Source organism: Panthera leo, chromosome E1, assembly GCF_018350215.1.
Source record: "Panthera leo isolate Ple1 chromosome E1, P.leo_Ple1_pat1.1, whole genome shotgun sequence".
Lineage (NCBI taxonomy): Eukaryota > Metazoa > Chordata > Mammalia > Carnivora > Felidae > Panthera > Panthera leo.
This window is the reverse complement of record NC_056692.1, coordinates 42,763,877-42,903,968: the sequence shown is the minus strand read 5'-3', so window position 1 is coordinate 42,903,968 and position 140,092 is coordinate 42,763,877. Positions and strand designations below refer to the sequence as shown.

Sequence of the window (140,092 nt, the reverse complement as noted above, 5' to 3'; positions counted from 1 at the left end):
ATGGGCCCGTTCTTTGGGGTGAGACTGATAAGCACAGAATATATAGTCCCAGGAGTACGAGCTTCAAGAGCAAAGCTAAAACAAAGAAAAGCAAAGCCAGGCAGATGGCTTACAAGGATTGGGATTCAGCCAAGCCTGAAGCTGGAATTTTTTCAGACGTGGGGACGAAATATTCCTTTTTTGAGATTGGTTCACTGTGGATAAGTCAAGCATCGACTTAAAGTAGCAGTTAACTTCGGGGACCAACAAAAGGAGAAAAGAAAAGCTCTCAGCCTTGGTAAACGTCCTTAGAATTTTGCAGTCAGAAAATCTAAAGGGTCACTGTTAATTTTGGTATACACACATCGACACATCGTTTCAGAGAATAACGTTTTGAATCTGAGTTACTTTCGGAGGTGAGACACAACCTTTTCTCTCTAGACGTCCAGCTGCTTGTAACCGAGAATCCCTGACGGATATACTCCCCTGTGTTGTGTTTTTCTGTAGCTAATGTCCTACTTGAGCCTACAGAATGGAAGCTCTTAGAAAGCAGGGACCACAACCTCTTGCCTTTGTGCTCCCCCACCACCACGCACACACAGGGCCAGCCTGTGTGTCTGGATCCGAGAACTGTGAACGCTCTCGCTGTCCTGGCCCAGGCAGGGGCCAGCCCAGGGTCCTGAGACTCTCACCTTCTCCCCAGGCCTGACCTGGCTATATATAGCCCTACCCTGGGCGTCCTGCTGGCCACACCCAGCCAGTGGCTCCAGAATCAGCAGAGGCCAGAAAGCTCTGATTTGCCCAGATTGCAAAAGCTCTGTGTCCACATGGATACATCTAAGACACAACGTGTGGCTCAGAGAGACTTCCAGGCACCCTGGCCAGCATCTGGACAGCAGCCAGTGGCATCGGGACCTCAGCTTCTGGAAGCCGTGTTGGGGGTGGAGACTGAGGGGCTGTGCCAAAAAACAAACGGCTTGGGAAACCAGCAACAGGGGGGTGCCTGATCTCGGGAGAAGGAGGCACCAGAACAAGAGGCCGGGCTCAGGGGGTCCCTACTGCGCAGGGGCTCAGGGAGACCTTCAGTATCCTCCCATCTGTTTCTGGCAACTTGGCTCGGGACAGTCGCCACAGTCCCATTCTTAGTCTGGGATTCTTGAAACAAAGTGTCCGAGGGACTCTATGTTGTCCATAGCCAACCGGGTGCAACAGGGATGCATTTGGTGTCCTGTTCTCATGTTATCAGTCAAGAGAGGCCCTAGTAAGCTGCAGTAACAAATCAGCCTCCAAATCTCAGGGCTGTAACACAACAGAGGTGTGGGTCTCATTCACACAAAGCTCCTGCAGGTTGGACAGCTCCCCAGGTCAGCTGTCCTCTGCACAGTAGCCGGCTGATCCAGACGGCTTCCTTCTGGTGGCTCCTCCCTTTCCAGCCATGGCCTCTGTAGTCACCACTAATGGGAAAGAGCAAACCGGAAGGTCGGGTACCAGCACTTAAATGCTTTGGTCCAGAAATGACCTGTGTCCCTTCCATTCACAGCCCACCGATCAGAGTTAGTCACTCGGCCCCAACCCGACTGCAAGGAAGGCTGGGAAGCGTGGAGAAGCACATGGCTATCCAGTGAGTGTCGAGTGCCTCTGTCGCACCGGGTGTCCCAGGGAATAGGGACACAGAGGCACAGAGGGATTAGCAGACTTTGAAGTTGGCTATCCCGGTTCGAACACAACCTCCTCCAATCATTGGCCATGTGACCTTGGGAATGTTCATTTCTCTGAGCCCTGCTTTTCTCATCTGCAAAACAGGGATAAAATGAAAGTCCCTACCTCATTAGGTGGTTGAGAAGATTAATCGGATAGTGCTCATAAAAAGTACTTAGCAATGCCTGACACATGGTAAGTGCTAACAAACACACACTATTTAATGAGTCTCACTTTGCTTAGGAAAAGTCGAAGAGGCCGAACCTATGATCGAAAAATCTAGCCGAGACAGCAAGAATGCAAGAGACACCAGGCCCACGGCTGGCCATGCCCTCTCAGCTGAGGCCAGAGAGCCCTGGTCTCCTTCCCTCCCCTCTAGAAGGGTCTGTAAGGACCCGCAGTGTGTGAGAATGCTGCCTGTCTCCCAAGGCACATGTATCCGACGCCTTGGTGTTAGTTGTGGGGAGAAAGCCTTGGTCCTCAGTTGAGAGAGTGCCAAACATTGTGAACAGATGGGAAAAGGGGGTTCTGCCCCCCAAACATTGCTCCTGCTCCTGTTTATGGCAAACAGGACACCCAGACAATGGAAGACCTCAGTGTGGGTATTAAGATCCCCGAAAAGCTTCTTGGAAGAGGCCAGATTTAAGCAAGTGTCTAGAAGGAGGGGGAACTGGGGAGGGAGCGGTGGCTGAGTGAGGTGGAAAGCAACTTCAGAGACAGAGGAAAACCAGGAGACGCCCAGGGTGGGGATGGGGTCTATCACCTCCAAACAGCCCTCTACAGTTTACAGGGCAAGCTCACAGGACTGGTTAAAATTCAGCAGGGCTCAGTGGCGGGGACGGCGAAATCCAAACCCTTCTTTCTAGTTAGTGTCACTTGTCGTTGGGAACCAGCTGCTGAACCAGGGGGCACATTTTCCAGGCTCCCTGGCATCTAACTGTGGCCCCCTGACAGGTCCTTGCCAATGGAACACGAGCAAAGGTAAAGCACGTCGCCTCTGTACCAAGGCCTTTGCCGAGAGGTTATGATTCCCACGGGGTTTCTTTCCCCTCCCACCGGATGGGCACGAGGATGATAGACCAATGGATGATAGATCCTCAAAATGCAAAAGGCCTGATCTCTAAATCACTGCATTGGACGGGAAAGCCGCCTGCAATCCAGGATCAGCTGCCGTGAACCGGTATGCGAGTGAGAAAGAAACACAATGCATCTGTGGGATTTATTGTTATAGCAACTAGCGTCGTCTTTTTTTTTTTTTAAGAACTTTTTTGAAGTTTGTTTATTTTGAGAGAGAGAGAGAAAGCATGCGTGGGGGGCAGGGCAGAGAGAGAGGGAGAGAGAGAATCCCAAGCAGGCTCCACACTGTCAGCACAGAGCCCGACTCGAGGCTCGAACTCACAAAACTGTGAGATCATGACCCGAGCTGAAGTCACAAGCTTAACCAAGTGAGCCACTCAGGTGCCTGTAGTTAGCATTGTCCTCAAGCATGGTAGGTAGGTACACCTTTCCTTGAAGGGGCGTGGGGGGCATCGTGGGGAGTACAGAGGGGTGACGGCCCCCCTTTGCGTGCCCACTGCCCCCCACATTCCTTCTGCCTAGCAACGGGGCAGCCCCTGTGCCTTCCCCCCTCCCTCCCCTCGCACACCCTTCCTGATGGAATATGGACAGAATCCAGGATGGGTGGAGTCTTGGTTTGTCCTTTCCTGCTTCTTGAGAATCTTTCCTTAGAGCATGATGTGGAGGTTTTGGCCCTTGCAAGAGGCGTGGGCAGTTGGTTCCCTGGGTGGGGTGATGTGAAGGAATGGGGCCAGGGAACCCCCGGGGGGGGTGACAGTAGGTGGGGGGCGAGCTGAAGGCCAGCCCAGGAGCGTGGCTGTGATCTTCTGAACCGAGTAATCCCAGGTGTTTCTGCCTCCCTCTCCTCCCTGCAGGCTGGGTAAGGACCAGAGGCCATGGTGGCTTCTCATCGAGAGGGCAGAATGTGCTACTGAGGCCGGCTTATCTGTCCACAGGGGACCGCGCTCCTCCCAGGCCAGGGTGATAGCCACCCCCCCACCCCTCTGCGGAGCTGGGTGGATAAGGCAGCTTAGCAGCTCCGAAGGTTGGGGAGGGAGGCACAGGAGCCCTTTCCTGAGGCCCCAGTTTTGGCACTGGCCTGCCCTTCCTCTCCTAGGAGGGCTGTTGAGGAAGGACTTCCCTTCTTAGGAACAGGACAGAGAAAGGAAGCCAGTCTTCCGCGCCGTTTTGTGTATCCGACCCACTCCCACACGCGCCTCGAGTTTCCCACCCTCTCAGATCCTCCGCAGTTGCCTGCAAACAAGTGACACCTCCCCCGGTCACTTCCCCACACCTAGGGCCTCCTGAAGGTCTGTCCCTCCCGTCGCTGTTCTGGCTTTCGGCTCTGTTGCCGACGCTAGAAAATGAAATTTGAAAAACTTTCCTTTACAACAGCATTAAACACACACACACACACACACGCACACACACGAAATACTTTGGAGTAAGTTCCACAAAAGATGCCTAAGGCCTGTGCGCTGAGGACTACAAAATATTGCTGAAAGAAATTCGAAATTCAAGAAGACCTAGAGAAATGGAGACATCCGTTCATGGTTCATGGATTGGCAAGGGCTCACTGTTGAGTATCAATATTGGGATGTCTGTTCTCTTCAAAATGATCTTTAGAGGCAACCCAATTTCAAGCACAATTCCAGCAGATTCTTTTGTAGAGGCTGACATGTTGACCCGAAAACTTTTTCAAAAATTTTTTAAATTTTTTAATTTTTTTTTTTTTTTTTGAAAGAGAGAGCACAAGCAGAGGAGGGACAGAGAGTCACAGAATCTGAAGCAGGCTCCAGACTCTGAGCTGTCAGCACAGAACCCAATGCGGGGCCTGAACCCATGAACTGTGAAATCATGACCTGAGCCAAAGTCAGGCACTCAACTGACTGAGCCACCCAGGTGCCCCAGACCTGAAATTTTTTATGGAAACGCAAAGGACCTGTAATATTCAAAGCTTCTTGAAAAATAACGAAATGAAAGAGTTTACCTTACCTGACTTCCTGATTTAGTATAAGACTAGAGAAACTGAGGCATTGCAGCACGATCACGGTGACAAACAAATAGATCCATGGAATAGAAGATAGAACCCGGAAACAGACCAACACTTAAACAGTCATTTGATTTTGTTATACAATCACCAAAGCATTTCAATGGAAAGGGGAAGGTTTTTCTTTTCTCTCTCTCTTTTTTTAAATTTTTTAATGTTTGTTCATTTTTTAGAGAGACAGAGTGTGAGTGGAAGAGGGGCAGAGAGAGGGGGAGACACAGAATCCGAGGCAGGGTCCAGGCTCTGAGCTGTCAGCACGGACCCCAACGCAGGGCTGGAACTCATGAACTGCAAGATTATGACCTGAGCTGAAGTCGGCCACTTAACCAACTGAGCCACCCGGGCGCCCCGAAAGTTTTTTCAACAAACGATGCTAGAACCGGCTATCCACATGGAAAAAAAAAAGAAACTTCAACTCCTCCTTCACACCATTCACAAAAACTGATTTTAAATGAATGATCGACCTCAATCAGAAGCAGCTGAAATCATAAAACTTCTAGAAGAAAATGTAGGAGAATATCTTTGAGACTTAGCGGTAGACAAAGGCATCTTAAAATGGAACACAGAAAACAACTATTTTTAAAAGATTGAGAAATTATACTTCATCAAAATAAAAAATACACCATTAAGAAAATGACAGCAAGCCTCAGACTGGAAGAAAATATTTGCAAAATATATCTGACAGAGGACATGTACACAGAATATATAAAGAACCCCTGCCACTCCCTGATAAAAAGATAGAGAACACAATTTTTAAAATAGACAAAAGATTTGAATAAAAACTTCACAAAGGGAACAAAGGGAAAATAATTAACTACCTACACATATATTCAGATGGCCAAGAAGCATAGGAAAAAATGCTTAACATCATTAGTCATTAGGAATATGCAGAATAAAACCACAACGGGACGCCGGCTATACACCTACCAGAATAGCTAAAATTAAAGACTGATAGCATCAAACGCTGGCAAGGATGTGGAACAATCAGAACTCTCGCACATCGCTAGAAGGAATATAAAATCGCATAACTTCAGCCCTGGGGATAAAAATCTGGTAGTTTCTTAAAACAAAACCTATCCCAGCAATTCTACGTCTAGGTATTCACTTTTAAGAGAAAGGAAAACATATGTCCACACACACACAAAATATGCCCACAAGAATGTTCAGAGCTGGTTTCTTCTTCTTCTTCTTTTTTTTTTTTAAACGTTTATTCATTATTGAGAGGCAGAGAAGGAGCATGAGCAGGGGAGGGGCAGAGAGAGGGGAAGACACAGAATCTGATGCAGGCTCCAGGCTCTGAGCTGTCCGCACAGAGCCCGACGCGGGGCTCGAACCCACGAACCGCGAGATCATGACCTGAGCTGAAGTTGGATGCTTAACCAACCGAGCCACCCAGGCGCCCCAGAGCTGCTTTATTCTTAATGGCTACAAACTAGAAACAAGTCTGATGGCTATAACAGAAGAATAAATAATTCTTCTGGTATAATCATATAATGGGATTTACTTAGCAATGAAAATAATTAACTACCTACACATATAGCACCGTGAACGATTCTCGCGTTGTGCTGAGAGACGGAAGCTAAACATACAAAAATACATATAATACAATTTGACTCATATGAAATCCTAGAATAGGTAAAGCTAATCTCTGGTGAAAATATTAGAATGATGGTTACCTGGGTAGGGGTAAGAAGAGACTAGGAGGAAACATGGGGAATTTTCTGGGATGATGATGATGTACTATATTTTGATAAGGGTTTGACTTCTATAAGTACAGGCATTTGTCAAAATTCACTCATACTTGCGATTCAGGTATAATTAAGATCTGTACAATTCTTGTATATAAATTTTACCTTAGGGGCCCCTGGGTGGCTCAGTCGGTTAAGCGTCCGACTTCAGCTCAGGTCATGGTTTCACGGTCTGTGAGTTCGAGCCCTGCGTCGGGCTCTGTGCTGACAGCTCAAAGCCTGGAACCTGCTTTGGATTCTGTGTCTCTGTCTCTCTCTCTTTCTGTGCCCCTCCCCTACTCTCTCTATCTCTCTCTCTGTCTCAAAAATAAATATACATAAAAAAATATTTTTAATAAATTTTATTTACCTAAAAAAGATAAACATATATTGAAGTCTACTTAATTGTATATATCCTGATTAAGTGTTTAGGGGTAAAATATACTGGTGTCTACAACTTTCTTTGAAATGATTCAAAACAATAAAAAGATGGAAAATTGGTGGATGAGTGGGTGGGTGGGTAGATGGATGGAGAGAGATGTATGGATACATGATTAAACCAATAGAGCAAAATGCTAACTGTAGAATCTAGTTGGCATATGAGTGCTCACATAAAATTCTTTCAAATTTTCTGTATGTTTGACATGTTTCTTAATAAAATGTTTTCTGAAGAAAGGCAAAACAAACAACTTGTTGATTGCTATAACTTCAGCACCTTGAACAGTGTCATAGTGTGCATTAGGTGCTCAATGAATGCTTGTAGGAAGGAAGGAAGGAAGGAAGGAAGGAAGGAAGGAAGGAAGGAAGAGAAGGAAGGAAGAGAAGGAAGGAAGGAAGGAAGGAAGAGGAAGGAAGGAAGGAAGGAAGGAAGGAAGGAAGGAAGGAAGAGGGAGTGAGGAAGGGAGGGAGAAAGGAAGAGGGAGGGAGGAAGGGAGGGAGAAAGAAGGCAAGGAGACAACTGCAATTAGAAAATAGAAGCAATCTGGGGTGCCTGGTGGCTTAGTCAGTTAAGCATCCGACTCTTGATTTTGGCTCAGGTCATGATCTCACGTTTTATGATATCAAGCCCCGCGTCGAGCTCTGTGCTGACAGTGGAGAACCTGCTTAGGATTCTCTCTCTCTCTGCCCCTCTCCCCCTTGCACGTGTTCTCTCTCTCTCTCTTTCTCTCTCTCTCTCAAAATAAACAAAAATAAACTTTAAAAAGAAATAGAAGCAATTCCTCAGGAGGACCCTCCCCTTCCCACCTCCCCACCTGTACCATGTTCTTTCTCCTTACCACAGTTGGAAGAGTGTCCCTGCTCCTCTCCAAGACCATTTGTCCCACATGAGGCAGATGCCATCTCCTCTCGCCTTCTCAAGAACTGGGCTCCCAAGAAGTTCTGGCACCGGCAATTCCTCCTCTGAATCATTTCTTTTTTTAAATTTTTTAAAAAATGTTTTTATTTATTTTTGAGACAGAGAGAGACAGAGCACGAGCAGGGGAGGGGCAGAGAGAGAGGGAGACAGAGAATCCCAAGCAGGCTCCAGGCTCTAAGCTGTCAGCACAGAGCCCGATGCGGGGCTCGAACTCACGGACTATGAGATCATGACCTGAGCTGAAGTCGGACACTTAACCGACTGAGCCACCCAGGCGCCCCCGAATCGGATCATTTCATTTGTCTCTACTATCTTCCATTTTTTCAATCTCCTCCTTGACCCCACATGCACGTCCAACTACTGGGCCATTTCTTTGTTCCAGTGGTTCTGCCGTTATGCTGTATTACATTTACTGATGTAACATATGTTAAACCATCGTCGCATGTCTAGGATAAATCCCACTTGATCATGATGTGTAATCCTTTGGATATGTTGCTGGGTTTAGTTTGCTAGTATTTTGTTGAGGATTTTTACACCTACAGTCATTATTTTTATTGGTCTCCAGTTTTCTCTGCTTGTACGGAATTTTGCTTGGTTTTGCTATCAGGGTAACGCTGGCCTCATAGAATGAATTGGGAAGTGTGTAGTTTCTTTCTGACTAGTCTTTTGCTCGAGCTTATCTCTGGATCTTTACAACACTCTGAGAAAAAACCAAGGCCGGGGAAGGTTTATCTGGGGTTCTCGGCCTAAGCATGCATCACAATTAGCTGGGAACTTGTTCAAAGCAGATTCCTGGGTCATGGCTCCAGAGATTCTGACTCAGAAAGTCTGCAGCAGGGCCGGGGATTCTCTATTTCCAACAAGCACCCCCAAGAGATTTTGGGACGAGTGCCCTCTCATTTCACTTTAAGGAACACTGACACAGCTGAGTAGCCCCAGGGGATGGGCTAGAAAAGTCATGTTTTTTCATACAGGAATCTCAGAGCCTTCTGGGTGTTCAACGTCTGAGGGGGAATCTAGAGCACGCGCTGTTTGCCAAACTTATTTGTCCACAAAAGCTTTTCGTTTCGGAGGAACACCGCATCGGATCGCTGTTCCTCAGAGCACTCTTTGGGAAACACTGCCCCCAGAATCGTTCAAATGTTTCTCTGAGCTCTCATGGGGGTTTGTGCTGAGCACTCTCCCCTCTGGCCTGCAGCTGGTCTGTCGGGGCCTCCATGAGGGTTAGATGAGTTGGGCATCTGCCTCAACAGCAATATCTCAGGAGGTACCAACAAACTCAGGAATCAAGATGTGTTATTATCTGGCAGCTAGGTCAACCAGCTAGCCCGTCAGGCAGCCAGTGGGATATGGGGTGGGAGGCAAGTAATAGCACAGCAGAGGTATAGTGACCACTGTGAGTGGGGCCAAGAGCCAGGGTCTGCCCAGGTGGGGTCCAGCCCTAGGGCAGCAGGATAGTCAAGCCAGACCTGTGGTCTGTCTCCCCCCTCCGTGGACTGTGAACCCCTCCAGAGTAGGGGCAGATCTTCCTCACCTCTGAATCCACAGTGCCTGGAACACAGAATTGTTCAACTCCTTCAAAGGAGAACACACGGATAATGCCAAGTTTACTTACCTCCCAGCCCCCACTTGCACGTCTAACCAGTATCAGGCACGAGGGGACTAAGCCAACACACATCTTGACATGATTGCGTGGATTTCACCTAGAAAGTTTCTCTAGGATCTGAGCAGTCTTCTGGCGATGCCTTGCTTTGGACGTGCTCCCAAAGCCGAATTGGGGGAAGGGAGCTGGGTGCCAGAGATTTTCTGGAAAAAGTCTGTCCTTTCCCGAATACCCTTCCTCTCCGTTTGCAACAGAGCTTGACCTCAAATGTGCAAGTGCTACTATTCAAAAAAAGTTGGGCTCGGGCCTGATGGGGCTGGCACTAGATGTTTGTGATTTGTGTAATCATCGCGGCCTGATGGGGCTCTGTAGCTGGGAGGCTCTGAGCTTGGAAAAAAAAAAAAAAAGTCTGAAAGCCAAAAGCAGTTGCCCGGGGACACTTCCCGGGCCCGCCCTTCAGGCTGGTTCCAGGACATTCCCCTACCTCAACCCTCCTCATTCCTGTGTCTAATTAGAAGGACTTTCTATGTCTCCTGTGTCTTCCTGAGAATTTCCATTTCTTTCTCCTAAGAACTATAAAATCTCGTCCATTCGTTGGCGACCACAGGAACAGGAACAGGATTCCATTAAAAAAAAAAATAGTGTAAAAAAGTTATTACAGGGGCGCCTGGGTGACTCAGTCGGTTAAGCCACCAAATTTGGCTCAGGTCATGATCTCGCCGTCTGTGAGTTTGAGCCCCGCGTCGGGCTCTGGGCTGACAGCTCGGAGCCTGGAGCCTGCTTCGGATGCTGTGTCTCCCTCCCCTCAGCTCCTCCCCTGCCCACACTCTGTCTCTCTCAAAAAAATAAATGAAGATTAAAAAACAATTTTTTTAAAAGTTATTACAATAGCTCCACATCGATCTGCTAAGAGAGGAAACATTTGCACTCTTAGGCAACATCCAACTGAAGATAAGCCTCCAGCTGATTATAGAAGATTTTCTTCTATGCGATAAAAACCTGATTCCCCCATGACCTCTGCTTGTCAACACCTCCCAAGCTACCTTAGAGTTGCTTCATAACCTCAAAATTACAGTGATGTCTTCTGGGAATTAGGCTTTATAATAACGCGATTGTGCTAAACAAATAAACTTCAGAAAGCAGGGCAAGCGAGGGGCCAGGGAATCTGCATGCAGGCTTCAGGATTGCGGGAAGGCTGGTTCTTAGGGACGGTGGAATTGGTCCTAGCTTTAGGATGTGGGCTCTCAAACAAATGTCATTTCACGGAGCGGGGAACTGAGATGTCAGGTGGGAGAGACAGCTGATTTGTCCATATTTACACAGTGGCAAAGCTTAGGACATAGGTCTCCAGACACCGGATCCTGTCTCCCTTTTCCTTCCCAATCCCAGGACCCAGCTCCTCTGCTCTCCTCCCCTCCCTGCCAGGAAGGCAGAGAAAAATCTGAGCCTGTGTAGGAAAGACATTCGGCCATTTCCTCTCCTCAATCAGTCATCTGCATTTTTTTTTATATGAAATTTATTGTCAGACTGGTTTCCATACAACGCCCGGTGCTCATCCCAACAGGTGCCTAGTCATCAGCATTTTGAAACCATTTATCTTTATTGTGCTGTGAAAGCCCCTGTGCCAGATGAATTTCAGGCCGGTGGGAAGGGAGCATCAGGAAGGCAGAGGACCCTAAAGTCATACCTGGGGCCAGGCCACAGTTCTCACCCTTGTCTACACAGTAGAATGACCTGGGGTCCTTTTAAAAGTCCTGAGGTCCAAAAATAAATAAATAAATAAATAAAAGTCCTGAGGTCCAGGCCACACCCCGGATCAATTACACTAGACTCTCCAAGACTGAATTCAGGCCTGGTGATTTTTTATTTTTATTTTTATTCCTATTAAACTCCCCTTTGAGTCTGACATACGGCCAAGTTTGGGAACCAAAGCGGTAAAACGATTGCAGATCAGATGATGCCAACGGAGGGGCAGAACAGCTGTGGTGCGATGATGGATGCCCACCCTCAATGGAGACAAGGCCGTGTGATCTGGTACAGGAGGTCCTGGGCCCTCACCTTCGCCCATCCCTGTCACCAGAGGGAATCGTCATCACAGCGGCCTGCGTTGGCCAAGGCGAGCTCTGCCCGGCCAGGCGTTCCACTGGGTGCTCTCTGTGCGTGGCCTCATTTCCCCCCGGCTGCCCAACAGGCCAGGTGCAATTCTTGTCTGCACTTTGAAGATGACAAAGCTGAGACTTGCTTAGATAGCACGGGAACGCGGGTCTGTGCGGCTCCTAAGCCTATCTTCCAGGAAGTATTTTTGAAGTCATTGTTGTATGGATTAATACTGTATGCTTAACTGTAACCATGGCTTTGACCGGTATCTCCTGGGTGCCTCTTGTGGGCTGGGGGTGGAGTGGGGAGTGAGGGTGAGGCCTGGCCTTCCGGGAGCTTACAACCCAGTGGGCCAGATGGACTCTATTCGAAGACTCTATTCTAACACTCGTGCATGGAAACGGGTCGTTTCCAGAGGCCGAGGCTGTGAAGGAGGCCAACAGGTGGCCCGAGTTGGGAGCAGGGGAGGGGCTGCTTTCACTGGGGGCCCAAGTGGCCGGAAGTGAGAAAGTGGGTCCTGAGAAAGATCCAGGCTGTTTCCAGCAGGCCAGGGGCAGGGGCCTCCCCCCTCTCATGGGAGAGCCAGAGAAGGTCCCTGAGGGTTTCAGGGCAGAACAGTGACAGGACCGGCTTTGGGTCATTAAGAGACAACCCCCCGGTCAGTGGACTCACTCTGGGTCTCAGCACCTACCAGCTGGATGACCTGTCCTCTCCCATCCCCCCCCCCCCACCCCGCAAAGGAGGGGTGAGAACAGCAGGATCTCAGGCCACCAGCCCACAGAGCCCATGGGTCACGGGCCGAGGAGCCCATTTGTTAGCCAGCCCCGGCTCCGATTCTCAGGAAATACCGAAATGCCGAGTGACCGGAGTGACCTAACTCAGCCAGAGAAGCTGGGAGGTTTTAATCAGAAACATCAGAGAAATGAAAACCTCACCCCAAACAATCTCTGCCAGCTGGAAATTCAGGCTCTCCTTCAAGGTCTTTAAAAATGAGTTCTCTGTACACAACACACTGGTCAGTTTTTGTACTTAACCAATATTCATGGCTGGGACTCCAGCCTGGGCCTAAGTCTTCTTTACTGAAATCAAACATGAATACCAGCTGATTATCACCATTCTTCTGTTGGTGGTGTTACGTATATTTAAAGATAGTTGGGGCGCCTGGGTGGCTCAGTCGGTTAAGCGTCCGACTTCAGCGCAGGTCATAGTCTCACGGTTCGTGAGTTCGAACCCTGCATCGGTCTCTGTGCTGACAGCTCACAGCCTGGAGCCTGCTTCGGATTCTGTCTCCCTCTCTCTGCCCCTCCCCTGCTCACGCTCTGTCTCTCTCTCTCTCTCTGCCTCTCAAAAACAAATAAGCATTAAAAAAATGTTAAAGACAGTAAATTGTTTTTCAACAAAAAGTTAAAAATTAAAGATGACCCTGAGCTCTTATATAAAATAGCAGGTGTTCCCTTAAGCCACATCTGTCCCGGGTTCTGCACCCAGTAGGTGCCTTATCTATATTGCCAGTAAGGAAAACAGCGGGGTTCCCTCAGGGCAGGCCCTGGGCCAGACACTTCTCACAAGATTATCTCATAAGAGCATCCAGAGGCAGATGCTCTCATTCTCCCATTCTACAGAAGAGGAAACTGAGGTTCTGTTTCCAGGCTGAGCCAAGCATTCCCATCTGATCTCTAATCCCTGTGCTTTGAGGCCATAGGGTGGGGCGGGGGGGGGGGGGGGGGGGGGGCAGGGGGGGGGGAGTGGGGAATTGGTTTCTCCGGGACAGGAAAGTGCTAGGAGTTTCCCCCACAGGGCTGACCTAACCATTAGGTACAGGGCCCATGATACTTTTAGGGGCCCAGGAAAATGTTTCCATTTTAATTTCTTTTAAAACCACAAGATAGGCGTGCCTGGGTGGCTCAGGCGGTTAAGCATCCGACTTCCGGTTTTGGCTCGGGTCACGATCTCACAGTTCGTGGGTTCGAACCCCATATCGGGCTCTGCACTGACAGCATGGAGCCTGCTTGGGATTCTCTCTCTTTCCTTCTCTCTCTGTTCCACTCCCATCTCTCTCAAAACTAAATACACATTTAAAAAAATAATAAAACCAAACCACAAGATAAAATGAATAATCATGAAAACATAACCATGAATCCAGCCTGAATTACATTCTCTACACTAATACAGCCGTATAATATACTTTTTAATACTTTTTATAGAAGAAGGGCCCCATGAAGGCAAAAGTCATATGTGACCCTGGTGCCCCATAATTCTGTCCCCACAGGACAGAGGAAGGCCGAGAGCTCCTTCTCCTGGCCCCCCACCTCTCCACGTCCTCTTGGCCCCTGGGTAGCTCAGCAAGGCCCAGCCTGAGCCCAGCCTAGGCCACCCTGGCTTGGCCTGCAGAGCCCCTACCCCACACCCTGTCCTGTGACCTGCCTCCCCCCCAGACTCCCCCACTGTCCTCGCAGCCCAGGGCTGAGGAAGGGCGTGTTCTGATTCCTGGCAGAGCCCAGCTTCCTGTTTTTCTCCAAGTGGACGAGGTCAGGCTGCTGCTGGACAGGGACACGGAGACTAGTTATGGGCCAACAGATCCCAACCGCACTGATAGATTCAGAGGCTGAGGGAGGCAGGGGACAGCAAGGCAGGTCACACTGGGCTCCCGGACGTCCTCCTCCTCTTCCCAGAGGGCCCCCCTCTTCCTGACACCCCTGCAGACCCCCAGAGACCTCCACAAGGCTTCCTTGTCCTTTCTGACCTCCCTGGCTTCAATGTGCTCATCTGTGAAGCAGAGGAAGGTTCTGCAGAGCCTGCCCACCCACTGAGAGGATCCGAGTCAGGCTGACATGGGAGCAGATGGAGCTTTGTCAACTGCAAAGACCTCATCAGCCATCAGCGAAGCAGGGCTAGTGAGGAGGGGCCGCAGTAACGGCATCCCTCCCTGCCCCGTGCGGGGGTCCGCCCCTAAGCAATTTCATCTTCGCCTTGACCCTGAGGATAGACCTGCGTTCCTATTTTGAGACTGAGGAAAGTGAAGCTAAATGCCTCGCCTCTGGTCCCGGGGGGAGGGAATGACCCATGGCAAGCTGTGCCCATACCACAGCCCCTCCGCGGCTGGCGTGGGCCGTGCCACCCCAGAGCCGGTGAATCCAGGTTCCCTCTGGCTGGTGGATTGCAGGGCCCTGACCAGGGTGAGGAGTTACTGGGTGGGGAAGACGAGAGGCTCTACTAGCCGGTGCCAGCAGACGCCAGACCCAGTCCCCGGGGGTTTATGTAAAGAGCCAGCCCCCAGCCTCCCGGCCTAACGTCCCTGCACCACCAACCGTTCAACACTATTCATTGCGCGCTGCCTACATGCCAAATGCATGCCTTCCTCAGGATGCCCTTTGGGGGCTTTTGCACCCTTCCCCACCCAGGGGTTGGAGCCACCTCTACCACCTCTGTCGTAGGCTTTGGGTGAGTTTCATAACCCGTCTTTGCCTCAGTCCCTTCCCCTGGAAAACAAGAATGGTAACAGTACCGACCTCGCAGGGTTGCTGTTCAAATTAAGACATTGTGGGGTTCCTGGGTGGCTTAGTCGGTTGAGCGTCCGACTTCAGCTCAGGTCACGATCTCACAGTCTGTGAGTTCGAGCCCCGCGTCGGGCTCTGTGCTGACAGCTCAGAGCCTGGAGCCTGCTTCGGATTCTGTGTCTCCCTCTCTCTCTGCCCCTCCTCTGCTCATGCTCTGTCTCTGTCTCAAAAATAAATAAAAACATTTAAAAAATTTTTTTAAAAAGACATTAATGTGTCAATTCATGTTAAATGTCATCATCAGCGTTCTCTCACACTTTTGTCTTTTCAACCCCTCTCGCCTCACTAGGTCTCACTTGTTTCATCCACTTGCCCTGCCCCCTGTCCTCTCTGGTTTACCCCTTTACTTCATCCCTTCCAGGTCCTTTCCCGACATCGAGAGAGACACAGGAGACAGAGGCCAGGAGTACACAAGGCCTTGGCCAACGTAGGGTCAATGTGGAGAACACAGCCACATGAGACAGCAGGGTTCCAAGCTGCCAAGGACCCTCTCTCCCGCTGAGCTCTCTTGGGTCCAAGAGGAAGGGTCCACGGGGTCCTTCATGAAGCTCATTCTCCGCCACCAGCTGAAGGTCCAAAATGCAGGACAAGAGGTAGCTGGGCCACGACGGAAGCTGGCTTTCCATCTGGGTGACTTTGAGCACGAACGAGAAATGGCAGAAGACACAGCCTGTCATCAAGGCAAAAGCAAGCCCAGGGTAGCCTGTCCATTTGCCGAAATACTTATGGGATGCAGAATAAAACAAGAGTTTGGGGCCTGATACATGGGTAGGAGCTCAAGAAATATTTGTGGAATGGATCAATGACTCCAAGTGGGAGTGGGGAACGGTGTGCTGGAGACAGGAGTCGAAGGGAAATGAGGCCCAGAAGGGGCACCAACAGCCACATGTACCGTGCTGAATACAGACCAAGATGGCAGCTGACGGGGAAATACCAATGGCTAACCCCAAAGGAGCACTTTGCGTGCGCCCCAATAGTTCTGTTATCATTACCACTGTTTTACAGGGAAAGAAACTGAAGCATAGAGAAACGGAGAAGCTGGCCTGAGGTTACGTAAACTCAGGCACTCTGGCCTCAGAGGCCATGATGCTAACCACCGTGTCTCCTGTCTCTCAATTTATTCAGAAAAGGGAATATCCTCAACGTTCAGGTCATACGCTGATTTTTTTCAGATCATATGTCATGTTTTGGGCTTCCCTCAGGTTTTTTAAGTTCACGTGCTCTGCCTGAGGCTCCTTCAGTGGTCTGATTTTTCTCTTCACGTTGTCACCCGTCCTTCAGCAACATCTCGTTGTCAGCCGTCTTGGTTCAAAATCAAAACCATGTCCGCAGCTAGGAGAGAGGTGGTGGTTCACACTAGGGCAGAGGTGGCGAAGGTGGAAAGGAACGGTCTGGGGCTCCGTTTGGAGGTAATGATGAGAGAACTTCCTGATAGTTTGGATGTGGGGGTGAGAGTAATAATTACCCTCACCTCACCGCAAATTAAATGATATGATGCACGTGCCGTGAGTGACGCAATGCATGTGAAATGATCTGATGCACGTAAGAGCCACCAGCTGTCCTCTAAAGCCGAGGAAACAGGCGAGGGAAAGGAGGAGAGCGAGCGATGAAGAGCTTGCAGACTGAACAAGCCCTGAGCTTAATGCCACCCTGCATTGACACAAGGTTCCAGCTGAAACCCCCGACAGGTGCTCCTGCTGTGGGCGCCTCGTTTCTGGCTATTGCCTAGGCATCGTTGTCATCCGTGCCTCCGTGGCAGACGCTGTGAGGCACCATCCAAATCCCCAGTTATTGGGAAAGCCGCCAGAAGATGCCTTCAGCTGTCAGCCCTCCTTGGGGTCAGCCTCACCCAAGGTCACACCTCCTTCCAGAGGCAGCCAGTATGACTGATCAACACGACGGTGCACAAGGCAGGCCACCCACCCCAACTGGAGCTGCTGCCGAAGGGCCATCCCAGCTCTGAGCGCCCTGTGGGGTTGGCTGAAGCCTTCACTGAGACTGTGTCACATCTCGATTTCTTCTCCCTCTGCCCAGTCTTGCTTCTATCCCTTCCCTTCCATAGGCATTGACCCCAAAGCACTTCTTTTTCTTTTATATAACAAATTTTTTAAGTTTTTTTTCTTTTTCTTTATTTATTTTGAGAGAAAGAGAGAGAGAGAGAGAGCACGTGCACGCGCAAGTGGGGGAAGGGGGAGAGAGAGGGAGGGAGAGAGAGAGAGAATCCCAAGCAGGCTCCATGCAACAGAGCCTGACGCAGGGCTTGAACCCACAAACTGTGAGATCACGATCTGAGCCGAAACCAAGAGTTGGAAGCTCAACCGACTGAGCCACCCAGGCATCCCGACCCCAAAAGCACTTCCAATAAACTTTCTGCACTCGAATCCCCATCTCAGAATCTGCCTCCCGAAGAGTTCAACCTGCAACAATCACTTTTACTCTCAACAGTGTTCCAGCCGGGATATTAAATTATACAGTCACTCCAGCTCTATGAGACCTACCAGGTCCCAGCGCTTGTCACAGCTCATTGTAATTACTTATGTAGTGACGCTGGGCAGGCTTCCAGAGGCAGGCAATGTGTGGAACTCATTCATTCCCAATCATGCAGCCCTGGGCTTGTCACAGCAGGTGCTCAGTAAATATTTGTTGGATGGACGAATGAACCACATTATCTGAGCATTTAGAGACCAAGGCAGGTAGTGGGGGCTTCGGGGAGGAAGCTTCTCTGAATCTCCGAAAGAAAAGTAGCGGCAGGACGGGCGTACCCCACCCCACCCCCATCCCAATCAACCGCCTTTGCTCTTAGCTCCTCCTCCCAATGACGTTCCACCCTGACTGTGGGTTTTCACGTTTGCGGCTTCATTCATTCATTAATTCATTCACTCCCTCCTTCATTCATTCGTGTGATACCTGCTGAGCCATCCCTACGTGTCTGGCTCAGTGCAGGATACTGGGGTCAGTACAACCCAGCCCTCTATCCTCTAGAAGCTCACAAGTGAGAGGGAGGAATAGATGTGTGAATGACGATTCTGATACAGAATGCAATCGTACGCCCAGGCTACCCTTGATTTTTATTTTAGCAAGATTTCACTTGCACCAATGTTGGGTGGAGGAAGGAAGTGAATCCTTGGGTTTGTCTGCAACCTCAGGGATAGCTCTGATTCCAATTATACCTTTTCCTAAGAAGCCACACCCATACCCGGCCCTCACTGCTCCTCCCACGCCCTCCTCCTCCCCCTCCGACTGAAATCCATCAGTCCTGCCGCCCAGGCCAGGCTCACAATGCCCTTCAAGATGACAAACGCCGACTCATAAAAATGGCCGTGGGGTCAGTTGTTCCTGCCTGGATAAGGGTTAGGGTTTGCTTTTTTAAAAAAATATCTTTATTTATTTTTGAGACAGAGCATGGGCAGGGGAGGGGCAGAGAGAGAGGGAGACAGAGAATCAGAATCCCAAGCAGGCTCCGGGTGGTCAGGGCTCGAACTCACCAGCCGTGAGATCATGAGCTGAGCTGAAGTCAGACGCTTAACCGACTGAGCCACCCAGGTGCCCCCACTTTCTGGAAGAAAGCAAGCCTTCTAGAGAGAACAGCCTGTTTGGTTGCCTGCTCCAGACCAGGCAGGCAGAGAGCTTGTCCTGGGTAGAAAGAGAACCCAGCCCATAGACTTGCCCGGGCCTCTTGCACCTTCATGGGTGAGATTCTCAGGAGACCCAGCTTGGCTCCCAGAGGAATCCTGGAGCCAGTCTGTGGAGCTGACAGTTCCCCGGGAGAGCTGTCAGGCCAAGCTACGTCCCCACCCATCCTCTTGCTTCCCATTCAAATCTGCTTTTAGTCAGAGGGGCCGGGGCTGCCTCGGGAAGCTCACACACAAAGCAGAATTCCAGGAACACCGGGCTAGGCAGACTCCTGGCTGTTCTCTCAGTTCCTTTTTACTTCTTAAAGGTCTCTGGTGCCAGAGCTCAGCCCCATGACCTTCCAGGCAGAATCCTGGTTGATTGTCTCTGCGCTGCCCGCCCCCTCCCCCACAATCGCACTTCTCCTCGGTGGCTTCTGAGAATCCTAGAAGGTCACTGCTGGAAAGGACCGTTATAGATATCGAAAGAGGAAGCTGATGGGCTCCAGCCCGGAGAGATGGCCTCCTGCACCTGCCAGGCTGCATTTCTTCAGGGTCCCCAGCCTCTGGAAATGCAGCCATGAATCAGGAGCCAGCGGTGTAGGGCGCTGGAACAAGAGAAGTTCACTCTTGCGTGCCTGACCCTTTCCAGAGGTGACGAAATAAAAAAGATTTAACTGTTCTAGGAAAGGGGGTTGTGTGTGCCTGTACAGATAACATACAAAACCCAGACTCTGAAGGGAAAAGGCAGAAAGCTCCCCATCCCACCCCCAGCAGCACGGGGGGCGGGGGGGGGGGGGAGGGGGGGTTGATGCTGAATTTTCTAGAAGGATGAAGACTCCTAAACTGAGTGTCAAGTGATGGGAAGATTGAGAAGTGACTCCAGGCAGAAGTGGGTGATCGGAACTGCTTTGGAGAATTCAGGAGGCGATTTTTCTTAGCCCGTGATCTGGCCTGTGATTATGAAGATGCCAGAAGCTTGGGTATATAAGTGCACTACAGCCCCCTTCCTTCCTTCCCTCTCTCCCTGGCGCCACAGAGCAGAACTCTGGGTACGATGGACTGTAGCCTGCCTTCGTGCAAAGTGTCTATGCACTTACTTATTCATTTCGTTCTTCAGCAAAGGTTTTCAAGCACCCGTTTCAAACCCCAAGGAGACAAGCTGGGCGTGGGGTCTGCCCTCATGGAGCATACAGTCCAATGGGGACAACTGAACCATGCCACAATCGGGGCACCCGGCTGGCCCGGTTGGAAGACCATGCGACTCTTGATCTCGGGGTTGTGAGTTCGAGCCCCACATTGGGTGTAGAGATTACTAGAAACAATAAATAAACTTCAAAAATAAATAAACACACAATCATCGTGTGGGATAAAGTGCTGTGTGGGCAGGAAAAAAGAATGCTGAGGAAGCACAGATGAGGGACCTGGGGGTACGACCTGAGAGTGAGAGAAGGTGAAGTCTAACCCAACGTCAGGGATGATGATGGGTTGTGGGTGTTAGACAATACCTCAGGCCCAGAGAGGCTCATTTTCCCAAAGATCACACCTCCAGTAAGTGACAATCACCAACACAATCCCATCCCTAGAAACTGACTTGTCTTGAATCCTGACTTTGCCGCTTTCTCACTCAGTGCCCTCCAGTCAGTTACTTTACTTCTCTGTGCCTCAGTTTCTCGATCTGTAAAATCAAGCTAATGAGAAACCTGCCTCATTGGGCTGCTTGGAAAAAAGAAACGCCTGAGGACATCAATTCTCAAAGTGTGGTCCAGGGACGCCTGGAAGGCCCCAGGACTCTTTCTGGGGGGTCCAACAGGCCAAAACTAGTTTCATAGCAATGGTGAGACTTATTTCCCTTTATGGCTCTGCAATGTTTCCCAGAGACCACACGATGTGTGACATCATAATGGATTAAATGCAGATGTATGGGGGCGCCTGGGTGGCGCAGTCGGTTAAGCGTCCGACTTCAGCCAGGTCACGATCTCGCGGTCCGTGAGTTCGAGCCCCGCGTCAGGCTCTGGGCTGATGGCTCGGAGCCTGGAGCCTGTTTCCGATTCTGTGTCTCCCTTTCTCTCTGCCCCTCCCCCATTCATGCTCTGTCTCTCTCTGTCCCAAAAATAAATAAAAAACATTGAAAAAAAAAAATTTAAATGCAGATGTATGAACTCAGCTATCTTTGATTAAACTAGACATTTTTAAAAATATTTTTTAGGGGAGCCTGGGTAGCTCAGTCGGTTGAGCATCCAACTTCAGCTCGGGTCATGATCTCACAGTCCATGAGTTTGAGCCCCGCGTTGGGCTCTGTGATGACAGCTTAGAGCCTGGAGCCCGCTTCAGATTCTGTGTTTCCCCCTTTCTCTGCCCCTCCCCTGCTCATGCTCTCTCTCTCTCTCTCTCTGTCTCAAAAATAAATTAAAAAATTTTTTAAAAATTAAAAAAATAAATAAAATGGTAAATATCATTTAAAAAATATTTTTTAAATGTCCATTCATTTATTTATTTAGAGAGGCAGAGAGAGAGGGAGAGAGAATCCCAAACAGTCTCTGTGCTGTCAGTACAGAGCCTGACATGGGGCTCGAACTCACAAACCATGAGATCATGACCTGAGCTGAAATCAAGAGTCACGCTTAACCGACTGAGCCATCCAGGCACCCCTGATTAAACTAGACCTTAAAGGGAATGGCAAAAATATAAAAAAGCAAGGCCACTGTTCTCAAAAAGGATTTTTTTATTTGGGGAAAATAACCGTTTTTGCACGAAGAATGTTATCTGTATTGACATGTAATGGGTTTGTTATTAGTATTTTTAACAAATGCATATTTTGAAATTTCCTCAGTTTTCACTTCGAACACCTTAAATATTGATAAATGTTCCAGCAGTGTGCCAAAGTCAGCTTGCTTGGCTTGAGAGAGCGCCTCTGCAAATGTTTTCCCATTTGACGTTCAGTGATGGTAGGCTGGGGTCTTGAAACTGGCCACAGCAGAAGTCTTTTCACCATGGGAATTGGCGAATGCGACAAATCAGGAGTTTTCCCCCTGTAGAAGCAAGCTGTTAAACATCACATCACCAGATATAATCCACAGAAACAAAAGCTCTTTGCGGAGGGGTGGGGGGGAGGGGTCCTAAAAAATTTTTAAGAGTGTGCCCAAAAGTTTGAGAACCACTGAGCTAGCACTTATAAAATGTGTGAATCAGGCGTGCTGAGTGGCTCAGTCAGTTAAGCATCTGACTTCGGCTCAGGTCATGATCTCATGGCTCATGAGTTCGAGCCCCACACCGGGCTCTGTGCTGACAGCTCAGAGCCTGGAGCCTGCTTCCGATTCTGTCTCCCTCTCTCTCTGCCCCTCCTCCACCCACGCTCTGTCTCTCTCCCAAAAATAAATAAACATGAAAAAAGAAATTTTTCTTAACCTGTAAATCAGTGCCTCCTACCTGGTACATCCTTAGTAAATAATTGTCAGCAGTCAGTCTCCCCCAGATTTCAAAGCTCAAGGATTTAACCATTAATAGATGACCTCACTTTTCGTTTCTCAGTTTCCAGGATCCTAGATGCCCCTTCATTGCCTACAGCTCTGCTTGGCCCCATCACCTCCCCCCCCCCCCACCGCCCCCACCTCACCTCTCCATTAGCTCTGGTCCCTCTTATCTCCCAGCACAGAGATTGTCTGCCACAGGGCCTCGAGGCATCTCCCATCCTCTGACCACAGCTGACAACCGCTGGCAGAAACTTACTACCACCTACTCGGCATAAAGGGCACATTTGTGAAATGCACTCTTGTTCACACCTGCAATCACCGAGCGAATTGTGTCTTGAGCTAACAAGCTTGTGGGTGGTTACAGACCCATCGGTGGTTGTGGAATTGTTCAGAAGCTTCTGGCTTTGAAATCTCCTCAAAGGCCTCCTTTGGGTTTGGTTGCTGTATCTTGGTATATTTTAAGAGAATTGTGGAGCAAGCCTCAACCAGATGATGAATATCGGACTAAGCGTAGTGCGTGAACACCCCGGCAGAGGCATCTCCAAATAGCTCCAGCGCCAGCAATGACAAAGAGGCCCCAGGCATCTGGGGAATTCGAATGAAAGAGATTTTCCGAGAGCTCGAAAATTGCTACCGGTTCATTACAGCACCACGCGTGTGTGTGCGTGCACATACACACCCTGTTACGACCAGACCAGAAACTCTGTGAAATCTAAGCAAATAATACATGATAAATAAATAAACTTGCCTAGGAAGAAACATGGAGGCAGGACCATTTCAACACCAAAGATGAGTAAGGATACAAAAATAAACATCAACAAACATTACATCTTTACAGCGTAAAGAGCCTCGTCTTGTCCCTTTGTTTCATTTACATCAGGGATTTCCTCACCTCCGTCATTTGAATATCACCTTCGTGGGATTTCTTCCCACCTCTGAATTCCACCCATGTTATTATTTACTTAACATTCTTCTCTAAACTGACTCATCTTTCTTTTTAAACTTAGATTATTTTGAAAGGAGCCTTCGTATTTTGACGATAGATGGAAAAATCAGTACCATTTGCTATGCAAAATAAATCCAATAAAAACCAAACATGATTGGGCCGCCTGGGTGGCTCGGTTGGTTAAGCGTCCGATTCTTGATTTCGGCTCAGGTCAAAATCTCGAAGTTCATGAGTTCAAGCCCCCACATGGGGCTCTGTGCTGCCAGCGTGAAGCCTGCTTGGGATTCTCTCTCTCCTCTCTCTCTCTGCTCCTCCCCTGCTGGCGTGTGCCCTCTCAAAACAAATAAATAAACATTAAAAAAAAAAACAAACCACAAAACATGGTTGTTAAACTCCAGCTAGGCTCTGTGGTCTGACAAAAACTCTGATCCTTAGACCAATACTCAGTCTTAAAAAGATCAGCAAGTGTTAGAAAAAGGTATTAAAGACACACTGGCACCAAAGTGAGACTTTCTTCTTGACTTAATTAGAAGGATTGGCAGAAAGTGGGACCCCTTCCTAGGGATTTAATCCTATGTCTATTCTCCACGACAGCATGGCAGCTCTATGATGCAAGGATCCAGGGTCTTTGCGTTCAGTGCTCTTTTCCTGGTGTGTAGAGCTGGCCGGGCGTATGCTATGTGGTCAATAAATGCTCATTTAATGCATGGATTAATTAACATGCAAAATGAAATAAGTACAAGGCAACAATTCTTGTAATAGGAAATGGTTGGAAATGGGTAAGTCCATCAATGGGGACCAAGTAAATTACATACCAGCCACACAATGGGATAGGATGCAGTCTTTACTACATGGAACTCACTGATATGTACAGTGAAATAAGCAAGGTACACACACAGCAGTCGTGTAGCGCATGCCTCCATTAATTTTTTTAAAATAAAGCTATATGACTGTGTGTGTTTGTAGATGCATGACACATGTCTGGAAAAATATACAAGAAACTGGTAAGAATGGTTGTTTCAAAAAAAGGAAAACTTCTGGCCGGAGATGGGTCCAGCATACTCTTGAAATTTGTACAGGGGCGCCTGGGTGGCTCAGTCGGTTGAGCATCCGACTTCAGCTCAGGTCATGATCGCATGGTTCGTGGGTTTGAGCCCCACGTCAGGCTCTGCGCTGACAGCTCAGAGCCTGGAGCCTGCTTCGGATTCTGTGTCTCCCTCCTTCTCTCTGCCCCTCCCCTGCTCGCGCTCTGTCTCTATCTCTCAAAAATAAATAAACATTAACCCAGTGCTTTAAAAAAATAATTTGTACCAAGTGCACACATCTCACATCGACTCTTCAAGGAATAGACAAATCAAAACAAGACTTGGGACGAGAACAGCTTTCTCAGCATGACATCAATGCTACTTAGGGCTCTGGCCCACCACACACAGTCTGGTGCACCACCGGGGGACCAAGTGCCCCCCTTTGGGAAGCCGTGGTTTATAGGAGAGCTCCGTGAGAACGGCACAGATTTGTGAAAGCACTCTCCTCTCTGCCATGTGCTCTAATCTCTGAATCTTAACGCCTGGGTTTTCCCTCTACCTCATCTGAGCATCTTTTATCTTAATTGAGTGAAACACATCTTGGTCCTGATTGGCCTATCAGCAGCAGAATCACATAGGCCTTCACTGAAATTTCTGGCATTCTCTCCAGCCCATTCAGTCACTTATCTCCTTCCATGGCTTTTGCCCAGGAGAGGTTCCCTTTCTCAGAAAGTAGGAGTGGCACTCGAACTGACCTGGGTCACAGACCCGCCTGTCTCTACTGTTTCCACATGTTACACAATCCCTCAGAAGCACAAGCTTATCACACAGAAAGGCTTTTGACAGAGTGGGATTTCATTCCCGGGCCATTTCTCCCTATCGAGAACTCTCAAGATGGATAAATTGTTACAAATCTCCACGAACAAGTCGGTATTGCGTGTAGCAGAAACTCAGCTGGAGTGACTTCACCATGTAGCAGGAGCTGGAGGACAGAGGTCCCTAGCGGGTGGGCAGTCCCTGGTTGTACCACGGTTCCAACGAGGCCATCAGGGACTTAGCCCATCTCACTTTCTCCTCTGCCGTCAGAGAGTGAGGTTCTCATTCTTAGGTTCCAACACCGGCTGCTACATCTCCCGGCAGTGGGTCCACATCCCAGACGGAAGAGGGTCATAAGGCAAAGGACAAAAGGCTTTTGGGCATGTGCCAGCTGGACTGGCCCTTTTTAGCAAATTTTCCCAGAAGCCCCATCCAGAGTTCTGCATGTACACCTCACCGGCCAGAACTGTGTCACATGGCCACCCGCAAGGGAGACTTTAAAACCGAGCAGGTCGCCACTACGAGCAAAATGAGAATTCCAATCTTAAGAAAGAATAGGCAGGATAACCCATGAGCAAAAGACATTATTTTAAACTATTATTATACTAGCTATTAAAGTATGGATAGCTTATCCACCCTTGTAGATACAGGGAAGGCAGAGAGGATGTATTTTATCCTTTCTGTTTTTTCCGCACTTTTAGCATGGAGTTGAAATTGATTGTGGGACACATTTTGGGGAACGGGGGTGGGGGTGGGGGAGTGAGGTTAGATACATAAAATGGAACCTGGGAAGCCACTAGAAACGGGCTCCTGAAGTGGTTGACAATAAGGAGCCACAGATCGAGGTTCTTGATCTGAGGAATGGTTTTGAGCCAATTCAGTTCAACACACATTTACTGAATACCAACTCACCAGTTGACATTATAGGCTGTCTTCAAGGCACTTACTGTCTGTTAAGGAGATGAGGCAGGCAATCACCTACGAAGTGTGATCTTAGAGAGGAAGCATTTCATCAGGGCCTTGGGGGATGGGTGTGATTTGGCAGGCGGAACCAGCGGGGTGCATTTCAGTCTGCAGGACCGCGCCCCCCCTCTACATGCACCACACACGGGGTGGGTTGGGCAATGGTTGGTAGTACAGAAGGGTGTCCGCAAGGAAGTTGTAAAAAGTAACAGCAAATACTAAGGTGGGGCTGGGCTGTGAGGACCTTGAGAGCCAGATAATAAGCTTGTACTTTATCAGTAGGCAATGGGGTGCCACTGAGAGTTTTGAGCAAGGCAGTGACAGGACAGAGTAGGAAGGATTGGAATGACGATGATAGGAAGCAAGAGGGGTGGTGAGACGTCACCAGGGCACTGGCAGAAAGGGGGGACAAAGGGAGGCCACAGACACAGTGGGCATTATGGAGACAGAGTCAACACGGCTTGGGGGGAGCTGGCAAGAGGAGGTGATGGAGGTTCCCGGGGCGGAAGGTGATGTCATTAACAGGGAGAGATGGGTGAGGAACAGGTTTGGGGCACTGTGTAGACAGAGCTGGAGATGCCAGGTGGCTAGAAGTGGAAATGTTTGACAGGCCCCTGGAAATTCCAGTTGGAAACTCAAGATCGAGGTCAGAGAGAAAGGTGTTAATTTGGAAAACAACAACCAAGAAGGACAACTGAGGGAGCCAGAAGCACCTCGGATACATTCTGTCCCAAGCTGACACACCTGTTCCTCCCAGAACCTCCCTCCTACCTACCTTTGCACGTTATTCCTTCGGCCAGAATGCTCTTCCCGCCTCATTCACCTGGCTTGCTGCTAGTGTACCTGGCAGCAATCTGTTCAAGCATCACCTCCTCCAGGAAGCCTTCTTTGATCTCTTCTATGTGTTCTTATCTTACCCAGGGCTTCCTTCTACCCTCCACACTGTATGGCATCCCTCACTTAGTAATAAGCATTTAAGTTTCCTGCATGTCTTCTCGTGGCTTGCTAGCTCATTTCTTTTTAGTGCTGAATAATATTTCATTGTCTGGATATATCACGATGTATTTATTTATTACTATGGAGACAGTACAAAGATCAGTGGTTGCCAGGGTTGAGACAGAAGAAAGGAATGAAGAGACAGAACTCAGTGGATTTTTAGGGCAGTGAAAATACTCTGTATGATGCCATCATGATAGATATTTGTCATTATACATTTTCCAAACCCATAGAATATACAGCCGCAAGAATGAACCCTAATATGAGCTATGGACTTTGGGTGATTAGGGGGTCAGTGTAGGTTCATTGGTTGGTTGGTTGTTAAATTATTTAAAAAACACCACTCTGCGGGGGTGGGTGCCTGGATGGCTCTGTCAGTTAAGTATCTAACTCTTGGTTTCGCCTCAGGTCATGATCGCACAGTTTCATGAGTTCAAACCCTACATCGGGCTCTGCACCGGCAGCATGGGGCCTACTTGGGATTCTCTCTCCCTCTCTCTCTGCCCCTCCCCTACTTGTACTGTCTCTGTCTCTCTCAAAATAAATAAGAAACTTAAAATAATTTTTTTTAATTAAAATAAAAAACACCACTCTGGTGGGGGGTGTTGAGACTGTGGGAGGCTGTGCATGGGTGGGAATGGGGATACATATGGGAAATCTGCACCTTCTGCTCAATCTTGCTATAAACCTAAAACAGCTCTTAAAAACCTTAAGTCTTTTGGGGTGCCTGGGTGGATCAGTCGGTTGAGTGTCCGACTCTTGATTTGGCTCAGGTCGTGATCCCAGGGTCATGAGATCAAGCCCCACAACAGACTCAGCACTGAGCACGGAGCCTGCTTGGGATTCTCTCTCTCTCTCTCTCTCTCTCTCTCTCTCTCTCCCTCTGCCCCTCTCCCCTGCTCATGCTCACTTGCTCTCTCTAAAAAAAAAAAAAAAAAAAGTTATGCCTTTTTTAAAAAAATGCCCGTGATGGCTGGTAATATTTTCCCTCTCTCTCCTCTTCACCTTTCAGGTCTCAGCTTAGTTTCAGGTCTCAGCTTAGCTCTGCACTGGTGAATGATCCCTGCAGTCTCCCAGGCTGATGAGAGGCTCTGGCAGAAGACCAGAGAGTGGAAGATAGAAGGAAAGGAGACTCTTCATCCCTCTTGGTCTGGAGTAATGTCTACAGAAGGAGTTGTGTCTCTTCTCTGGTTCCCACTTGTTCCAAGAGACCCTGGCCCCCAGCCCCTGATTGCACTGCTTCCCCCCTCAAGAACCTCCAGCCCAGGAGTAGCAGTGGATTCCTGAATATCTGGCCATCTCCTCCTGGGCTTCTCAGCAATTCCATCCTTTACGTAACCAATTCCTTGCATGTTTAAAAACTCAGAGTGAGTGCTGCCTGCCTACTTGGGCCCTGCCTGATACAATCTATTCTATGCTCCCTTTTGTTGCCTTCATCACCTGGAATGACTTAGTCACTTGGTCAAGGTCTGCCCACCCACTAGACTGGAAGCTCCTTAAGGGCAGGAAGAGGTCTAGAGGTTCTGCATTCCCTAGGACCTGGCCCGGCAGGTGCACGGAGCACCGCATTTGTGGTGGCTGTAGATGAGAGCTGAGATGAGGTCATCGGACAAGGGGGCAATTAGGGTATCCATGGAGAGAGGGGGTGGTGGGCAGAAACCAGACTACAGGGGAACCTACAAGTGGGAGATGAAACGGATATCCAGAGTACCAAGAAGTTTGGGAGTTGGGAGGGGAAAGAAGGTTTGGCCAACAGTGTAGGGGAAAGCCAGGATGGGAGAAGGGGTTTTTATTATTATTGGTCTGTTTTTAGGCTGGGGAGACTTGATCACGTTTGGAGAGAGGAAGAAGATAAAGGGGAGGAGTTCAAGGGCAGGAGAAGCTGGGACATGGAGTTGGAACACGTAACCACAATGGTCCCTTAGGAGGACTGAAGCCACCAGGAGGGTTGAGGCTGGTAAGGGAGGGGACTGGAGGCAGGGAGGTGAGTTAGGAGGGGATAACCAGTCAGGAAGGAAGAAGAATTTGAGTCAAGCCTTAACCCAGGGCTCCCTACGAGGGCTCCCAAGTTGGGAAGGGTATCAGAAAGGACGTCCAGGACCTGCTCTTGATAAGGTCATTTTTGCTCAGTGCCCCACAGAGACTCCCGGCCAGTCAGCTCCATCCTTTGCAGAGATGGGCACCTCTTCTCCTTACCCATGTCACCGTGCCTCCTCCTCTTCTCCAATAGGTCTATGGTTCGCCATGCCCCCGTCCATCTCCCCTGTGGTGGGAATTGGCGGAAGATGATCAGGGTCCAGGATCTGCATGCAATAGTGTACTGATAAGTGTTTAACGACCCGCTCGGGGGTAGGTAGCCCTGGCTTATCCCGTTTGCCAATTTCCACAGTGTAAACGCTCTCATCTTCTCCAATATTAAGCTACCAACATGAGGTCACTGAAGGAGGAGTAACAAACCACCGCCTGCCTCCATTCCCTCTCCTGCCTCCCCAGCCCCCCCACAAACCATCAGACTGGGTGGCAGCAATGACAGGTCCAAGCCAGGGAGGGCGGTGACAGCACCATGGCTGTGGCCCCCGTCAGGCTCCGATGGGGAAAGTTAAACTGCCTCTTCTCTGGGAACGTTCACCCCCAGCCCCTAGTCATCTCTGATCTCAGCCTCCCATCTGAGTTCTTCGCAAGTATAACTTCAGGATCTCACAGGAATTTGGGGCCTGAGATCCACAGACACTCAGATGATTCACTAGCCACTTTCTCACTAGACATGACTGGACACCGTGAACTGTGCTGACTAAGGAAATAGAAACCGGAACATAATTTCCTTCATTCCAAAGCAAACAGAAGAGGCAAAATGATCAAAGGAGCTTCGAGCAGTGTCTCACCGACGCACACGAGTCACTTACTCTTCTACAGAACTGATGGGCAAATCGCTCCTTGAAGCCCAAAGGCTTTTTGCAGAGTCCTGCATGCAGGAGGACAGGGGCCTTGGGGCCGCACCTGGTTTGAATCCCAGCTCTTCTGTTATAGCAAAGTGACCTTGGGCAAGTCACTTCTCTCTGAGCCTCAGTTTGCTCATCGGTAAAAGAGGGTTGATGATAATAGTACCTACTCTATGGGGTTAGACTGTAAGTGTCGTCAACTGCAGGGGGGCGGTGCAATTCTGCTTCCTTGGGGACACGTGGCAATGTCCGGAGACATTTTTTGTTGTCACAACTGGATGTAGGGGGGTGGTGAACAGAGGTGAACAGAGGTGCTCATTAACATCCTACGACGCGCATGAGAGCCCTCCACTACAAAAAAGTGATCCAACGCAACCCCAAACGTCAATAGCGCCAGGTTGAGAAAGCCCACGCGAGAGTGACTATTCAGGGAGGTCACCCCACGAGGCACTTAGAAGCGTCTGGTGCCGTTTTTGCAAGGTCTTAAAAAAACAGAAGTCGCTAGTCTTTTTGGAAGAGCACAGTTTACCCCTTTTCCAGACCCGAACCATTGGGGTAGGATGTGGAAATCCTTGAGTGCTGAGAACCTGGCTCCCTGCTCCAGGTGTGAGTCACCCTGTAAACGTCTATTTCTTTTACTGAAAGCAGAGCTGGGGCTGCCCAAGTGACTCAAGGCTAGAAGGCTTTCCAGGTTGTTGTGACTTAACTGGCTGGGCTGGGAGGAAATAATTTTACCCTGAAGCTCTCCTTCCAAGACATGTAGGCATCTCAAGACTCAGAGATTCCAAGGCGCTCACTTGGAGTGGGTATTGTGTTGTTCCTCACTTCACAGCCCCCCCGGACACAGCGGGGCTTGGAAAGGCCTGAGAAAGGTGGCCGAAACCACGAAGCCCTGCTTGTCCCAAATGCCCTCCTCACTGGTCTGTAGCAGTTTGTTCCTCACTGCAACCTGATGTGAATTTCCTTTATGGGAGTTGCAACTTGGGGTCAAGCCGTCACTGTCTCCCACTAACGCACACTAGGGTTAGTGGATAGATTCTAAGACAGATCATCTTGACGGGGTGGGTAGGTACATGCAGGGGACCCCAGACCAAAGAAGTGTCAAGGCGAGCTGGGCAAAGTATGTGGGCATTGGGTGTCTTATAGCAACGATGGCAAGCCAGGGAGCGTCTGCAGACTCTGGGCCCGTGCCCACGTCTTTCCTGAGAAGTGGTGTGCCCAGAGGCAAATAGGTGGTGGGAGAGGCAAGATACCAAGGTGTAAACCACCATCTGGCCAAGCTCTGCCTCTCCCAGAGTGACTGAAATGAAAAACCCTGGGGTTGGAAGGAATTTTAGGGGCCCCCAGCTTCTCTCTTGCCCGCCATCTCCCAAGCTGGCCAGTGGCAGAACCAATTATACAGCAGACGGCGTCCAGCTCCAAAGCATGGGCATTACTGAGGACCACAACTTCAAATGCTTCAGGGGAGACAAGGATGACTGACATAAGCTAAGTGGCTGGGTGTAAGACAACACAGGCAGAGGCTGTGAGGAACTGCTCTAAGGCATTTAAATTTAAAAAAACAAAACAAAACAAAGCATTCCGCCAGCCAAACAAAACATATCTGTGGCCTGAGTGAGTGGGTGAGGCCCTTAGGTTGCGAGTTTTTGACCCCTGGCCTCGGGTAACCCCCAACAACACGGACCTCCAAAAATAGGCTTTGAGCTACCACAGACCGCCTGAAAACGACAGCTCCTGGGGTCTTTGTTCTAACACTTTCAGAGATGGCATGATCCTTGCTTCCCAAGACATCTCAGATTGGGCCTTCCTAATCCCACCACTGGATCCAGTTACCAGACCTGCCTGCTGTGGACCACCGAAGGAGGTGGGGTGCCCGGATAGGGGTGTATCTTTTATTTTGCAAACTTTTTTTTTAAGTTTGTAATTTTTTATTACAAATAAAATACAAGCTCACGGTGGAAACACTGGAAAACACAGATAGGCAAAGGTTAGAAAAGAAAAAAATACCCCTACCTCCCTAACCACTCCCCACTCCCCATTCAGAAAGAAGCACTGTTGACACCTTGGAGCATGTTCAGATTCCAGGTCCTTTTCTTGCACAGGTAACGTTCCAGTCTTCTCTCTGGCTCTGTAACCTGTAAACCCAGCGAGGAGATGCCTCGCGCAGCGCTCTCACCACGCTGCTCCCTGGCCGTAGAAAGGGGTTGCACCACTCCATCAGCAAGCTCTCCTCAGGCCTGGATTTCAACACGTCCTGGATCCAGATCCAGGCCTGGATCTGACCCATGAAGGGCCTAGGCTCCCCAATCTTCTCAAGGTAAGGCATCAGAACCTGTCTTACTCGTCCTCAGGGAGTCTACAGCGCGGGGCACACAGTAAGTGCTCAATAAAAGTGTTTCTACTCCTCCCCGCTCCCCCCTCCCCCCCAACCACCACACCGAGGCTAATTGCAAAGAGGAAGCAGGACCAGATCCAGGAGCAAGAGCGCCTCGTCGTCTCCAAGGTAACCTTAGTCCGAGGCCTAAGGGGCCCACGCATGCGCACACTCGCCCTTCCTTCCCGTAATGTCCAGAAGCACGCAACCCATAAAAAGACTGCCAGAAGCCCAGCGCGCATGTGCGGTTGCACCAACACCCCGGCCGCCTCCGCCTTCTGTCAATCTGTCCGCCTGGCAATCTCTGCTCTATAAACACTGTCCGGAAATAGTGCCCATTTCTGGAAACAAGGCCTTGTTAGCCAATCGTTGCTAGGGGGCCGTATGACGGGGCGAGACGTCTCATTGGTTAGACTGGAGGAATGGGCGGGGCCAAAGGCGGAGGTGCGGCCAAAGCAAGGAGGCGCGAAGCAGGACAAATCTGCAGCCGCCGGGGGAGGCGTGGCCCCGGGGGCGGCCTGGAAGGCGGTGGAGGGGGGGAGGGGCCCGAGGCGGTGGCGGGGGGCGGGGCCCGAGGCCGGGGCGGGGCGACCGTGGTCCCGGAGCACAGCGGTCGGCGGCCGACGGCGGGAGACCGCGGGCGAGGGGAGCGCGACACTCGCTGGTTGGGGAGATCGGCGCTCAGCCGGTAAGTGACTGAACGGGATCCCGGGACTCCGAGCGGGGCGCCGAGGGAACGGCGGGGAAGAATCGCCCCACAGCCCGGGGTCGGGCCGCGACCTGGCCCGCCGCCCGGAATGGTGGGGGTCCGCGGCGCGGACGGTCGGATCCACTCGCGCGCGAGCCCCCGGCGGCCGGCCGCCGGCGCTCGCTTCGCACCACGCTGCCAGGGCCAAGGTCGCACGCTGCTCTCGTCTCGCACCCCCGCAGGCCGCACGCTCGCCGAGAGCGCGCATAGGGGCGCCCTGCTTCCCCTTCCCCAACGCAACGCCCCCATTGACCCCGCGCTCAGCCTCCCCTGCCGCCGAGCCCGCCCCTCCTACTCTTCTCCCTGGGTGCCCGCAGGGTGGGGGTTCGCCTCGGCTCGGGACGGAAGGTGGCGGATGCACAAGCGCCCCGGATCTGTGCGTCCTCTCACCTGCTGTGGCCGTGAAACCCTCGGCCTTCCCTTGGGAAGTTCTCGGGTCACATTCCGAAGCGGGGAGAAGGAGCGGAGCTTGCCCTTGGCACCCGGTGGGGCAATGCTGGCCACTCTCGGCATCCTTTCTCACCCTGACCCTTCTGTGATTCTTATGTCCGCTACGCTCAGGACTTTATCCGGGTCCGGTATAATGTTCCCATCTTGGAAGCCCACCAGGCACCAGGTAGAAAGAGGCCGCTTGTAGAGTGCAGTCTCACCTGCCCCAGAAGCCTCCTTGGTGCTGGGCAACTTCAGAAGTGCTTCCCTCCTAAATAGAGTTAAAACTGTTGCTTTCGGTCTTGAACGGTGTGCTGGGGAGGTAGTGTGGGGAGCAGAGGATAAGCAGAGAAAAGGTACAGAAATCAGTGGTAGAAGTGGCAGGATTATTTTTAACTGGAGGCGGTGAACACCAGTGGCTTGATTAAGGCGTCTAAGCCGATGAAGTTAAACGGTGAGAAATGGGGCCCGCTACAGAAGAGCAGTCTGAAGTTCATTCCAGGAAAAATGTTGAAAACCGCTTGACTAGAAACATAGTCTCTGAGAGATTAGAGGGAGATAGTATCTTAACATTAGTGATGTGTTTTTTACTTAGTGTCTTCATACCTGTAACCTCCATTTTCCTTCAGACATCTGCAGGAAGACATAGACGGTATTGTCCTGTTTCATAGGTGAGGCACCTGGGGCGGGTGGGGGTGGGTGGGTAGTATACATTTTGCCTAATGCGTTCTAGCCAGGACTCAGGGTGAGAGGCCTGGGCCACTGGAGTCTTACCAGGGTTCTTTCCCCTGGACCAGGACCACGTTATGGGACTTGGTTGCAGGAAGAAGGGAGAGGTCTGGCGTGGTATTTATGCTCTTGCCGTGAGAGGACAGGTGCTTGGCTTGCTTACGATGTATTCGGATTTACTGTTGGTGTTTTTTAAGTGATGTCAAAGTCAGTTCCTTGGGTGTGGTGATGCCAGACCTCTCTCTGACACCTTTAAGACATCCTCATTTATTTTGAAGGGTGTGCTGAACTTCTCAGAAGGTCTCAAAATAAAAGTAACTTTAGAAATACGTACCCAGGTGTATGTTCCAACACTGTTGTAAAATCAGACAGCAACAAGCTGCCAACCTTCAGATCATCTTCTGACTGTTTTCAGATTATAAGGAGCCGTTCTGAAGGGGGTTTTTTGCCCCTGGTATTGTCTGGTAGGGTTTGTGGGAGCGGCACCACAGACAGAGACCCTGCCAAATGAGCCTTCATCTATTAAACAAAAATGTCTGGTTGGCCGTTTCGCCTCAACAGATGGAGGTTTGGTTCCTCATTTTGGTTCTCCTGTTGAACACTGACTCCTTTGTGATCTGCTTGGAGTGTTTATATATCATTTAATGTTGAGAAGCAGGCTGGGCCCTGATTGGTTGTCCAACTCCGGGCAACTGTTGTGATCCTTTTGGTTCATGGTAACAGTTCATCCCGGCCAAGGTCTGGTGAGAGATCTGTAGAGATGGGAAAGACAAAGCTTCGTCCAGCATTGTTTTCTTCGTCGTTGGCACCCCCTTAAGAGGGCTCTATCACTTTGGCCCGTGAAGTCACTTTTCATTTCCTATTTTTTTTCCTGTCTCCGTGGACAGCACACGAGCTTTTCGAACAGGTCTGCCTGCCTTGATGAAGAGCTGACAGATTCATACCAGTTGGCTTGACAGATGTTCTTTCCGGGAGGATAGTTAAGAAATCGTGGAAGCAGAATCAGTCCTACGTGAAAAGTATAAGTCAGCTTGATACTCTCACAGGCAGCTTGTTTGTACCAAAGGCTTCCATCATCTCAAAGCTGTTTTTTTTTTTCCTGGCAAAAGGTTAAAATGCAACTAAAATTCTGCTTTCGTGATTAATAAGTCACTACCGCAGTTGTGTCTGATGCTTCCTGTTTGCCCCATTTTAGTATTTCAGTTAAACTGGAAACATCTGAGCACAACGGGCACTTTTGATGGCACCGGTGTGAAATTGGCGGGAAGGGAGACCCTTCCATGGCAGCGGATTTGGGGAACTCGAAGGATAGGCCGGGCCCTCTGGCCTGTGCACGGCACACCGCGACTCGACTCAGAGGGCAAGGAGTGGAGGCTGGGCCCTCTCAAGGGGGTGGAGCGAGCGTTAGCAGTGATGCACGTGTGAAGGCTTATGCATTTACTTGGTGGTGCTGACTGAAATGTTGAAAGCAGTAGATCAGAAATAGAAGGCTAAACATAGGGCAGCCTGGGTAGTAGAACATTGCAGTCGAGCGGAGTGAGACATCGACGTACGTCGGGCGGACGGTCGTTAGTTCGGGGCTTGTCTTCCACACCTGAGTGGCACTGCAGAGAAAAGCCATTTTCCCTTCGGTGGCCCGTGTGTCCTTCTTTGTGTTCTAGTTGAACGGAGCCTCCTCCCGGCTTGCTGTCTTAGGGCTTTTAATTGCTTGCTGTCTTAGGGCTTTTAAATCCCTTAAAATTATATGGCATGAAGAGTAATGGCACGTTGTAGCCATTTTTTTTGTACTTTTTTTTATACTTCTACTTTGTCAAGAAAGGCAGGGCCGAAGATCAGGAAAGGGAAGCCTCCTAAGGAGAAATAGGGCACACAAGATTCTTCAGGAGAGCACCGTCATGCCCAGAAGCTAAACACACGTTTCTTAACATCTGTTTCACTGCTTTTTCTACTAACTTACTCATGAAAGGATAAGTTTCATGAGTAACTTTTTTTCCCCCCCGAACATGCCAATTTTGAATGTGACTACACCGGGGTAGCTGCTGTGTTTCTCTGTTTATGCTAAAATAGTAATGAGTGTCGTTGACAGCGATCGAGTGGCATTGGTTGTTCACAATTGCTCGTTACTAAAAGGCTGACCGAGGACTAGCACGTTCTCTGGATGAGTCTACTTGTCTTAATTTTGCAGATGGCAGAAATTAGGGCCGAGTGGTCAGGTGATTTGGCCCGAGCAGTAGAGCAAGTCTGGTGGTGTCTCCGGGGTCAAATGTGGGGGTTGGGGCTGTCATGTCAGACAGACCTGGGTCAGGTCCAGCTCTGCCACAGTCTGCCCGTGTGACTCAGGCAAATCACTTCGCTTCTCCAAGCACTGGGTGCCTCATCTATACATGGGATCAGAAATACTTCACGGGGTTGTTTTGAGTAGAAAATGAGAGCACCTGTGCAAAGTGCTGAGCTCCGTGCCTGGCACATAATAAGCCGCAGGACACAGTGGCTTAGCAGTAGTGGTAGCTGCCTTTTCTTCTGGAAGATGCTGTCAAGAAGGGTCAGACTGCCTGACAGGGCAGAGTCATTTTCTCAGTAGGACCTCCGGGGGATGTTTCTTCTGGGCAGAGGTTTTAGCTGTCACGTTCTCCCCATCTTATACTAGATACTGTCCTCACCACCCTCCAAAGGAGCCTACAGAGGCCCAGGCTCTGCCCGATCAGAGTGGGGGATCCTAGACCTAGGCCAGCCTCGGCCCTCCCAGGACTCTGAGCCAGAAGCAGGGCTGGGCCTTTCTTTCCAGGCCTCCCTTGTGTCCCCCATGTGGTGTAGCGGGTCCCCGCCTTAACTCTGGAGATGAAAAGTAGGAAAATGCCGTATAGAACATAAGTCAACAAGGACTTGTTCTTTGTTTGAGGGACTCAAAGGGAAATTTTGGTTCTGAAGAAAGAGGGCGCCTGGGTTGGGTCAGTCGGTTAAGCGTCCAACTCTTGGTTTCGGCTCATGATCCCACGGTTGGTGAGATCGAGCCCCGTGTCCGGCTCTGCACTGACATCTCGGAGCCTGCTTGGGATCTCTCTCTCTCTCCCTCTCTGTCTCTGTCCCTCCCCGGTTCATGCTCTCTCTCCCTCTCGAAATAAATAAATATTTAAAGAATGAGAAGTCACCCAAGGGGGAAAAAAGTTTCACGTTACATTTTAAGTTCTTTTTTCCTCTTCTTGATACAAAACAAAAATATAGGCTCCCACCAGGCTGACGTTCCCTTTAAATAACATTTTGTTTTCTCTTGGGGAAGCTGCCTTCATGGCCAGAGTCATTTCTAAAGTGAACCTAGTTTTTAGAAAAAATAGATCACCGGATGTCAAGCCTCATGTGGAGCTCAGTTCAGATGAAAATGAAACCAGCAGGCCCGGAGTGGTAGCCCCACACTTGACTTCAGGCCGGAGGTGAGAGGCAGCATGTCTGGACCCGGCTCACTAACTGGTCGGCCCCACAGAGTGCATTTGATAGGTGCCTTAGTCATTTTCCAGGCAGCTTTGCTTAGGTGAGCAGAGCACTTTCTCCAGAAGGTGAGTCACCCGTGCAGGGGTGTAGGTGACAGGCGACTTATTCCCCGGCACAGTCGCAGAGGAAGTCTTGAGCAGACCTTGTCAGAGAAGCTCTCTGCCACGGGGCACCTGGCCGGCTCCGTCGGAAGAGCGTGCGACTCTCGATCTTGGGGTCATGAGTTCGAGCCCCTCGTTGGGTGTAGAGATTACTAAAAAAAATAGTATATATATGTATATGTATATGTGTATATATATATATATATATATATATATATATATACTTTATAAAAGAAGAAGAGACAGCTCTCTGTCAGAAATCACTTTCATTTCAGCAGAAGGGCTTTGGAGGCAGGGGTTGGAGCCAAGGCTTGCCAACCGACAGATAGATGGATCCCCTGGCTGGGGCGGGGGGGGGAAGGGTTGGGGGGGGGGTCATGTGAACAAGGCACAGAGCCCAGATCAGCAGTGTCACTGCACTCCTGAGTCCAGCCACCTTGAGGGTGGAAAATGGCCCACTTCCAGTGACAGTCAGCAAAGAAGCTGGAGGGGAGCTTTGGCTCCAGGGAGCTGGGAAACCCCTTGGCAAAGAGCAGAGAGATGCAAACCATACTTTGGTGTGAAAGACCTTTTGGGGAACCCTTTTCTACCTGCCTCTCTTTTTGCCACCTGAGTTGGAAGGCTCTAAAGAGCTGCGGTGATCAAGAAGGCTAGATTCAACCCTGGACTTCAGAACACTGTCATTCCAAGCCCACCGCCACCTCAGTTGTCGACACTTCCGGGACCAGCGTTTGGGCCCAGAAAGAAGGAGCAGAGGAAAGTCCTGAGACACCCCTGCCAGCCAGTGTCTGGTTCCTGTGGCTTCTGTTCACCCTCTCAGCACTAAGGCCACGACCAGGGGTCCATCAAGACAAGGTTTGTTCAGACTCTGTTCTAGACCAGTGTGGTTAGTGTTCAGCCTGACTGCTGATCAGGGACATCTGTAGGCAATGTCCACGGTTAGCCTCAAAGTGGCCTTGACTTTATTGAAGCCTTCGGGGGAAACGCTAGTATTACCTTGCAAGTGGTCGCAGACTCCACCTCAGCCCTATATGCACACCCCATCCATCCGAACTAGCCAGCCCTCACTTCAGGCAGGCATGGCTAAGTGACCTTTAGGCCTCAACCACTGTGTCAAGAAAGAGCTATTAGAATTACAGCCTAGAAATGATCGTTATCATTTACATTCTCCCCTATTTTTCTTTATTTAAAAAAAATGATTTTTATTTTTATTTATTCATTTGGAGAAAGAGAGCAAGCAACCGGGGGCGAGGGGGTGGGGCGCGCAGAGAGAGAACTCCAAGCAGGCTTCTCGCTGTCAGCACGGAGCCTGATGCGGGGCTCCAACCCGTGAACCGCGAGATCATGAGCTGAGCTGAAACCGAGAGTCAGATGCGTAACCGACAGAGCCATCCAGGCACCCCTCCCCTATTTTTCTTAAAGTTTATTTATTTATTTTTGACAGAGAGAAAGCACGCAAGCAGGGGAGGGGCGGAGAGAGAGAATCCCAAGCAGGCTCTGTACTGTCAGCTTAGAGCCCGATTCAAGGCTCCAGCTCACGAACTGGGAGATCATGACCTGATCCAAAACCAAGAGTCGGACACTTAACCGACTGAGCCACCCAGGCGCCCTACATTCTCCCCCGTTTTACAAAAGAGAAAACTGTGGCCCAAGGAAGCAGAGTTGCCTAAGGCCACGCGGCCAGTTAATGGCAGTATCTGAACTAAAGCCCAGGCTCTTTTCACTATGCGGTGCTGCGACCACAGAACAGAGGAACTGCTCCCGGGTAGGAATTGTACTTTTTCACTAGTTCCTCCTTTATTCCCCCACCTTGGCCCCATGCCTCTCAGCCTTTCTGCAAGCTCTGCCAGACCTGGGAGGGGTGGAGCCAGAACGGCAGCTGCTGTGGGTCTAAGAAAAAGTCAACAGAAAGCTATTCATTTGATACTCTCTTATACCACGAAGTTTGTGTAACCAAAAGGAGGTCAAGGTTGATAAGAAAATACAAGTCTGGGCAGGGTTACCCGGAAGTCTCAAAGGTTGCTTGCACCTTTCAGGTACCTTCCTACCTCCCCAAGCAGTATCTTACCCAAAGTGGGTGTTCAGTTACTATTAATGACTGATTGCGAGGGGACAAAGCCATGGGGCACCAAGAAGCCCTTCTGTATCTTTCCGCCGTGAAGAAGAGACATGTCACCCGTGGCATGCAGGTGGCCTGGAAAGCCAGAGCAGTCGGATGTCATTCCAGCTGGATGCCTCCAGCAACTCTGAGCAAAGAAGCTCTTCCTCATGGGCAGAGCATGATGTCGGATCGGGATGGTGGCCCCTGTAAGTGCAAAGAGCCGTTGTGTCTGCGATTAACCACCCACCTCATGCTCTCATTGATGTGTCCTTTTACTGGGCCAGAATTTGCCAGTACTCCTAGTTCTGCTGGTCAATACCAGGGATGACCTGGGGTGGGAGGGGTAGGAGGAAAGGGGGCCTTAGCCAGCCTCAGATGAGGTTGTCATTACCCATTAAGATTAGAAATGGACTTCTTTGGCCCCAGAAGTGAGTTGGATGAACCAGGCTTCTTGAGCCCATGCTCAATAGTCCCAGCTGGTAGGTGCTGTACTTTGAGAGACAGGAATAGCTTTACAGAGATAAATGTAAAAGGCAGAGATTTGTGTATGTACTACCTCCTAGCGAGCATATGTGCACACATTGGAGCCCAGATGGATGTTGTCTAGTTCAGAAGGGTCACCGTCTCAAAGACTTGGAAATCATTGGGTCTTCAAGGTCAGCATTTAGGAAAGGGGACAAGGGCGGCTCAGGACCCAGCTTGCATGACACCTCCTTGTACCCCCATATAGTCAGAATACAGGCACCGTGCTGGGGCACCTGCGTGGCTCAGTCGGTTAAGCATCCGACTTCAGCTCAGGTCACGATCTCACAGTTCATGGCTTCGAGCCCCTGCATCGGGCTCTGTGCTGACAGCTCGGAGCCTGGAGCCTGCTTCGGATTCTGTGTCTCCCTCTCTCTCCGCCCCTCCCTGCTCACACTCTGTCTCTCTCTCTCTCTCTCAAAAATAAATAAACATTAAAAACTTTTACAGAAAAAAAGAAAGAATATAAGCACCGTGCTGTGACCCCTGGTATAGGGAGCTGTCTCTGCCCCTTCCGGCTCACTGAATGAATGGCCGGTCTGGACACTCAGACACTAGGCTGGCCAGACTCTTGGAGCCGAGGCACCAGGTTATTCTTCAGGAGCGCATCAGTCACCCTTTCGATGAGTGCTTGCCAAGAATGTCACGGTTGTAGGCTCTGGCAGGTGCTAGAATATAGAAACGAGGATAACTGAGGTGCTGCCCTCGAGGAGCTCACTGTGGTGGGGACGGGGCGGGAGGAGACAGACCTTGCAGGTGCTAAATAATGAACCGTGACTGAGGAGGCTGGAGAGGAGCCAGGAAGACGTGGTGGCCCGGGGACCCTCCTTGTCCTGCGGGGCCCGGTACGGTCACACACACAGCTCCTCCGAGGCAAGGAGCGCCACCTCCCATCCTGCAGGTGTCCGGATGGGAACACCCTCAGCATTTCTCATCTTGGGCTCTTGTACCACTTGTCAGCCTGGAAAAGGAGCTTGAGAACAATCTGGAAACCTCAGCACTCTGGGAGAAAGGAGCATAGTTGCAGAGGCGTATGGCAGTCAGGAGAAATGTGTGCTTGCACATGCCTCAGAGCAGAAGCAGACCACAGGGAGCCAGCCATTAAAGACGTGGCTGACTTACCCCAGCCTTCCAGGCTGGAATAGAGAAGGCGGTGACACAGTGACCGAGCCCATGTGCTTGGTGCCACTCCGACACAGGCTCGTAGGCAGATGATTCAAAGCCTGACCCATGACAGTGCTTCTTAATAACCAAGTTCAGCATTCCAGAAGAGCCTTTCCAGGGTTACGACGGTGAAAGCCTCGTGAGGGCAAGGACCTTGTCTGTCTTGGTCACCATGGCATCTTTTGGCCAGCACGGCACCTGGAGAATGGGAACCACTGGCTAAGTATTTGTGGTCAAGTGAAAGTACAAGAATAGCATCCATATTCCTCCTTCTAGGCCCTGACGGCCTGAGAGAGCCACAGGCTAGTCACGGTTTCCCCTCCTTTACCAAGGATTACTCTGAGAGCCTCTGGAATATTCCCCGTTATCCCACAGGTCCCAAGCCTTTCTTCTCTTCCCAGAGGAGGGCAAGAATGCGACTGTATTATAAAGGGCTGTATTATACAGGGACGTGTCAAAGTCACCTTTGCTGCTCACGTCCTCAAGTCGTCACTCAGGCCAGTCGGCCAAAGGGTATGGTATGGCAGCATCTGAAATGAAGCCATGGGCAGGGTTCCACTGCCACGGTGCTTCCTTCCATTAACCCCCGCACGTTGGAAGTCTTCTGTGGAAAGCCGAGTTGTTTGGGTTTCTTGTTTATTCTAAGGTTCCTCAAACTAGTTCCTCAATTTCAAAACCAGTCACCAGTGACTACAACGAACTTGGAGCCTCCTCCCTTACAGGGAGGCTGAGCCTGTCTTTCTCCATCTGCTCTGAATTACAGGTAGACCCTGCTCGAAGCCAGTGCCACTTGGGAAGACCAGAGACAAACCCAGAGAGGAGGGGAATAAGTGGTTGTATTTCAGTGGGATTAACCGTAGCCCAGGGAACTGCTCCCTTGCTCAGAATCCAATTCAAAAGGTTAAACAAGGAGAGCTGTTTTTCACAACCAAATGTTGCTTGTAATGATGACCTCAAGGCTTGGCAAGATCCAGAAGTGCATTTTGACTCATCAAAAGAAAGCTGATTGTGTTTGGCATGATTCTGGTGTCGGGGGCAGTTTATGGCACTGTAATCTTTGGAAATTGATCATTACCGAATGGTATCCCCTGCAGGCCCCCTTAATCAAAATGTTTAAATACACAAAATACCCCCCACAGAACACACTTGAAATTTTTTTACACAACATACATTAAAAATTCCTTGCCAGTTTAGTGTAGAAAATGAGGCATGCGTGTGGTTGGGTTTTTTTTTTTTTTTTTCCCCTTCAATACTACTCCCCTCCCCCAACGTTCTCCTGCATACCAATTCCATAATTGTCTGTGTGGGTCAGTGAGGCCCCAGTGACCTCTTCAATCCGCCATTGGCTCTCCTCCTGCAAAGGATTCAAAAGTTGAATTGAAAATGCCATTGTAACACTTCTTTTGAAGTGTCTACAATGCTCTTTATCAGGGGCCCGGAGGACAAGGTACTGGCCATGTTTATGAAGACGGTAGCTGTTAAAAAAAAAAAACAACCTAGGGGCGCCTGGGTGGCTCATTGGGTTAAGTGATCCACTCTTGATTTTTTGGCTCAGGTCAGGGCCCCTCCCTGGGGTTGGCTTGAGGTTCTCTTTCCTGCTCCCTCTGTCCCCGACCCCCCTTCAACAACAACCACAAAAATAACCAAACAACCAAACCAATAACAACAACCAAAGCAAAATAGCCTGGAGCCAGGTTTTCTCAAATGAATGGCTGGAGCACCTGGGTGGCTCAGTCGCTTGATTTTGGCTCAGGTCACGATCTCACGGTTCGTGGGTTCGAGCCCCGCGTCTGGCTCTGTGCTGAGCGCAGAGCCTGCTTGAGATTCTCTCCCTCTCTCTGTCTCTCTCTTTCTCTCTCTTTGTCTCTCTCTCAATAAATAAACATTTAAAAACATAAAGTGGATAGCAGATTTGAACTTTGTCATAGAATGGGTCCTTGTGACGGGCCCAGGTATGTATTAGCTGATACCTGCGCTGGGCGTGGGTGGGCTAGGGAACGAACACAAGCCTGCCACATGTCTTGCTCCCCCATCACCGTTTCAAGTGTCTTCTTTCCAGAACGTCAGCCAACTGCGTTTATGCTCCCTAATTGAGATGCTTCCTCCTGGGTCAGTCCCTGGGTTTCTCACTAACAGACCTTTGGCTTGTGGCTGCTTCTGTGTGGGGGGGGGGGGGGGGGGGGGGGGGGGGGGGGGGGGGGGGGGGCGCGGGGGGGGAGGTCTCAATTCTTTTTTTTTTTTTTTAATGTTTATTTATTTTTGAGATAGAGAGAGACAGAGCATGAACAGGGGAGGGTCAGAGAGAGAGGGAGACACAGAATCTGAAGCAGGCTCCAGGCTCTGAGCTGTTAGCACAGAACCCGACACGAGGCTCGAACTCACGGACCATGAGATCGTGACCTGAGCCGAAGTCGGCCGCTTAACCGACTGAGCCACCCAGGCGCCCCCCAATTCTTAAAGCTTAGATCATTTGAAAATAGGGCATCATGGTTAAGCGTATGTACTTTTTGACATAAGAGTCCTGTGTACAAATCCCGCTTCTGCCACTTCCTTGCAGAGTAGCCTTACACTGATCTCTTGACCCCCTGAGCCTCAGTGTCTTCCCCCACATAAAGGGGACAATATTAGCGCCTTGTTCACAGCGTTACTGTGAGGGCCCAAGAAATAGTACGTGCGTTACCTGATAGGTAGCATGTAATAATAGCTGCCGTTATTATTTTTATTATTATTGACAACCGGCGTGTAATTAATGTGTATACACATAGCAGCAGCTTGTTGAAAACACTTGAAGATGTCCACAGGACGGCTAATTTCAGCGTGAGCTGCCCAGGAATTCTGGGTCCCGGGTTCATTACCCACCGCCCACAGCTCGTTCCTTAGTGCATCCAGAGCTGAGGCACGGCCAGCAGAGAAAAAAGCTGGAAGGCACGTTTCGAATGCACTTCAAAGAACTTCCCCCTGGTAGGTTGGCCTTTCCTGGCTGACTGCTTCTGCCGTGTGGTCTCAGGATTCTCCCCTCCTATTCTGACAGCATCTGTTCCAGACCTTCCTCCTGATACTAAGGCCGCTGGCTAGAGGCTTTGCAAGGTAGATTTCAGCGCTGCAGAGGCAAGGACTTTCAGACAACTGGTACTTCCAGGCCCAGAAGGGCCTGCTCATCTTGGGACAGCTTCCTTCTGACTGGAGGCTTTGCTCACGTTTATAGAGCACCCGCTTATTCCAGACACAGTATTGGGCATTTAGAGATTGCTTCTTGCGTTTAATTGGCCTGTAAAATCCTGTTGTTTTAGTTTGAGCATCCCTGTTCTACAGATGAGATATCCGAGTCTCAGAGTAAGTGATCTGCACCTGGTCACACACCAGAGTGGTAGAGGCTCCAGTTCAAACTCGGATCTTTTGACTCCAAGGCCATCCTGTGAATGTAGCTGAAATGGCCGTCCTCAGGATTATTAAGTGATACCTTGGAATAAATGACCTCCAAAGGCCCTCTGATCCCAAGATCGTTGTGTGATTGCTTTATCATTTATTTATCCAGCCATCCATTCTCACCAACTAGATTATAAGCACCTTGAAGGCAAGGATAGCATCTTTCTAGTAAATAGCTGATATAACGTTTGGGAACCCACCTGTCCCGGACTGACCGATGCTTCCTACTTTTCTGACACGTAGAAATGAGAAAAGAGCAAGCCCACGATGAAAAGGGTCACCCAGAAATTCCAGCCCCAGATATTTACCACCCAGAATTAACCTATACAAGTGCACAAAGAAGTAAATAAACGGTTGCAGGGGGAGTGGTTTTGTTTTTCGGTTTTTGGGTTTTTTGCGGTATTACTTACAAGAGTGAAAAGTTGGGAACGATGTGCAAGTCCATCCATAGAGGAATAGATGAAGAAATGGTGGTATATTTATACCATAGAATCTTATGGAGCCGTTAAAAAAAATGAGAGAGGGGCGCCTGGGTGGCTCAGTCGGTTGAGCGTCCGACTTCAGCTCAGGTCATGATCTCACAGCTCGTGAGTTCGAGCCCCACGTCGGGCTCTGTGCTGACAGCGCAGAAGCCTGGAGTCTGCTTCAGATTCTGTGCCTCCCTCTCTCTCTGCCCCAACCCACTTGCATTCTGTCTCTGTCTCTCTCAAAAGTAAACATCAAAAAAATTTTTTTAAAAAATGAGAGATCTAACATACACTGAAATGTAACCGTATCCATAATCTATCTATTGTTAAGTGAAAGATGTGACTTGTACAATATTATGTATGTAGGGGCGCCTGGGTGGCTCAGTCAGTCAAGCATCCGACTTTGGCTCAGGTCATAATCTCACAGTTGTGGGTTCGAGCCCCACATCAGGCTCTGTGCTGACAGCTCAGAGCCTGGACCCTGGTTTGGACTCTGTCTCCCTGTCTCTCTTCCCCTCCCCCAGCTCACGCTCTGTCTCTCAAAAATTAATAAACGTTAAAAAAATTAGAATATTGTGTATGTATAAGCCTGTGTTTCTTTTAAAACCAGTCCCAAACTCTATGTTTGTACATGAATGCTAATGGACCTAGAAGGATTTATACCAAATTTAAGGGTTTCTTACATTGTAGGGAGGAGGGAATGGGGCAAAACTTGCTTTCTTGCTTTCTTGCTTTCTTGCTTTCTTCCTTTCTTTCTCTATATACTTTGTATGGTTGAAATTTTCACAGTGAACAAGTATTACTTTTGTATTTGAAAACAAAATATAGATGAAAAAGAAAAAGAAAAAGAAACCGGGTCAGATATTACATCAGGAAGGTAGGAGAGATTAGCCAGAACAACTTGCCTTCTTTGGGTTTCCCAGACTGAGCCCACCCCTCAGGTCCCACCCTTGACGTAAGCAGGGAAGGAGGGGCTGGTGGCTTTCTGTCTGGTCCAGGGCCGCTGTCTGTCCCATTGTCTGTGGGGCCACTTGTGGGCACAAGTGTTTCTTCCATCCAGCACTAACACAGCCTCAGCTACTGCAACGCTTGTCTCCCATGACTATAAATAAAAGCAGGGAAGCAGGGGTCATCAGAGCTGAGGACGGCTGACAGGGCCACCTTCTACTGCTTGAGTCATAACTGATAAAACCCACAGTCCCCAGCGGGAAACAAGAAAGAGAGAATGAAAACCAAAACCAGAAGGACGGGCTTGCCCGTCTCCAGCCTTCTGTGTTAGTAGCCGTGCTCCCAGAACTCACTGACCGACCACCGAGACTCTGGTGAGGTTTCCACTGGGGGCAGGAGGCAGCCATCACGTATTTATGAAGTCCCCCTCACAAACATGGGCCAGAATGCCTCTTAAATTCTTATCCCATACCAAGAGACCCTTTTCTAGTCAGAGCTTGTTTTTGTTATACAAAGTAATACTCCCCAGAGGACATCTCTGGTGGGACAGACAAGAAACCACTAACTGGGATCCCCTCAGAGGGATGGGGGAAGGGTGAGAAGGACTTACACTTTTCACTGTATATCTTTCCTTTTTTTTTTTTTTTTTTTTTAATGACTTGGAAACATCTGTTAAGAAATGAAAACAGAGGGGCGACTGCTGGCTCCGTCGGTTAAGCATCCAACTCTTGGTTTCAGCTCAGGTCATGGTCTCACAGTTTGTGAGTTCAATCCCCTGCTTGGGGTCTCTCTCTCTCTCTCTCTCTCTCTCTGTCCCTCCCCCACTCACTCTCTCTGTCTCTCTTGAAATAAATAAATCAACTTAAAATTTTTTTTTTAATTAAAAAAAATGAAAACAGAAAAGTAATACATGATGGTTGAAAAAAAGTGGAAAAATTAAAAAAGTTTAAAAAAAATCAAAACACCACTAAACCCCAAGAGAGAGCTGTTGCCGCGTGTCTATGCTAAGTGTCTGCATTTTCATAAAGGTTGATGTAATACGCGGACGGACACATGCTAGGCGGGGTCATACTTTAGATATAATTCTGAATCCTTTCTCTGTTACTTCTGTGTTCCATTGGCATTTTTCCATATAGTTAAAAACTATTTGTAAACGTTATTAATGGCTGTGCCATCATTTATTTAATAATTATCCTCCCCCTGTCATTAGACCCTTTTGTTCCAGTTTTATCATAAAACACCCTGAGTGTCTCTGATTTTCCATATTTCTGTTTGCTCCATACCTAGACACAATTCTCTGAGTTGTGCGCACGAGAAATGGCTGTCTTCTCTTGGTGTAAGGGTTTCTCATTTCCAGAGTGTTTCATCTGCATTATTTCATTTGATGAGTAAAGAGTGTGAGAGTGTGGGGCGCCTGCCTGGGTGGCTCCGTGGGTTAATCATCCAACTCCTGATTTCTGCCCAGGTCATGATCTCACAGTTTCGTGGGTTCGAGCCCCGCATCAGGCCCACGCCAAGCCTGCTTGGGATTTTCCCTCTCTCCCTCTCTCTCTGCCCCTGCCCTGCTTGCACTGTCTCTGTCTCTCTCAAAATAAATAAACTTAAAAAAAAAGAAGAAGAAGGTGAGGGTGTGATTAAGGGTCAGGGAGATGGTGAGGAGAGCCGGTGCCATAAGCAGTCGGAAATGGAGATGGTTAGTGCGATAAAACCGTTGGGAGGGACTTCCTGGAGGCGTACGTCGCGAGCTTGGTCCGTGAAGGAAAAGCAGGATGTCCAGGGTGACCCACACAAGGACATAATACACACAGGGACCTGTCGATTTGAGTCCCATGCAAGTGGGGTGTGGAGAGACCAGACTGGCCAGAGCCAAACCCTGTGTTTTTAGGGAGATAGTGGTCGGACAGATTATGGACCACAGAATTGATACTGGGCCCAGAAGCAGTGCCCAGCCAACGGATATCTCTGAACCTGAGGTTATGTTAAGGATGTGATGTTTTGAGATTAGCTTGGGATGGGAGGAGGTCTGGGAGAAGCTGGAAGTGAACAGACACGAGGTGGTTGCCTCGACCACCTGAAGGGGCCCTCGGACCGCAGTATTTCTGCACGTGCGGGGCCAGCCGGCGTCGGCGGCCGTGTAGTGGCAGTCGGGGGACAGTCGGAAATTTCATTCCATACATTGTGTTTACCCCGGCAGTTTGACCCGTGGCCTTGGCGAGACCGAGGTTTTGCGGGCATGTCAGGTTTTTATTTTACGATTGATTGGTGAGATTTTAATGATTGATGTGCGTTCACATTTCCTGTCCTCCTTAATGGGAGACGCTTAGGCGGAAACTGCCCTCCTGGGAAGCAGGCCTCAAGCTGGCGCGTGAGGCCGGTTTGGAGACTCCGGCTGAGTCTCAACTCAGAGTGCTCCTTCCTCCTTCCTCAGATGTGTCTCTAGGTCCCAGAGCTGGCTCAGCCTCTCCGCCTGAGGGAGGGAGTTAAGCCAGCCTCCCCCAGGCCTGCGGCTTTAAATGCTGTCAGCCCTGGCGGGAGATAGGGTGCTGGGAGGTGGGGTGGGGGTTCTGTCCTGAGCGCGCAGTTCACATTTAAACGCCCACGTCCACCCCCCTCCCCACCCCCACCCCCGTCTGCCCCTACCCCTACCCTGTGGGTTCTTCCATCTTCTGGAACTCTGCCTCTGAATTCTACCCCTCTGGCTAAGAATTAACCCCTGCAGTTGCATCGGGACCAAACACGTTTCCGTGATCTGGTACCCAGACCCCATCTGCAAACTCCTCTCTTGGGGCTCCCGGGCCTCAGCTTTGCCCACCAGCAACTTTGAGCTGTTGGCGGCTCCTTCTAGACTCACCTCAACTTTTGCCATTCCCTCCACCTGCAATACCTTCTCCTTTTCCTTGGGCAACTATTGCTCGCCCCTTGAGATGTAGCCCGAGGGCTTTAGGGAGCCCCTCCTGACACACACCAGGCTGGGCCAGGTGCCCCTCCGCGTGTCCCCATTACATCTGCTGTGTGTCTGTGTGGCTCATTGCGTGACCATGTTGTATTGGAATTTTCTTTCTTTCTTTTTTTAATTTTTTAAAATGTTTTTATTTATTTTTGAGAGAGAAAGAGAATAAGAGTGCGAGCAGGTGAGGAGCAGAGGGAGAGGGAGACACAGACTCCGAAGCAGGCTCCAAGCTCCGAGCCGTCAGCACAGAGCCCGACGTGGGGCTCGAACCCCTGAACCGTGAGATCATGACCTGTGCCACTGACTGAGCCACCCAGGCGCCCCTAAACATTTTTTTTTTTAATTCCATTGTTAATTTAATTGAGCCACGTGTCGTACGGATTCCTGCATCTTCCATTGTTTCTTGTATCTCATTTCTCTGGCTTACGTTTCTGCTTGCCAAAGCACATCCCTCGGGGACTATTTCAGTGAAGGTAGCGCCGTCTTTCCTGGAATTCTTGTTTCCATGTGTATGTATTTATGTGGGGGTTTTGTTGTGGTTGTTTTAAGAAAATGAAATGGCCTGTTACAACTAATCCGGTTGAAAGTCCTGACATCCCGGTGGTGTAACTCGACTAGAACTCTGTCCAGCGTATTGCTGATTCCGCCTTTACCGGAGATCCCTCATTTTTGGCTCTTGTGCTTCCTGCCTACCCAGGCTAAGAAATTATTGTGAACAGTGGGCCAACCCTGTGAGTAAAATAGAAGCAGTAATAGACACATGGGTAAAATCCTGCTCAGTTCCTTGATATTCCAGGTACTTCTGCCAACAAGTTTTTTTTTTTTAATGTTTATTTATTTATTTTTGAGAGAGAGAGAGCAGAGGCGGGGTAGAGAGAGGGGGAAAGAGAGAATCCCAAGCAGGCTCCTTGATGTCAGCATGGAGCTGGACACGGGGCTCGATCTCAAGAACCGTGAGAGGGGTGCCTGGGTGGCTCAGTTGGTTAAGCGTCCGACTTCGGCTCAGGTCATGATCTCACGGTCTGTAAGTTCGAGCCCCGTGTCGGGCTCTGTGCTAACGGCTCGGAGCCTGGAGCCTGCTTCGGATTCTGTGTTTCCCTCTCTCTCTGCCCCTCCCCTACTCTCTCTCTCTCTCTCTCTCAAAAATAAATAAAACATTAAAAAAAAATTTTTTTTTAAGAACCGTGAGATGGTGACCTGGGCTGAAATCAGGAGTCAGATGCTTAAACAACTGAGCCACCCAGGCAGTGGCTCAGCTTTTGTGCTAGAATGGAACTGGGAATACTTAGGTCCTAGGGGAAGGGGGCAGAAAGCTTGAGCCCTAACCCCATGGTAGATACTCTAGTTGTGTAAATTGGGCCTCATTTGTTTCCACAGGCAGCTTATCTCTTAGAGCCTTAACTTCTTCGTCTATAAAATGGGAATAATGTCACCAACGTTGCAAGGTTCCTGTGAGGTTCCTCAGTAAAGGAGACAAAGCACATAGTACAGGCCCTGGCATTTAGGGGACACTCACTGAACGCTTGTGGGGTGAATGCAGGTGCTTCATTGAGGGGATCGGTTATAAAGGATGGGTGAGGGCCAGACGGATAGTAATAAAGGAAGAAGGTATTGTCTACTAGAGCAAAGGTATTGTCAGAGTGAGCAAAGGAAAAGAAGCAGAGGCTTACCCGTTGCTGCTGCGCTCGGGCAAGTGAAAGAGACAGATTGGCTGGGACAGAGGCTGGGGGTAGGGGAGGTTAGGGAGAGCGGGCAGGGTAGAAAGGGGAGCCGGGGCTGAGTGTACATGGGGATCTCTGGATCTGCCAGGCCAGATGGCTGTTTTTGCCAGGCCTGCTCACGCTGCCTTGCACTTGACCTTGGTTCCCCTTCCTGCACAGCCCCTCATTCTTGATAGGCAGAGGCCAGCCCAGTGCGGCCTAGTGGCCAGGCAAGCTGAAGGCTCAAAAGAGGAAGCATCAGAATAAGATTGGTTTTCAACTAATATCTTATGAAGGAAGTTGAGTCATTCTGCTTCTGCTATGTGTCCCCTCTGGGCATTCAGAAGAGGATAAGTTTGTACTTCCAGATGAAATAGTCATGACAGGGATTTGCCCCGGTCTGCCCTGGTCCCGCAGTGGACATTTCCAAGATGACCCTACGAAACGGAGATTTTTATTTCCCTTTTATATACAGAGAACCGAGGCTCAGTGCGTTGAAGGCCTCAGCTACGGCTGGAAACGTTGACTCTATGATGCCAACACGGAGAAATCCCATTGTCTCAGTGATGGCATCTGTGAGCCAGGCACAGGGCAAGAAAACGAACTTTGATCCAACATCTTCTGTGGGCCGGGCAGACCGCCTGGCGTGTCCTGTATGCTACCTCACCTGGTTCTCAAAACAAGTCGGGAGCAGCTAACAGAAGAATCTGGGTGGTCTGCTCAGGGTTGAACATGCAGGCTTGGAGACAGCCACGTGGGTCCAGCCCCACCTCTGCAGCTTGTAGCCGTGCGGCTGTTCTGGCAGGCCACTGACCTTCTCCAAGCCTCGGTCTTCACATCTGAAAATGAGGTCGATAATGGTAGGTGCTTAGTGAATACCGACAGTGTTGATTCCGAATCGGTCATCCTGCCCTCCGATGATCCTGACGAATCCGTTGCATCTGGTTGGGGAACAAATCTGGTTGGGGAACTAGAAGGAACCTTGGAAGATTTCCTAGGTCACTGGCTTTCAAGCTTTCTTCCTCAGAAGAGAGGACCTCGGCTTCCACGGAAATCCTGGGTGGATGAGAGAAAGCTGACCACGTGGGGCTCCCGCCCGCCTTCTTTAGCGAGCACCTCTTTCTTCATGTGACCCACGTTATCATCTGCGTGCTTTTATATATTGGGCATTTTATATATTTTGGGCATTGAGCTTTTATATATTGGGCATTGAGCTAGGATTTCATTTAACAAAAATGGTCTCACTGCCTTTTTTTTTTTTTTTTTTTAAGTTGCCAAAGCTAGAACTCCTATCCTCTAGTTCCTAGTCTGGTGTTTTTACTGTACTCCCTCAAAGAGGGAACTGAAATATGATACATTTTAGAAAGGTTATCATCACTGAAGATCAAATTAAAGCATATTTTCGGACCTTCCAGTTAATCGGCAATTCATTTAGTCTAAACTCCTGTCCCAGGATCCCAGGAACAGAAATTTTGCTGTTGGAGAAAACATTACTATCCCAGCCTTAAATAAGAGCTGTCTGTTAGGACTTTTCTGCAGCGATGGCGATGTTCTGTATCTGCACTGTCCAATATGATAACTAGTGTGACTGAGGAACTGAGTTTAAATGTGATTGAATTTCAGTTGATTTAAATGTAGAGAGCCGCATGTGGCTGCCATTTTGGACGGCACAGCCTTACAGTATAGAGCAGGGGTCAGATGGCAGTCTCTGGCCCCTTGGCATCAGAATCACCCAGAGAACTTGTCACAAGTACAGATTCTGGGCTTAACGCCCAGCAACTGATTCAGTATGTCTGGGGTGAGTGCATTTTAAAACTCATCAGGCCATTCTAACTTGCAGTCGGGTAGGAAACTGCTGTGTTTTTGAGCTCTTCCTTGACACGAAGAGCAATGCCAAAATCAGGCATTAACCCTGGTCTTGATCTTCTGGAGAGACTATGGTAACCTTCTGGGGAACGGCAGACCCTTAAAAATTATGATGGAAGCTCTGGACCTCTTCTCTGGAAAAATACAAACTGAACGTAGTTTCTGCGGTTCACAGACCATCCTGAAGCTGTCCTTGAAGCCACATTAAGAATTCCCCAACTCGGCTGGGGCGCCTGGGTGGCTCGGTCGGTTAAGCAGCCAACTTCAGCTCAGGTCATAATCTCACAGGTCGTGGGTTTGAGCCCCACGTCGGGTCTGATACTGAATAAATTCCACGCCTTTCTTTCCCCTTTTGTTCGTGGCTTTGTCAGTGAGCTGAGTGGGTGTGGCTGTTGCCGGGGCCCACGTCTTCAGCCCTGCGAGAGAGCAGAGGGGCAGAATGCATTTGAGACCTGAGTGGAGCTGGGGAGGGCGTCCAGACTGAGTAATGGATCAGGATTTTGACACGCCTTCAAAGGCAGAGGCGCAGCTGGCCCCCACTCAGTCTTCACCCCACAAGCTGCGGGAGAGAGAAGGGGCAAGGCCGTAGGGCAGTGGTCCGGGGCAACAAGCCCAGGGCTGGAAATGCCACCCGGCCAGCAGTCCCAGGCTTCGTGAGAACCCCGGTTTTTTGTAGGCCAGGCCCCTTACAGAAGTGGGGAAGGAGGCGGGGGGAGGGGGGGCAGCAAGCGTGTGTGAATGTGTAGGAGACCTGCCGTCAGGCCAGAGTATCCTGAGAATAGCTTCTTGAACTTGGAGGCTGTCAGCGAGGGTCTGAGTCACGGTCACATGGCACAGGAGAAGCCGCACAGCTCCCAGGCCGTGATTTTGTGGCCCTGGGAGGTGAGGGTCAGCCTGTTTTCCCGTGCCCTTCACAGGTTCAGCTGCCAGCTGCTGGGTTAGTTTCTCAACGGCCTGCTTGTTCCTCTCTCTGCCTGCCAGGCTGTGGGATGAGTCATCAGGGAACTGCAGAGGAGGCCCTTAGCCCGGCTGCCTCAGCCTCAGCTTCTCTGGGCCTGGGGAGCCCAGCATGCTCATGGAGGGGGATCAGAGCCCCTGGCCAGCGGCCCAGCTAACCCCCAAGGTGAAAGGACGGCTCCTGGGGGAGAGGGGCCGCCCCCCAGCCTCTCTGGAGGGCTCTAGCTCACGATGAGCCATGTCATGAGACAGAGACAGCCCCGTGAGCCCAACGCAGCCAGTTCTCCAATAGCTGGGTGCCCCTGCAGCAACCACTGACAGCTCGGCCTCGTTTGTCTCACTCCTCAGATGGAACTTTCTCTTTATCCCTGGTGCCCGGGATCATCCTGTCTCTGTAGGTCATCCTCCGATTCCCCCATTCAGCCAACATCGATCGTCTCGTCTATGCCCCGCCGTGCTATACTCTGAGGGCACCATTCCTGCCCTCAGGAGCCTTCTGACCAGGCAGGGCCGTGAGTTTCCCCCTTGAGTTTGCCTGTAGCGCAGGAGACTTGGGGAGGGGGCAGTACAGCCTGGAGCTGGAGGTTCCAGGCTGTGGTCCTGCAGTGCCACACGAGGCTGGGTGACCTTGGGCGAGTCTCCACCTGGTTTGCATCAGTTTCTTCAAGTGAGAATGAGATTACAGCACTGCTGAGGTCCCTGCAGGCACACGTCTAGTGGTGTTAGGTCCGGAGGGCTTGGGGTTCGTTTTTTGTTTGTTCGTTTGAATGTTTGTTTGTTTGTTTGTTCTTGAGAGACAGAGCATGAGCAAGGGAGGGGCAGAGAGGGAGGGAGACACAGCATCTGAAGCAGGTTCCAGGTTCCGAGCTGTCAGCACAGAGCCCGATGCGGGGCTCGAACTCACAAACTGGGAGATCGTGACCTGAGCCGAAGACAGACGCTTAACCGACTGAGCCACCCAAGTGCCGCGGGGTTTGTTTCTGAGACCCCATTTTCCCTGGTAAAGAGGCTGAGATAGGTAGGCACTTGGAAGTCAGAACACCCCTTAGACTTCTTAAGGTCATCGCGTAACGAGACCTCCCATGCAGCCTCCTCAGCATCCGAATTCGGGGTCACACCCAAGCATCTGTGCTGAAAGCTGGAGCTGCTCTGACTTCAAAGCCAGCAGACCCTTGAAGGCAGAGATGAAAGGATCAAGTTAGTAGTGACCAACAAGCCCATCCCACCCTCACCCTCCCGCTCAGTGGATCTGGTTCAGTGCTTTGTGGCCATTGCAGGGAGGCAGACTCCATAGGAAGAGGACTTCGGCCTTGAGATGCCCAGCCTCCCACCGTCCCATGTCAGCTTCTAGCCACCCAGGGCAAAGGGCCAGCGGTGTAGAGGTTCGCCTTCACACGGCCTGCCTTTTCGCCCCACGAGCAAATGGAGGCGTGTTCCGGAATGAGTGCACTTACAGCAGGGAACACTCCCATCTGTTAGCAACAGCTTTAGACCAACCTGCCAGCAGAGAGCACTTAATTAAAAACCTGTCTGAATGTGATGCCTTCTCAGGCTTGGTCTAAAGCAAGTCATGACCCAGGAGGAACCTACGCTTTGGGAGTCCACAGTCCTAGTCTTTAAAAAGGCTCCCAGATGGGAGCAATCCCAGATCGGTGCAGATCTCTTTCCTGACAGTTCTAGTCCACATGCTGTTTGCACAGATTGCCTCAGCACTGGGCTCCCACCCCCTTGGGGCTTCCAGGGAACACACAGGGCCGCTGGAGAGAGAGCCCAGAGAGTTGAAGCCCTGTGCTTTGTCTTCAGATTTCTAGAGGTACAGGTTGGCGTTGGGGGCTCTAATACAAATTCCACTACTAATGTTGCCTGGAAGAATGAGGATACGTAGGTTGTCGGCAAATGAGTATTACAGATGGAAGCATGGCAGTTCCTTCTGGAAGGCCACAGACAGATGTGTCCTGGGAAAGGAGTCGAGTGCAGGCGCTGTCATTTGCATGCTGATTTTTAGACTTTGTAACATTTTGTGTGTGTGTGTGTGTGTGTGTGTGTGTGAGAGAGAGAGAGAGAGAGATGTATATATGCACACATAAATCTGTATACACACACGCACATACATTTATCTACCTCCTGCAAGAGAACAAAAACTTGATTCTCCCCATTTGGAAAAGAGCCATTGTGGCCAGTGTAGACATGTCTTCTAAGAAGGCAAGTCAGTGGGGTGACTGGCAGTTTTGGAGTATGGAATGTACCACCGTGTTCTGAGGGAGCAAAATTCACCATAAAGTGAGCCACAGAAAACGATTCAGCCAGTATTTGTAAAAGCAAGAATGAACCAATCCCAGATGTTGGTGCCGTGGTGGTTCTGGAGGAAGTGGGCTGGAATCCTCCTTGTGGGCCGAGTGGGGGAGTCTGTTTGTGGTGGTGTGCTGACAGGACCAGGGGCGGGGGCCGGTGCCACAAGGAACAAGAAAGGTTGACTCCTTCGTCACTTGGGCTGTTTGGAAGGTAAATGTATGAGGCAGAGAGCCTTTCCCCCCGCTTTTCTCCTCCCACCCAGCCTGGCCCGGGGCCCCGTGGGATCCGAGAGTGACCTGCTCTGCGTCTGGTCCCTCAGGGCGAGCGTGAGCCTGGGAGATGGCAGTGATGGAAATGGCCTGCCCAGGCGCCCCTGGTTCGGCGGCCGGGCAGAAGGAGCTCGCCAAGGCCAAGGAGAAGACACAGGCGATGGGGAAGAAGCAAAACCCCGCCAACAAGCTCGAGGCCGTAGAGAAGAGCCCTGTGTTCTGCGGGAAGTGGGACATCCTGAACGACGTGATCACCAAAGGCACAGCCAAGGAAGGCTCCGAGGGAGGACTGGCCGCCATCTCCATCATCGCGCAGGCTGAATGTAAGGGCCCGGGCTGGGGACAGAGAGGGCAGGTGGGCGGGCCTACAGGTGGGCATGGTCCCTGTGCCAGGGTGGCACGGCACAGGGGCGGGAGGTCAGGGCAGCGGCTCTCTGAGATTTTCACAAGACACAGCCTGGGGGGTAGGCCAAGAATGAGTCGAAGCAGGAGCCGTAACGGTGCCAGGGAACAGAGTACAGAAGGGAGGAGTGGCGCAGGGAGGCTTTTGCCCGTCACGACCGGAGCAGGGGAAGAGAGCTGGGAGGCTTCACAGGTCCTAGGGCTCTTGGCAGGATCGTCAGGCAGGCCATTAGCCTTGTGCTGTGACCTTGGGCAGCCTGAGCATCTCTGGAGAGGCCCCAGACAGGAAAGGCCAGGTCTCCTGGAAAGCCCCTCTGAGGCCTGTAGGCCCTTCACCACCTTCCATGCTGAGGTGGCCCCACCCTAGAGAATGAACACCTGCTCTTGGGCCTGCTGAGCCAGTTGAGGGGACATAGGCCACTCCAGGGCGGGGCCTGGTCTGGTCCTTTCTGCTTCCACCCAAGATACTTCAAAATGACTCTGCCTGGTCACTGCCACCAGAGCCTGAGAAACCCCCAGGTGCCTGGGTGAGGCCAGAAGTCCTCCTCTCTCTCTCCCCCCCGCCCTCCAAGAGGCTCCCCCCTCTCGGGGGAGAGCCTGACAGCTCGTGGTGGCATTTTCCCACCTATACACATCTTGCCCTGAGTTCCGCTTCCTTCTGGCTGGTTTTTGAGAAGCGATGAGAGAATACAAATTAAAATGGAGTGAGCGAGATGCCCGTGGTCATAATACACGCATTTACACACATACAGACGTCCACAAGAGCTGATGCTTACTGAACTGTTACTACGTGCCGGGCACTCCGTTGGGTGTGTTATGTGTTATATAGATCATCTCAGTTAAGGGCCACGGTGACGTGAGGTGGGCACCCTTATCACGCCCTATTATCAGCATGCCCTTTGCTCTTGTTGGCAGGGGGGGTGGGCCGGCAGGCAGGTGGTGAGGCCGAGGCACGGCAGCCCAAGAAGATATCTGTAAAATGTCTGTCTCCTCAGTGCCGAGTCCCTCTTCTTCCTCTCCTCCTTTCTGCCTGTCCAACCTCTCTTTTCCTTGACTCACAAGGTGAGAACAGCCAAGAGTTCAGCCCTACCTTTTCAGAGCGGATTTTCATCGCCGGGTCCAAACAGTACAGGTAAGGAGGCCAGCTTGCATGGGGCCCAGGGAACTGAAACCACGTCATCCCTCCCCCCCAGCTGCTCGCTCAGGCCGCTCCCAAGTGACCCCTGGCTCCCTCCTCCAGCACCTGTGGTTCAGCTCTTGGAGCCCGCCCAGGTTTTCCTGGCTGAACCGCTCTGTCAGCCAAAGAAGCTTTTCAAAAGCTTTTCATGGCGTGTGGATGACTGCCTCTGGGTCCCATCAGCTTGACGTTTTATTTTTATTCTCCTCAGAGTCCTTGCTGCTCCCCCTCGTTTCCCATCAATAGGGAGTGTGCTGGAAACAGGAGTCTTTTTCCCACTGGTGCGTGACCATGAGTGCAGGCACCGAGGGGCCGCTCGAACTATGAGAGAAACCCGCTGGTGTCTTTTCCCCTTCGAGACACACCCAAGGAGGGATGAGGGCTTGGGATCAGAAAGGGACCGACGGATTCACAGCTGGGGGGCCCCGTGGAAAGGAGGCTAGAAGGGGGCTCAGTCTGCTCCCCGGGCTCCCCATCCCCAAGATGGTTTTTGGCCAACTGCAGGTTGAACCTGGAAAACAGTTCCCTCCTCTACCAACAGACGGACTTTTTTATCATGGGGATTTGGAAAGCGTTCGTGATGAAAAGGTTGTGGGGAAGGCTGCTGCTTTTGCACCAAGAAATGTTCAGTGTTTGATCGGATTCCTTATACCGCCCCAGAGGCCTTTCGGCCCAGAGTAGGGGGTTTCTGATGGGCCCATTTCTTTCAGGTTCCTGGGAGAAGCCCATAGGCCTCTAGCAGTCCCCCCCACCCCACCCCCCACCCAAGACTGGTGTGAGTCTGCCTCCTTTGCAGGGGGCAGAAGATGAGGCCGTTTGGGGGCGGGGGGCAGCTAAGGCTGCGGCTTTTTCAGACACTATTCTGTGGCCAATGCCTTAATGCCTGGCAGGGGGAAAGCCAGCTTGGATCCATGGTGGTAGTGAGCCTGTAGGCTGTCGGAGGAGGGGAGGCTCCCCTGATACCGGGCATCAGCCCAGCCACGGTGTCTGTTTATACAGCAGCTTACATTCCCAGAAACCAGGTATCTCCAGGAACCAGTGGGGGGGGGGGGGGTTGGTGCCCAAACTCAACCGTCCCTCCGTCCAGAGGCAACAGAAACAGACTGTTGTCAGAGCTGAGAATGCCCGCTGGGGAGTGTGGCCCTCCTAGCCACACGCCCCCCGACCCCGGGACCTCTCCAGGGGCAGCCCACCCTGGAGAGCGGTGAGAGAACCTCGCGTCCTCCCATTCCCCGCCCCCCCCCATAGAGCCTTGTGCACCCCATCACGGTAGTAATAGCTGCCGTCTATGGGAAGCTTGCCTTGGGATCAGGTGCCGAGGTAAGCTTTCTAAATGAGCGGTTTCCTTTAAACCTCATCTTCCTCTGCATGGCAGGAAATCCTACACCCATTTTATAAATGAGAAAATGGAGGCTCCTTGGGGCTTAGGAACTCACCCACGTTCACACAAGGACTCCCTGGGCTGGGATCTGAGCTCAGGTCTCCACGACTCTAACTGCAGTTACCCGAGCTGTTCCGCCTTCCTGCCTCCTCACGCTCCACGTGCGTATCCGTCCCTTTTGACAGCCAGTCCGAGAGTCTCGATCAGATCCCCAACAATGTGGCCCACGCAACCGAGGGCAAAATGGCCCGTGTGTGTTGGAAGGGGAAGCGTCGCAGCAAAGCCCAGAAGAAACGCAAGAAGAAGAGCTCCAAGTCCCTGGCTCAGGCGGGAGCGGCCTTGGCCAAACCCCTCCCCAGAACCCCGGAGCAGGAGAGCTGCACTGTCCCCGTGCAGGTGAGCCCCGCCAGCGCCCCCCAGACCCCGGGCTCGTGGGGCCTTCGGGACGGTGCCCGTGCCTCAGCCTGGCCCTGTGTATGTACTACCACCTGTGTTTTCCCCCACAGGAGGATGAGTCCCCACTGGGCCCCCCATATGTGAGGAACGCCCTCCAGTTCACCAAGCCTCTGAAGGAGCCGGGCCTCGGCCAACTCTGTTTCAAGAAGCTCGAGGAGGGCCTGCGGCCGGCACTGCCTCGATCAGAACTCCACAAACTCATCAGCCCCTTGCAATGTCTAAATCACGTGTGGAAACTCCACCACCCCCAGGATCTAGGCCCCCTGCCCCAGCCCGCTCACCCCTTCCCCTACAGCAGACTGCCCCATCCCTTCCCGTTCCACCCTCTCCAGCCCTGGAAACCTCACCCCTTAGAGTCCTTCTTCCTAGACAAACTGGCCTGTATAGACAGCCAGCAGCCCCTGTCCGGCCCCCACCTGGGCAAACTGGCCTGTGTGGACGGTCAGAAGCCTGTGCCCGGCCCACACCTGGAGCCCGGCTGCCCGTCCCGGGGCCCGTATGACAAGTTTTCTGTGGAGGAGTACATGGTACACGCCCTACAAGGCAGTGTGAGCTCAGGCCAGGCCCACAGCCTGGCCAGCCTGGCCAAGACCTGGTCGGCAGGAGGTTTCAAGCCCCAGAAGCCCAGCCCTGAAACGATGGACAGCGAGGGGGTCCTGCTTACAGAGGTAAGCCATCCCCCAAACACAGGTACATGTACCACCCGCTCTGGGGCCCAGAGCAGCAGCTGGCCGTCAGGCGGGACCTGTTCTGGGGGGCAAAGCATCACTGGAAACCTGCCAGACCCTTTTTACTTCCCACCTTTGCGGGGAGTCGGGGAGGGGGGTGGGGTGGGGCGGGGCGGGGAGTGGGGCGGGGCGTAGTCTTCACTCTGTATCGAAGTATCTGTATCGTCATCAGATAGTCGGAAAGTGCTCATTCCTGGCGAGAGGCAGTATCCCCTGCTCCACCTCCAGATCATTCTTCAGGCTTTTTAGATATTTCTGCTTTGAGTTCTTCTGAAGTTATTGCCGAACTTATTAAGTTATTGCTGAAGAGTGTGTGTGTGTGTTGAATGATACACATACTGAGAAAGAGGAATAAGCAAGCATCAACTGCACATGTTCCCTCCTGACCCCTGCTATGAAAGACGAGGCTCTTGACCATCTGCATATCCCCCTGGCCTTCCTCTTTCCCTCCAGTGCTCTGCTGGAGAGCTTTATAACTCTAAGATGATTTTACCAGACTTCAATTTCTGGGGGTTATTCCATCCGTCTTTGACATGATCCCTTGTCCCCCACCCCTCTTCATGGTCTCTTCCCTTTTTTCTACCTTATAGCTTCGGAGCTATACTTTTGGTCAAGGTTGTTGATACTTCCATTTTTTTTTAAAGTTTGATTTATTTATTTTGAGAGAGAGGTTGGGGGCCGGGGGTGGGGCAGAGAGAGAGGAGAGAGAATCCCACGCAGGCTCTGCCCTATCAGTGCAGAGCCCCGTGCGGGGCTCAAACCCATGACCTGAGCCAAAGTCAAGAGTCAGACGCTTAACCGGCTGAGCCTCCCAGGTGCCCCGACAATTCCATTTGTGTCCCACAACCACAAGTCTGGGGAGAAGGATCTTTCGCCACAAGGGTCGGCTTAGCTTGGGCAGCCGGCGAGGCTGTCCACTGCCTTCACTTTATTCCTGTAACTCCCTCCGGTCCTGCCCCTGCAGAGCCCTGCCTCAGACCCGGGGGTGTCTCTGGTGGTGAGGGCGCTGCCCCAGCAGCCTGGCAAGGACGACCAGCCAGAGAGCCTTCCTCACTGTAACCCTTCGTCCCGCCCGCTGCCCTGGTCACTGAAACTGGCTTCTGTCTCCTGCCAACCCCAGAAACTCAAGCCGGTGGATTATGAGTACCGAGAGGAGGTCCACTGGGCCACGCGCCAGCCCTGCCTGGGCAGAGGCTCCTTCGGAGAGGTGCACAGGATGCAGGACAAGCAGACTGGCTTCCAGTGTGCGGTCAAAAAGGTAGGCCCGAAAGAAAAAGGTGCGCCTGGGCTCCGGGGGCTGCAGAGGGAAGCCAGGCAGGTGGCCTGTCGTGTTCCTTCTGCTTTCTTTCAAGGGCAATCACAGGGCAGCCATGGCTCTGGCTTGTTAACAGAGCCTGGCTGTCGCTGGGCACCCTGGGGTCAGCTGGAGCCGGAAGGGAGCAGTCTCGGTCACATGTCCCGGCCTGGGAGCTGCACTTGGTGTGCGTGTGTCAGATGGAGTATGCAAGTGTGCACGCGTCCTGGGCCACTCCTGATGCCGGGGCCCTTAGGGGCAAGTCCAAACCTGGAAGGTGTTGGCTCGTCGTGCAATTCGTGTTGAGCTGAAACCCCTAAACCACATAGTGGGGCCGCTCACGCCTGGGCCAGAAGGTAAAAACCACCACAACAATAACCTGCCCCTAACAGGTGCCTCTTGGACGAGGCCGTGCACTTGGGACGTCAGATCTGATTTTGGTTTGGGCTCTGCCTCCTGCTGGCAGGAATAATAGGTCCTGGGAGGTGGACCTTATGAGGAAATGAGACTTAGCAAGAGACCCAGGCTTGGCTAGCTCCAGAGTCTGGCTACGATCCGCTCTGTAGGAAGTGGGCAGGGGAAGAGACTCATGGTCCCGGGAATCGATGCGAGCAGGGGCGTGAATCGCCTCCCCTGCTCCCTCGTTTCACCAGGGTAGAACCGGGGACCGGAGAAGGTAGCGTGCCTTGCCTAGAACCGTAGAGCTGGGCCTGGAACTGAGGCCTCCTTGTGCCGCAGCAGAACACAGACCTTGGTGCTGACCCTGCTCCCCTTCAGGTGTCTTTTCTCCTACCCCCACCCTCAGTTCACCTTGACTGGAAGCCACCTTGTCCTCGGCCCAAACTCAGCCTCAGAGCTAGCGCCCAGGACCGCAAGAGGCTGAAATGAGAAACGTTTCCAGGGGCCGTTTACTTGGCCCGTGACAAAAGGAAATAAGCTAGCTCCCCGGTAGACCTTGTTTTCGAGCAGGTCTTGTCAGGGACCCTCTGCTCCCCCCAAAGGGAAGAGGACCAAAGGCACCCTCAAGGACCCGGGCTGAGGCCGCGGCTGCGGCTGCTTGTGGCTTTCAGCGGTGAGGACGCAAATTGTGATGTGAATACCCTGGCTTCCTTGGCTTGTAGGTGGGCCGGGATGTTACAGTTGTAGAGCTTGGGCCCCCGGGTGATGGGCTGAGAGGGGGACTATCCGTAGGTATTACCCCAAACTTCAGACACACTGTGTCAACGGAGCGGGCCCCACCCCCGCCTCCCCCCGCCGGCCCGGGCACGTGCTGAGTGCCCGCCAGCGTGGGCCGGCATTTCCCACTGGGTGCCAAGGCCATGTGCCCTCCCCGGGCCATCGGAGAAGGCTCAGCTGTCCCTCCTGAAGGCTGGGTGGGAGGAGAGCGAGAGTATGAAGTGTCCTGGAGTCCAGTGTCCAGTGCTAGGGGAGCTTAGTCACTGGGCTTCTCAGCTGTCGCCCTGCTGAGGTTCTCCGGGGTCCCAGGCAACAAGGAAAACAACCCTGATATAGTAGAAGACAGATACTCCATTTCTCACCTCCCCGAGGCAGGCGGAAAAGCTCCAAGCACAACACATAGGCTCCCCAGGGCCAGAACTGGCCGCTTCCAGAATCTGCCTCCCCGACCCTAGAGCTCAGTGGGGTGGCTTTGGGGCCGCCCACACAGCTGCCATCGGGTGGGCAGACAGCCCCTCCTTTCTCTCCTTTTTCTGGGGGGGGGGGGCGGGATGTAGAGCAGGCACTGGGGGAGGGGGCAGGGATCAGAGGTCAGAGCGGGTGTGTGCACTCTCCAGTGTTCCCTGAGGAAGATCCAGCATGTGGAACAACAGCACTTCCTTGGTCCTCCTTCTAGAACATCCATGGCCTCGGGTCAGATGCTGACTGGTCACAAGTCCAGGGTTTAACGCACGGGGGTCTGTTCACTTTGTTAAGGCCTTGTTTGATCTTTTCATGGCAAATAAACACAGGCTCATTATAGACGATTTCAAAGGATACCCCAAAACACAAAAGTCCTTGTTCCCCAATCCCGTTCGCAGAGGCAGCTGCCCTTTGACATCTTTTTCGACTTTTTATGCATACCTAAACATGTAGTTGCTTTTATTAAAACGAGACTACTCTAGAGGCTGTCCTGTGCCATATTTTCCATGTGATCGCATATCGTGGACAGAGCTCCTTATTGGTACCTACATGTCTCTCTAGTGCTTTTTATCAGCCGACGTAGCAGTCCGTATCCTCGCCGGTGGATGAATTTATAAACGTGTGAACTCCTGGAACTTTGTTCAATGGTGTATCTGTGTGTGGCACACACATTTTGGATGGGGAAGCGTCCGTTCTCATGTATCAGGTGTTAGAGACGTCTGTGGCCCAAAGAGGGTCAAGAACCATTCATTTCAGAACATCTGGCTCCTGCATGGAGTTCTGGGAGCCTCCTTTTGACTCTGCCTCCGATTGGGTTAGTGTGGCCTTGGCCAAACCCAGCCGTTACCAAGCGCCTGGTCTGTGCCAGATACGGCGCCAGGGGCTAGAGGCAAAGCTGCGGAATCCACACCCCCGGAAAGGCTTGGCAACGTTGTAATGGGGGATGGACATTTACGTGGCATAAAGGTGATAGAAAGCAGCCGTCAACAAGGTACACCAGTGAGGGCAGCCTGGACGAGCACTGAGAAGGGGATCTAGGACTGAGGGGAGAGTATCTCCATGGCGACGAGGAAATGGGGGGACCCCTCTGTTTACTCGACTACTGTGCGCCCAGTACTGTGAGTTACTTTTCACGTATCTTATGTTCCCGGGATCTTTAAAAGAATTTACAGGATTGCTATTTTCCGCGTTTTTACTGATGAAATAAAATGGATACAAATACTGAACAAGAGGGAGAGTTTTAAGAAAGAAAAGTCAATCCCCAGTGTCAGCATGCAGGCAGCTAAGCGGGGGAAGTGGCTTGTGGACTTGGCAGTCAGGGGACTGCTGACCGCGCTCCCACCTACACGCTCCCGAATGTACGTGAGAACGTCCTGGATGTAAGAGCTGATACTCCTGGGAAGGCCTTCGGTGAGGCGGGGCAGCTGGCACCCCAGAGTCAGGCTTCCCCAACCAAAACCCCACCTCTGAGACTTCCTACCAGTGACCTTGGGCAAGTTATTTGTCCAGACTCTAGCTTCCTCGTCTGTAAATTGGAGATAATGAGAATAGCACCCCATAGGCTATTGTAAGATGTAAATAACGAATGCTCATAAAGTGCTTAGAATGGTGCCTCGCATGTGTTCAGTGGGCAGTGAATATTAGTTTTCGTGAACACCCTCACCGTAGTCCAGCCCCTTGCTTTAACAGATGAGGACCCTGAGGTCCAGGGAGGAGAGGGGGGCCAGCTGGGCGGCCGTGTGCTTTCTCTCCAGCTGCCCCGCTCGGGACTGCCCTTTCTGCTTGCTCTCCCTGGGGCTGGCACAGACTTCTAAATCACCTTGTGTTTTGGAGTGTCCCCTCTGACCCGCCCCCACCCGGGTCTGGGTGAGAATTGAAAAAAAAATTTTTTTTTAAGATTTTCATTTTTATTTTTATTTTTTTTTTTTGAATGTTTATTTTTGAGAGAGAGAGACACAGACATAGTGTGAGCAGGGAAGGGGCAGAGAGAGAGAGAGAGAGAGGGAGACTTGGAATCTGTAGCGGACTCCAGGCTCTGAGCTGTCAGCACAGAGCCCAAGGCAGGCTCACAGACCGTGAGATCATGACCCGAGCCAAAGTCAGACACTTAACCGACTGAGCCACCCAGGCGCCCCCGAAAGATTTTTATTTTTAAGTAATTTCTACACCTAGCGTGGCTTGAACTTACAACTCTGAGATCAAGAGTCATGGGCTCTACTGACTGAGCCAGCCAGGTGCCCCTGGGTGAGAATGTTCTCAACATTACTGGAATACTCCAGAGGGCTTATGGATTTCTTAAAAGTTAGGGCAGAGGTTCCCAGCCTTTCTTGGTTTATTTACAGCCCTCAGTGTCAGTGATTTTCATGACACCCCAGGCCAAAACAAATACCTAAAAGTTCCGTTTATTAAAGTAATTAGGTCAAATAATAGTGTTTTTCCTAACAACTTAGTAGTCATTTGAATAACAATACACATGAGTTGAAAGGAAATTTCCTTCTGTTCTTAATCATAACTACTAACGTGATGTATGCCTCGTTGGGCACTGCACAACTTCGCAAAATTTTGAAATCAGATCAGACATCCTCAGCTTCATACCCTGCTTCCTATCCCCCCCCCCCCAAAGTACTTGTATCCCCGCAAGCTCCAAAAACCTAGCTTCGTAAAGATACATGGAAAGAATGGAGCACAAGATACATGGAAAGAATGGAGCGCAAGCTAATGTTGAAACTGAACTATCTTGAGGGAGTAATTTACACGGTGTCCCACAGATAGCCATCATCCCTGCTCCCCTCAAAAGTAAAACATCTTGGGGGCGCCTGGGTGGCCCAGTCGGTGAAGTGTCCGACTCTTGGTTTCGGCTCAGGTCATGAGCTCACGGTTTCGTGAGTTCAGGCCCCGTCTGGCTCTGCGCTGGCAGCGTGGAGCCTGCTTCGGAGGATTCTCTGCCCCTCTCCCCCTCGTGCTCTCTCTGTCTCTCTCAAAATAAATAAACTAGAAAGAAAGAGAAAGAAAAAGAAAGAAAGAAAGAAAGAGAAAGAGGAAAGAAAGGAAAAGAAAGAAAGAAAGAAAGAAAGAAAGAAAGAAAGAAAGAAAGAAAGAAAAACATCCTGCAGCACCTGCCAAGTCCTCTGGGGTGCCCCAAACTGCTTCAGCTCCGTTTGGGAGCCCAAGAGTTAAAGACCTTTGCTAGTACGAGTCCTGATGGTGAATTCATTCCAACTCAGGTTCAGAGCTGGAAATGCTGACAAAGAGTCAAAATTTCTGCAAGTTGATTAACCAGACCAGATACTCTGTAACCAGAAGAGAGACATTTTCCACTGATAGGCAAAAGTCCAAAAGCCCCACATCGTCAGGGCTCCTGCCAAGTCAGCATGTCTCCAAGCCAGACTGCCAGGTCCTGAGTGATTTCTTCCAGGCTGGTTTTGTTGCCACCGGCGCCCCCTGGTGGTACCTGTTTAGACTAACAGGAGAACCCGCGGCAACCGGAAAGGAGAGGACAAGTGTCTGTTAGGACTTCTAAGTGTTTAATTAGTTGCTCTTATAGGAGCTGGAGGGAGGAAGGGGGCAGCTAACATTTCCTGAGCACCCGCTGGTTGCGAGGCCTAGTGCTGGGTTATGATCCCTCCAAATCCTCACTCTACGCGGGAGCAGATGCCACTGTCATCACCGTTTGCACATGGAAACACAGCTTAAGGGACACACTCTACCTTTGGAAATGGCCAAGCCAGAGTCTCAGTCTAGGATGATTGTATCCTAGGCCTGTTTCTTCCCGCCTTGCTGTGCTCATCCCTACACAAAGGAGCGGGTGGTCCCTATGGGAGGGACCTTGGTCAAACCCCTCCCGTTAGAAGCCTCCTTTTGCCCAGATCCCGGGGCAACAGCTGCAAACAGAATAAACAGGCACTGCTCCGTCTACATGGGCACTTTAGCCTTCAGGGGAAAGACAAATAGTTACGAGCTGAGAAAAGTGCTGAGGATCCAGAGGCACTGACAGAGCCAGGATCCTTGGCTGCCATCGGCTCTGGCTACAGATAAGATGGAAACCCAGCCTCTGAAGAGTAGACGTGGATGTTGATAAACAAAAGGTCTCATGTCCTCGAAATGGCCCAGACATTTGGGCTGGGGCAAAAAAAAAGTTCTGTGTTTGGCAGATTTGAGGGTGGGCAGCGTGCCAGGAGCCTGGATAAGGGCTGTAGGCTTTGTGATTCCGTGTATTTCCACACACATCAGCAGTGCAGAATTTTAACCAAGTACTGGATGTTGAACCTGACCCCCCAGGGTATACAGTTTAGTCTCTGTGGCTCCAGTAGGCCCACCAGGGCCCTGCCTGGCCTCAGAATCGTCACTGGGAACATCAGCAGTCTCTGTGCAGGGGCACTGGGGAACCAGCCCTTGTCCCTCACCCTGACTCACAGCTACCTCTGCGCCCTGCCAGGTGCGCATCGAAGTGTTTCGGGCAGAGGAGTTGATGGCATGTGCAGGACTGACCTCACCCAGAATCGTCCCTCTGTATGGAGCTGTGAAGGAAGGTCCTTGGGTCAACATCTTCATGGAACTCTTAGAAGGTAAGGAGCCAGGTTCAGAGCCAAGGGTTGACCTTGGTCCCCAGTTATTCCATTTTTAATCTCTTGACCCTGCGACATCAGCCGGAAAGGCCTACTTTCCACCACCTGCCCTTTGAAGGCCTTTGCCCGTGGCCCGCTTGCAGGCCTGGAAATGCACCATGTAAAGACTGGCCGTTGGTCTCCTAGGTGGCTCGCTGGGCCAGCTCATAAAGCAGAAGGGCTGTCTGCCGGAGGACCGGGCCCTTTACTACCTAGGCCAGGCTCTGGAGGGGCTGGAGTACCTTCACACCCGAAGGATTCTGCACGGAGATATCAAAGGTGAGGCTTGTGCCCCCACCGCCCTGGTCCCCAGCGGCCTCCTCCTTCCTTACCTCAACCTGCCTGACTTCCTCCCACATCTTCTGGGCCTGCCTGACCGTCCCCAGTGGCAGGTCCCACGTCAGGCTGGCAGGGCTGTGCTGGCAGGAGGGGGAAGTGTGTTCCCCAGGCCCTTAGCCCGGCACCCTCGTTGCCAGTGGGCAGTGCCTGCAGAGAACTGCGGATGGAGTTCCTAAGCACTGGTGGCCACTGGGGGAGGGTGGGGGCAGCAGAGCTGAGTGGCAGTGTCCCAGGAGTAAACTGTCCCCAGACCTCAGAGATCCGCCTGCTCCCTGCCTCTAGCCCGAACTGATAAACCTCCTCCCTTCCTTATGACTAATAAAACTAATCAGAAGCAGGCAGCTGTCATGTAGGGTCAGCCAGAAACTGCCTCCCTGGAGGTCCAGATGGGGCTGGGGCCTGGAGTGACTCACCTGTTCCTCTTCTTCTCTGGGGTGGCCTGGCAGCTGACAATGTGCTCCTGTCCAGCGATGGGAGCCGTGCAGCCCTCTGTGACTTCGGCCATGCTGTATGCCTTCAACCCGATGGCCTGGGGAAGTCCTTGCTCACGGGTAAGCCCCGCCTCCTGCCTCCCTCCCCCACGATGAGAGTCACCACTAGCCTTCACGAAGCATTAGCCTTCTCCTGTGCTTTCTATAATAGCAGTCAGAGGTGTGAACCCTTTTTCTCCACCACAGTATTTCAACCCATCAACAACCCTAGGTTGGCAGAAAGTTTTGTTACGCTTAAATGCAAGAATGAGTATCAGGTCCTCGTTTCTGATATTCCTGCTACACAGAGAAGGGAACGGAAAGGCTGGCTGCCTCTCATCCAGCCTTTTCTGGGTGGCTCGGCTCCCAGCCTGTGGCCTCAGCCGTCCTGGGCCTCTGAGCAGTTTCTGGAAGCACAACACGAGGGCTGACCAAGAGGCCTGGGCTCTGTAGCTGGAGAAGCATCTGTTTTTAACTTAAATCTTCTGATTAGTAAAGTAATCCACATCCATTGTGACATATTTAGCAACTACAGAGTGAAGTGGTGTAGAAGAGGAGGGAAAAAGGAGCTACCCTGTTCCTCTTGCCCAGAGACATAATCACAAACATTGTAGATCACTCCTTCCATCTCCTTTTTTTCTTCCTGTACCTCGTTAAGGCCATTATAACACAATTCTGCTCTTTTTTCATTTATAGCGTTCAGCATAAGGTTATTTCCTCTTGAGCAAAGGAAAATCAACCTCTTATTTATTTATTTATTTAGAGAGAGAGAGAGAGAGAGCAGGGAAAGGGCAGAGGGAAGAGAGTCCCAAGCAGGCTCCACAGTGTCAGCACAGAGCCCCGTGTGGGGCTCGAACCCACGAACTGCAAGACCATGACCTGAGCCGAAACCGTGAGTCAGACGCCCAACGGAGCCACCCGGGCACCCTAGGCAAAAACCTTTTAGAAGTGATTCTCTGACAGGGCACCTGGGTGGCTCAGTCAGTTAAGTGCCAGACTTCGGCTCAGGTCATGATCTCATGGTTTGTGGGTGCCAGCCCCGTGTCAGGCTGTGTGCTGACAGCTCAGCGCCTGGGGCCTGCTTCAGATTCTGTGTCTCCCTCTCTCTCTCTCTGCCCCTCCTCTGCTCACCCTCTCTCTCTCAAAAATAAAAAGCATTAAAAATTTTTTTAAGTGATTCTCTATCATTAGAGGACTGTCTTGGTCATTCTGAAGATGTAAATTGAACACAGACACCTGCCTGTATTATGAAAATAATTTCTTTTCTAAAATCTTTTGCAGAAAGTAGAACTAAGCAAAAATAAAAAATACAGATCACCAGAGTGGGGGAAACAACTTCCTATCTGGTATCGATCCTTCTAGTCTGCCTAGAAGTTCGTTTGGTTGTTTGGTTGTTTTTGTGTTTTTCACTTGCTAACATTGCGGGAACATCATACCATGAGTTAGTCTCCTGCCACATAATTTCGAATGCCCAGGCCCCTCCCCATTGTTAAAAAAGCACTCGAAGAGTTTGGGCCAATGGGTAGAGCCCATATTTTGGGTGATGCCTTCTTCGTGCCAGTCTCCAGGGGAGCCCCTGCCTTAGCTCATCCCCGGCAGATTTGAGCTGGAGGCTTTCTCTCTACTCGAGGCCCGTTAACAGAGACAAATTCAAGGTATCTCGGGAATTGACTGGTGGGGTCACTGCCAAGGCTCTTGCCCCCCAGAGTTCACGGTTGGCTTTTCCGCCTCGCCTCACCCCCTCAGGGGACTACATCCCTGGCACAGAGACCCACATGGCTCCAGAGGTGGTGATGGGCAAGCCCTGTGATGCCAAGGTGGACGTATGGAGCAGCTGCTGTATGATGCTTCACATGCTCAACGGCTGCCACCCTTGGACCCAGTACTTCAGAGGGCCACTGTGCCTCAAGGTCAGTGACAGCATGCGGGAGGGCCAGGAGGCCCACGGGCCCGGGGCTGCAGACTTGGGGCGGTCCCCATTTTGGCTGCTCTTCCGTGGCCGATGGGAACAGGAAGAGGCCTCATCGTAAACGTGGGAGCCTCACTAAAACACTTGCCACCCAGATCGGTGGGCCCAAGGGGACATCCCAGGTGAGGGATCTCCTTAGGTTCGTGGCAGGTCAGGGCTGTCTTCCACTCGTAGGCTGGGTGCTGGGAAGTGAGTGGGGGGTGGGGGGGGGGGTGGGCAGGCCACACACGTTGCCTTCTGACCCACAGATTGCCAGCGAGCCGCCACCTGTGAGGGAGATCCCACCGTCCTGTGCCCCTCTCACGGCCCAGGCCATCCAGGAGGGGCTAAGGAAAGAGCCTGGGCACCGCGCGTCTGCAGTGGAGCTGTGGAGGAAGGTCAGCCTGGCCCTGCAGCATGGTAAGAACCCCACACCGGCTGCAGGGGTGAGAGAGTCAACACGGCCCATACCCACCCAGCACCAAAGAGATTCTCGCCGGGACATGCCGGAGGGCCCGCACTGCAGGGTCGTTTGCAGGAGAGGAGTAGGCTCAGTGGCGGGTCCCTTGCTGGGAGACTGGAAAGGCCAGAGGCAAGGGTGGTGGGCAGGGTGGGCCCCGTGGAGCACCACGCAGCAGTTAAAGCAACCCAGTGGAGCAGAGCAACCTGGCTGGATTTTGAAACCGTGGTGTTCTGGGCAAAAAGGAGACGGACAGAGCGAGGCCTAGAACACAATACCTTTTCTGTAAACGAGATACTGAAAAATAAAAACAACACACAGTTTGCAAGAACACGATCGAACCCAAAGTGACACAGCAAATATAATAGAAGGTCACGGGGCGGGGGAGGGGGGGAGGGGGTGGGCGGTGCAGGGGAGAGGCAGTGGTTATGGGAATGAAAGGGGAATAAATAAAACAGGAGAGAGATCCTGAATGCCCCCCCCCACAAAACATAGATGAACTGCCCCCCCCCCCCCGCCCCACTCCAGAGAAAGCGTGGAGTGTGGGGAAGAAGGGGTAAGAGAGATGGGGGCGGGGCGGGACGGGTGGTCAAGGAGGCCAGTGTAGATGGGAACTCAAAGTTGGTGTTACCTCGGAGCTGTCTTTAAATCTTTACCATTTACAAAGTCCTTCTCTGGAGCCAATTCTGGCATTTTTAAATTTGTGATGGTTACCTAGAAGGAAAATAGAATAAAAGACAGAAATACCATCCTGTTCCCACTGTGGGAGGCCGTCTTACGGAAGAGGCCTCCTCCGAGACCACAGCGTCCCCTAGTGGGGCAAGAGCCCTCCGTCACTGCTTGCCTCCAGCCCTCTGCTCCGGAAGGGCCACCTGGCCGGGCCTGTTTGCACCTCACCGCCTGTGCTCTGTTTTGTAGTGGGAGGTCTGAGGAGCCCTTGGAGGGGAGAGTATAAAGAGCCAAGACATCCGCCGCCACACCAAGCCCATCCACCGCCCAGCCAAGGCCACTCTCCCCGGACGCCACAGGCCCAGCCGAGGGAGCTCTCACCTGGGGCTCCGGGGCCCCAGCCAACCGAGGACACGACAGGCGGGGCCCCTAAGCTCCAGCCTCCTCTACCCCCAGAACCCCCAGAGCGGAACAAGTCTCCAAGCCTGAACTGGGGCAAGGAGGAGTCTGGAACATGGGAACCATTACCTCTGTCCTCCCTGGACCCGGCCCCTGCGAAAAACCCCAGCTCGGCGGAGCGGAAGGCGACCTTCCCAGAGCAGGAGCTGCAACAACTGGAAATAGGTATGGGCGGCCACGGCTGCGACCTCTGGGTCCCCGCGCACAGACCTGGGCCTCCCCCAAGGCCCGGGCTTCATACCCTGCGCAGCCAGCGTGGGCTCTCTTCTAGGCCCTTCCCTCAGAGGTCAGCTCCTGCGGTCCGTGCAGCCCCACACACAGCCGGGCCGGGCCACTCCCGGTCTTCCACAGCCATCCTCTGCCTTCCTCTGCAGAACTATTTCTGAACAGCCTGTCCCAGCCGTTTTCACTGGAGGAGCAGGAGCAGATTCTCTCATGCCTCAGCGTCGACAGCCTCTCTCTGTCAGACGACAGCGAGAAGGTAAGCCGGCCGGGGACCCAGGGCCGGGGCACGGAGCTTTGTGTCCAGCTGGTGAAGGGGCTGTGTTCAAGTAGCGGCGAAGGGAGGCTGGTGGGGGGTCACCCCTTCCTTTTGGAAGGGCTCCCCACCGGGGCAGGGTGTCGCGCTTTCTCAGGATGAGCCAATCCGTCTCCAACGCACCTGGGGAACTGGGGAACCGTTTGGCTACTCGCGATCGTGGGGATGGAGATTTGGGCTTGGGGCCCCCTAGAAGTACTCTTCACCCCCCCCCCTCCAGACCCCAGCTTAGCCCCAAAAGTGCCCAGTGGGGCCACGCTCCAGCCCGGGACACGAGCGGTTCCTCGCCCCCGAGCCCTTCCGCCCCAAGCCCCATCAAGGCCAGAGATGGTTCCCCAAGCCCAGGGGCCTGAGTTGCGCCCCCTCTCGTTTCAGAACCCGTCAAAGGCCTCTCAGAGCTCGCGGGACACCCTGAGTTCCGGTGTGCACTCATGGAGCAGCCAGGCAGAGGCTCGCAGCTCCAGCTGGAACATGGTGCTGGCACGGGGGCGGCCCACCGACACTCCAAGCTACTTCAATGGTACACCCCAATACTTGCCCGCCCAGCACCTGATCGGCCTGCGACGAGGGAGTCCGAGGCAGTTTATGTCCCCCTTCTCCTGGCGCAGCGGGGGAAGGGAGAGGAAGGCACCGGGCGCCCGGACTGGAGGAGCCTGGCCACGAAGTCGGTCTAGAGCAAAGGCCCTGATTGCCCCAGAGCCTTCCCTGGTGGGGCAGTCAGTGAAGGACCTGGCCCCTCATGGGTTGCCGATGGAGTTCTAGAAGGCCCCTACTGTGGGGCACGGAGCGGTCTCTCCTGGCCTAGCGTCAAGAAGTAAATAATGCCTTCCAAGGGGAACAGGAGGAACGGGGCCTTATGAGCATTTAAAAAAAAAATTTTTTTTTTAATGTTTATTTATAATTTTTGAGAGAGAGCGAGCACAGGTGGCAGGGGGGCAGAGAGAGAGAGGGAGACACAGAATCCAAAGTAGGCTTCAGGCTCTGGGCTGTCGGCAGAGAGCCCGACGTGGGGCTCACGAACCGGGAGATCATGACCTGAGCCGAAGTCGGCCGCTTAACCGACTAAGCCACCCAGGTGCCCCGACCTCGTGAGCATTTTGATCGAGAACTCCGCAACAAGTTTGCTGGGATCCTCCTCTGGGATTTAAAGTCATTAAGACGAGAAAGAAAACATACATGGACTTGTTTTCAAGGGTGGCTGCGTAGGCTATGTCGTGATTTTGATAGAACGAGGGTTTCATCAGCTCCCACTCTTACCAGGGCCGGTGTGACACATGGCATCAAGCCCCCGTGGCCTGGCCGACGGCTGTCCCAACTGAGGGGACATTACAGCCTAAGTTGCCCGCAATCTAATTTAAGAGTCTCTGTTTCCACTTCCTTTTTGCTTTGTGTGCAGGTTGGAATACTAGTTCCCCATAAGAGCCAACCTTAGCTCTTTGCATTGTGCAGGCCAAATTCTAGACGTTGACAGAAAATTACCAGGAAGAGCTAGCAGGCGTAGAACATTAGGGCCACTCCAGCCTAAATGTCACATCGGCTTCCTCACAGCCATCCTGCGTCCCTCTCCGTGGGGCTCCTTACAGAGAGCCAGCAGCCACTCTCCTGATGGTCACCTTGCCTGCCTTCTAGGTGTGAAAATCCAAATACAGTCTCTCAACGGCGAACACCTGCACATCCGGGAGTTTCACCGGGTCAAGGTGGGGGACATCGCAACTGGCATCAGCAGCCAGGTAAGGGGACAGGTGCACACTTAAGAGGCAGAGTCCCAGAAGTCAGTGTACCTGGCCCAGCCCTCCAGGGGGAAGGCTTTTGAATAAGTAGAAATGGCACTGTAGGGAATAGTTGACTTCGGTTATCCCCCAAGGGCTCAGGGCAAGCCCCGCGGTGGTGACTGAGGGGTCCCCAGGACGTACCCTTGGGCTGGTTGAGATTCTCCAGAAAGAAAGGCAAGGGTATGCCTTCGGGACAACCCACCTGGCTGGAGAGAGACCTCCGCTTTGCACTTCTGGGCAGCCCCCAAACCCCATGCTGCGGTCTCAGGCCTGCTGGTTTGCTCTGCCCCCAGATCCCAGCCGCAGCCTTCAGCTTGGTGACCAAGGACGGGCGGCCCGTGCGCTATGACATGGAGGTGCCAGACTCGGGCATCGACCTGCAGTGCACCCTGGCCCCTGATGGCAGCTTTGCCTGGAGCTGGAGGGTCAAGCATGGCCACCTGGAGAACAGGCCCTAACCCAGCCTTCCACCACGGGCTCCGCTCCACCGGAAGCGGCCTGCCTTCTTGGTGTCAGTGCCGCCCCCGACACACGGGCTCAGCCTGCTCCCGGGGACCCGCCACCCTGTGGCTCATTGGTGGGACTAGGGGTGAGCAGAATGCCTCCCAGGATCTGCTGTGTCCTGCCTGACCCTGCCAAGAGAACGCCCGGTGCCCACGTGAGGAGGAGGAGGGAGGCAGGAGGCCGCTCCCCATGGGGAGCCAAAAGGGTCTTCTCTGCTCTGGTCCAAACAAGCTGGCCTGACCTGCTTAGATCAGTGACCACTTGCTGGCAATCAGGATAGAGCAGCTTCCGGCCTGGGTCAGGGAGAGGTGGGCGAGCCCCTCGGCCTCCAAGCAGGTGTCAGGGTGTCGAGTGTCCCAGGACCCACACCCAGGTCCAATGCAGGAGCGGGACGGCAGGCGTACCCACCCCCGGATTAACGGGGAGCCCTCTGACCCCCTTGCCTGGCCATCGAACCCCCTTTTAGACCTAGCAACTTTTCTGCCAGAGTCAGGGAGGGAGGGAGGCCGGACACCGGAAGTCTCCCAGGGAGAACATGCTCATCATGTTGTTGCAGCACAGGTCCTGAGCCGAACTGCGCTTCAGCCAAGGACCAGAGGTGTCTTAAGTGAAATGGTTCTCAGTCCCCAAGCACATGTCCCTTTGCTGCCAGCCACCAGTCTTCCCCAGAGCCGCAGGCTCTGAGCCCCAGCACTGCTCCCGACTGGCTGGCACTCAGCCCCCTCATCTGTCAAAGTGAAGGGCAACGGGAGCCCTACCCGGCAGGAGCCGTCTGGAGCTGGGGTGTGGCAGATGTGTGAGAAAGCAGCAGCCGCAGGCACCCCCCCCCCCCCCCCCGCCATCCACCCCACCCCCACCCCCCCGTTCCTCCCGGCCACGGCTTGGAACATCATGCACACCAGCTTCCTGAGACACAGCCCCGGCATCACACTCACACCAGCCCCGCCCTGCCCCTCGTCCAGGGACAACTGCCAACTGCACTTTGCACTCTGATGACCTCAAAGCACTTTCACGGCTGCCCTCCAGGAGGGCAGGTCAGTGGCTCTGCACGCGCAAAAGCAGGCCAGGAGATGGGGTGAAGGGATTCAAGTCTTGACCTGTCTTTACGCGCACGACCCCTCAAACCTCCGTTTTTCTTTAAGATGAGCCCCACCCCCCACCCCGTTGCCCCAGCCCTGTCTTTTCTTCAGTGGGGGTGCTGATCAGGACTCATGTAGCATTAATCAACTGTGAATCATTGTGTGGGGGCCTGCCAGCCTCTGCTTCCGGGGGTGAGGGGTGGCCCCTGAGATCCCTCCTTGGGAGAAGCTCGTCCCCGTGTCTTGCCAAGGCGGCGTCTGTCCAGCTATCCACATCGAGCCATTCTCCTCCCCATGGAGGGACCCCCAGCCCCCAGGACGTGAAGATCTCCAGCCTTGTAACTGCAGAGTTCAGGTTGTAGAGAATTCTTTGTAAGCAATAAAGTTTGGGGTGACGACAAACGTGTTAGGCCGTGGCTGTCCCCACTCTCACCTGCCTACTTACAGATCCTAACAGCTGCCTCCCTTTGCCTTCTTGGTGGGATCTTCCCAGGTCTGCCCTTTATTGTGGGCAAGGACTGTTTTCAACCCTTGAGCGAGGTCACTCTTCCCCCTTCCCCCTCCCAGTGGGAGCTTCCAGGCCTCCTTTTGGCCTATCTATTCAGACCAGTTAGGCAAGATGCCCCACCTGGTGGCAGTAGGGAAGCCCCTGGCCTGGGGGGCGGGGGGGGGGGGGGGGGGGGTGACCAGGAGCCCAGAACAAAGACTGCCCCACCCACTCCTGTCCCTGAGGCCTGGCTTCCAGGGAACAGAACCGGGAGCCAGCCTAGACTCCCAGCCCTGAGTGACCAGAGTTGACTTGCCAGGAGTGGGCTCCTGTCTGAGGATGAATTCCACCCACCCTCCCCCCACACCCCAGGCCGCCCTGAGCACATGGTGCCTTGTCAAATCTGGCTGCACACCCCCGGAATCCTTGCTCAAGTATGTGCGCATGCCCCAGGCAGGTGCAAAGGCCATCCAAGCTTACCGGTCGCGGCCCTCTCTGGGACTGCTGGGAAGAGCCAAGCAGTCAGTCTTGCGTCTTTGGAGAGGGCTGGGGCTGCGGGGGTGGGACAGCCTTCTCCGGAGGACACCTCCCAAGGGCCGCCCCGCCCGTGAGCCGGGAATCCTGAGCGCTGTTCCCTGTCCGCGGGAGGGTCGCGGCAGGGACGTCACAGAGGCGGCGACATCACGGGCGCCGGCGCCCCCCCCCTCCAACCCCCAACCCAAGAGCTCACTGGAGGCGGAGGGGCAGCAACCAGCAGCCCCCTCCCCGCCTCCCCGACAGAGCCTCGGTCAGCATGGGGGTGACAGGTGGGAGTGGGCTGGCGCGCGGCTGGGCCGGGCGCCGAGGGATTTTTCCAGGCGGGCGGGGCGGGGAAAGGGGTAGGGGCGGGGCGCGGAGCAGAGGCGGGGATTCGGCCCGGGGCCCCTCCCCCCTGCCCCCAAAGCCCGGGACAGCCTAGAAGGAAGGTAGACCCCAGCCGACAGTCTTCCGCCCTCTGACTACCACGCCCGGCCTGGGCCTTGCGAGGTGCACAAGCTTGTGCCCCAGGGCTCACATGCGCACCTGGGAGTACAGGCCACATTCAGCAGAATCTTGAAGGGGTTCTGGGCACACGCCAAGAGTGGCCTTGTGCCCAGGAAACAACTCACGAATTATCCCAAACTGCTGATGACCCTAAAATCCCTTTCAGTCGTTCCTGATGATTGGAGCCTTTGCAGGGAGAAGCAGTGGGCTTCAACAGATACTGAGCGCCTCCTTTGTCCTTTGCACTCTTCTCTGTACCAACGGGCAAAGCGGTTTCCACTGAAATGGGGGCCTTCTTGGGACCTTCTCTCCCAGGAGGACACGGGCCAGCATTAAAAATGTGCCAAGGGCCAACAACCAGAGAGCTTTTCCCCTTTCCAAACTTGTGGAGTAACAAATTGATGCAGACACCTTAAATCACTCCTGTGACATTTACGGCACCCCCTTCAGCCTTTGTGTTAGGCCCTGAGTCTGATGAGTTCACTAAAAATTAAAATGTGGGTTAGACAGCTAGGTGTGTCACAGAGAAGAGGACTCAGGAGAGGTGAGTTGGCCTGTCAGGAGTGAGTAGGATGTTTCCAGAAGAGAGACTTTCTTGGTATCTGAAGTAGCCTGTGCAAAGGCACTCAGGCACAAAAGGGCCTGCTTGCTGTGCTCTGGGGTAGCGGGCTTTGGGGCTGGATACCAGGAGATGCCAAAAGAGAGCAGAGGTCAGACGACACAGGATCTTTGAAGCCACCCTGCAGTCTGGATGGGACCGAAGGCAGGTGTGGCGCTGCGGGCTCGCTCTGGGATCTTTAAGAAGCCCGAGCTGGAGGGAAATGTGGCTGCAGTGCTCCAACTAGAAGCCTAAAGAGATGGCAGAAAACACCGTGGTGGGCCTCGTGGGCTTTGGAGCCGGTCAGACCCAGGGTCAGGTCATGGTGCTGCTCTTAACAGCTGTGTGGCTTGTGCAGTTTCCTCATCTGTGAAAGGAGAGTCACGGCCGCTTGAGCCTAGAGTGGCTGTGAGGATAGAACATACGGGAAGCACTCAACATGGAGTGTCAGTGGGTAGTAATTGCTAGGTTTGTGTTGACTTTGGTGTTGGGAGCTGAGGAGAGGCAGTGGGGGTGGAGAAAGGGACCTGCACAAGGTCAACGTCAGAAGTAGGGAGGTCAGAAACTGGGGGAGGGAAGGGGGGAGGGGGTCACAAATAACCCAGGTTTCTAATTTGGGCCAAAGTTGGAAGGATTATCGGGGAGAGGGGCTTATCAGGAGTTGAGTGATTGGGAAAGAAGACGGGTCAGGCAGGCAGAACTGTGTCGGCCACACTAGAGTCGGGACACGCAGGGTGTCACCTTGTGAACAAATGGAGGACAGGCCACGTGGTTTGGCAGGGCGAGAGGGATGAGGAATGCATTTCTTTGCGCAGACTTGGGCCGACCATCCACCTTGCAGACTCTGTGTGCGGGGGCATCAAAGAATCAAAGTGGGCCACCCACACACTCTGCCCATCTCTAATGAAGGGTCAGCAAGAGGTCCTGCGCTCAGAGGTCTGCAGGGGCAGGGCAAGCGAGACTGGAAGAGAGGCCGTGGGGTGGAGTCCTGAAGGTCTCCAGGAAGCAGTAAGCCCCGAGCGTCATCTCAACAGAAAACAGGGGACATTTCGGAGACAGGAGATATCTAAGGCTCTGACAAGGGAGAGGTCCCCTTAGGGAGAAATGTGCAATCAGTAACTGGAATTTGAGTTGAGAGCTCAGGAGAAGAGGGAATAAGAAATAGAGATTGGAGGGTTTCCTGTGGTCTAAGCCACGGACTTGAAAGCTCCAGAAGGCAGAGACTGGATGTTCATCACTGTATCCCCTAGAACACTGCGTGGCCCTTAGCACGTGCATAATATTAAATAGTACTGAAGAGCTTATTCAGTGATGAAAAGCAAGTATTCCCTATAGCACACCCCCGGTCTCATGAAGCACCCACAGTTGTTTCATTTGAACTGTTTTTCTGCCTAATTGCCTTCTTATCTTTCTACAAACTTCCAGACTCTTTCTTGATCAGTGCTAGACATTATCACCTTCCTGCTCTAATGGATCCACCTGCCCCCATCCTCCCAACATTATTTTTAGATCTGCTGATGCCTTTGTAAGTTTAATATACTCCTATATTTATTTTTTATCACTGTAGACAGTATCTTTTGATATCACACATAGTAAGATGTTCTTAGTGCCCCTGCCTTTCCCTTCAGCTTTCCTCCCTGCCTTTCACCTCCCAGTGTCTCTAACCTGTATTTTTACTTTTTCAATATCAAGGTTGGTAGCATTTACACTGCCCTATAGCCACAAATATGTTTTCCAAATTTTATTTATATGTTGCTTCTGAGGGTTGAAAATTAGTAAACAGGACTTACATTATTGTGACTACGTAACTACTGTTTACTGCAGAACCAGGAAAGGTGCTACAATGACCTTTTCTTTCTCATACAATTTTTTGTTTTTCTTGGAGTTTCTAGTTGCCTTTGCTTATATTCTTTGGTGTATCATAGTCTTAGTTTTTACCAACCTCTACATCTAGTCAACTATTCTAGAAGATTTTCTTGATTTCAGAAATCTACTGCCCCAAACCCTTCATCTTCTTGCCTCTGTACAGTTAACATTCCTAGGACTTAGCTGCTTTCCTTGGGTGGACACACTATTTCCTTCCTAGGTCTCTTGTTTTACACCTGTATTTTGTTTTAGCACATTCTCAAATAACTTCCTAAAAAAAGAGGAAGCAAATTTCCTGAGTCCTTCCATGTCTGAAATGATAAGTTGGCTGGATATAAAACTATAGATTAGGGGCACTTGGAGTGGCTCAGTTAATCGACTCTTGAATTTGACTCCAGGTCATGATTTCATGGTTCGTGGGTTTGAGCCCCGCATCAGGCTCTGCGCTTGGAGCCTGCTCAGGATTCTCTTCGTCTCTCCCTCTCTCTCTCAAAATAAATTAAATTTTTAAAAAACTGTAGGTTAAAAAACATTTTCCTCAGAATTTTAAAGGCAACCATTGTTGTTAACTCTGCCGCCTATATAATCAGTTCCCCTCCCCTTGTAGGTGACTGGTTTTTCCACTTTAGAAGCATTTAAGAATTCCTTGTTCCCAGTGCAATGAACTTTCACAGCAAGGATCTTTTGATATGTCTAGTGCTGGGCATTCACTGAACCCTTTTAAGCCAATGACATCACTCAGTTCAGAGAAATTTTGATTTTTCTTTTCTATATTCTCTATTCTTTCTGGATCTCCTTTTTATTATGACTCAGAATTGGACTGTCTCTTGGTCCTTTTCTCTCACTTGATATTTTGGTTCCACTTTCTGGGATATTTTGGTTCTACTTTCTGTGAAGATTTTGTTTTATTTTCTGATTCTTTTTGCCAAAAGCTCTTTTCCTAATTCTTTTTTAATAGCATCCTATTCTTGCTTTTTGTTGCAACGTATATTGTTGAATATGTACATCTCAGAATCTCTTAAGATTTTAGAATACTTTTAAAGCTCCTTTCTGTCTCCCAAATAACCTCTGGTCTTCTAGAATCACCTTTTCTCTTTCTCTGTCAATTGCATATGGGTAGCTTCGTCAAATGTCTGATGATGCTTGACCGTTCATGTTTAAGAGTGAAATCACGAAAAGCTGATTGGGAACCTGTGACTGCAGGAGTGATTGCCAGGCAGATATCAATTTAGGATGATCAGGCAGGCACCAGATATATCTCTGTCCAGTTCAAGAAGATCAACAAAACTGATAAATCTCTAGCCAAACTGAACAGGACAAAAAGAAAGAAGACAAAAGTTACCAATATGAGAAATGAAAAAGGTGACATCACTACAGAATCTACAGATACGAAAAGGACAATAAAGAATATTATGAACACCTCATGCCAATAAATTTGCCAACTTAGATGAAACGGACAAGGAAACTCCAGGCCCACATTCACAAGCTTCACCTGTGAATTCTACCAAATGCAAGAAAGAAAGAATACGAATTTTATACAGACTCTTCCAGAAAATTGAATACAGAATACTTCCCAACTCATTCTATGAGGCCAACATTATTCTAATACCAAAACCTGACAATATAAGAAAATTATATACCAATATATTTCATGAACCTCATGAGAAATTTCTTTTAAAAAGTTAGCAAAGCAGGGGAGCCTGGCTGGCTCAGTCAAAACATGCAACACTTGATCTCAACGTCATGAGTCTGAGCCCTGCATGGGGTGTAGAGATTACTTAAATAAATAAATTTAAGTAAGCAAATCAAATTCAACAATGTATAAAATGATAATACACTGTGACCAAATGAGATTTATCTCAGGAATGCAAGGTTGATTTTAACATTAAAAAATTAATTTATTTCACCATAAACAGAATATAAAAGAATTATTAACAGAATAAAATATAACATTGTTCATATGCTATAACATGTTATATATAACGAATAATATACTAACAGACTATGAAAGAAAAACAGGAGCGCCTGGCTGGCCCAGTCAGAAAAGCATGCAACTCTTGATCTTGGGGTCATGAGTTCAAGCCCCCCATTGGGTGCAGAGATTACTAGAAAGAAAGAAAGAAAGAAAGAAAGAAGAAAAGGAAAGAAGGAAGGAAGGAACAGAAAGAAAGAAAAGAAAAGAAAGATATACAAAAGAGAAACCATATAATGATCTCAATAAATGCAGAAAAACCATCAGGCAAAATCTGACCTCTCTTCCTAATTAAAAACTAAGTGAACTAGAAATAGACGGGAGCTTCCTCAACCTGATAAAGAGCATCTATGAGAAAAGCTACAGCTAACGTTATACTTAAGTATAACAGTATACTTAAATACTGAAGGCTTTCTCCCCAAGGTCAGGAACAAAGCAAGGGTGTCCACTCTCAATTTTATTCAGCATTGTACAGAACATTGTTCTCAGTACAGTAAAGCAGAAAAAGGAAATAAGACACATCCAATTTGGGAAGGAAGAAGTAAAACCGTCTTGTGTCACACACATTGAAAGTAATCTCTATGCCCATCATGGAGCTTAAACCAAGGACCCAAGATCAAGAGTCACATGCTCTACCAACCGAGCCAGCCAGGTGGTTACAAGGTATACATTTCTATATACTAGCAACCAGCAGTTGGAAATTGAAATTATTTCACATACTACAGAATGTCACCTGAATCCCTAATAGAACATTCCCAAGTTGGGCACAGAGGTCCCAAGTTGAGCCAACCTCAGAATTTTGTTTCCAACCCCCAGAGCTGCTGTGAGGTTCACACCATAACACTTTCGCTTCCTAGCCACACCCCAGTTGTTGTTCGTGGAACGGTTTAGGCTGCGGCTGTTGATTAGATTGTCCAGGGAAATTTTGTAGGGCGAGCAAAGGTTCTGAGGTGAGAGGCCTGGAGAACAGCAGCACTGGGGTCAGGTGGAGTTGGAAACGGAGACGTGGGGAGGAAGCTAAGGGAATGTGGCCGTTGAATTGGTGCAAGATGTGGAAGAGACCACTGAGCTGGCTCTTGGGAGCCCCTCTGTGGCAGTACACTCCTAGCCCGGCCACGCAGGTGATCCAAAGCGATGCCCAGGCCCAGAAGGAACATGGATGTGCCCAAATCCCAGTCACAGAACCAACCTCTACATCTCTTAGGAAGAAGCCATGCACATTCTGATCCTTTGGATATAATCTTGGGAGCAATTCTTCTCGGCCAGAGCCAAGGTCATCATTTCCTGCCACACTCCAGGCTCGGGGGGGGGGGGGGGGGGGACCCAGCTTTCCCGCTGCCATGACAACTCCACCATCAACCCCCATCTACTACCAGGGGGAGCAGAGAATGGGACAGCCTGGTGCCCCTACCCCCCAGAGGATGAAAAACAAGCTTCCTCCATAAAAGATGCGAGCCTCCAGGGAAATGATTGGGGTGGGGGAACCTTCCCCAAAGCGTTGCTCAGCCTCTTCTGTAGGAGGTGATCGGAACCCAGAAACCAAATAGCTGTCAGCATCACTTCAGATCAAATCCCTAGGGTGAGAACCTCGGCCTGCAGTGGGGGGGGTGGGTGACCCCAGAATGTGATGGAGTGAGGAGCCTGGAGGAGAGAAAGGGCTTCAGGGTAGGAGAGGCCGGGATTAGGGTGAGCGCCAGATCTGAAGCCTGGCCAGAGAGAGTGGAGAAAAGGGGGCAGAGGAGCAGGAATGGAGGGAGACGAGGAAGGTTCTCGGGGGGGTCCCACGCAGTTACAGGCTCCTGGGTAGGAAAGTATGCAGGACAGAGGAGTTGAGAGTTTCTGGAGTCAAATCTGCATCCAGTTCCTGACATCAGCAACTATCAGCTGAGGGACCCTGGGCCAATGAACCTCTTCTCATTTTTTGTTGAATCAATTGAGATAAAGCAGAGAACGTGCCCCCACACAATGCCCGGGCAGCCTCGTGGAGGACGGTGATGGATCGGGGAGAGCTGCAGGAAAGGCAGATTCGGGTGTGGAGGGGAGCAAATGTGGGGCGCGGGGCTGGTGACCTTGGTAGGGAGAGCAGGGAGCCGAGGGGCAGGACGGGAGAGGGGAGAGTGAATGGGCTGAGATGGGGGACAGGGAGGGAGGCAGACACCTGCCTGGACTCCAGACTGCCCCCCACCCCCTGCCCTGGGACTGTCCCCGCTTGCAGCTCCCCTGCCCTCACTTCCTTCTCCCTGCCAGGTGCCAATGGATTTCCCTGCTGTGGCAAGGAGTCAGTGGACATTGTGGAGACGCAGTGAGAGCCAGTCCCCCACCCTCCGGGACCACCAACCCTTACCCCTGCCACCACCGCCAAGTCTTCGTATACTACGCCCCCCCAAGCCGGGATCTCCCTCCATCTGGCTTCTTTCCAAAATCTCCCCAGGGGCAGTATCCAGGCCAAAAGGTCGTGGGGGGAGTCCTACCACCCCCGCTTCTTCTTCTGCCTCCAGCCCCTGACATTAGTGAAGGACTGAGGGGTGGCGGGGCACACGGGGGGACATGGAGGGACTGATGCCTTCTCACTGCCTTGCTCTGAGGACAGAGCTACCTGAGGTGAGGGTGGGCAGATGCCCGAAGAAGGAGAAGGAGTCCCTGTGGTTGAGCACTGAGGGCAGGGGCCCAGATGGCAGCAAACTTCCAACAAGAACTGAGGGGATCCTACACACGCGCGCACACACACACACACACACCCCTCTGCCTTTCAGATCTGCCAGGAGGAGGGCATTATCCTTGAGCTTCTCCTTCTATAGGGAGCCAGCCTCTGGGCACTGGCCACACTGACTCACTGGAACACTTGGTTAAAATGAAGCCTCCTGGGCCTCACCTCCAACTGACTGGGGTCCCTCTTTGGGGCAGGGGGCAACCTGACAAGCTCTCCAGGCACTTCCTAAACCCACTAATGTCTGAAAATAGCTCTCCGGTGGATGCAGGGACAGTGAGGGGAGTGGATGTGCCGGAGGCATCTTGCCAGGGGGCGAGGCCGGGGGCCTTGAGGCCCCCAGAGACCTCCATCCTCCTAAAGCATCCCACCCACCCCACGGAGGCCTGTCATCCACTCTGTCTCCTTCCGTCGTAGGGGCACCATAACCCAACACCAGTTCCAGCTGGCACAAGAAAAAGAGGAGACTGAGGTAACAGTGGGCCTGGGGCACCTCTTATGGGGAGGCGGTAGGTAAGGGGCAGGATTCTTTAAGGCCCGTCTTCCCCAAATCCCCGACAAGTCTGGGACCCTGGACAGGGCACGCTCACGCACAGCCACCCTCCCGCCTCCCCGCCCCAGGGAGGTCTCTGCAAAGTGGCAAGTGTAGGGGGGGGAAGCAAGCAGGGAGGGGGTAGGGCAGTGTAGGGAGGAAGGCAGGAGAGGGGGGCAGGGAATTGGCGCCAGGGAGGACCTCAGGGCCAGGGGCCTCCCCGGCTTCATTTGAAATGTTTCAGACGGAGAAAGATTTGCTAGAACTGAAGCCCGTGCAGAAAGAGGACCTGTACCTTAAGCCAAAAGTGGAGCTGGAGCCCGAGCCAAAGCCCAAGGACCCTGAGCAGCAGGAGTATAGGACAGAGTTCCTCCAGCCCTTCCCGCAGCAGGACATCAGCCAGTGGAGCGTGAGGTCCAATTCCAGCTACCTGAGTGCTGCCGAGGAGGGCAGGGCGTCCGCCAACCATCGCTCCATCCGCGTGCAGACCTCCAAGCACCTCTTCTGGGCAGACAAACTCATCCAGGCTTCCGAACACAGCCTGCAACAGGCGGTCGGCAGGCAGCTGGACAAGAAGAGTACAGGTAAGGCCACCAGCCATCAGGACCAGCAGTCCAACCTCAAGGACGCCACGTGCTCCAAGCAGCAGCTCCAGAGCCCCCACGCCCAGCCAGCTCCTCCGGCCGCAGACGCCCAGCAGCCACCGGATCCCCACCCGGCCTCCCCCAGTCCCTCACCAGCCATTGGCCTGGCAGAGCTGATCAACTTTGCATCTTCCTTGGCCGTGGCCTCCTCCAGCAATATGGACTTGCCCAAATTGGAGCATGTGATCAAAGCTCCACCACAGAAGGCCGAGGCGCCTTCTACAGATCCTGCCGTGCCACCGGCCGTGGACCAGCCGGAGAAGGAAGAGCTCGCTAAGGAATGGCTAGAGAAACCACTTGAAGCAGGGGAGCCACAGAAAGCTTGGAAGCAGGAAGACAAGAGCTTCCCCCACTCTTACCTTGACTTCAACAAGCCGGGGGTCAAGAGGGCCACCATCGAGGGGGAAGTGAAGCTTCTCCAGGCACCGACCATATCCCCTCCGCCTCAAGGAGCCGTGGAAGAGTAAGCGAGGCTGGCCCACAGCTCCCCAAAAGAGTAGGGTGTGGGCTAGGACGTGTGGGTGGGCCCACTCTTCACACAGCTGGGAAAGTGGAATGAGGGGCTGGGGGAGGGGATGGGGTGGCCTGTGATGTCGCAATCTCAGTGGCCTCATAAAGGCTGCTGGAAACAGGGTTCCGGTGGACTGAGGCGAAGTGCCAAGGCCAGGGCTGGAGGAGGCCTGGGGATCATGGAGGGTGAGCACTCCTGGGCTCGGGCAAGGACCCGGGCTCGAAATGGGAAGGCCCATTCTAGCATTAGGAAGTTTGGTCACCCTCGTCAGAAATGCTCAGGCTAGCATCTGCCCTGCTGAGAACCTGATGGCCCTGGGCCCGGGACACACCGTGGACTGGAATGTGAGGGAACAGGGTTCTCCAGCACCCCTTTCTTCCCGGTGACAAACAGACACAACAGAAGGTCAGCTGCCCATCAGCGCGCAGCAGGAAGAGGCCCTCTTACCCCCAGGGCCCTCCTCGCAGAGGCCTCTGGGATCACCCCTCTCCCGGACCTTCCCACTGGGCCCCAAGTGACATTTTCTCTTTTACGTTGCAGCTCACTGCCAGGAACCAGGAAAGGGAGTCCATTATTGCTGAAAATCCATTTTAAGGTGTCGTCCCCCTCTTCCCCAGAGAAATGACTAGACAAAACCAGTAAAGCCTCCAGTGCTGCCCCCGGCTCAGACTTTTTGTGCAAACACTCCCGGACTAGTGAGCTCACCCAGCCGCGGCGTCCCGGTCTCGATTTTTTAAGGATGCCACCCTCCCCCTTTTTTTAGCTACCCTAGCCCCACCTGCCCAACCCACCCCCAAGGGCTCTGCCAGCCCTATTTGGCCCCTACTCACTCCCCACGGGTTGTTTCACCTCACTCACACCTGTCCAGAGCTCTCAGCTGGTCAGCAGAGACTCATGACCAGTCTCAGGGAGGCCTCGGTGCCCTCTCTGAGGCTTCGGGCTTCTTAGGTCATGATGTGGGGCTTCCTCTTGGCCTAGAGGCGGGGGCATGATGGGATCATCTTAGGAGAGAGCCTCCTGGAGGTGGGCTGGGCAGGTGAGGAGGTGAGTCTGAAAGGAGTTCTTCCTGCTCGGGGAAGGGATGGTGTCCAGGGGCTCAAAGGAAGGGAAGAGAGCAGCCAAAGGACTGGCCGTCCAGGGCCACAGCCTTGAGCTGGAGGTGTCTCAAAATGTAGGGGAGAGCCCGTACATAATGGCGCACCTCCTCATGCGGTCCAGACACACACACACACACACACGCACCCCCATCCGCTGACCCCTAACATCACACAGGCACGCACATCCGTACATCCGCCCACGGACAGTCCCACGCATGCCGTGTGCACAAGCACACATACACGCACAGGCCTGTGAGCCAGACACACGCAATAAATACACACACAAATGCACAAGCCTCCCCACGTTGGGGAGGACAGGTAATGTGGGGAAGCGTCTGGAAGAGGCGAGATGGCAGCAAAGGAGGGAAGGGAATTCAGAATGTGGGGAAGGACATGGGCGTGAAAAGGGCAGTCAGGGAGAAAGGGAAGGGAGAGGCGGAGCCATAGCTGGGGCCCTGGTCAGACTCCAGACCTGCTGATGCCAAGGCTCCTGTCAGGTGAAAGCCCAGGCTTGCAGGCCCTCAAGAGCCTGCCCTGCCTTGAGGGGGGGCCAAGTAGGGGAGTGCCCAGGGCCTAGGAGGGTGCGATTAGGAAGGAGTGAACAGTTGGGAATGGGCCAGGGCCAGAGGAGGGGAGGGGTGCGGGCAGAAGACTGGAAAGAGGAAGAAAGAGAAGATGCAGAGGTATCTGGGGAGGGGCTGGGCCGAAGTGTCACGTGACCGTTGGGCTGCATCTTCCTGGAGTATCTGTAAACTGTGGTTTGTAAACTTGCATAGTTTGGAGGAGGAGATCCCTCCCTCCGGGGAGCCTGGGTTAAGGTGGGCCACGGCCCCACCTTGGACTATCCTCCTCCTTCCCATGCCCTGACTTTGGGACTCTGAGGCCTGCTTCTCCCTGGGCCTCTGCCAGCCTGTGTTAGCTTCTGGAGTGGAGTCGCAAACTCAGATGCCTTAATCTGGGCAGAGACGCAAAAGAGTAAAGCAGCAGGTTCCCCAGCAAAGAGAAGCTGGTTTGTGGTGAGGGAGAGAGCGCACGCCTGTCTAAAGATGTTAAAGTTCACCCCAAAGCCAGCTTGGGGGCGGCGGGCCTGGGGCGCTGGACCAGCCTCAGACCCTGTGACTCTGCCTTTCAGGCAGCAGAAGGCAGAAGACCAAAAGAGCCCCGTCGTCGGCACAGAGAACGTACAGGTGACCAAGGCTGGCGAAGGGTCTGCTAGTACAAGCTATGCCCCCAGAATCCTCTAGATAGGGGACCGTGGGAGCAGGCTGGTGTGCGGGTCCTGGAAAGAGGTAGAGCTGAGCACCCGCAGGCCTGGTCCCAGGGCCCCTGGCGCCCAAGCACTCGGGTGGGTGGGCAGGGCCCTCAGCCCTGTCTTCTCCCTGCCTCCAAGGCCTCCACAGAAGCCTCGAAGACTGCCCCCACCAGACCCAGGAGAGGAGCAGCCCTGCAGGACGCAGAAGGGGAGGCCGCAGCAGCCTACTGCCCTGCTGACCCAGGTGGAGCCAGCATCCATCAGGGCCACAGGGGCTGAGCAGGCTTCCCCGAGGGCCAGGGAGTGCAAGCGCCTTGCAGCTACCCGTTTGGTGCAGTCTGGCTCAGGTTCTGGGTCTCAGAGGTAAGGGCAGGGACTGGAGACCAGGCCTGGGGTGCTGGGTCTGGGGCAAGGCCTGCTTGGCCCTGGCATCTCTCTGCAGCAGGTGTAAAGGCCTTTCCAACCTCTTCCACCCGAAGCAGAAGCAGCTGTGCAGACGAGAACCTGCTACCCATGACACCCCGGCAGCTGGCAGGTGAGGGCCCCAGAGCTAGGAGCGGGAGGTGGGGCGGGGTGGGGGGGGTGGTGGTGGTGGAAAATTAGGGAATGCTTGGAGCCTAACTGCAAGGGATTGCCTCCTCCAGAGGCTGGGGTCACTGTGAGAAGTTAGTGACCATATTGTAACTGTCCTTCAATGCCAGTCTAATTGGCTAATCTTTACAATTCCAGGGCTCACTGGTGTGTGTGTGTGTGTGTGTGTGTGGGAATGGATTGGTGGATAAAAAGGTATTTGGATGGTGGATGGATGGATGGATGGACAAGATGGAAAGAGGAAGGGAGGAAGGAGATTGGGAGAAAGGAAGGGAAAAAAATTAACCTGAGTTCCCCACCCCCCTGGGGTCTGGGGCAGTGGGGTTAGGGGTAGAAGGAACCACTTCTACATTTGGGGACCCCAACGCCCCCTCTAAGGTCATGCCCTAATAGTGGCAGGATCCCTCAAAGCAGAATCATTTTACTCACCATCAATAATTTTCAGTGCCCGCTGCATGCCGGGTCCCAGCAGGGCCCCTGGAGCCCCAGAGCGTCCCAGCTCCAGAGCCAGACTGCCAGGGTCCAAAGCCCAGGCTTGCCCCTACTGCTGGTGTGACCTTTGACATAAGTTTTGAATGTTTTTTCACACAGGCATATCCGAACATGAGTTTGGGACATGAGAATTGAATGGGGACTTTACACACAGCAGCCACTGCTGTTCTTTAAATGCTTTCATGCCCCAGGGGTTGGAGTGACCCGAGCCTGGAGTGATTCAGTCCCATTCTGAGCTTGGAGTGGGTGGATCTCTGGGCCCCCGTGTGCGGTTCACCTTGCTGCCGGCCTCCCTCCCTGCCCCCAGCGTTCCAGGAGATCTTCAAACTGTTCAGCCCCAGCCCGACAGGCACTGTGGACATGCGCAGCATGAGAGCTGCCCTGCGATACGTGGGTATCCAGCTGAGCCCTCAGGAGATGTGTGAGGCTCTGCGGCAGGCAGACCTGGACGGTGGGTGCCCCCATCCCTGGCCGCTTGTCCTCCCCCTCCCCCGCTTCTAGCCCTGGAGGCTGCCGCCTCTGCCCACAGAATCCCTGGCCTGGTCCTATTTTAAATCCCCTCTTCCAGGAAGCCTGCTCTGATCAACACATCTATCTCATAGCCCCTACACACTTCTGCTGTGTTAAATACTCATCCTGACTTGGGGCTCCCCGCAGGGCAAGGACTATTTTTCTCCCCTATTCAGCTGGGGTTGATGTTTGGCTAGAAGTGGGACTGGAGTCTCTGATGTCCACAAAGAACTGCAGGCAAGCCCCTAAAGCATATGTGGTGTAGGCCTTCTGCAGGGGAGGCGCCCCCAGGACCCCCTCCTCTCTCTCTTCCCAGGTGATGGAACTGTAAGCTTTAAAGACTTCCTGGGTGTCCTTACCGACAGCTACCGCCTGGCTCAGTGCTTGGGTAAGGAGCAAGGGCAGTGGGTGGGAATGGCCTGGCCTGGGGGAAGCTTCCTCCTCACCCTCCCCCATGATCTCTGCTCCCAGGCCAGGCGAGGAACAGCCGGTTCTATGACCCCCAGGGCCTACAGACCCTGTTCTTAGAGATTCTGTTCAAGCTGATGAGCCAGGGCTTTGTCCCCCACAAGTCGGTGCAGGAAGTGATGAGGTAGGCACAGAGTCCCCAACTTCAGGGCCCAGGATTGGGGAGGGGCAGACTCTGCCCCATGCAGGGGTCCCCTGAAGTTCCTGCCACAGAGACGGGAGCCCTGAATTCTGAGTCAGTTTCCTGGGTCCCAACTTGCCCCAGGCCAGAGACAAGTGGCTTCCTGTCCTGCTTTGGTTTCCCCACCTATGAGATGGAGAGGACTGGGGGAGGCGGTGTCCAAGAAGGCTGCCCCACTCTCTCCTTCAAGCTACTACACCAAGAAGCAGCGGGCTCTGCGGCCGAACCCAGGCTGGAAGGACAGGTGGCGTGACCACAGCGGCTCCGCGGGCGCTCCCGGGGGCCTCACCTTCTTCTGCCAGGCGGCGCGCCTCAGCGGCCTCTCCAGCAACGAGCTGGAGCTCTCGCTGCACAGACTGAACAAAGCGGGTGAGCCCCGGGCCGGGCAGGAACCCGCTGGAGGCGGGGGGGGGGGGGGGGGGGGGGGGGGGGGGGGGGGAAGGGGGACCCTCACTCAGGACCTGCTGTCAGGACTAATCTCTCCTTTTCCTCCTACCGGTTTGCCCGGTCCAGGTGCGCGCAGCCCCTACTCTCAGATCCCTAACTTGGCGAGGCAGACACCGCCAGAAAACAGGAGGCAGAAACGAGCCCCGCGCCCTAACGTCCGACTTCTCAAGTCCTGCCAGCCCAGCAGCCACAAGCTTGGGCCCAACCAAGGGTCTCTCAGCGCCGGTGAGAGCAGATAAAGGGGGCGGGGCGAAGAGGGGCGGGGCTGTGGATAGGGGCGGGGCAGGCGGAGTGGAGGCGGTGCCGACACGGGGAGGACAGGAGTAGAGTGGAAGCTGGACTCCCAAGAAACCGGGACCAGGCAGACAGAGAAGTAATCCGGGATCACTCGGGGGCGTGACCAAGGGTAGGGCGGAGCCTACGAAAAAGGGGCGGGGTGCCCAGGTAGGAGGCAGGACTGGCAGAAATGGGACTGAGCGGGTAGAAAGGCTAATCCAGTCTCTAAGGGGAGCTGCCGGCTTGACCCTCCGCATGCCCCCCTCCGCCCTCCCACAGAGTTCGTGGGCCAGCCAGCAGACCACGTGCGCCCCTCGAAGTTGGCTCCCTCGCCCCCAACTCTAGTGCAGAAGCAGCCCTCCTCCCCCTCGCCAGCCTGTTTGCAGAAATCTGCTATGAAAAACGTGTACAAGTAAAGCGTTTGCGGAGAAAAACAGGCCGCGTGTGATGGGGCAGGCACAGAGCGGACAAGGATCTTTTGCAAATATCTTTATTAATCTTGTATAAAAATAAGGTCCATGGAGAGTTCCTGGAGCTGGGGGTGGGGCGCGAGGTTGCACTTTATAAGTTACAGGCCAGGCTCCCGCTGAGGCTAAGTATGGCTATTAGGGGAAGAGGGGTGCCGCAAGCAGCATTTGGGGGAGGGACCGGCGATGCTGCCCCCCCGCCCCACGCCCCCGCGCGCCCGACCACTTGAGGTGGGCCCAACGCAGCCGCAGAGGGGGCTGCCCGGCCCAGCCGAGCTGAGGACCACCTTCCTCGAGCCCCAGCTTGCCCCCCTCATCCCCCACTGAGTCCATCTGCTGAAGTAGCAGCTACAGTGAGAGGTCCGAGGTGACCTGCAGGGGGGGTCCCGGGGGGCGCCGGCGAGCACTTCTACGGCCTGTGTCTGTGCGGATGTAGGGCTGGTTCCGCAGATCTGGCAGCCAAGAGGAGAGACATTTATCTTTCAGAAGTCTGCATGGGGCTAAGACCACAGCTCCAGGGCAGAGGCCTCACCCTTCTAGGGACCCAGGTTGTGTGCATGTAGGAAGGGACCTGTTTATGTTTACCAGACCCCACTCAAACCTATCCCAGCCATGCATGGCCCAAGGGGAGGACAGCATGACCCAGTCCCCCAAGGCCCCCCAGAGTTGTGGGCAGCCTCTGGGATCAGAGGCCAGGCTACCCAGGTACCTGGGGGCTAGAGAGGAATCTCTTCTCCCAGGCTGGCCTCACAGAGGAGCCTGGATGTCCGCTTGCCGGTGCGGGCCGTGAAAGGCACCGTCTTGAGCACTGAAGGTTGGGAGGCAGGAGGGAGGAGAGAAAGGAAAAAAAGAAAAAAGACAGAAAAAGTAGCAAGAGGCAGTAAGGCAGCCAGACCCCTAGGGTGGGGTAGAGGGGGTGGAGGACAGCATTAGATGGACAGAGGACAGGACAGGCCCAGCCAAACCCTCACCTGTGATGATATCTTCAATGGCCCCATCGCGGTCACTCTCATAGATAAGTGGCTCCTTCTGCTGCTTCCGCTTCAGCTCAGAGATGAGGTCCATCTGCTGCCGCCGGGCCTTGGGTGGCGACTGTGGGGGGGACAGGGGGCGTAATGGAAGGTGTATAGCTCCAGCTCCAGGATCCCCTCTCCCCAGGCCACGAAATGCTAGAACACGTGTCTTCCTGGTCCTTCCGCAGCACCAACAACCGGCTCGAGCGGAAGGAACCCATTCCCACCCACCCCAGGCTACTGGGGCACTGTGCTCACCTCGGGCAGGGTCTGTTCCCAGAAATCAGAGCATAGAAGAGGGCCAGATCTCTGGGGTGAGGATCGCTGCAAGCAAGTGCCAAGCTCAGGCACAGCTACCTACCTTGGATGCTGGGACTTCCCCTTTGCCTGGGGCGTCAGCGCCCGCCTCCTGGGCTGCCGCTTCTTTCTTCCACTGTTCCACCTCCTGCTCAGCTTTCTGAGGGGCCAAAGTGGGTGTCCATGAGGGGGGGTCCTCGCCCACCCCCAGACAGAAGCATCCCCTCCCCTTCCCACCGCCCATGTGGAGGAGCCCCCACAATGCCCTGCAGGGGTCCCAGCCTGCCCGCCAGACACACATACCTTGTAGGCCTTGATGAAGCGGCTGAAGAGGGAAAAGAACATGGAGGGGGATGTGGTCTTGGGGTTCTCTCCGAAGTACTCCACCACAGACTCGTAGGCCTCCTGTGGGCACAGCCTGTCAGGCCCACCAGCACGGACCCCTACAGGCTCTGTGCCCCTTTAAGACACCAGCCACTTCATCTCTGCCCCTCCAGGCAGGTGGGCCTTCCTGCCCCATCCCCCACTGCTGTGGCCATGCCCCTCCAGACCTTTCTTCCACAACCCCACAGCCTCCCCACCTCCAGGCCAGCGCTGGCCCACCTGAGCAGTCTTGCTGTCTGCCAGCAGCTTATCCATGATGGGGGAGTTGGTCTTCAGGAACTCCTTGAGCACCGTGCAGTTGTCCTGCCGCACAAACTCTCTCTGGGTCAACTCTAGGCCTCGCTGTAGGGAGCGCACGTCCCCTAGGACACTGTCCAGGGACACTGAGTGGGGGAGGGGGAGCAGTACAGAAGCAGGGAATCAGGCAGCATTCCCATCTAACTACACCCTGTGGTCCCCTTTCTCTCAACCCGTATCAGTTCCCAGGGCTGAGCCCCTGCCCCCACCCAAGGAGGACAGGGCACCTGCACCCATACCCGAGCCTGCCTTGTCCAGGAAGTGCAGGTCGCTGTGGAAGCCTGTGAGCTGCGGGTACTTCTCAGCAATGACCTTCACCAGGTAGTGCAGCAGCGTCTGCTTGCGGTCAGTCGACTTCATCTCCAGCAGCTGCATGAAGACCTATTGTAAGCCACAGGCCACCAGCTGTCCCCCATCCCCCATGCCTGGGAACCCCTCCTTGTGCCCCTCACCACATCCAGACTCTGGAGCCGGAAGCCGTAGGCTGCTCCACGCTTGCTGCTGTTCAGGTAGTTACCAAAGGCGAGGACAATCTGGGAGAGGCAGGGGGGAGAGTTCAGGAGGTTGCCGGGGCTGAGGAAACCCTCCCGAGTATAAGTTGCACAAGAAAATGTGGCGAAAAGCAAGCCCCACACACTCAGCCCCCACTACTCTCCTGCATGGCCCCTTCAGGTCTAGGACACGTACATGCTTGTATATATGTCTGACATATGCATATGGCTAACACAATGCATGGCGTACCCTGTTTTTTTTTTTAAGATTTTTTTTTTTATTTATTGAGAGAGGGGGAGAGTAAGCCGGGGAGGGGCAGAGAGAGAGAGGGAGAGACAAATCCCAAGCAGGCTCCGCGTTGTCAGCGAAGAGCCCGAGGCGGGGCTGGAACTCATGAACCATGAGATCATGATCTGAGCGAAAACTAAAAGTCAGACACTTAACCACCTGAGCCACCCAGGTGCCCCTTAAAGACTTTATTTTTAAGTAATCTCTACATCCAATGTGGGGTTTGAACCCACAACTCCCAGAACAAGAGTCACATGCTCAGGCACCTGACAGGCTCAGTCAGAGAAGCATGTGACTCTTGATCTCAGAGTTGTGAGTTTGAGCCCCATGTTCAGTGTTGAGATTTCTTAAATAATAAACTTAAAAAATAAATAAATAAATAAAGAGCTGCATGCTCAATGGACTGAGCCAGCCAGGTGCCCCTTGGCATACCCAATTTTGTCCTCTGCCATTCCTACCCAAAATGGTGCTGCTGACATCGCCTAGGCTGTAGTATCATGGTCTTTCTACTGGTTCCCTGAGACTCCACTAAGCAGGCGTGGGTACTCTGCTAATCACACAGTAATCCCCAGAGGGGGCTCCGCCCTTAGGAGGAGTCTAAAGTATTGTAGACGTGACCTCCACCCCTGCCTTAGTTTTGTCTTTCCGTGTATGCGAGCGCTAAGAACATAACTGTTGCATCCCAAGGGTACAGACAGAGCAAGGCCTGGATCTCCCTCTCACACGACCCAGAACGGGCAAGGAGCCATAGGTGGGCCCCGCTTCCCAGACCCTTGCCCTGGGCTCTCACCTCCAGGATCTGCCGGAGTTTGTCAGAGGACTTGATGGACATTGAGGCTGCAATTATGGCATTCAGTTGCTGGGAGGGGCGGATTGGGGAGGTAAGGTAAGTTGGGGCAGGGTGGGAGGCAAGCCCATGGGAGGCTCAAGTACCCCTAAATGCCCTCCTGGAGGCTAGTAGCTGCCCCCCTCCGCAACCCCAATCCAGAACACAGTGCCCCCGCTTGCCCTGCCTGCCCCGCCCCGCCCCGCCCACACCGCTCTGCCTGCCCCGCCCACACCGGCATGAGCAGCTGCACAGTATCCGGAAAGTTGCCCAGGAAGGTGAGCGTGGCCATGCGCTCCGGCAGGCGCGGGATGCGGCTGAAGCGCAGCATGAAGCGATCCTCCTCCGACAGCTCCTCCATGGGTCGCTGCTCCCGCTCGAAGCGGGCAATGAGGCTACGCTCATACTCCGTGGGCAGGAAGCGGGTCAGCAACTCCAGGAAGTCCAGGCCAAGGGCTTGTAGGTCGTACCTGGTGAAAGGCGGGGTAGTTATCACTCTATACCCACCAGTTCTTGAGGCAGGACTACATCCCCCCGTCCATTTCCTTGACTGAATAAATGAACTTCAGTGTTCACTATTTGCCAACAGCTTCAGGGACCAAGAGGCAGGTGTCAAGGGAAGTTGGGAGCTGGGAAGCCTGAGGTCCCTATCATAGGTCAGTGGCAGATGCACAGCTGTAAATGCCAGAGCCTGAGTTCCCATAGCTGGGCAAGGAGGCAGGGAGGAAATGGGAACATCTCAGTCTGGGCGTGGACTCACAGCATAGGCTATTTTCTCGGCCTGAAAATGGGAACAAGGTTCCCAGGCTTACTCCCTGACCAGGGTTAGCATGAAGTTTGATGGGCTCTGTCCCATAGTTGGGACTCTTTTACTAGGTACTTGATGACCCTGGTTTAGTAGAGGGGCTGGGCTACCTACAATCCCAGGGCAAAAGTACTCACGTCTCGATGGCCTGGCAGATGCGATCAGCCCCCAGGTTGCCCTTGCGCAAGGTGATGGCCAGGTTCTTGGCGCGGTTGGCCTCGATGAGGGTGGCCTTGCTGGGGGCCTTCTGGGCTGCCTTACCCTTGAGAGCACTGAGGTCTAGGCTGGGACCTTGGGACTTAGTCTTGAACTGCTCCTCAAAGTCACTCATGTCTAGCTCCTGAGGGCACAAGGAGAAGAGCTGGGGCTAGGTGGGCTGGGGTCTGATATATTCCTGGCTGAACCATCTAACCAGCCCTGACCACACAACACAACCCACAGAGAAAAAAACCCAGTAACCCAGCTTGACCACAGGCCCTGATGGGGGATACAGGGGAAGTACAGACAGCACTGAGGAGGAAGAGCTGCACCCAATCCAGGGCACCCACACTCCAAGCCATTACAGCCAAAGGAAGAGCTGAATTGGCCAGGGATTAAAAAAAAAAAAAAAAAAAGGTGGGGCGGGGGGAGACAGGGAAGGGCATTCCAGGCAGAAGGAACAGCATGAGCAATGGCCTGGAGGCAAGAGAACACATCACTTTTGGAAAACTAAAAGTAGAATTAGAAGGCCTGAAGCCCTGGTTGTCTGTGGGAGTGGTGGGAGAGAAGCTTAAGAGGAGAGTGGACACAAGGGGGCGCCTGAGTAGCTCAGTCAGTTAAGTATCCGACTTCCACTCAGGTCATGATCTCACAGTTCATGAATTCAAGCCCCACATTGGGCTCTCTGCTGTCAGCGCAGAGCCAGCTTCGGATTTTCTGTCTTCCTCTCTCTCGGCCCCTCCCCCACTCACCCTCTTCTTCCCTCTCAAAAATAAACAAAAATCAAAAGAAAAGAGAGAGAGAGACCAGACCTGGGGGGAGGGATGTGCCCTCTGCAGGGAGGAAGGGGAAAGCCTCCAGGGGAGTCAGGATACACTGCCTATCCAATATACTAAACCAGTTTAGCTTAACGCCCATCCCTGGGCCTCCATGCCCTCATCTGTACAATGGGGTGGAGGAGATGATCCAGCATGATCCACACAAGCCCCCTCCTCCTCTGGTGCCCACACTGGGAGCAAAGAAGGGCCACACTCACCTGCAGCACCTTCTCATCATTGAGCTCAGTGAAGACGGTGCCTGTGATCTGGCTGGGTTTCAGGGCCACCCAATTTAAGAGTGGCATTCTGAACTTGGTCTGTATGGGTTTCTTGGCCTTTACTCCTGGGACAGGGAGGGAGTGGTGAGCATAGGGAGGTGAGGGTGGGGTGGTTGGCAGGACCCAGGGCCCAAAGTGGCCAGACGGGACAGGCAGAAGGCAACAGGAGGCCCCCAGACAGAGCATCCTGGAGGACACAAGTCTAGGCACGGCACCTCTCTCCATATCACCCCCAGCCCTGGGTGGTCCACTCACCTGGGCCCATCTCTGGGGCATCAGAGTGACCTCCAGGAGGCGGTGGGGGCGGCGGAGGTACCGGCCCATCTGTGCCAGAAGGCAGCGGTGGCGGTGGGGGTGGGGGCGGCGAGTCTCCCGGCAGCGGCGGGGGTGGGGGTGGGGGAGGGGGCGGGGGATCTGAGCTGCCAGGGAGGGGTGAGGCCAGAGGGGGCGCCAAAGGCGTGGCTTCCTGCTGGAAGGGGAGGCCGGGCAGTGGGGGCGGTGGCGGTGGGGGTGCTGCTCCGGCAACCGGCTCTGGTTCTGCCGCAGGTGGGAGATCTGAGCCTAAAGAGAACAGAGAACCAAAGATGGAGGGGAAGGGGTGTCAAGTTCTGGGCCTGGGTGGTCTCGCCACCGCCTCCCTCCCTACGCATGCGCACTGGGCCCACGTCTACCATCTGGCGTCCACCTGAGCCACGCCCACAACCCAAACCTACCTCTTGCAACTGTCCCGGCCCGAGACGTCCCCAGGCCCCCCTTCCAGACACTGGTTCCCCCATGCCCACCCACCCCGGCTTACAGCTCCTGCGCACCTGGGCTGAGTGAGCCGGTGGGCACTCCCGGAGTGGGAGTCGGAGTCGGAGTCGGAGCGTCACTACCGCTTGGAGTTGCCACAGCGACCGGGAGGATCTCGATGGAGACAGCATCCCCGGCCCCCGCAGGATACGGATTAACCCCTTCTCTTCCAGCTCCTCCACCTTCAGCTCTAGGGCCGAAGGCCGTGCAGGGACGGGGGTAGGCACTTTCTCAGGCTCGGAAGGACGCCTAGAGGCACCCATGGGGGTCGACTCGCTGAAGCGCTCCTGTGAATCCCGGGAGAAGGGTCAGTGCCCAGCAGCAGGCCTGGCACATAGCCCCCACCCTCTTACTGGGGTAGAGGGAAGTGTCAAGCCTAGAAGCCCCAACGGGTCAGTTCGCGGGAGCCCGGCCTGCCCCCGGCCCGGCCCCCTCCGCCGCCAGCCTCACCCGCAGGGTCTCCAACTCCTTTCGAGCCTGGCTTAGCTGCTTTTCCAGCTCGGCAATCTTGGCCATGGATTCGTTCTCCGCGTCCCGAAGCCTTTCTGTCAGCTGTGGCACAGCACATGGTGAGCTCCCACCCGCCGCTGGGCACTGGTACCGCCGGTGAGGGGGCGGCAGCAGGCATGCCTGCCTGAAGGGCTGGGGGAGGCTTCCGGATGTGCTGGCGGGTGGGCTGAGCCTGGCACTTGAACCCAAGTAGGTGAGGCACTGAGGGCACTAAAGTTCTCTCAGGAGGAGAAACCAGGGCACCACTGAGGACGGAGGTGAGTGGAGAGGCGATTGGGCTAGGAGGGGCCCCAGGCACCTAGTTCCGCCCAAGCCAGGATGTGGGCTCTGAGCACAGGGAGAGGAGGGGCCTGCCTCCTGCAGAGGTCCCACAGCGCAGGAACCCAGCGAACAAGACACCCAAGATGTGGATTCAGGTCAAAGTCTGGAACCAGGCAGACAGCCACCCCCTGTTTGGGTTTGAGGCCCAGGGCCTGATGCGACTGTGAAGCCCTGGGGGCCTACGATGTGCTGGGCCAAGTTCAGGAGCACCTCCCACCTGGGCCACCTGCTCCTGCAGCTCCTCCATGTGCTCCAGCACAGCATTCTTGGTCTCCGTGTCCTCCAGCAGCGCACCCACATCAAAAACATTGTCCAGGTATGCTTGGATCTGTACCTGCAGCTTGTCACTCTCGGTGAGCCGAAGCCTCTGTCCCCCGGACAGAAGGAACAGGGTGAGGCCCAATGTGAGGGGTCTCTCAGAACCGCCCATCACCGCTAGAGCCCAGGGGAAGGGGCTTGAGCCCCAGCCTGCTTTTTCTTTTTATTGAGATATAATTCGCATACCATAAAATTCATCACTTTAATGCGTATAATTCAATAGCTTCTAGTATAGTCACAGGGTTGTGCAACCATCACCGATGTCTAATTCCAGAACATTTCTATCACCCCCAAAAGAACCCCTGTACCTGTTAGCAGTCAGTCCCTATTCTCTCCTCTCCCAATCCCAATTGGCAACCGCCAATCTATCTTCTGCCTGTGTGGACTTACCTATTCCAGACAGTCATGTAAAGGAATCGTACAGTATTTGGGCTTTGGTGACTTGGCGTCTTTCGCTTAGCGTAATGCTTTCAAGGTTCATCCACGTGGTAGCATGTATCAGTAATTTATTCCTTTTTATGGCTGAATAATATTCCATTGCATGGATATATCACCCCAGCCTGCTCTGCACCTTTTGTTAATCCTGGCTTTTTAAAAATCCAATCCCAGGGGATTGGCTCCCAGGGGAGCCTGGGTGGCTCAGTTGGTTAAGTGTCCAACCCTTCATTTCAGCTCAGGTTATGATCTCATGATCATCGTCAGCCCGTCGTCAGGCTCTGAGGTGACAGCACGGGATTATCTCTCTCCCTCTCTGGCTCTTGCCCTCACGTGTGCGTGTATGCGCTCTCTCTCTCTCTCTGTCTTTCAAAATAAATAACAAAAAATGATAAAAATCCAATCCCAAAGTCCCCACTTCTCCAAGCAGCCTCTGAAAGGAATCAGGAAAAGCCGCGGCTTCTCTGCACAGGCTGGACCCGGAAGCACCAAGCCCCTCCCCCTAACCTTTCCCGGGGCAAGGAACTCCTCCTTGACCTGGACCCATCCAGCATGAGCCAGATCCCAATACGGCCCAGTATCTCTGTGCTCTCTATTATGTGCCTGTCTGAGGCTGATCCTCCCAGAGCCAGACCCAGGGCCACCTAGAACCCTTCCGGTGCCTGGCAGAAAACGTTCTGCCTCATTCTATTTAGAGTCATTATCATCTTTCTAACTCTCCTGTTTTACAGATGGCAAAGCTGAGACTCAGAGAGAAGAGACTTATCCAAAGTCACATGGGCTTGGAAGTGACAGAGTCAGGATTTGAACCCGGATCTGCCTGACCTCAACACCCATGCTGCTAACCACAGAGCCATACTCTGCAGTTGGCAAGTGGTTGAGTCCCAGAGGGGCGGGAGGATGTAGGGCTCACCTCCAAGTACAAGTCCAAGCCCAGGTGGGTGAACTCATATTGCAGGAAGACACGGAAGTTCATGTTCTCCACAGAGTGTACCACGATGTTGATGAATTGCATGCAGGCCACCTGGGGAGTAGGGAACAGGAGCACGTCGGTCTGTGATCCTCTGGGTGGGGGAGCTCAGTGCCTTCCACCACCACCCCCCATTTATTCCCAAGTCTCTCTCCTTTTCCCCATTTCTCACTCTGCTAACCCAGCTTTGTCCCTCCCCGTATTTTCCCCCTACACGCCGCATCCCCTCCCTCCAGCTTCCCCTCCCCACCAACCTCTCAATCCTCATACTTTGCAGGAGCAGAGCACAGATCCCAGATGCCCAGGGCCCCTTACTGCCCCTCACACTGAGGGTGGTTGGGCCCAGCCTGGAGTCCCGAGCTCACCATGAAGTCGATATTGCTGTCCTCTTTCTGGAAATATTCCATTAGCTTCTCAAAGCGGTGCTGCTCCCCACACACCTGGGTGGGGAGAATGGCTGTCATTAGGGCCCCAGCGACACACCTCCTAAGCCTTTTTCCAGCTGCCACCCTTGTGCTTCTACAGGTTCCTCCCACGTTAAATCCAAGTCAGGCCATGTCACTCTTCTGCTCAAAAACCTCTCCCCCCGTCTCCATTTCCCCAGCCCTCTCTGTGCTTACTCTACTCTGGCCACACTGGGGTCCTGGCACATTCCCACCTCAGGGCCTTTGCACCTGCTCTCCCATCTGCCCGGTTGCTCTTACTCGAGGCCGCCACCACACCAAGTCTCTCACTTCCCTCACAGCTTTGCTCAAACTTCACCATCTCAATGAAGCTCCCCTGACCACCCTGCAACCCATTCCTCCTGTCCCTCCAGCATCCCTGACTTTTTCCTCAGAGCATTTATCATTTTCTAACACATTAGGTAATTTGCTCATTTATTATACTGTTTATGATGTCTTCCCCTGCCTTCTTTGTTTCTTTTGTTCACTGATGGGCCCCAAGAGCCCACTCAAGAAATATTCATTAAAGGAATGAATGACCATGTCCCATCTTATGCATCATATTGTCCTGCACCTACTTCGCCAGCATCAGAGAGGTGTATGTATGCAACTCTGAGGTGTGTGGATCAAACCCACTTTGGACCTGGCAAGGCTGAGGGTCCGAGGTTCAGCAGATCCCCTGTTCAGCTGTCCCTGTTGCCCTAGGCAGCACCCCAACATGACCTGGCCTTTCCCTTCCCTTTAAAGCCTCCCCATCCCAGATCGTCCCCACCCTGTGTTCCCCGAATGCCCACCCAGCACTCCCAGCTGCCCCCAGCAGAGGCCACGGCTGCCAGCAACAGTCAGTGCTAGAGAACAAAGACATTGGCGGGAGGGGGGGTGGGGGCGGGTGGTTCATACCTCCTTGAAATTGTCAAAGGCTGCAAGGATGATGTCGTGTCCTCCTCGCACCAGGCACACAGCCGCCAGCAGCTCCAGCACCAGAGCCTTGGTTCTGGGGAGAGAAGGGGCAGTCTATCCCTTGAAGGCAGGCCCCACAGCAAGGGTGGATGTGGACCTGGCTGGGGGAGGGCAGGGGAGCTGATAGGTGAGTAGGAGTGGAAGGAGCCTGGAAGGGAGTCCTGAGAACTGAGGAACAGCGCAGGCAAGGGGCTGGTGGCAGGAGAATCCAGATGTGGAGAAATGTTAGGGGCCTGGACCTCACCTGGGGTTCTTGTTGTTGAGGCTCAGAGCAATCTCATTGACACAGGCTGGGTGGGTCATGACAAGGCTGAAGCCAGACTAGGGAGAGAGAAAACGTTAGCTCCTCCAGGCAGACCCCCAGGACTGACAGCACTGTCCTGTCCAGCACCTCAAGCACTGTCGGTGCCATTGCATTCTGGTTTCTAACTGCCCTCAAGCTTAGGAAGTTTTTGATATCTAACCATATCCTGTTCTGTGCTGCCAAAGCCTGGCTCCTCTTTTTAAACGACTCTGTCTGTGCAAAAGCCAGTGTTAGGACTCAGCACCGTGGACACAGAGAGCCCTCAAAGGCGTGCTAAGCAAAGGAGGACTGGCCTCACCGGCCACTCCTCCAAACAAAGTAATCCTGAGCTGCTCTCCCCGAGGGCCCTGTGTCCAGCCTTCCTTGGTGGGTGTGCCTGGGTCCCCACATGAGACATATCCATGCCCCCAGTCATGTCCAGATTACTCTAGAGGACCTCACTAGGAGGGGGCAGACATCTGGGCTTCCTCTCAAGACCTGATCAGCCTCAAGACCCCCAACAGCCCCCATCCACAGGGTTCTCCAGTGGGCAACAGGGTCGGGGGACCATTGGTCCCTGCACCCCAGCAGCTCAGGCAGCCCCCGGTGAGGACAGGCCCAGCTTCCTGGGTCCCCCAGTGCCCTCGTGCTCACTGACCAACCTGGTAGTTCATGATGGCACGCAAGCACATGATACAGACATGGACGTCATCCTTCTGGCTAACAATGCGAGAATTCCGCAGGGCCTTCCTGCTGTGGGCTGGGGTCAGCCTGGTGGGGTAGGGAAGAGGCAGCAGGGGTCAGCGTCCTACACCCAGCCTCCCACCCCCACCACCCACCACCACTCAGAAGGCACGTCTGGAACATTAGGCCACTGATTCCCATCCACCCAACCAAAGAGGTCAGCTGAGGGCAGGAAGGCTTCCTTGGCCCCTAGGCTGGGGCCTGGCATGCTGCAAGGGGATAAGGAGGGGGTCAGGAAAGCAAAGACCCTTAACAGCAACTTGGCATCAGAAAGGATTGCTGTGTTGTGCGGGTGGACAGCCCAAAGAGGGAAGACAGCCAAAGCTTGGAAATCCACAAGGTGGCGCTCACATGGGCTCATCTTCCATCTTGAAAGGTCAACCCTGAATTCACACACACCGTCTTGGTCCAAATCCCAGCTCACCACTTACGAGACTAGTTAATCACCCTGTGCCTCAGTTTCCTCATTTGTAAAATAGGAATGGTAATAATAGTACCTTCCTGATAGGGTTTTGGGGACTATGAAATGAGCTCAGAACAGTGCTTGATACAGAGTTAAGTGCTGTACCAGTGTCCTTCATAATTCTCTGCTTAAAAGTATGTGATTTTTTTTTCATTGCTGCAGATCCGCCAATCATGACTTCCACATCAGTTCCTCTTGACAATTCTATCACATTTCCAACAACACTGGGAAGCCCCACCTCCTCCCTCCATCTGCTACCTTGCCCTTCTCCCGTCACTGCTCTAATATGTCTGAGTCTTTGCTCATGCTGTTCCTTCCACCTGGAATGCCCCTCCCTGTCCCCACCACTGCCTGTAAAGCCCGAATCCATCTGTGAGACATAGTTCCAGTGGTATCATTCTAGGAAACCTTCCTGATGCTCCAGGAAGTAGCCACCTCCCTTCTCAGAGCTCCCAGCCACACCTTCATGATAGCCTGTCATACACTGTCGCCTTCTAGACCAAGGGCTCCCAAGAGCAGGGTGATCTGTCTCCTGAGTACCTGCCACCATAGGACATGCTAAAAATATATTTGTTGAATGAATGAATGAATGAATGAATGAATGAGCAAACAAAAAAAACATATTGTGAGAGTTTGAAAGGCTTAATATGAAGTCGGTCCCCTAGACCAAAGTGGGAAGGATGGAAGCTGGGAGTCCACATGAGGCTCCAGGGCTGACTCCTTCCCTCTCCCTGCCTCTCAGCTGGATGTCCGATGTTAGGTGGGGTGGCCTATCCACAGCAGATGAACTCAGGGGTGTCAGCTGAACACCCCACCCCACCCCACCCAGGGAGCCAACCAGGCATGCACCTGCCCCCAGGTGGCTACGTACCGGGGAGAAGGGGGGCACCTGGAGGCCGCACAGGAAAGAAGACGGGGTTAGATGGATACAAGGGAGGGTCTCACTGACCCAGAAACACCCTACTTATCCCAGACCACCCAGACTCCAGTTTCTAAGTGCCCATCCCTAGAAGGCTTCTTAACACACCCATCTCCCAAACCCTGCTTGAGGCCCTTACTGTGATCCCCAATGCCAGGCTGTCCCTCCCACCACCCCCAAGGGCCAGGGGCAGGGCTGGCTGGGTACAGAAGTCCAGGGGTGAATTCTCTATTCTCCCTGCCACCCTGCAATGGGACGCACATACTTGATGGTCAGGTGGCGACTCTTGGGCTGAGGAGGCAAGGCCGAGGGTGGACCCTTGCTGAGATCTTCCACCGACTGCTCCAGGGGCTTGCTCTTCTCTGAGCTGGGGACCCCGTTGTCTGTGCTCTCCATGTCATACCTGCAGGGATTAGAGCGGAGCTGGAGGCCAACACTGCAGAAGCACTTAAGAGAGAGAGGGGTGGGGGAAACTGAGGGGACAGACGAATGTGCAGGAGAGATTAGAGGCTGGGAGGTAGAGGCTGTGTTCTCAGCACTGTTCTGGGCAGACTAGGGGACAAGGGAATGGTGGAACAGAAGAGGAAGCCACCCAAGTCCCAGCTGGCCACCCCAGGCCACATCCCTCCATATCCATGCAGGCCCTTAGGAAGGGGTACCGCCCACCGTGCAGGGTGTGGTTTGTGTGAACCCAGGGTGGACTCAGGCTGCTTAGACGTGGCCCAAGCAGTGGATGAGGTGCAGGGAAGCAGGGATCAGGGCTCTGAGGAACAGCATGAGGACTGGAGCAGGGGGGCTTACGTGACGGAGCACTGGGCAAAGGCCAGGTACTCGAGGAGCACATCCAGGCCGCGGTTCTCCTCGTTGAGGAATTCTTCCACCCACCTGCAGGGCACAGGGCTCCCTGAGTTCCAGCCAGGAGGGAGGTCCTGCCCAGAGTGGGCACAGAACAGGCACAGCCAGGGCTCCAGTGCGGCTTCCCCCGTCCCCAGGAAGACACCAACCAGCCCAACCTCAGAAGACCCAGTGATGCTAGGAGATGCTAGGGGGCTCAGGTAGGACCCATGGCCCAGCCATGCCTCGAGGGGTGAGCCGAGAGGAGGCCGGGAAGCTGTCCTGGACACCCAACCCAGAAATGGCCTACAGGCACAGCCTACGCAGGGGTGGGGGGACAAGGGGGGACAGGGGAATAGCAAGGGGAAGCCCCAGGGGCTGTCTGGAGGCAGAGCTCTCCCTGGCCCCCAAGCAGGAAATCTGAGCCCTCGCTCACCCAATGTGGTTTGTCCTCAGGGAGATCTCCAGCTCCCGCAGCACCTGTGTGGACTCCTGAACTCGCCTCTTAAACTGGGGGCCAAGGACAGGAAAGTCTGGTGGGTGACGTCTGGGCTTCCCACAGGCCCACTGAGCCCCAAGGCAGCAAGTCAGCAGCCCGCGCCCTCCCCTACCACTGGCCTTTCATGTTCAGCCTCCCCCACCACCCCCACATACCTGCCCAGCAGAATAAGCATTCTCAGGCTACTCCCAGCCCCATACACAGGCCCGCAGGGTGCACGCTCATTCCTCCACACACAGACATGCGGCATGCTTGCGCACGCGCGCGCGCACACACACACACACACACACACACACAGCCATAGGGTACGCACACATTCAAATATGGATACCCTGGCTGTACACACACACATACTCATCCACATACAAGCACCCTGGGTACACAGATATAAGACACCCATACATCCACATACAGACACATGGGGCGCACACACACACACACACACACACACACTGCACAAATACGCACAAGTGGACCCACAAGTGGATGTAAACATATGCAGAATATGCAGAGGAACGTGGAAAAAGTACATGCCCGCAGCCCTCCCCGTCCCCTAAAAATATGCACACGCATTCATACGCGTGCCCACACAAGCCCACCAAAAAGTTTGCACACACAGTTATTCTAGCTGCCCAGAGCTTGGAAGGTGCAGGGGGAAAGGGACAGAGAAAAAGGGGGAGACATATACCCCCAGGTTAGACATCCAGTCCGCTGCTACCTTTCGGCCGACCCCACCGGTTTCCAGGTAGCTCTTCAGCTTCTGGATATAGGCTGTGGGAGGGTTCTTGACTTGAAACCGCTCCTGGGGAGACAGAACAGGGTGTACAGGGAAGCAGCCAGAGCCACCCCGGGGCAAATGACCAGCCCTTGCCCCAGAATCCCATTCTCAGCTCTGACCCCAGGTCCCAGGCTATCTTAGGACCCCTCTGAAATACCAAAGATATCACCAAACAACCCACCAGGTCATTAAAAGACCCCGGTCCCAGACCTAGCCTTCACTCCTCACTATGGCCTCACAAGCCACAACCCTAGCACAGCGCACCCCCCCCCCACTCCACCCCCACCGGTGGAGTTTGGAGGGGTCATTTCTGCCGCACAACCCACCACGCTGGGGGTGGGGAGGAGGACTCAGACCTGCCAGTAGGTGGGACCTTCCCAGGCCCTGCCCTCCCTGGGAGTCCAGGGAGGAAGAACGCTCTGAGGGCCCCTTCCCCACGGCTCCTCCCCAGCTGTCCCATTTACCTGTGCTGGTAGGTGTCTGTGTGTGCTTATCTCCAGTGCTCAACAAAGCAACTCCTAACTCCCCTGCCCCACCCAGGGCTCCAACAGCCACTCACACAAAGAAGCAGGGGCCACATCAGAGGCCCCCTACCCAGAGGAGCTCCCATCCTTCCCAGCCCAGATCCTTTAGGATTCCCGCTTTTCCCAGGCCCTTGAGCCCCCAGCCTGAGATACCAGGCCAAGTGGCAGAGACCTCCACAGCAGCCTGAGAGCCTCTAGAAGCAGCTCCCCATCCTCCCCACACGGCCCAGCCTTTACCCCCCAGACTCCCGCACAGCCTGCTCATCCCATTCCGGTCCATTAGCAGGAGCCAAAGGCCCAGCCCTGGCTCCCAGGGGAGGCTCCCTGCTCCCCAACTCCCCACCCCCAGCCTCCTTCCCTCACTGAATCACTGCAGCAGCCAGGCCCCACCCTGGCTTAGCAGTGGGAGAGGGGTCTTCCCTGCTACCCCGGAGAGCGGCCCTGGAAGCTGGAGAGGCAGGGGCAGCCAGTGAGCCCTGAAGATGGCAACCCTAGGTGCCTGGATGAGCACCAGAAGCCAGGAGTTCTATTTCTCGCTCGGCCACTTGGGAACTGGTTACCTTTGGGTTGTTGCTTGGTTGACTGCAGCTCCTCTGGGCCCGAGGGAAAGAAGGACAGGGATCCTGCCCCTTCCTCCCCACCTCCCATGGGGTCAAAGATGCCCAACCCTGGGGCTGCCCCCCTATCTTCCACAGCCCAGAGCTGGAGGGTCAACAGATGCTGCTCCGGGAAGCTCAGCAAGGAGGTGGGTGACAGCAAGGAGGTGATGAGCCCCTGCCAGCTCTTCATAGGGCAGACCCAGCCCAGCTAGGGACTCATAAGGTCCCTGGGGAGGCCCATGTTCAAGGGAGGGTGGTTGTAGAGTCTTGAAGACAACCCCAGCACCCTCTGCAGATGCGACACAGGCCTCTGGGCAGAGTCTTGGCCCGATGGGCAGCATGGCAGTGCCCCCTCTCCTGCCAGCACCCCCCCTCCCCCCCCCCCCCCGACAGCCAGGGCAGGGCATCCTGAGGCCAGAAGGGGCCTGGTACCCACCTGGTCACAAATGAGCTCCCACTTCTTCTCGTTGTCATACTGGCTCAGCAGCTGCACCTTGTCCGGGGGCAAGTTCATGCAGTTCTGGAGAGGGGAAGGACAAGATAATGACCCTGAGCCTGGGGTCCCGATGCAAGGGGCCAAGGGAGCACAGGCATTTTCAGGGAAACCACCAGGGGGCAGCTCCCTAGCAGATCTGTCATACGCATGAATCCCTGTCACCCCAGGAGATAAGTAGCGTTAGCCGATGAGAAGATGAGAAAACCGAGGCCCAAAGATACAGCACCTTGCCCTAGACCGCAAAGCTAGAAAGTGACACTGGGATTTGACTGAGTCGGCCTGGCTCCAGGGCCTGGGCTCCGTCTTCCACACACCCCCTCCCTAGCATGTCTCCCCCGGCGGTGAGAGCGTGGGTTCTCAGCCTGACTTCCTGGGACCTTGGGCATTTTTTGACTCACTGCCCCACGTGCAATAAGGGGGAAAGTCAACTCTTCTTCCATTCGAGTGGGAAGCTAACAGGGGACCCAGTTGCAGCCGGGCCCAAATGTGGCCAGTCTTGGACTCTGCCCCACCCCTGTGTGCCAGCCGACACCATCCGGACTGTATGCAGTCCTGGCCCAGGGCACCAGTGTCTCACAAACAGCAGAAAACCTCTCACAAGGATGGCAACAGCGGTCTCCTCCTTAGCCCTGTCCAGCCCCCTCCCTCCTCATCACTTCTGGAAGGAGGACATGGGGACGGGCCAAGGGAGCTACGGTCAGACAGGCAGGGAATTCCTAGCAGGTGCATCATGGCTACAGGGCACAGGGGGATTCCTGGGGAAGGTCACCCAGACATAGGAACTAGAGACAGCAGCCAGCATGCTGGGTCTGTGGTGCCGGTGGCCCAGGCTGGGACTCCCCTCAGGAGCTAAGAAAGGTCAGCATTGCTCTGCCCGATCCTCCAGTCACAGACGTGCCTTTCAAGCTCCTCCCTCACAGGGCAAGTATAGGGTCTTGCCTGGTGCTGCCTGCACTAGGGGTTCCCTGGCCCCCCCCTGAACTTGGCATGTCTTCCTAACAGACCCAGAAGATAATGCCAGTTTACCCCAATTCACTGAATCCCAGGTTTAAAGAGGGTCTATTATGTATCAGGCCCCAAAAGATAGTTCTTGCCCTCAAGGAGCCCCATCTCTGCTGGGGAGGTGGGAGTCTCCAGGAATCCCCAGCCCAGAGTCAAAAGGCCCCCGTCACCAGCTCTGGTGGCTCAGACTACACGTCCTCAGTCACATGGCCCTGAGAGGAGGCCACAGCTGGAGCAGAGAGAGGGCCACACCCACCCGGGGCTCCTCAGCCAGCTTCCTCTCTGGGGTGCTGGGCTTCATTCTGGGGCTCTGGCCAGAACTCACCCCCCCCAAAAAAATCACTGCCTTAGGTCAGCCCCAGACAACAGGAAACTGGGTGCTCTCAGCCCCCATTGCTCAAGCTTTCCGGCTGAGGCCCCACTTGAGAGGTGAAGCTGCCTATCCCCCAGGCCCCCCAGGCCGGCTGGGGATGGGGATATGTCATTCTTCTCCCCATTGCAAAAGCGAGCCCCTGGATTGAGGAAACCACTGCTGTCTCATCTGCTGCCTTTCCCCAACCCACCAACAGCCAGAACAGCCCCCGCCACTACAGGAGACACTGCCTAGGAAGGGCCCCTGGAGCTGAGGCAAGGGCCCCTGGGACCGTTCTCTCTCTCTGCCTTTCTTTCTCCTTGGTCTCTCCCAATCCTGATTACAGAGATCCAGGGTGGGGCAGGGCAGAGGGGGCCAAGGCTGAGGAGGAAGGAGGGAGCAGGAAGGCAGGCAACGCAGAGAAACTGGAACAGTGGCCAACCCAGAGAAAGGAGGTGGTGGCAGGGAAGGGAAGGGACGAGGGGGAATGAGGGGACGGCTGAGCCCCAGCACCTGAGCCTTACAGGGGACAGCTGCTTCCCAACACGGGTCTTTCCAGGCCCTCGCCCACTCCAGGGACCTGTTTGGTTCCTGGAATGGCCCCAGTGACACTTCTAGAGGCAGCGACCAGTCATAGTCAAAATAGCGACCCCAACAAATGTGGGCGCCAGCTCTGCCCGGATGCTCACCCTGCCCGGCACCGCTCTGAGCCCTCCACGAGGGTGACATCCTCACCACCACACACCCTCATCCCCATCTCACAGGTGCAAGTACAGATTAGTTTAGTGACCTGCCCAAGGTTACAAAACCAGAGAGTGGGGAGCGGGGCTGGCTTTGAGCCCAGAGCTGACTCTGAAGCAGCACCCTGGCCCACTCCCCGCGGGGGGCAGCCCCATGGTTATTACTGGGGAGGAAAAGGCCTCTGCTGTGGGGTACACCTGTCCCGGCAGTGGTGGAGGGCAGAGCACCCCTTGTCCCCTTCCCCACCTGGGCGTGCTCAAGCCCCCGAGGCTACATGCCAGCCTGCCAGACGGGCTAAATTTAGGCTCGGAAATCAGAAATAGCTCTGACAGCGCTGAGCACTAATTAGCAGCTGTTCCTCGGCTGTGCCCACCGAGGAGACGGTACCCTAAGGAGCAAGAGAGGAACCAAAGGGTGCCACTGACTCGGGGTGGAGGGAAGGCGTCCTGGAACACGGCAACAGACCCCAGACCCGGGGCCCTCAGCAAGGAGGCAGCACCATGGGAGAGAAGTAGATGAGGCTGGCTGACACCGCTCGAAAGGGACAGGCAAGGACACGGAGGTGCAGGGGTGGGGAGGAGGGACACTTGCCTCCCGTAAGGGGACACGGGGAGAGGAAGCTGTGAGGCAGAAGAACCCACACTGGATCCTGGAGAGCCAGGCCCTGGGCTCACCTAGCCCAACAACTGCTCCGTCTCCTTGAGCCTCAGCTTCCTTCTCCATAAAATGGGCGCACTTCCCTTCTGCCTCCCAGCTCCCAGAGCTCCCAGGAATACCCAGTGAGAAGCTGGGTTTTGATGTAATAATACTCTGCAGTGACGCACGCTGTTAAGAGGCGTTTCACAGACTGGGGCCTGGGGGAGGAGTCCATTGAAGACCCCAAGGAGAGGGATGGTGTGGTGAGCAGAAGTTTGTGAAAACATCCAGATAAAACAGACCTGTCTCCAGTGCTTGGCCAACAATGAACTGACCCTTCAGCTCCCCTCTCCTTGCTGCCCTTAATGCTTTGGCTCCAGGAAGAGACAGGTAAGATCCATCTTTGAAGGTGTGGCCAAGAAAAGGAGCTGATCCCCCAGTCTTTCCACTAGAATGTGTAGACATCATTCTCCCTCCCTGCCGCGACCTCTCCAGGTGCCAGAGGGGCCCTCAGCCTCGCTCACCCAAGACCAGCCCCTTGCAAGCTTCTGCCGTACTCCTTCAACAACGCCCCTCCCCCCTCCCGCCACCGCTGACATCTGGAGAGGTGTCCCTGGTGACTGAAGGGGTTCTGTCTGCGTCTGGACACAACCACACCCTCCCGTTTCACTTTCAGTTTGAACTGAGACTGTCCCAACCCACCTGCCCACCCTCTCCTCATGACGTGTGGCCCTTTGAGTCCCAGAATGCCCTTGAACTTGGGTACCAAGCCCAGTCTCAGACCAGCCCCACAGAGGCTCCACAGCCTGATGGGCCCAGAAGCCAGGAAGTGTCTCCATCCGCCACCTCTACATGGTCTTGGCCTTTGTCTTAGAGCTCTTAGCACCTCTCCAAAGGCAATCAATCCACGTTTCAAAGTTCCAGTAGGTAGATTTTCTGGGGCTATTAGAGACAATCCCTGACTTAGAGGAGGGCTCTAGGTGACTAGTCCCAGGATTAGGTGCTGAGAGTCCCAAAAAGCTCATGGCTTCTCCCGTCAGGGTTGAAGGGTCCCCGTGGCAGGGACAAGGGCAAGCCAGGTGGGAGCCAGGACAGCAGGCACTGCCCATACAATCCAGGCTAGTAGGAGAATTACAGCAACAATAATAATGATAAATATTCCCCAAACATCCCATTCCGTGCTAAGTGCCATTCTAGGTGCTTTATATCTACTGACTCATTTAAACCTCAAAAAAGAAGCTGACACAGTAAATGCTATTGTGATCCCCATTTCACAAATGGGAAACTGAGGCATGGAGCGATGAAGTCATTTGTCTGAGGTGACCTAGCTGGCAAGCTGGTAAGAAGACTGTGTTTCCTTGGAAGAAAGAGCACTGAAGGCAGTGAGAAATGTGGGTCCCGGACCCCCAGGGGTCTTCTGCAGACAGACTGGCCCCAGTCCCCCTGTCTGAGGAACGAGGAACAGCCAGCCCCATTTCCTGCCACCCAGCACCCTACGCTTCCTGTTGTTGCCCACACTGAGCTCTTACTCACTGGGGAACCCCCCCCTCCCAGTACACCGTCTCTCAGAGGGAAGTGGAGGCCTCCCCACCCCCTCCCCATGTGCACACAGCTACCGTTAGCACCGCCACTGCCCCACCCTCCAGGAGAGGTGGGCCCTCCCTCTCGTGGTTTCCGGCCACCAGGCAAGTTTTCGGTCTAGGCCCCGCTGTGGCGGCCCTGCATGATGGCAGCCAAGGGCAGCCTGGCCTGTGATGGCTAAAGTTGGCAACCTTGGTTGGTCTTGGTAATGGAGGTGGGTAGAGGGGAAAGGCACAGGCTGGAAGGGCCTAGGAGGCCTCCAATATGAAGAGGCCTCTATCCACTCCAATGTCGCTCCCTTCCTCACAGCGGGGGAGAGTTTCTGGAGCACTCGCCCTGTGTCAGGCACACTCGGTAATCCTTCAACGACCCTAGGAGGCCAGCATATACTACTGGTATTCTCTTTCTACACATGGGGAAAACTGAAGTTCAGAGAGGTTAAGTAACTTGCTCAAGGTCATCCAGGTAGGAAGCGGCAAAGACAAAACCCACCCCCTGACTTAATGACCCCGAAGCTCAGGAAGCTATTCTGCCCTTCCCTTGAGTAACCCCGGCCCCTCCCAGAGGCGGGGAGGACGGAGCCACCTTCCAGGGTTCCATGTCCTCGGGAAAAATGCAGAGGTAGCCCCCAGGGCAGCCCCATCTGCTCCTGCCCATCTCACCCAGCTCTTTGCCAACTGGCCCCAGATGTCCCTGTGAATCATGCCTACCACATCCCTGGGTTTCCAGGGTCGACATGTGCCAGCCCCGCCTGCTAAGAATGTCGCCCCACAGCCCCTATCTGGCCCGATATCTGCCCACATGGCCACAGCCCCATTCTCTTCTCCTCAGGGAAGGGGTCCAGCTGAAAGCAGGATTCCCAGGGTCCACATGCTGCTGGAGGCTGTCCTGACCTCCCCACACAGCCTTGCCAAATGTCCACATCCCTAGGCACTTGCTAAGGGCAGCCCAGGGTGCTAGGCCCCATCAGGCAAACTCCTCTCCAAACGGTTCAGTCTCCGTGTGGATCAGCATCACTCTCGGCCTCAAGCACAACATCCCGGGCACCTTCCCTTGGTCCCTTGGCCCCAAGGTTACAGGCTCCTCTCTGACCAGACAGATCAGCAGTATCCAATGCCTGGCCATAAGCACAGAACTTCTGGACGGCCTGGAAAGAGTGCCTTGCCAACCCAAACCCTGATCCTTACAGGGGAAGGTCTGCAAGGAAGACATGAGCTTTGGGCATGGCCTAAGAGAGGCAAGAGCTTGATGTCTGGCCAGCTGGTTTTCCCACCATTCCAGCAGGCCCATGTCGCTGGGCAGCCATCGCTCCTCCACTGTTGCTAAGGCAGCAGCAGGAAACCCTGGCCAACCTGCTCTTTCTCCCCACCCCCATTTTAAGCAGGGGCACCTCTCGCTCACAGCCTTCTTAGAAAAGTAGCCCCCCAACACCCTTGCATGGGAGAAAGGCCACTGTGGGGAAAGGGAGAGCAAGCTTCATCTCCTATCTGGCCATAAGCCTTGGTGGAGGCGCCCTTCACCCACACATGGGTCCCGCATCCAAGAGCCAAGGAGTGGTTTGGGGCTGCAGGATCCTACCCTCCACCAGGGACCAAAGGGTTTTGTTTAAGCGAAAGGAAGAGGTTCCCTGGGGCTATGTGACTATATCCGAAGGGGAGGGTGATGCTTTTCCCATCAAGACTCTGGGATCCCTGGGGGTGATGGGTTCATCACTCTCGGCAGTCTGAGCCTTTTTCTCCTCTTACACATTCACTAAGGACCAGACTCAGCCCCGGCCATGGAGGCAGTGCTCTGATGGAGGCGCACCCTGCATGACCCGTTGCCAGGCCTGTGGGTTTAGCCTAATACTTGGCCCAGGCAGCTGCAGGCAGCGGCCAAGGCTATCACCCCAGGGCGGGGCTCATGCCCTTGTTGGTGGGGAGTGAGGGGAGCCGGGTTCTTAGTCAAGTGACCTTGGGTTGGGTGAGTTCTGCCCACAGAAGACAAGGGACAGGCTGCTCCTTCCCCAGAAAGAAGGCCAAATATAAACACACTGGGGTTCCTGGGAGCCAGGATGGGAAGTTGAGCCCCATTGGGTGCTGCTGCCCTAGATTTCTACCCAGCTACCACTGCCTTCTCCATGAAGACACCCTCTAAGAGCCATCCCTGGGCCTCCACCCTCCACACCCTGGTACTCAGGGACTCCCAATGGCATTTAGCATCAGGCTCAGCCAATCAGAGAGAAGGCCAAAACACAAGCAGGGCACTCAGGAACTACACATGCATCAGAGCCTCACCATTTGACTTTTGGATTTCCCAGTGGTCTGAATTATTCACACAGCTCCTCCCCATTAGCGTGTGTATGATAGAGACCGCACCTCACCCTGACAGCCTGTCCCACCCCTGTCCACAGACACACACTTGGGGGGAAAGAGAGACCCATATCCCCCCACCCTCACAAGGCTGGCAGGGGTCCAGGGATCCACCACCAACTCAGGCTCCCCAGATGGTCCCCCAGAGACTGTCTCTCTTCATTCTGCCCCCTCCCCCATCTGCTCAGCTCAGCTGAGCTTTGCGCAGGCCATGGGTTTGAGGAAGGGAGAGCAGGTGGAGAGATGGGGGAAACAGGGCCTAGCCTGGTGTGAGGTGTCCCTCAGAGTCCCTCCCTCTCCCCTAATCAAGCAAGGTGTCTTTGCAAGGATAGACCAGACCCCGCCCCACCCCATAGCTCCCCCAGACCCCTCTTAGCCTTCCTGCTGGGAGGGGGCAGCCAAGATTTCCAGGAACTATCATGAAGGGCCATACAGAGAATCTGGTAAGTACAGCCTAATAACAGGCCAAGGGAGGGGAAATGATGTCAAAGAGCTGGAGGGGACAAAGAATTGAGTGCTGCCACAAGCCAGCATTGCTCTATTGCCCGCACCTCCCTTGCTGCTCCCCCCCCCCCCCCAGACCTGCAGTGCCAGCCTGCTTAGACTGAGAAGTGCCCCCTGGGAAAAAGCACAGCGTGGCCTCATTCGCCTGTCACCCAGAGTCCAGCAAGGGAGCTGACAGCAGACAGGCCACCAGGCAATTAGTTAGAGAAAGGAGCCTGGGACAGGGCTGAGACAGGGAGAGGGAAGTGAGAATGAGTGGCCCTTCCCCCTCCCTACTTCTGCCTTGCACCAGGTCTTAGGGAGCCCTGATTTTGCTCCGGAGCCCCTCCCCAAACACATCCTGACTGTCTCCAGGCTCAGCCAGAGCTGATGGCTTCCTCCCCAGTGACCTAGTCTCCGAGCCCCCCAATTCCTCCAGCAGGTGATAGTGGGGAAGGTGGGGAGGGGGGGGGGGATGCTTCCAGACTTTTTGTCCCACCCCAAGCCAGAGTGACCGACCCATCCTGACCCCGCCCGCCCTTCCTACCCTTAATCCCCTCAGTGGGCTGGAGGAAATGCCCACGATAAGGACCCACAGGCAATCTCTCCTGGACATGCAGGGGATGAGAGATACAGACACCTCCTCTGCGTGATCTGAGGACTCAGCTCCCAGCAGCCCAGGCACCAACAAATCAGGACCAAACACCTGAACTCGGTCTCCAGCCCCCAGCACATTAAAATGTCACCCTTCCATCTTTGGCCCTAAGAAAAAGCAGATGTTCCACGACCCTCGCCTGGTGGCCGGGCCTGCGTGCAGAGCGGAAGGGGACGCCCCAGGACCCCCCTTGCGTGCTAGGCTCCCAACTTCCTCGCAGGACATTTCTGTTTAGACCTTTAGACCCAGGAGCGCTGGGGAAGGGGGTGTCCTGGGGAGGCAGACTGGGCGACTGCAGAAGAAAGTTTTGGGGGGAGAGTGCTAAGTCACTCTGAAAGAAGCCACTGTCACTCCCACCCCCTGTAGGGGCCAGCCACTGGGCCGGGGATCTCCAAGCGGTACCTGAGCCCCCGGGGGCGGGGACGCGTGCCGAACCCCAGCCGCCCCCCGCCCGCGCCCAGAGCGCGACAGATCACACTCACCAGAACCCTGTTAAACCTCTCCTCCAGCTCCCGGGCCGCGGGCATCGGCTGCTTGGGCGCCGCGGGCTGCTTGGGGGACGGCGCGGCGGGGCCCGCGGGCTGCTCCGCGCTGCCTGCCGCGTTGCCCATGGTGGTCTCCACCCAGTCGGCCAGGCGCCTCCAGCCTCGGAAATCCAGCTTTCCGGGGGACCGAGGACGAGGCTCCCGGCCTGGGGGGCGAGCAGGGCAGAGGCTGGCGGCGGCGGCGGCGGCGCGGCTCGGCTCCGCGGCGCTCGGCTCAGCTGCGCGCAAGGGCCGGGGCGCGGCGTCCCATCGGGGCGGCCCCGTCCGAGGAGCCGGGCGGCGAGCTGCGGGGTGGGGGGAGGAAGTCAGGCTGCAGGCCGCGGGGGACAGAGGGCTGGGCCGGGGGCAGGAAGCTGCGGCGCGGGCTCCCCCCTCGGCGATTTTCTAACTTCTGCTGTCGCTCCCCGAGCGCGCAAACCGCATTTCGCCGCCGCCGCTACGCACCCTGCCCCCGGGGGGCGGGCTGGAGGGAGGGGGCGGGCGCCGGGAGCCGGCCGGGGGTCCGCCGCAGCCATGGCGCTGCGCGGAGGGGGCCGGCGACCCGCTTCACCTGCCGCAGAGGGGGCGGCGGGCGCCGTTTCACCTGCCGGAGCGGGAGGCGGCCGAGGCGAGGCAGAGGCGGCGGCGCGCGCGGCGGCGCCTCCGGGTCCTAGAACCGCATGCTCCCGCTCGCTCGGAGCCGGGGATCGGCGGGGTCTGGGTGAGGGGGGGTCACGGCCTGGGAGTCGGAGGGGGCAAACCTCCGGGAGTCGGAGGGGGCAAACCTCCTTGCCGAGGATGCCAGCAACTGCGTGCTCGGCTTGGAGACCCATGACGGTGCGGCGTTGGGGCGCAAGGGCTGGGTCTCCCTCTCGGATTCTGGACTGAGAAGGTGGGAACCCCCTTCCAGGCCCCCTACCCCTTGTTTCTCCCCTCATCTGTTTGGTCCAGAGAGGAGCTGAGGATCAGAGGGAACCATCTGCAAACGAGAGCCCCAAAGCATGGCGAGGAGCGCAGATCCAGGCCAACCGAGACCCCCGGACCTGTCCCACCCTGGACCAACTCTGCGCCCATACCGACATCCCCAGGGTTTTATAACGGGGGCGCCTATGGGAAAAGGCAAGGTACGGGAATCTGGGGACCACCAAGGCGGTCTCAAGGAGAAGCGCAGGGGTTGGGGAACAGAGGATCAAAGCCAGCATCCAGGCTGAGAAAGGAGCAGGCTCCGCAGAGGAGAAAAAAAATATCTCCTTGACGCTGTCCCTCCAGGGACGTAGGGTGGCCTCTCACCTTGGTGAATAACAATCCCTGAAGTCTAGCAATTACAGAAATGCTTCCAGAGGTCTTCTTTCATTCATCCGTACAGTGACTGGGGAAGGTAGGTATTGCCATCTTCATTTAGAGATGGGAAAACAGGCTCAGAGTGGTTAGTTGACTTGCCCAAGGGCACACAACTAATAAAGGTCAGAAACAGCCCTACTCTCTGCCCACCTTCAAAATCCACACTGCCTTGGAGCTGCTGCCCTAGCCCCCACTGCCCCTCTCATCCAGGGTGGGCCAGAAAGGTGAGTGAGTATTGGGAGGACTATGGAACCTCAGCTCTGAGACACAATCTCCAACCTGTATTTGAGGCCCTTCTCCCTCAGTTGCTCTTATTGTTCCCCATCGAATCTGTGGAGATCCCCAGCTGCCCCTCCCTGCACTTCCAAAACATTGAGGATGGAGGGCCCACTACAGGAGGCCTGGATTTTCTCTAGGCCAGGCCAGAGGCCATAAGTGTCCCTTCCCCTTATACTTCCTCTTCCTTCTACCTTCCCTTTCACATGCAGAACCACTGACAAAAGTTCAGCAGGAGCTGGGAAATTTACCTAATTTTAAGGCAGGCCCTGGGATGAGACAGCCCCTTCCCCCAGACCGACCTGATTTAAGTGCTTCTTCTGCCAAGGTCACCAGCACGTCTGGTGGGTGAGAGATGTTACTTATTTCATGTCCCAGCCAGGGATGCACAGGTAAAACAAAGCAGGATTTTCCTTGAACCTGCTACCAAGGTGATCCATTCTGTGCCCACTACCCTTATCCTCAGCTGACCTGGGGTTCTTGCCCTTGACATTAGCTAGGACATCTTTTTTTATTTCTTTTTAAAGAATTTCGTCCCTGATCCCCTCAATGCTTGTCCCTTTCCTTTTACAAACAAACCTTTCATTTACACTAGCTGTGTGCCCAGCACTGTGCTCACTCCTGTTGATTCAGTGGCAGATGAAAAGAGTCCCCATTATTAGACTGCTCACAGCCTAGCAAGGGACAGACTCCAAACACATCTGGGAGAGTAACTACCATCAGGCAGACTGGTAGCAGGTGTTCATGCTTCCCCTTGCCCAGAACTACTTCTTCCCGTAGGTAAGAGAAGGATGGGAGTTGTGCGCTGCAACTGAAAATCCGAGCAGGGTGGGGAGCCTCTAATGAAGTAGTTGCCAGCCTAAGCCCTCCATTCCTGGGGATGCTCTGGCCATTGCCAACCACTGCCACCCAAGCCCTGGTGGAAACAAGGCTAAGCTAAATAGAACCTCTTACGTGGAAAATTATGAACTCAGCAAGCCTACATTCTGTCTCGCGCGCGCTGATCAGAAATGTGAGGCACAAAAAAAGGGAGAGCATTGAATCAATGATTACCTAATAAATTTGGTTGGCTTGCAGGAAGTATCTTTCCAATCGTGGTCCACAGAGGAGGAAATCCTAGAAGGGAGGCTTGGTGAAGTTTGGAACCTATGCTTTGGTGGATCTGTGCTTCCACCTGCTGGACTCAGGAGGTATGACAGCCAAGACAGGGCGAGGCCTCCAGAAGTGATGGAGATGGAGTCACAGCGTGGGTGACATTTCTGGACTGTTGTGGCCTTGTCATCTCCGATGGAGAAATTGTGCTGTCACTGGGGACACTCAGAGCTTAGATGACTGAGCAGGTCTCCCCAGGAATCTTCCTCCCTCTGCCTGATGACCATTACTCATCGAGCGCCTCTTCAAATTTAAAAAAAAAAATTTTTTTAGGGGTGCCTGGGTGGCTCAGTGGGTTGAGCGACCGGCTTTGGCTCAGGTCATGATCTCACGGTTTGTGAGTTCGAGCCCCGCATCGGGCTCTGTGTTGACAGCTCAGAGCCAGGAACCTGCTTCTGATTCTGTGTCTCCCTCTCTCTCTGCTCCTCCCCCACTCATGCTCTGTTTCAGAAATAAATAAACATTTTTTAAAAAATTGTTTTTAATTTTTTTAAGATAATACATACATGTGCTCAGTTTACAAGAAAAGCAGTTTTAATGCATCTTTCCAGAAAAGTTTAGGGCATATACAAGCAGAGTGTGTGTGTGTGTGTGTGTGTGTGTGTGTGTGTGTGTGTTTGATACACAGTCTACAATTTGGCACCTTGATATTTTCACTTAATCGACACAGTCGATTTTCACGAAATCGACACAGTCCTCCATCATATGGGTGTGTCACAATCTATTTCACTAGTCCCCTCCTAGTGGGTAGTTCGGTTATGTCAGTCAAACAATGGTGCCTGCAGGAAATATCTCGGTACATATATTTGTCTGCACTTGTGTGTGTAGCCGTAAGACAAGTTTATCAATATGACAATGCTGAGTCAAAGGTTCTGCACTTTTTAAAAGTTTATCTATTTATTTTGAAAGAGAAAGAGAGAGAATGTGTGCCCGGATGCGGGGCTCGATCCCACAAACCATGAGATCGTGACCTGAGCTGAAATCAAGAGTCAGATGCTCAACTGACTGAGCCACCCGGGCACCCCAAAGGTTATGCACTTTTAAATTTGGGGTTGTTTTTTGGGAATTTGGATAGATTTGGAATTGCCTTCCAAAAAGTTTGCACCAATTTGCAACCCCCAACAATGGAGGACAGTGCCCGTTTTCCCACATCCTCACTCTATTATATTATAGGTATTATAAGGCCTTTTGATGTTTGGTGAGGCCTATTTGAAAGTCTTTGTCATAGGCCGGTAATGATCTGTCTTTTTCTCCAAGGCAGAGACTGTATATTTTCTATCCCTATACCTCCAGTGTAGGATCTAAACCATGAATGAAAGGAAACAGGATTGCATTTTGGTGGGGATGAAGGGAAGGGGTAGAAAGTTAGAGCTAAGCAGGAAGTCTGGTTTTTTTAATGTTTATTTATTAATTTTGAGAGGGGAGGGAGGGGCAGAGAGAGAGAGAGAGAGAGAGAGAGAGAATCCCAAGCAGACTCCACGCTGTCTGTGCAGATGTGGGACTGGATCCCACGAACCATGAGATCATGACCTGAGCTGAAATCAAGAGTTGGACACTCAAATGACTGAGCCACCCAGGCAGCCCTAGGAAGCCTGTCCTTAAGGGTCACTCTCATTTCCAGGCCTCAGTCAAGCCTCTGCCCCAAACCCAACAGCCCTCCTCTGGCAGGAGCCTCCCAGATTTTGAGATCTGAGACGGAAGGCCCAAATTCCTGAAACAGCTCTCACTTAGCTCTCCTGCATCCCAGGGATGGGCATCATCATCTCTGAGACCCCTAAAGACTAGAAATAAGGGGTGCCTAGATGGCTCAGTTGATTAAGCATCTGATTCTTGATTATGACTCAGGTCATGAACTCACAATTTGTGAGTTCAAGCCCCACAGAGGGCTCTGTGCTGACAGCACGGAGACTGCTTGGGATTCTGTCTTTCCTCTCTCTCTCTGCCCTTTGCCCCACTCTCAAAAATAAATAAATAAACTTAAAAAAAAGCTGGAAATAAGTCAGGTGTTCAGCTATAGGGGTCAGTGAAACCAGCAATCCAATAGACCTTTCTGCAATGATGAAAATGTCTCATTCTATCGGTGCTGTCCAGTATGACAGCCACTGGCCATATGTAGCTATACTGAGCTCTTGAAATGTGGCTAGTGCAACTGAGGGAATGAATTTCAAATTTGACTTAATTGTAATTAAGTTCAGTGTAAATAGCCACATGTAGCTACTATACTGGACAGTGAAGGGTTAAATAAACATAGTATATCTCCACAATGGGAAAATATGCAGCTGTAGAAGAAGGAAAGGAAGGAGAAGGAGAAGGAGAAGGAGAAGGAGAAGGAGAAGGAGAAGGAGAAGGAGAAGGAGAAGGAGAAGGAAGAGAGGAGCAGGAGGCGGCTGTCAGATATTGATATGGAAAGATCTCCAGGATATTTTGAAGCAAAAAGACAGTGCAAAACAGCATATATGCCGTGCTGTCTTTTGTGTAAGAAAGGGAGGTGGAGATAAGAATAAATGTTTGTATTTGCTTGAATTTACATGAGCAGGTAACAAAAGTAGTAACCTATAAGGTGCTGGGAAACAGGGTGGACCAGGCAGATGTGGGAGCAAGACTTCCCAATACATTTTTCTAAACTGTTTTGGTTTTTGAACCATATGCATTTATTCTCTATTCAAAAGTTTAAGTAGGGGCACCTGGGTGGCTTAGTCACTTAAGCGTCCGACTCTTGGTTTGGGCTCGGGTCATGATCTCACGGTTTAGGAGTTTGAGCCCCACAACCGGGCTCTGTGCTGATGGTACAGAGCCTGGCTGGGATTCTCTCTCTCTCTCCTTTCTCTGTCTAATCCCTCCCTTGCTTGTGTGCTCTCTCTCTCTCTCTCTCTCTCTCTCTCAAAATAAATAAATAACTTTAAAATTTTCCCTAAAAAAGTTAAGGGAAAATAAAAGCAAGTTGCTTATTGGCAACTTGTGTTAGATGAGGGAAATAATCCCACTGTCCTGTCTATGTGACCTCCCAGAGGACAGCCCAGGGGAAAGGGATGGGCAACACTTCATGAGCCATGCCCTAGGTGACACAAGTGCCCAAACCTGGTAAAGCATCAGAATCGGAATCTCAGCAGATGTGCCTTTTATGGTCCACCAGTAACTCTCCAGCAGACACTGAACTATCCTTGTCAACACCTCCCAGTGAAGAGAGGACAAGTCCTTAGTACCAGGCGCATGTCCCTTCCCTGGAGACAGCAATGCCTAAAGACTGGAAATAAGCCAGGTGTTTACAGATTCAATGGTCACAGATGTCTTCTGAGCATCAGCACCATGGTAGGGGCTGTCCACATGTCATTCAAAGCTGAACAGCAGCCCTGCAAGGCAGGCCTACTGCTCTGCTCTCTGAGCTCAGTGTCCTCTTAAAGGACTGATTTGTCCAAGGTCACACAGCTGGTAAATGTGAACCACAGGGCCAGGATCTGAACCCAGTCATACAACCCCTGAGCCTCAGTTTTCTCATTATGAAAAAATGACAATAGGACCTCATAGAATTGTTTTAAATATTAAATAAAATTTCAACTTAAGAGCCAACAGAGACTTTTATTTCCAACAATATGGTGGACTATATGTCCAGAGAAACCCTTCTGGTACAAAGCAACTAGAAATGCTAGATAAAAGATTAAAAGCTGTGTGTGTGAGTGTGTGCATGTATGATATTTTCAATGCAAGGCCAAGCTTGCAAGAAAAGAAAATCCTCAAAGGCACAAATCCAAAATGGAAGACAAAACCTGGGGCCTCATAAGGTAGGAGGTTGGAGCAGACATAATCCACTCCTCTCAAAAGTCAAGGGTGCCCAGAAGGTAAAATCTTTGGGTAAATGTGAGAAGCAAAAAAACAAAAACAAAAACAAAAACAAAAAAGCAAAAAAACCTACCCTGCTGAGAGAGATAGTAGGATTCTTGCCTGCCTTAATTTATCAAGAATATATAACCATTCTACAGTTATATGCACCTAATAACATATCTTCAAAATCATAAAGCAGAAATAGTGGGAAAAATAGACAAGTCCACCAATATAAAGAAAGATTTAAATGACCTCCCTCTGGAATTAGTAGTTTAAGCAGACAAAAAAGATCAGTAAGTACATAGCAGATTTGAACTGACAGGCTTACTTTAAGTGAATACTTTGAATTCTCCAGTCAACAATTATTGGCAAACACACTTTTGCTTTCAGCCACACATTTACAAAAGTGACCACGTAGTAGATCACAAGGCAAGTTCTGACCAATTCCAAACAATCATACAGACCTCACTATCTGACAGCAATTAAATTAAAAATCAATAATCAAAAGACAGCATAAAAGACAAACCCATGTATTTGCAAATGTCAAAATGCACTTCTAAATAATTCATGGATTGAAGAACTCCTTTTATCAGAAATTAGAAAATATTTGGAATAGAAGATCAAAAATATTACGTATAAAGCCCTTAACACATAGGGCCCTAAAAATGGCAGTGAGGATGATGATGTTAAAGATGCAACAACAGTTTACAGAGTGAGAGGTGTCTGCAAGACAAACTTGGCTTTGTCTGTAAGACAAACTTGGTAGTGGTTAATTCTGAGTTCAAAGGAGGGGTAAAGACTGAAGATCTGCGTTTGGAGGTAACCACTGAGTCTGAGAAGAAGGGTCCCAGAGGATGAGTTACAAACAACCTGTGAGTGGGATTATTCCGGTCCCATTTTCCTAATGAGGCCACCGAGGCTGCCAGTGGTGAGGCAACTCAAGTCATCCGGTTAGAAAGTGGCACACCCAGGATTCAAATCCAAGTTGGCTGTCTTACTTTCATGCTGCCCCTGAGGGAGGGAGGTGGGGACAAGCTTTTTGGTTAACACCAGTCTGCCAAGAAGGTATTTGGTCCCCTCTCGAGCTTTGGGGTGTCTGGTGGAGTGAGCTGAGAGGCCACAAACCACAACTGTCGCCTTCATTGGTTGGTTGGTCGATCTGTCTCTCTGTCTCAGCCAGCTCTGCTTGCTCACCCAAAAGTGAAAATGTGTGCTTTCATGTTTGAAACCCACACAAACTAGGGCAGATGAGGCCCTATCCAACCAGCGGCCAAAGGCCAAAGGGAATGGGGCGCACAGGTACCCAGAGACGCTGAGCAGAAAGAGAGGGTGGGCTGAGGGAGCCACTTGCAGCACCCAGGCCCACCAGGGCTAGGGGGCATCTACAATGGGGAACAGAGCCTGTACCTGGCACACAGTAAGTGTTGAATGAATGCTGACTAAAGGAGCACTTATGGAAGACCTGCTGAATACCAATCATCGTACTTGGTATCCTTTACTTTGATCCCCATGGTATCACACTGCGGTTGGTGTTACTAGCCCCATTTAAAATAGATATATATATTTATTCATTTTTGAGAGTGAGAGCGTGAGCCAGAGAGGTGGGGGGGGGCGGGGACAGAGGATCTGAAGCGGGCTCTGCGCTGACAGCAGCGAGCCCAATGCGGGGCTCGAACAGATGAACCATGAGATCATGACCTGAGCCCAAGTCAGATGCTTAGCCAACTGAGTCGCCCGGGTGCCCCACCCCATTTTTTGCAGATAGGGAGACTGGGACTCAGAGGGTGACTTGTCCAAGGTCCAGGAAATAGCTGAGCAGAGACAAGAACCCTGGTCTGGGGGCCTAGCTCCCCTGCTGTTTTGCCTATAGCAAGGACAGCCAGTTTTTGAAGATCCCTCTCTCAGCCAGCCAGCTGACCCAGGGGCCACTGTGATAAAAGCCAAGGCATTGGGCAAGCAGCTGAACCTCTTCACTCATTACTCAATGACGATTTATGATGGGCCAACAGTGTCCCAGGCACCAGAACTAGTAGAATAGAATCCTCTAATTCTATGAGATTGGAATTAGACCCAGGCCTGCCTGGGAAGAGCTGACAGCCTACAGTGGGCAACATGAGGGGAGATTCTGTGTGTCAGAGGCTTAGTTAGTGAAGAAACTAATCTTAAACCCACTCATGACATTTGTGGGTCAAGGGCCCGAAGTCAACTGGAGCCCACTTTTAATTCATATGTGTGTGTGTGTGTGTGTGTGTGTGTGTGTGTGTGTGTATGTGTGTGTGTGTGTATTTAATTCATATATATATATATATATATATATATATATATATATATATTATATAACTATTTGTTTTATTTTTTAGAGAGAGAGATCACAAAGGGCAGAGAGAGAGGGGGACAGAGGATCCGAAGCGGGCTCTATGCTGACAGAAGAAAGCCCGATGTGAGACTCAAACTCACAAACCTCCCAGTTTGTGATCATGACCTGAGCTGAATTTGGTGGATGCTTAACTGACTGAGCCACCCACGCGCCCCTACATATCATCTATCTATCTATCTATCTATCTATCTATCTATCTATCTATCTATATCTATAGCTATCTATAGATATAGATATAGATATACATGGATAGATAGATAGATAGATAGATAGATAGATAGATAGATAGAAAGGAATTAAATTTTTATGGGTTTTTTATGTTTATTTTTGGATGTTTATTTTTGAGAGAGAGTGTGTGTGCCAAGGAGCAAGGGAAGGGCAGAGAGAGAGGGAGAGAGAGAATCCATAGCAGGCTCTGAACTGTCAGCACAAAGCCTGACATGGGGTTCAAACCCACTAACTGTGAGATCATGACCTGAGCCAAAGTCGGATGCTCAACTGACCGAGCCACCCAGGTGCCCCAATTCATCTATATATTTAAAAGTTATAGGGGCGCCTGGGTGGCTCAGTCGGTTGAGCGTCTGACTTCGGCTCAGGTCACGATCTCCCAGTTTGTGAGTTCGAGCCCTGCGTCGGGCTCTGTGCTGACAGCTCAGAGCCTGGAGCCTGCTTCTGATTCTTTCTCCCTATCTCTCTGCTCCTCCCCTGTTCGTGCTCTGTCTCTCTGTCTCTCTGTCTCTCTCTCTCTCTCTCTCTCTCAAAGATAAACATTAAAAAAAATTTTTTTAAGTTATAAATCAAGACAACACAGATAAATTTTATCTTCTTACCCCAGTGAGAAAAATATACCTTCAAGAGGACCCAGAAAGCCAGATTCAACTGAACAATTCCAGGACTGGGGTGCCTAGCTGGCTCAGTCAGTAGAGCATACAACTCTTGATCTGGGGGTCGTAAGTTCAAGTCCCACGTTGGACATGGGACTACTTTTAAAAAAACTCTAGGACTATGCACTGGAACATGACACTTCAGGGTGAGTGCCCCCTTCCCTTCCCACTTCAGACTCTGTCCTGCATAAAGAGGAGCCACAATCACACACACACACACACACACACACACACACACACACACCAGGCTACATATCCAACCCCCATCCATACGCTCATAAACAGAACCCTTATGCACCTGGGCACACCAACTGTACAGTCTGACCTTAGGAGAATGAACCTGGGACATAGCCTGTGCAAGCCCTAGAAACAGGGCTTGGGGCCCTCTGGGAAGGGAACCCCAAGACTGCAGGTACCTAAGGCATGGGCAAGTTCTGTACTATCCAATATGGTAGCCTCTAGCCACATATGGCTATTTAAATTTTGATTTAAATAATTTAGGGGCGCCTGGGTGGCTCAGTCAGTTAAGCGTCTGACTTTGGCCCAGGTCATGATCTCACAGTTCATGTGTGAGTTCGAGCCCCACGTCAGGCTCTGTGCTGACAGCTTGGAGCCTGGAGCCTGCTTCGGATTCTGTATCTCTCCCCCTCTCTCTCTCTGCCCCTCCCCAGCTGATGCTCGCACTCTGTCTCTGTCAAAAATAAATAAACTTTAAAAAATTAAAAAATAATAATTTAAAAATAAATAAAATTTAAAAGCAAGTCCCTAAGTTGCAGTGAGCCACATTCCAAGTGCTCAATAGCCACATGTGGCTAGTGGTCACCATATTGGACGGTGCAGACAGAGAACATTTCCATTATTGCAGAAAATGCTACCAGACAGCACTGGTCTAGAAAGTGAGGCAATGCTCCCACTGGGCTCCTTGCCTTCTGGGGAGGGATACAGCTGGAGGAGGCCCAAGCTAGACCCTTTTGCCCAGATGTAAAGGTAGAACTGCCAGAGGATGTCAGGAAGTCTTCACAGAGAGGATGACATTTGAGCATTTGGCCAAATATGTGGGAAGTGGTGGAAAGGGGGTGGTGAAGGGCCACTGAAATAGAGAAAGCATATGCAAAGGCCCAGTGGCAACAATGATCTGTTGGGAGAAACACAACAGATTTGATATGACTGAAATGCAGAGTGTGGACCTAGAAGGGAGGAGGATGGTAATCTGGAAGCATCCACTGCCAATCCTCAAGGTTCTGGGGCCATGCTAAAGTTATGAGACTCAAGCCTGGTAGCTGATGAGATCAGGTGGAGCAGGAAGGACCAGACCAGCTGGACACATCAGAAAAGAAAAGGCAAAATCGAAGACCAGTTAGAGATTTAAAAACAAAACAACAGACCATGAGAGAGAAGCAGAGGGGAGGGAAGGGAGAGATATCTTCTAGAGGAAAGACATGGCTTTGATGTAAAGGTGAAAAATGGCTGACACTTGGAGTGCAGGTGTCAGAGAAAGGGTGAGTCACAATAAACACAAGGGCGAAGTTACAGATTGGGAGAGAAGTCAATAGTTCCACATGAGATTCCTAGAAGCTGAAAGGCATCCACAGGGCCAGTCCAGACAGGAGAGTGGAGATTCAGGGCTGCACCAAGTTGGTAAAGAAGAAAGGGATGTGGAAGCTACTAGAAGGCTGAGCTCTCCTACGGAGGTGAACAAGTCCGGAGACCTATCTGCGGACCAAAACTGGGAGGATGTCTCCACTGGGGTTTCAGGAAGCCACAGGAAAAACCAGGACTCGCAGATTTTCCCCAGATAAACCACTTCCAGCAGGGCCGGCTCCTAGATCAGCCAGCAGGCACCAGCTAGCATTCGGTCATTTGTTGGTGAGGGAGGATGGGTGGAGCCCGGGGAAGCTTGACTCTGGGAGTTTTCAGGGAGGAGGGTGAGTCTCAGGCCCTGGGAGGAGGTCAACAGGGTAAGGACTATGAAGGCGTTGAGTTGGGCAATTGGGGTGTCCCTAGTGGCCTTCAGAAAAGAATAATGCTTTCATTAGGAACTGCTGAATTTCAAGGGCAAGTGTGGAGTTAAGAGGGAGAGAAGGGGAGAAACAGGGAGGGGCAGAGCCTAAGCCTACCATCCACAGAAAGAAAACACACATGTAATTAATGGTGTCATTCTTAACCTGTGTTGAAAATCTGATTGGAGTTTTTTACCGATAACTCTGGGTCAGTCCTTAGAGATTCAGGAGTTCCTTAAACCCCTTAAGTGGAGACCCCCATTCCTAAGAAAATAATATTGCTTATGTAGTATTTCTACCAGGGATGGGTAGCCTGAATCTGCCCAGAAGGAAACACCAGACACACCCAAAGTGAGGATCACTCAATTAAAAGAAAAGGGGGGGGCGGTGCTCTACTCTGAAAAAATGTCACGAAAGATGGAAAAAGCCAAGGAATTGCTCAGATTAGAGCAGCTTAAAGAAACACGACAATTAAATGTAATGTGTGATCCTGGTCTGGATCCTACACTGAAGGGGGAAAATGCTCCCAAGGACCCTAACTGAATCCCTTGATAAAACTGCAATATAGACAGGAGATTAGTTACAAGTATTGTATCAATGTTAAATTTCCCAAAGTTGAAAAGTCTACTGTGGTTATAGAGAGAATGCCCTTGTTCTTAGGAAATACCCACTGAAGTATTTATGAGCAAACGAACATAATGGTTTCCACTCTCGGTTCTGGAGGGAAAAAATACACACACACAGTGAGAAAGGAAGCAAATGGGACAAAATTTTAACAACTGGTGATGGTGTACGGATATTTTGGTATACAGTATATTTTAACAACTGGGTAAGTGGTATGTGCAGGATCTTTGTATAGTTCTTGCAACTCTTCTCTAAGCTTGAAATTTTTCCAAATAAAAAGTTAAAACAAAAAAAACAAACAAAAAATCTCTACCCAAACCACAAGCGTCCTGAAGTTAGGGACATAGATCCTGCTCTTGCCCAGCGCTGGTCCTGGATTGGCGCAGGGCAGACCCTCGGCCTAGGTCATGGGTCTACAGGGCAGAATGAGGAACACAGGTGGTGACCGGAAGAGCCGAGGCCGCCGCTTGGGGACATTCCTCGCCCCCGACGTTTTCGGACCGGACAGCTGGGGCAGCCGCGGACCCAAGCCCGGGTGACTGACTCACCCACTGGCGCTCCCTGGGCGGAGGGGGAGCCCCGCCCCGCAGGGAGGGCCCCGGCCAGCAGGTGCCGCTGTTGAGCCGGCCCTGGCAGACCCTGGCAGAAGCTCAGCGGGGACCTGGAGATGGTGAGCCCAAGGGGTGTCTTCCAGAACTCGGCCCACCGGGGTCTATTAGCAGCCTCGCTCATCCTTGCCCGGGTCTAACTTCCCACTCCCAGGCCCTCAGCTTCCCCGCACCCCCTCCCCCACCTTGGATGCCCCAAGGCAACTCCCTTGGATGACGCCTGGTGGAGGAGGGGAGGGGATAAGTAGGAAGAGGCTTCAGTCCTTGGCCCTAGAGTCCGAGTAGCAAACGAGTCCTCCCTTTTCTCTGCCCCGTCTCCCTCTTCTCCTCCCCCTCCCCCATTCACTCCCCCCTCCTCCTCCTCCTCCTCCCCCTCACCCCTCCTCCTCCTCCCCCATCCCTCCTCATACTCCTCCCCCTCTCCTCCTCCTCCCCCTCCTCCTCCTCTTCTTCCTCCTTCTCCTGCTCTAGAGCAGCCCCAGGCTTTCAAAACAAACACACCCCTCCCCAGCCCATCCCCAGCCTGCCTGGGCCTTTCTCCAGTTGTTGCTCCTAGACTCCAGTTCCTTCTGCTGGGTCCAGGGATCTGGATGGAGATGGCCAGGGGGTAACAGGGTGCTGAGGACAGTAGGAGAGGCCCCGTGGTGTTATTTCTTCCTGTGTAGAAAGGAGTTGCTCTTGGGGTGCCTGGCTGACTCAGTGGGAGGAGAGTGAGGCTCTTGATCTGGGGGTGGTGAGTTCGAGCCCCACGTGGGGTGTAGAGATTACTAAAATGAATTTTTAAAACTTAAAAAAGAAAAAAAAAACAGTTGCTTGCACAGCCCCGCTACAGTCGAGTGGACAGCGGTGGGGCGGCAAGGGGAGTCTTCCCCGCCTGGGATGGTAGAACTAGCCCTTTACTCCAGCTCTCTCCCGGCCTTCCCAGACTCAGGATGAAAGGGGCCTAGAGAGGTCATTTTGCCCGTCCCCCTGGGCCCAAGAAGGACTATAACTGTGTGAAGGTCTCTCAATCCTACATGTTGACTAATTTCTTCAACAACCCTCCACTGAGCGCCAGCTTTGTGCAAGGTACCAGGAAACTTCCCTGATGCGAGCACTTTAAATCCTCACCAAGACCGCTGGAGATGGGTGCTGTTATTCTAAGCTGACTTGTCCAAAGGTCCAGTTCAATCCAGTGCTCTGCTGTGGCTCCTTCTGACTCACCCAGTAGGACTGACCTGCTTTAGCTTTGAGGCCACCACTGTACCTTGCACGATGTCTCAGGTACAGTATTTGTCTTACCAGCTTCCACTGCTTTGTTCTCATGGGTCCCCCACCCTGACCAGACTGGGCACCAGACCACAGCAACTGGAGACAGTGAAGCCTGGGGGCCTGGCTCTAGCCCTCACTATGCAGCCTTGAGGAAGTTTCTTAACTTCTTCAAGATCAGTTTTCTAATCTGTAAAACAGAGTCAACGGCAATACCCTCCTCATGGGTTTGACATGATGGTACAATAAGAAGATGCATATAAAGTGCCCAGTACAGTTTAACTTTATTTTTTAAATTTTGTTAATGTTTAGTTTTGAGAGAGAGAGAGAGGGAGGTGGCGCACAAGTGAGGGAGGGGCAGAGAGAGAGGGAGACACAGAATCAGAAGCAGGCTCCAGGCTCTGAGCTGTCCGCAGACAGCCCGACTCGGGGCTTGACCTCACAAACCACGAGATCATGACCTGAGCTGAAGTTGGACGCTCAACCGACTGAGCCACCCAGGCATCCCTACAGTTTAACTTTAAAAAGGGAAGCCCAGGGGCACCTGGGTGGCTCAGTCACTTGAGCATCCAACGCTTGATGCATTGGGGGCTCTGTCCTGACAGCACGGAGCCTGCTTGGGATTCTCTGTCTCCCTGTCTCTCTGTCCCTCCCCCACTAGCACTGTCTCTGTCTCTCTCAAGATAAATAAACAACAACAACAACAAAAAAGAACACATACCTAGGTGGTACAAAAGACAGACATTCAAGGGGATGCTACATGCCAAATGCAGAACAGCGGTGCCATTTTTGTGGGAGAGAGGGGCCTGAGGTACGTACAAGGGACTTAAAATGTTTTTCTAATTTTCTTAAGCTTGGTGGTTCCTGTCATGGGTATTCATTTTATTATTCTTATTGCTTTATACTTTTCTGATTGCCTGACGTATTTCGTAGTTAAAAATCCTCCTCGGTGTTAAAAAAAAAAAAAAAAAAAAAACCAAAAACCAAAGCAGGAGAGGGAAGAAACTGCCTGATTTATCTTTGTCTTACCACCACTAACCTAGTGCCTGGTACTCAATAAATGTTTGGCGAATGAAGATCACTGGACCAGGAAAAGCCTCTGAGCCAGGGTTCAATGTCAGGTCTTCCCACACCAGATCCCAAGTCCAGGGCACACCCTACCACGCCTCTCCCCACCCTGCCACAAGTTGGGGGGTGGCTGTGTGGGGGGCGGCAGTAACGGAGGCCCCAGCCTCACTCAGCACTCTGTGTATCTGAACTGAATTACAGAGAACAGAGAAGGAAGAAACAAGACAACTTCGTGAATGGGCAGTCAACGAATTCCGAGTCTGGTAGCCTAAATTTCTATGAATCACACTGCCAAAATCTTTTAGTAATTTGCTCTTTATCCAGCGAAACCTTTTAAGACCTACCTGTGCGGTAAACTCGATGCTTTTGTCTTTTTTATGTGAGTGCATTTGTCCTCTCCATGGGACAGAAAAGGGGGCTTTCTAAGCCAAGGTTTGGTTCAAACAGGATCGTGGGGCACATTCGGCTGGTGCGAGAGAATAAACAAACAGCCTTCGGCACATTAATTCTTGGCGTGCAAAGAGACGCCACTAATTGCGGGCGCGTTCTGTCTGTCTGTTAGGCCCCGTGTGGAATGCAGCCTCCAAGGAAAGCTCTTCTCACCACTCAAAACCCACCCAAGCATGCCCAGCCCTGAGAGGGGCTTCTAGGAATGCAAACGACAGGCTGCCTGTACAGCAATAAACAGAGTTAACAGCACAGTGAACACACGGGAGGGGACTCACAGGCTTTGAGGATTGTTTTTAAGGAACAGAAACGGGTCCGATTCTGGGGGAGGCAGATTATTCGCTTACCTCGAACCAGAGCTGATAGTTTAAAGGGTTTCAGGGGTGCCTGGGTGGCTCAGTCGGTTAAGCGTCCGACTTCAGCTCAGGTCACGATCTCGTGGTCCGTGAGTTCGAGCCCCGCGTCGGGCTCTGGGCTGATGGCTCAGAGCCTGGAGCCTGCTTCCAATTCTGTGTCTCCCTCTCTCTCTGCCCCTCCCCCGTTCATGCTCTGTCTCTCTCTGTCTCAAAAATAAATAAACGTTAAAAAAAAAAAAAAAAAGGGGTTTCAAATGACACTGTTGTCGCTGAAGCCGCCAGGAGCCCATCCGGTCATTCGTGGCATCATCACACACCTGTCTACACAGCAGATTTTCACCCTTACTGATAGGCATTGAAAAGCAAGGTGTCTGCGTGGCAACACTGATGGAGGCAGTGCTGGGCTGCATTTTAAGTAATAAAACGACGATTTCCTTCAAAAACACTCCCGTTCAGACTCCCCCTTTCAGACTCTCCTCTTGCCACCAGCTGCTCCCCACCCCCACAAGGCAGGCTGAAATCAGTTCAACAGCTATTCGTTCACTCATTTAACCAATTTAATATTTGGAAGAAGAAGAAAAAAAAAACATTTGTGCACTGTGTCAGATGCTGGGGTGGCAAAGATGATTAATAGGGTCCCTACCCTTAGGATCTCAAAGTCATGCTAACAAATAATTAGGATACCATGTGCTGAGGGCAATGAAAGAGGGAAATTCAGAAGTGAGGTCCCCAAGGAGGGCAAAGACGGCTGCTTATCTACCTTCCCAAACTCCCCACCTCTCCTCCCCCAGAGGTACCCAGCTTGCCAGCCATGCCCAACATCCGCTTCCTGAACTCATTCCTCTGAGTCTTTGCCCTGCTGTTCTCTCTGTTAGGGCTGTCCTTTCCCACCCACACCTGACTATAAAGCCCTGCTTCTTCCCCAAGATTCAAATCCATAGGATAAGCCCCAAATTTAGGTGGGTGGTTCATCTGGGAGGATTCCATCAGGAAGGAAAACCCTGGGGATCATTTTTAATGTTTCTTTCCTAAGCAGGGGGTTCATTCCATTATTCTATATGCCTTTCTGTGTCTGAACTATTTCATCGTAATATATTTTCAAAAGAGATCCAGTGTAAGCTACACTTCCACCTTGATCCACTCCTCCTGCTACGTTTCCTTGTCAAGAAGCAAGCTCAAAAACTCCTTACTGTCCGTCAGAAGCAACTCTGTGTTTCTAAAGACGCACAGAAATGATTATTACCAATCTAGGATCCTGGGTCCCCCCTACCCCCACCTAGGGTGCAGAATGCAATTGGGGAGTGATATGATGCTAGGGCTTTAACAATAAAAGCAATATTGCTATTTCTTAAGCTGGGTGGGGGGTACATGGGTGTGGTTTTTTTAGGTCTTAAATATTGTATATAATAAATGAAACATTTGACAAAGCAACTCTATGCAGAGTGAGAGGGAACGGGAAGGAAGAGGAAGAGAGAAGGAGCTTCAGGGAAGTTGGATCAGGAAGAGCAAAGAGGTGGCTCTCGCTAGGCATGGAGGGTACAATAAATAATCAAGCTTGGCTTGCCAGCCGAGAGCAGAGAGCAGCGAAAAAGGCACAAGGCTGCGTCTCACTGTAGAGAACCATATGGCGGTGGCTAAGAGAATGGACGCAGGAGCTGGACCATCGAGATTCAAATCCCAGTGCAATCTCTCATTAACCACAAGGCACTGGGCAACTTACTTCAATCTCCTCATCCTGAAAAATGTTTGTGGGGATCAAATGAGACGAAGTGTGTGAGGCTCACACGGGTTGGGTATCTAACAAGTGCTGAATTTCGCTGTTAACTTATGTTCTTCCTTGTTAGTCAAGTGACCCTGAACAAGTCACTTCAGTCCTCCAAGACTCGGTCTCCCCAAAAAGACTCACGTGAAAGAAAGTACTTTGAACACTCCAGAGTGATTCATGAACAAGAGTTAGAATTAAGTAAGAAGCTATAGGTTTAGGGCAGGGGGCCGGTGGCTCCTGGTTGGCTCAGTTGGTGGAATGCATGACTCTTGATCTCAGGGTTGTGAGTTCAAGCCCCATGCTGGGTGTGGATCCAACATAAATAAATAAACAAACAAACAAACAAACAAATAAATAAATAAGTAAAACCAAAAAAAAAAAAAAAAGGAAAAGAAAAGAAAAGGAAGAAGCTATCAATAAAAAGACACAAGAGGGGCGCCTGGGTGGCTCAGTCGGTTAAGCGTCCGACTTCAGCTCAGGTCACGATCTCGCGGTCCGCGAGTTTGAGCCCCACGTCGGGCTCTGAGCTGACGGCTCAGAGCCTGGAGCCTGCTTCCGATTCTGTGTCTCCCTCTCTCTCGGCCCCTCCCCCATTCATGCTGTGTCTCTCTCTGTCTCAAAAATAAATAAACGTTAAAAAAAAATTAAAAAAAAAAATTAAAATTAAAAAAAAAAAAAAAAAAAAGACACAAGAGAGTGTAAGGTCCATGAGGACAGAGACTATGTCCATCAAGCTCACTGTGACATCCCCAGTGCCTGGCACAGTGCTAGGCACAATATGAACAGCCAGAGTTATGGACTGAATTGAGTCCCCCCTCCCCACAAAAAAAGATATGCTGGAATCCTGACCCTCAATACCTTAGAATGTTCCCTTTTTTGGAAATAGGGTCTTTACATAGGTTATCAGGAGGTAATTAGGGTGGGCTCTAATCCAATATGATTCGTGTTCTTACAAAAAGGGGGAATTTGGGGGTGCTGACTCTTGATCTTGGCTCAGGTCATGATCTCACGGTTCAAGAGTTCGAGCCCTCTATCGGGCTCTTCACTGACAGCACAGATTCTCTCTCTCTCTCTCTCTCTGTCTCTCTCAAAATAAACATATAAACTTAAAAGAAAATTTTTTAAGGGGGGGGGGGAATTTGGACACAGACAGACACACATAGAGAGGAAACAGAGATTGGAGTAACCTGGCCAAAAACCACTAAAGACTGCCAGCACACCACCAGAAATTAAGGGAAGACAAGGAAAGCTTCTTTGCTTGCAGGTTTTGGAGGGTGCATGGTCCTGCCCTCACCTTGATTCCAGACTCCTAGTCTCCAGAACTGTGAATCGTACATTTCCATTGTTCTAAACCACCCAGTTCATTGTACTCTGTTCTGGCAGCTCTAGAAGACTAAACAGCCAGTAAACGTCTGTTGGATGAACAAATACTGCTGCTGGTGCTTCCGGTGAGACCGGCCATCTCTTGGCCAGCCTGTGTGTCCAGACAGGCAATGGGGAAGGTGCCTGTTCTGTTCTGTGTGTGGGAGGGGAGCCGCAGTGGGTAGAATAAGGCATGATTTGAACCCGGGTAGTCCAAGGCCAGAGTTCGTGCTCTTAATTTCCACACTAGAAAAGCCTATCTGGCTCTAGGGAACCCTCCCTGCCCTAGCCTCCAAGTGACCTCCTTCCTCCCTCCCTCCCTCCCTCTGCTCTGGGTGAGCAAGAAGAAATGGGGTGGAGGATAATCACAAAAGGCACTGAAAAGGGAAGCAAGGATAGCATTTGATTCTGAAACTCCCGGCAAACATACACAGCACTTGTTCACGGATGGATGCCAATGGCAGAAGACTTGGGTCAACCCCCAGTCCAGAGGCCCCCCCTGCCCAGATGGGGCAGAAGTCATCATCACTCACACGCTGCAGGTGGCTTTTGGCTCTGCTGCTGTGGCCAGATTTCAAAATCTGATTGCTGGAGGGCCCCTCAAGCATGTGTTCTGGTCTTACCTCATAAGCCCTGGCACATCCATGGAGGCCAGGAATCTCCGGAGAGATTGATAGGAAATATCTCCTTCCTCTTTAAACTGAGCTCTGCCCACCCCCGTGCCTTCCAAACATCCTGACTCTCTGTCTGGTCTGCACACCAGAGGTCATGCCGTCTTGGAGTCCTCCTAGGGATGTGGGCAAGTGAGAAACACCCCTCTCACTCATGGGACTCACGGCCACAGAGAGCTGGGCAGAGAGAACTTAGAAGCGTGGCTCTCAGCCCTGACTGCACAGGAGAATCCCCCGGAGAACCTTAAAAACTCTGACACCGGGAAGGCATACATGGAAGAATTATATCAGAATTTCCGGGGGTGGCACCCAGACATGGGAACTTAAAAATTTTTTCCCAGGTGATCCCAGTGGGCAGTCAAGTTGCGAAGCAATATTTTGGACAAAGGAGCACTGCAAGGAGAGAGAAACTGGACTCCAGCTGGATGGAAAGCAGCAGGGAAGCGATCATCTCAAAAGACTTCTAGAAAAGAATAGTGGTTGCCAGGGGCTGGTTGGGGGGGGATGGGGAGTTATTGTTTAATGGACACAGAGTCTCAGTTTGGGCAGATGAAAAGAAAAAAGTTCTGGAAATGGATGGTGGTGAGGGCTGTACAACAGTGTGAATGTATTTAATGCCAGTGGGCAGTACCCTTAAAAAGAATAAGAGAGATAGAGTCACAGATTTAGAAAGATATTTAACCCACCCTAAAGACAGGGCATTGAATTAGGTAATGATGCGGCATCTGGGTAGCTCACAAGGTTAAGTCTCCATCTTCGGCTCAGGTCATGATTTCTCAGTTTATGAGTTCGAGCCTCGCATCGGGCTCTGTGCTGATAGCTCAGAGCCTGGAGCCAGCTTCAGATTCTGTGTCTCCCCCTCTCTCTGCCCCTCCCCCACTCATGCTCTGTCTCTCTCTCTCTCTCTCTCTCTCTCAAAAATAAACTTAAAAAAAATGAATTAGGTAATGTCTAGAAACTTCCTGAAGATACCTACACCTATGTCTATATCTGCATGTCTATCTATATCTTTATAGGTAGATAGGCAGATAATAGATAGATGTGCTTCAGGGGGAAAAAAAAAGATATGCTTTGGGGAGGAGATCTGGACAAGCTGCTTTTAAATGTACTCCAGAAAAAATTTTTTTAAATCTAAGGAAGGATATCCAGGAATCTTTAGTAAAAATAAAATAAAATAAAATAAAAAATAATTTTAAAAATAAAAGGTAATGAGAGAGAATAGAGCTATCAGCTATTAAAGCATATGATACAGCATAATTTTTTTAATGTGATTGGTTTATCAATAAACAGATGGAGAACTAGTAGAACAGAAAACTCACAAATGCACATGTGAAAGTAGTTTACGATAAATGTGAAATTTCAGGGCCACCTGGGTGGCTCAGTCGGTTAAGCATCAGATTTCGAATTTCGGCTCAGGTCAGGTCTTGATCTCATGGCTTGTGAGTTAGAGCCCTGCATGGGGCTCTGTGCTGACAGCTCTGAGCTTGGAGCCTGGAGCCTGCTTCAGATTCTGTGCCTCCCTCTCTCTCTCTGCCCCTCCCCTACTTGAGCTCTCTCTCTGTCTCAAAAATAAATAAACATTGAAAAATTAAAAAACAAAAACCATGTGAAATTTCAAATGGTGGTGAAACAGGTGTTAGGTCCACACTTGTGTAGCCATCTGTGGGAGGAGGGGGGAGGCCTCTAGCATCTGAAGCCCAGGGGAGGGAGGAGGAAAGGCAGCTGAGGAGTGCTGTCCAGGGAAGTCACGAAGCTGGAGTTGTTGGGGGGCAGGGGTGGTGGGGAGAGGAGGAGAGGATCCTCAGAGTGGGATGAGTCCAGGGAGGGGTGATGTCTGTGACTACAAATACAGCTGATGGGAATTAAAAGTGGGGCCAGTTGGACCAGGGGCCCAGAGGAAAAAGATCCTCTTTTTCAAAAGCCCAAGAGGGTAAAAACTGAGGCTAGGACTGCGAGGCAAAGGAAGGGAGGTCTGGCCAGAAGGGACTGTGGGGCCTCAGGACCCAATGGCGAGAGCCGGCCTGTCCAACAGCCACAGGGTGTGGTTCTGGGCATGCAGTGCAGGAGCCTGCAACCCTGTGACCAGGTAGGTCCTCACACTGTGGTAAGGGAGTCTGAATGGCTGGGGGGGGGGGGGGGGGGGCCTGAGGAGGGCCCCAGAAGGAGAGCTGGAAGGAGTAAGAGCCAGGAGAATTAGGGCCCGTGGAGACCCTTTTCCCTTCCTTCTCTCTGGAATGACAGGCTGTGGCCAAAGCAGGCTCTGGATGCCCACGTGGCTCATAATGTCTCCCTCACAACTTAGTCTCCCTGGGAACTTCCTCTGGGAACGGCTAGGGTAAGGACAAAGCAGGGGAGGGCACCCATCCTGATGGGCAGGAGGCAGGAGGCAGCAGGTGCCTTGAGGGCTGATCTGGGCATCCTATGTTGGATAGGGTCCAGGGAGGATCTCTGGGGCAGGTGGTGTCTGGAATGCCCATGCTCACATAGTGACCAACTGGGAACCAGCTGCTCACCCTGTCCCACTGCCAGACCGGGCCGATGCAGTCCCCTCCCTTCCCTGGGTCCACAAAGGCCTTTCTGTTTGGGGGCAGGGGTGGACGTTCAGCCGTGGAGACAAGAGTGAGCTGAGCTCCAGGTGAGGCGACAATAACATCTCCTTGTCTGGGGGAGAGGGAAACCATGTTTCCCACTCCCAGCTGCCCTAGGGGCTCAACGTCCAGGCAG

General features: G+C 52.6%; 3 protein-coding genes and 1 long non-coding RNA gene across 7 annotated transcripts; 2 read left to right on the top strand and 2 right to left on the bottom strand.

Moving 5' to 3' along the window:
- The first annotated feature begins 32,866 nt into the window (after nt 1-32,866).
- Nucleotides 32,867-76,085, top strand: MAP3K14 (mitogen-activated protein kinase kinase kinase 14). The gene is made up of 16 exons (XM_042916358.1): nt 32,867-32,955; nt 56,473-56,745; nt 57,887-57,956; nt 59,568-59,778; nt 59,889-60,506; nt 61,687-61,824; nt 67,934-68,063; nt 68,250-68,381; nt 68,888-68,992; nt 70,658-70,821; nt 71,129-71,279; nt 72,238-72,612; nt 72,822-72,928; nt 73,361-73,505; nt 74,615-74,715; nt 75,051-76,085. The coding sequence occupies exons 2-16, from the start codon at nt 56,493-56,495 to the stop codon at nt 75,213-75,215; spliced, it is 2,865 nt and encodes a 954-aa protein (XP_042772292.1). The 5' UTR covers nt 32,867-32,955; nt 56,473-56,492; the 3' UTR covers nt 75,216-76,085.
- Nucleotides 76,086-76,337: 252 nt separating this feature from the next.
- On the bottom strand, nt 76,338-77,525 carry LOC122206807. The gene is made up of 2 exons (XR_006196576.1): nt 77,308-77,525; nt 76,338-76,708 (listed from the first exon to the last, which is right to left on the bottom strand). It is a non-coding gene; the product is annotated as an uncharacterized LOC122206807 (long non-coding RNA).
- A 7-nt stretch (nt 77,526-77,532) lies between these two features.
- Nucleotides 77,533-92,428, top strand: SPATA32 (spermatogenesis associated 32). Of its 4 annotated transcripts, none has more exons than XM_042916361.1 (15): nt 77,533-77,633; nt 84,534-84,588; nt 85,411-85,465; nt 85,770-86,632; nt 87,221-87,275; nt 87,659-87,716; nt 88,910-88,964; nt 89,168-89,392; nt 89,512-89,564; nt 90,420-90,563; nt 90,939-91,010; nt 91,094-91,214; nt 91,462-91,640; nt 91,785-91,943; nt 92,274-92,428. In XM_042916361.1, the coding sequence occupies exons 1-15, from the start codon at nt 77,621-77,623 to the stop codon at nt 92,408-92,410; spliced, it is 2,244 nt and encodes a 747-aa protein (XP_042772295.1). In that variant the 5' UTR covers nt 77,533-77,620; the 3' UTR covers nt 92,411-92,428. The 4 variants fall into 4 exon arrangements, with proteins under 4 accessions (XP_042772295.1, XP_042772294.1, XP_042772297.1 ...); XM_042916360.1 differs by having other exon boundaries at nt 89,509-89,564; XM_042916362.1 differs by lacking the exons at nt 77,533-77,633; nt 84,534-84,588 and adding an exon at nt 84,812-84,887 and having other exon boundaries at nt 85,738-86,632; nt 89,509-89,564.
- A 42-nt stretch (nt 92,429-92,470) lies between these two features.
- On the bottom strand, nt 92,471-117,688 carry FMNL1 (formin like 1). The gene is given in 27 exon segments (XM_042916357.1): nt 92,471-92,913; nt 93,433-93,553; nt 93,836-93,931; nt 94,075-94,176; nt 94,375-94,538; nt 94,692-94,821; nt 94,905-94,985; nt 96,023-96,091; nt 96,294-96,528; nt 97,001-97,203; nt 98,098-98,222; nt 98,413-98,718; nt 98,967-99,083; nt 99,086-99,236; nt 99,400-99,501; nt 99,998-100,147; nt 101,447-101,557; nt 101,869-101,943; nt 102,847-102,940; nt 103,151-103,227; nt 103,852-103,960; nt 105,581-105,718; nt 106,117-106,200; nt 106,586-106,659; nt 107,337-107,450; nt 108,986-109,069; nt 117,329-117,688. Coding segments are annotated over 27 exon segments (3,345 nt in total). The 5' UTR covers nt 117,458-117,688; the 3' UTR covers nt 92,471-92,809.
- Between the last annotated feature and the right edge of the window lie 22,404 nt (nt 117,689-140,092).

What these genes read in the sequence shown, in the direction of transcription:
- SPATA32 (XM_042916360.1), top strand. An exon ending in GTGGACATTGTGGAGACGCA is followed by an intron (nt 84,589 to 85,410) that starts GTGAGAGCCAGT and finishes CTTCCGTCGTAG; the next exon opens with GGGCACCATAACCCAACACC. An exon ending in TCAGGTTCTGGGTCTCAGAG is followed by an intron (nt 89,393 to 89,508) that starts GTAAGGGCAGGG and finishes TTCCACCCGAAG; the next exon opens with CAGAAGCAGCTGTGCAGACG.
- MAP3K14 (XM_042916358.1), top strand. Translation starts at nt 56,493, where the DNA reads ATGGCAGTGATGGAAATGGCCTGCCCAGGCGCCCCTGGTTCGGCGGCC. An exon ending in GCTGCACTGTCCCCGTGCAG is followed by an intron (nt 59,779 to 59,888) that starts GTGAGCCCCGCC and finishes TTTCCCCCACAG; the next exon opens with GAGGATGAGTCCCCACTGGG. An exon ending in TGTCAGACGACAGCGAGAAG is followed by an intron (nt 72,929 to 73,360) that starts GTAAGCCGGCCG and finishes CTCTCGTTTCAG; the next exon opens with AACCCGTCAAAGGCCTCTCA.